Genomic DNA, 144,179 nt, shown 5'->3' with positions numbered 1-144,179 from the left:
AGGCTAGGCCTGTCCCTCGGACAGGGACGGTGACCGGGGGCCTGGGGTATTACTTATACTGTTTGTACTTGTGTTAATACTGTTTCCAAAGTAAAGTTTATATTCTTGCATATAAAGCTGGTGTCAGTGTTGCTTCCATGTCTGTGACTTTGCTGTATCCTGGGGAGCCCACCCCGGTACACGGCTTACGAAAGTGAAATACATGAAGTTTAAAGATGGTGGTAGCGGGGGGAAAGAGGGGGGGGGGGGGGGAGAGACACATGGCAAGGAACAGCTACAGCAAAAGGCCTAAACAATAAACACTGTGTCCGATCTCCAAACATGACGTCAGGTGCAGCCCGGGTAACTCTTACTTCAGCCGGATTGCTGTAAAGAAACTTTTCATACGAGACGAACGAAGCAAAGTGAAACTTGTAAGATTTATAGGAACCAACTCTTATTACCAACAACCAAAAATGAAAAGCAAATGGAAGTATTTAGGCCCAAACGAGCAAACCTGAGGTAGCAGATTCTGAGGCGAAGCCTCCTGTTCGCTAGCAAAGTCGGATCCGACCGGCCTGGAGAGACGGCCCCGGCCCAACCTACTTACGTAGTATGACGCGTGCATGCTACGGTAGCAGAGAGCAAAATAACAAGCTCTATTGTCACGACCCCTGGTCATGGTCGTGACTCCTTGGGAGCCGCATGCAGTTATCCGCGGTCTGGTGTTGTCGCAACCGCAGCTGGGGGCACTTAGTGGTTTGCCTCAGGTGCGGTTGCTGCGAATAACAGGCATGCGTGCGGTTGCCCTTGGCATCGTGTTTTGGTGTGCACGTCCTTCGTCTGTGTTTGTGTGCACTTCCTTGTCTGTTTGTTGTGCACGAGGTTGTATGCACTTGGACACCTCCCTTCACCTGCGTTTGTCCGCGGCAACGTCTGGTGTTGTGCATGTGGTGGCAGGGTCTCTGCCTGCTGGTTGTTCTGCAGGACACGGTGGCCACGCATGCCGTTGCCAGCGGTGACAGGTGAGTGAGTGAGTGTGTGTGCTATTCCCCTTTCAGTTGGTGTTTTCCCTTCTGTGGTGTAGGAAGGGTTAACTCCCTTCCCAGTGTGTGTGTTGTCACTGGGTGTGGTTGACTGGTGGGTGTGGCCTTTCGGCCTATATAGCCTGAGACTCCTGCAGGCTTCAGTAGGTTGCTCTCAGCCATGCTGGCTGGAGCAGCCTCCTGTCTCCTCCATCTGCCTGGTGAGGACCAACCTTCTGGTCATAAAACCTTGTTAGTAAAACCTTTGTTACCTTGTCTGATGTTATGTTTATGTGTATGTGGTTGCTGGTTTGTTGCACCTTATGGTTCCCTGGTTCCCCGTGTGATGTATGTTGTGTGCTGTTGTCTTTTCTGTGGTTGTTAGACAGACAGCACTTTTGCATGGGTTCCGGGCTGTGTGTTTATGGCAGGTAGGTGAGGTAGTAGTTCCACATACCTGCCACTGCCATAAGGTGTATTGGTTTCCCCTTATTTACCAGCTTGGCCTTTCTAGGCTCCTGTTCCTCCGTGTTCTGGAGGAACAGGTAGTCTATCCAGCTCCTAGCCTAGGGACCTGCGGAGGGATAGTAGGGACCCGAGGTTCCAGCGCATGGGTCCTCCTACCCTAAAGGTCGGCCCATGCAGGTTAGGAGTTAGGGTCAGATCAGGGAGACTTTAGGAGGTGACCTGCTCCCTGATCCTGTGGTCCTGGCCTTGCAGCGACCCAACATCTACGGGTACCGCACGGCTGGGGGTTTCCCCCACCGCCAGCCGTGACATCTATGCTGCAAAGAAAGAATCCTACCACCAGATAACCTAGTGTGCTAATGACACCCAGCGGCAGCTGTGCACCTGAAAACACACACCTGTGAGTGAGGGTGTGGCTCGTATATGAAGAGCCTCCGCCCCTCCCACAAATGCAGGCTGACTAATCAGCCTTACCAACATATATATATATATATATATATATATATATATATACGCCTCTGTTGAAAAGCCTTTTGGGTAAAAGTAGAAAAACATTAGGGTCTAATTGCTGTTCAGCGGTGAAGTGAGATATTTTACAGCCCACTTTGTCGTGAATTACGGGCGAAATACAAATATATTCGCCTTTCATCGTTGCACTTATCTGTTGAAAAGCCTTTTGTGTAAAAATAGAAAAAAATTTGGGCCTAATTTCCGTTCAGCGGTGCAGTTACATGCGGTAAAGCACTTTTCGCGGTATGAACCGAATTACGTATGGGCTATCATCACAATTACGGCGAAATTTTTTATGTGAAACAGGCTTTTTTTAGGGAAAATTGATGGGTGATAGTAGACTTTCTTCTGTATGAACCAAATTCCATTATTCTTTCTTTGGTGAACCAATTTTTCTGCGGGAAAATTGATGGGTGATTGTACACCTCCTTTAGCGGTATAGCCCGAGGTATGTTGTCAAGGGTCCTGCAGTAAACATAATGAAAACGCTGATGACAACACACCAGCAGACTCTCCCTTTACCATCTTATTCACAATTAAATCAAGCAGCTTCACTAAGTTAAAAACATGTGTTTCCTAAGTAAAAGTGGCCGCAAGGACAACATAGAACATACACTACAAATTTTTCTGCGGCAACTGATATAATGTCGCAGGGGACACAACAGAGGATAGGATGCAAATACCAGTCAAGTAGTGTTGATCGAGCACAGTAGAGCTCGGGGGCTCGGGGCAAACACATCATGATATTCGGATGCTCGACCGAGCTCTGAAGAGGGGAGGGTGCCTGGTTCATAAGAAAATGTCAGAAATTGTTGGCAACACCACCAAAATGGTTCTGTAACAGCATGGGGAGGATATATGGTTGCATCTTGGACTAGCTGGTCGCTGCTGGGAACTATGTTGTCCGAATAGTACGCTACTTTTACATAACGACAATAATACGCACAAAACCAAGGGGAAAAAAATTGATTTTAGAGGAAAAATTGATAGAAAACATTCTTTCCTGAATATTTACTTGTATATAAAGTGCAAGTGCTGACAAAAATTACAAGGAAGAGGCACTTCTATACAACCTGTATATCACATAAAGGAGGGCCTCATTCACATTGTGGTACAATTCTTCAGGTAGTGGGACTCCTACACTCATTAAGCCTATGCACTAAAAAATCACAGGGAATGCCAAAAATTACAAGGAAGAGGCACTCCGATACACCCTTAGTTACACATAAAGGAGGGCATCATACACACCCTTTAAAAATTATGATTGATGGCCTGCTGGTGACCCTCAAAAACATTAGGAGAAAGGGCCTGCTGATCCGACCATCTAAAACATTATGGACGGTGGCCTGCTGCCGCTTTGGTGACTCTAGTTAACCTGGGGCCGATGGCACGTCCTCGTGACGGCGACGATCCATTCGGTGTAATTGTCAGCTCAAAACCATTGTAAACTACGGGTAACGGGGAATCAGTGTTTGATTCCGGAGAGGGAGCCTGAGAAACGGCTACTACATCCAAGGAAGGCACATCCAAGGAAGGCAAGCGGGTGGCACGCAAATCACACACTCCCAACTCGTGGAGGTAGTGACGATAAATAACAATACAGGACTCTTAAGATGCCCTGTTATTGGGATGAGTAATAAAAAATCACAGGGAATGTCACTGCGGTATTTTGGATGAGGAAACGGTACACAGGATAAGCCCTGCTGCCGCTTTGCTGACTCTAGATAACTTCTGCCTGATCGCACGTCCCCGTGACGTCCACGATCCATTTTGATATCTTCCCTATCAACTTTCGATGTTCTTTTATGTGCCTAACATGTTGACTACCGGTAACGGGGAATCATTGTTCAATTTCAGAGAGGGAGCCTGATAAAAGGCTGCGGCTACTACTTTAAAGCAAGGCAGCCTGCAGGTGAGCTGACGCTGTAAAAGATTTGAGTAGCGGGTCTGCAGGTGAGCTGAGGTGGAACCGACAAACCCAACTTGATTTTGATGGCTGCATTAATTTGCAGGTGACCTTCATACAGCTCCACAGATTTCTTTACATCTGCATCTTTCTAAACAATCTGTGGCCTTAGTCTTTTATCCAGACTCAGTCATTATGCCACTATGTGGCCTCCTTATGCTGCCATCTCCACAGTATTTCACCTTGCCACTCATTTTTATCACCATGCTGCTGATGATGCTGCTTAAAAGGCCTTAAACTGATCACCAGGCCCACAATCTAATTAAGGTTTTGGAATCGATAAACCCAACTTGCTTTTGTGGGCTGCATCAGTGGTGTAGCTAGAAATGACTGGGCCCCACAGCAAATTTTTTAATGGGGCACCATTCCACAGTAATTTTTAGCAACCCCTTCCTTTCATGCCACCCCATTCCTGTGGCTAGTAAAGATCGCTCTCTCAGACCAGGGCCGGTAGCTGTTCAATCCATTTTATACACTGTCTATACTGTCACTGTATATAATTTCAATGTGTAATACTGTTGAGGGGGCCCTGACCAAATCCTTTAGTCCTCCTCCTCCTGGATGGGCCACTTCTGGGTCAGGGCCCCAAAGCTGCAGCTTCCCCTATAGCTACGCTCCTGGTCTGCATTAATCTGCAGGTGACCTTCATACAGCTCCACAGATTTCAAAATTTTTCTGCATCTTTCTAAACAATCTGTGGCCTTTTATTCAGACTCTGTGCCACTATGTGGCCTCCTCATGCTGCTATCTCCACAGTATGTCACCTTGCCACTCATTTTTATTACCATGTTTCTGCTGATGCTGCTTGAAAGGCCTTAAACTGATCACCAGGCCCACAATCTAATTAAGGTTTTACGCACAAAACCAAAGTAAAAATTCAATTTTATAGGAAAAATTGATTGAAAACATTCTATCATGTATATTTACTTGTATATAAAGTGCTGCCAAAAATCACAAGGAAGAGGCACTCAGATACAACCTGTATATCACATAAAGGAGGGCCTAATTCACATTGAGTTGCTGGCCTGCAGGTGAGCTGGCCCTGTAAAAGATTTGATTTGCGGGCCTGCAGGTGAGCCGACCCTGTAAAAGATTTGAGTTGCGGGCCTGCAGGTGTGCTGACCCTGTAAAAGATTTGAGTTGCTGGCTTGCAGGTGAGCTGACCCTGTAAAAGATTTGAGTTGCTGGCCTGCAGGTGAGCTGAAATAAAAATTATATAAAACAGCCGTTGGTACGTTGCCTTTCTTTTGGTGCATCGCGAGTTCCAATTGTGAAGTGGGTACTGTTCACATATGCAAATGCTTTTTGTAAATGGACCGCGCTGCTCCAGAGCAAAGCAAACAAATCCTCCCTTCCAGATCACACAAACTTCCTTGGATATGGGAAAGCGGTCAGATCACTTGGATTCACCTTTCCTTTGGGAACCTTTTGTGAGAAGTACAATCACATAAGTTCAAACTGCAAGGTTTTATTGTACTTACAAGATAAATAAGGTAACAGGCAGTAAGTATAAATCATTCACCCTTCATGCAGGTGAGCTGACCCTATAAAAGATTTGAGTTGTGGGCCTGCAGGTGAGCTGACCCTGTAAAAGATTTGAGTTGCTGGCCTGCAGGTGAGCTGACCCTGTAAAAAATTAGATGTGAGGGCCTGCTGGTGAGCAGACCCTTTAAAAAAATTAGAAGTGAGGGCCTGCTGGTGAGCGGACCCTGTAAAAAATTAGATGTGAGGGTCTGCTGGTGAGCGGACCCTGTAAAAAATTAGATATGAGGGCCTGCTGGTGAGCGGACCGAGTAAAAAATGAGATGTGAGAGCCTGCTGGTGAGCAGACCGTATAAAAAATTAGATGTGAGGGCCTGCTGGCGAGCGGACCCTCTAAGAAATTATATTCGAAGGCTATATATGCGAGGGCATTATATGTGACAAATAAGCAATGCATGTTGATATGACGGAAGAGGAGGAGGAGGATAAGGAAAGGAAGATTCAACCATATCCCTTTTTTGTGGTGGAAGGGGTGCATGGGAATACAGTCTATTAACTACATAAAAAACAACACAAGTAAAGTGCCTTTATGTTCATCAGCATTCCTCTGGTGGAAACGAGAAGTCATGGTCAATCCAGGCCTTTTTCATTTTTATATGAGTCAACCTGTCAGCATTATCTGTTATAATGCCACTAGTAGCACTAAATACACGCTCAGACAAAACGCTGGTAGCAGGGCAAGCCAGCACCTGCAAAGCATAGAGCGCCAGTTCGTGCCACATGTCCAGCTTGGATACCCAGTAGTTGTAAGGCACTGAGGGATCATTGTACTCCTTCACCATCTTCCAAAATTTCTCTCTCCTTGTGGCAGTAGGCCGCACATCAGGGTAAGGCCTCATGCACATGACCGTTGTGTGCATCCATGTCCGTTGTTCTGTTTTCTGTGATTTTCTGCGGACCCATTGACTTTCAATGGGTCCGTTGAAAACTCGGAAAATGCACCGCATCTGTGATCCGTGTTTCCTGTCCGTTAAAAAAAATAGGACCTGTCCTATTTTTTTGACGGACAACGGTTCGCGGACCCATTGAAGTCAATGGGTCCGCAAAAAACGTGGAGGCACATTGGAAGCCTTCCATATGTCACCCGCATTCGTTTTTTTTGCGGATCTGTTGCCTGACAACCTGTCTCCAAGTCCTTTTGGCAATAAAAAAAAAAAAAAGACAGGAAGTTTAAAATACCAGATTGGCGAGCCTTGTGTGGTGATTAGGCGCACACATATTTTTTCCTTGTCATAATTTGGCTAGTTTACTGTACCAACTAAAAATGCCAAAATGGAATGTGGACAAACTTATCAGTCTGGTCCATGAAAGGCCCGAGCTGTGGGTATCTGGACCGTGTAAGGAAGGAAGTTTCATGGGAGAAAGTGGCCCATCACTTAAAGCCGCGAGAATGGGATAAAGAGGATCACCGAGGTCGTGCAGAATTAGGTATGTGCAAGCAATGTCGTTTAATGGTTTGGTCCTTGTGTTGTCCCTTATGACATAGAAAAGTACTTCAGTGATTTTAGAATCATGTTCCTTTTGTGGCCAGGCTTAATTGTGTAGTGCAGGGGTGCTCAACCTGCGGCCCTCCAGCTGTTGTTAAACAACAGCTCCCAACATGCCCTGCTGTAGCTGTAGGCCTGCTGGGAGTTGTCAGTTTGCAACAGCTGGAGGGACGCACGTTGAGCATCCCTGCTCTAGTGGTATGTACATGTAGGGGCCTAATTATAGGGGAAGCAGGAGAAGCAGCTGCTTTTGGACCATGACCCTGAAGTGGCCCATCCTGGAGGAGGAGGAGTAAAATACTTTGACAGGGCCCCCTCAACATTTTGTGCACATTTATATATACAGTAACAGTATAGACAGTGTGTACAACTGTAGAAACTGCGGCCTGGTATAAGAGAGAGCTCTTTACTAGCCACAGGACTGGTGGCGGCTTGAAAGGAAGGTGTTGCAAACAAATTACTGTGGTCCGGGGGGCCTCCTTTTCAAATTTTTGATTGGGCCCAGTCATTTCTCTGTACGCCACTGTGTCCATGTTTTGTTCAATTTCCATGAACTTTTTGCCACACCACACCATGTTTTAATGTCTATTCAGACCTTACCTACTGGCCACAGTCGTAATGTATACCCTGCCTGTGTTTTTAAGGAAATTTTGACACATGTGCCCTGTTGGAATTAATCATTAAACATCTGTCTACTTCCAATATCATAAAGTAGACTTTTTTAAAGTCAATCTACAAATAATTTCCTCCTTCAAGTAATTGACAAACATTATATAACACCCACAACTGACCGACTGTACTATGTCCTGTCCAGTATCCCCTTTTGGCATTATTGGTATTTATTTTTTTTGGTACACTTTTGACTTTTGGTTTTTAACTTTTCGGGCAAGCAAATATTGTTAAACATTTTTTGATTGTTTTCGCAGTTAAAAACACCAAGACGCGGTGAAATAGCTGCAGGGACCAGTTCCAGAGGGAGCTTAAGAGCCGCAGTGGGGATGGGGCATCCAGGAAGCGGCCATACATCTATACTGAACAACTCAGTTTTCTACGCCCTGTGATGGAGTTGAGGCTGTAAGTCTTTTTTATTTAACAATCAATGTATTGAACTGTATATATGTCATTGTATGCAATGTGAATATATATAGCAGATCTTTCTTCCAAGTTTGCTCTGCTATATATGATGTTGCTGGAGTATTTCAGACTTAGTGGTGCTTTTAGACAGGATGGCCTGATCCACCAATGTGTCAAAGATTTATGTCTAAAATCTCACTTCACCTTTGTTGTTACTCCTTTTTTGAGGCTAGGCCCAAAATGATGCCCAGACATTGTTGGTAGTTAATTTCAAAAGTTGTTCAAAAGGTGTTTACTCATCTCATCAAATGGGGGCATATTGATAGGCTATGCAGCCATTGTCTTTCAGGTCCACGTCTCTCCGCTGGGAGTTGCACCTATATTGCAACCGTAGCCATGAAAGAGAAGGAGGCCACATTGCTCTTGCGCCACATCCCTCTATTAATTTCTTTGGGGACGCCTAAAATAGCATGTTCCGCTAATAGCGTCTGACCAATATAAATGAATGAGAGCATGGGCCGTGCATGTGCGCCACCCACCCATTCACTTCTATTGTAGAGGCGGGGATTAGTGCATGATGGTGGACGGATCCTGGAAAATATGTGGTCCTCCTGCAACCGCACTCCGTGCTCTGTTCACCATAAATAGTTGGACGTTCGAGCGTTGGGACACACACTAATCAGACAATGTGCCCATATCCGAGCAATAAGGTGACATTGTGTGATAAGTTGGAAATCCACCTTTCTAATTTCTATACTTCAATTGGAGATGCACCAGTTTTTTTTGTTTTTTTTTTACATTGTCTGAGTTTTTTATTCATTCCTGTACTGTTTAACACTTTCAAATGTGGTGTAGGTTTTTTGAGCACCATTACACATTTATTTTAAAAAATGAAAAAAACTGTTTTTAGTGTAATCTTCAAAAAAGGCAATTCCACTAGCCCAATTTAAATTAAACCAGGTTTGCTCTCCCAGCATTGTTTTAGTTTTTGTTACAATACAAGTCCCAACAGGCCCTTGTGTAGTCTGATTCAATTACGCCAGGCATATCCATACTGCGGCACTCAGGCTGTGGTTAAACTACAACTCCCAGCATGTCTGGAGAGCTTACAGCTGTTAGGACATGCTTGGAGATACATTTTAATAACATATGGAGGCACATTGGTTGAGCAGGCCAGATATGGAAGGACAGAATATCAGCACTTGGTTAGCTCCTGACCTCCAAGTTTCTGAACAGGCTACCCACCAACACCCGAACAAATTTATCCCATAACTTTTGCTATTGGCACACAGTACAAAGCAACAATTCAGCAATGGTTAGTTTATGCTATGTTTCTTTTTTTTAAAAAGGTTTTAGTGTTTTTCTTTTTGACCCCTTTTGGGATATTTGGTGCCTGGCCTTATATATAGTAGGCATATATATTTTATGAAATTTAAATATGATTTTGTTGGTTATGTTAATTTTATAATACATTAATATATATTTAAAATTTTCATCTAACTACAGTACTGTGGACAATTTAGAAGACACGGACAAGAAACCCCAGCCGTTTTTTTCTCCGGAATCAAGCCCACAAGCAACACCAGCAGTGGAGCCCACAGAACTGCCCATGGCAGCGAGCGGCAGGGAACAAGAAAGGCCCTAAACATCTCAGCAGCCCAGGAGAAGGAGGAATGTCCGTCAGTCTGCCTCTGAGCTAGTAACTTGGGAAATGATAGATGCCCGAGTTATCAAGTTCCTAGCTCAGAGGAGGACTGATGGACAAGAAGAAACAATGTTGAGGGGGCTTGCGCCACTTATGAGGCATGTGCCCCAAGAAAGCCATCATCATTGTGTGGCCTCCATTGCACTTGTTTTAAAAATGTATTCGATCCCATACCAGGGAGACATACATTTTGATATTAACCAGTTGCTCTAAAAAGTAATGATGGCTTCCACTCAGCAGACTACCAGCTTCTAACAGGCTACACATACACCCCGTGGTCCACCTTTACCCGGACCAACTTGCCATGGGTCCCAAGCCCGCAACCCTCCCCTTTCCCAGTCCATGAATGTGGGCATGTATTCTGCTGGTGCACCAGATCCGGCACAGGTACGCCCAGGATCTTCTTACGCCCCTGGTTTCTTCAGTAGAGACTTATTTGATATGTGAATGTTTAATTTTTATGGAAATTTTAGTCTGAATCATTTATTTGCATTTTGATTAATCCTCAAAATTAAGGTTTTTTATGAATGGATGATTTCTTTGGTTACAGTAAATTTTTTTAGAAAAAAGTCAAGTGGCTTATGTTCTTTTTATTAGACAACACATTAGAACACTTCTACCATTTTTGTCACAACAGATACACACACAATACTTTAAGGACGCACACTTTATTAGGCTACATAATTGGTTCATAATTAATATTTTTATGAGGTATTAGAAGGTTTTTGCAAGCATATTTAAAAATCAAACATTATGTTTTAAAAAGTAGTCCAACATAAGAATCTTTATTAATAATATGGATTTTTAAATGTGGGTTCAAAAAACCTCAGCCCGCAAGCCCACGTCAAGGGTCCTCAGTCTCTTGCGAGTCCCTACACTCAACTACCACAGTAAATGTTAATAATCTATCTACAAAATAAATAAAAAATTAAGAGCCCAGAAGATTTCAAAAACTGCCATGAATAGCGTCCCCATGGCAAGGACCCCTCTGGGCTGTAAAAGTAGTCTGCAAAGAGTTCCCGAACTGCAATGCCTGCAGTCCCAGGTCGTCTATGCAGGGTTCTTTCCAAACCCAAATCTGATAACGTAGAAAGATCTTCCATGTCAACAGAAGAGGAAGCCTCGTGAATCCTGGTGAAGTTGTGTAGAAAAACACAAGCTTGAATCACCAGGGTAGCATTCTCCGGATCCATTTGTATAGATGACAAAAACACCCTCCACTTGCTAGAGAGTATCCCGAAAGAGCACTCAATATACCGACGGGTACGAGTCAACCGGTAGTTGAAAATACGCCTCCTGACATCCAAACCACGCTTTGGGAAGGGCCGCATAACATGTGGAGTCAATGCAAACCCTTCATCCGTCACAATGACACTGACCTGCATATCCGGGCCGTCTTCTGGACTTGGGCAGGGCGAGCTGGTTGGCATAAAGCCGCTCACCCATTCTAGAAGCACTAAAGATGCGAGCATCAGCAGTGCTTCTATAGGCCCCGATATCAACCATTATAAACGGGTAGTTACTGTCAGCAACAGCCATCAGCACTACCGAAAAATATTGTTTATGATTGAAGAATCTGGACCCTGAGTGAGGAGGCTTCTTCACACGGATGTGCTTGCCATCCATTGCCCCGATTTGGAAACTGCGGAGAAATTTGGAAGCCCTCAGCAATCCGAATCCAATCGTCCGCCTTGGGCTGTGGCATCACCGTAAATAAAAAATTTAATTGGTGTGTATGAGCAAAATACTAACAGCTATTGGGGTGTGGGCAGTACTACCACAACTTAATTACAACAACTGTGTTTAGCCCCTTTGAAATGCTGTAAGTTATGGGATAATTCCAAATTATGTGAACATTATGCATGATAAGGACGTTAGCAGAAAATCTCAGGGGTTGGCAGCACCACAATCCCAGAAAATAGGGTACAGACCGGTATATAGGCTTCAAGCCGGATGGTGCATGCAGATAGGGATCCTGACTGAGGGTCCCAAATCTTCAAGACACTCCAATAATACACAGCACTCGCCAGTAGTTTGTGAAAAATTGTCATTTATTCACACAGACAGCCAGGTTACAGCCTGCTGTAACCTGGCTGACTGACTGACTAAATCACCATTTTTTACAAACTACTGGCGAGTGCTGTGTATTATTGGAGTGTCTCGAGGACGTTAGCTGAACACAAGTTTGAAACTTGCACAAAAGAATAGACAACCTTCAATATTGGGATGTTATGTGTCAGGGATTAACAGTTTTAAAAACAAATAAAAAAAAACATTCCCACTAAACATTATGGGAAAAGAAAGGTTACTTCAGCAAACAGAAGCACATGTCTAACAGCAGCCATTTTCTAACACATCTTCCTCCTGACAGAAGCAGTGCACATTACTGGTGAAACTTTAAATGTAAAATATTGCCAACCTCAACATGACAATGAGCCTTTCCTCAGGAGAAATGCTGCGCCTTATATTGGTGTCCATGAAGGTAAGGACAGTACGTAGAGACGACAGCAAGCGATCAAAGGTACCCACTGACATCCGACAGAAGGAAAAAAACTTGTCAGGATGCAGGCGCAGATCTTTGTAGAGGGTATGGAAGTGTCCTTTCCGGTAACATTGAGAAACAATCGGATGGACCCAAAATCGCCGCCTTCTACTAATCCTCATCCAACAAAGGAGTGCGCTGTCCCCATCGCCGAGAAACAAGCCAATGCAGTAAGACCTCTTCCTCAGAGTCATCCGCCATGGTGAAACAGCAAAGACAAGCAACCAAAAGAACCTCTGTACCCTGTAAAGACTACAGAAAATGGCCACAAAACCAAACTCAGGTGACCTGCATATATACCAGTATCCTGGGTGGAGTTATTAAAATTACATTTTTTTCACCATTCTTTGTTTTCTGAAGGTCTGCAAAAAAAACAGACACACGGACACACAGAAGCACAACGGAAGAAATAACGGACACGGATCACAGAACAACGGAACCCCGCTTTGCGGACCGTGAAAAAATACTGTCGTGTGCATGAGGCCTAAGTATGCTGGTGGTGTGTCAAAAAACTGTCCCAGGCTTTGGAGAGTGTTGCCCTGCCTCTGTTGGAACTGCTGTGTGTTCCCCTTGTCTCCCCTCCTCGGTTGGAAGGAAGTACAGACGCTGCCACCAGCGTTGTCAGAGGAATGAGAGTTGAGAAGTTCTCTTTGTAGCGGGGGTCGAGAAGGGTGTACATACAGTAATCCATGTTTAAAATGCGTATAATGTGCGGGTCGTGGGAAAGGCAGCCTAACATGAAGTCAGCCATGTATGCCAGAGTACCAACAGGTGAGACTTCGCTGTCGTCATCAGGAATCTCCTCATCCTTTTCCTCCTTTTCTGCCCACCCATGCTGAACAGATGGAATTAAACTTCCATGGGTACTACCCTCTGTAGCGGAGGCAACTGTCTCCTGCTCCTCCTCCTCTTCAACCTCCAATTCGTGCTGAGAAGACGAGGGTGGTCTGGCTATCATCAACCTGTGTAATGTCTTCCCCCATTTCCACTTCTTCCACATGCAAAGCGTCATCCTTAATTGTGAGCTGCGAGCGTTTGAGAAGACACAGAAGTAGGATGGTGACGCTGATAATAGCGTTATCGCCGCTCACCATCTGTGTTGATTCCTCAAAGTTGTGTAAAACCTCACAGAGGTCAGACATCCATGCCCGCTCCTCGCTTGTGAATAGAGTAAGCTGACTGGAAAGGTGACTACCATGTTGCAGCTGGTATTCCACAACTGCCCTCTGCTGCTCACAAAGCCTGGCCAACATGTGGAACGTGGAGTTCCAGCACGTGCTCACGTCGCACAACAGCCGGTGAGCTGGCAATTGCAAGCGCTGCTGCAGCGTTGACAGACCGGCTGAAGCTGTTGGTGACTTGCGGAAATGGGCACACACGTGGCGCACCTTTACCAGTAGCTCAGGCAAATTGGGGTATGTTTTTAGAAATCGCTGAACCACAAGGTTGAATACGTGGGAAAGGCATGGGATGTGTCTAAGGTTGCCCAGCTCCAAAGACGCCACCAAGTTACGGCCATTATCAGACACAACCATGCCTGGTTCCAGGTTGAGTGGCGAGAGACACAGCTCAGTCTGGTCTCTTATCCCCTGCCACAGCTCTGTGGCGGTGTGCTGTTTATCACCTAGGCAGATCAGCTTCAGCGCGGCCTGTTGCCGCTTCCCCACTGCAGTGCTACACTGCTTCCAGCTACTGACTGATGGCTGACTGGTGCTGCACATGGATATTTCGGAGGTGGAAGTGGAGGTGGAGGCGGAGGAGGAGAAGTGGGGGTTGGAGCCACTAACGTAGGTGGTGGGGGAAACCCTGATGGAATTGGGGCCCACAATCCTTGGCGTCGGTAGCACCTGTGCCATCCCAGGGTACGACTCGCTCCCAGCCTGCTCGACATTCACCCAGTAGCCTCCCTGGCCGAAAGCACTTATCCATGTGTCCGTGGTTAAGTGGACCTTCCCAGTAACTGCATTGGTCAGGGCACTTGTGATGTTAATGTACACATGTTGGTGTAAGGCTGGCACGGCACACCTTGAAAAATAGTGGCGGCTGGGGACTGCGTAACCAGGGACGGCCACCAACATCAGGCTGAGGAAGGCCTCGGTGTCCACAAGCCTTAATGGCAAGATTTCCAGGGCCAGTAAATAAGAGGTGCACATTTAGTGCTATGGCCTGTGGGTGGGTGGCTGGGTATTTGCGCTTGCATTCAAATGCCTGGGATAATGATATTTGGACGCTGCGCTGGGACAGAGAAGTGGATGTGGTCGCTGATGGTGCTTGCGAAGGTCCAGGTGCAGGGCGGGAAGCATCCAGGCCTGCGTCTTGGACAGGGGATTGGCCAGTACGTAACACAGGGGAAGAGGAGGCAATGGTGTGACCTGTAGACACAGATTGTGGACCCAGGTGTTCGGCCAACCTATTAGGGTGCTTTGATGACATGTGGCGGATCATGCTGGTGGTGGTGAGGTTGCTAGTGTTCACTCCCCGACTAATTTTAGTGTTGCATTTGGTGTCTGCACTTCCCACCAAAAAGTGGCATACTGCCGAACACCTACCCCTTGGCAAGGGAGATTTACGCAAGGGGGTGCTCTGTGGAACAGCTGCGGGCCTGTTCGGTGGTGCCCGCCTTCTACCTTTTGCCACCCCATTGCCTCTTCCAGACTTTTGCAGTGCTGTAGATCCCTCCCCTCTGTACTGCTCTCCTCGCTCGGCTTATTGCCACCTTCCCAGGTTGGGTCAGTGACCTCGTCGTCCAGCACCTCCTGTTCCACTTCCTCACTCTGATCATCCTCCTGATTTGTTGACCTAACCACAACCTCAGTTATTGACAACTGTGTCATCCTCTTCCTCAACCTATTGAGAGTGTAATTGCGGTTGAGTCATTGGCAACTGTGTCTCATCATCATCCACTTCATTCAACACTAATTGCCTTTCCCCAGCATCATGTTCTTGTGACTCTGGATGCTCAAGAGGTTGGGAATCGGGGCACAAGATCTCAGGTCCCTCTTCAAGCGTGCTTGGCGAGAGGGCCAAATCAATTAATGGAGATGCAAAGAGGTCCTCGGAATATCAGAGTGTGGGATCACTTGTTTGGCCAGACTGTGAATGGTGGGAGGAAGGAGGATCAGGGTGAGGATTGTGTGGACCAGACTCCTGGCTACTGAGACTGGACTTAGTGGAAGACAGGGTGGTTCTTAACCGACTGGAAGCACTATCTGATGCAATCCAACCGACCTCCTGCGCCGCCCTGCAAACTGGGACATGAAGCTAGGTATCTTGGATGATTGTTTTTCTTGTGCTCTGGCAGCAGGCACAGTTTCAACTCGCCCAGGGCCACGGCCTCTGCGTCCATCATCAGCATCACAGCCACTTCCCCGTCCCTTAATGCTTGCCTTCTTCATATTAAATGGGACCGTTTATAGGAAAAATGTGGATAAATTATGGAAAAAATATAATTGTTTTCGCTAATATGTTTCCCAATATCTGGCCCTGACACACACACACACGCTATTGCAGCGCAGATGTGACAATTTACTGCAGACACCGTTTATAGGCAAAGTGTGGATAAATTATGGAAAAAATATAATTGTTTTCACTAATATTTTTCCCAATATCTGGCCCTGACACACACACGCGATTGCAGTGCAGATGTGACAATTCACTGCAGACACAGTTTATAGGCAAAGTGTGGATAAATTATTGAAAAAATATATATATTTGTTGTCAGTAATATTTTTCCCAATATCTGGCCCTGACACACACACACACGCTATTGCAGTGCAGATGTGACAATTCACTGCAGACACCATTTGTAGGCAAAGTGTGGATAAATTATGGAAAAAATATATTTGTTGTCAGTAATATTTTTCCCAATATCTGGCCCTGACACACACACGCGCTGTTGCAAGGCAGATGTGACAATTCACTGCAGACACCGTTTATAGGCAAAGTGTGGATAAATTATGGAAAAAATATATATATTTGTTGTCAGTAATATTTTTCCCAATATCTGGCCCTGACACACAGAAGGCATTGCAGCACAGATATCACAAGTCACTGCAGACACCCTCTATCGACAAAGTATGGGGAAAAAAATTGCTGGCTAAATTATATTGCTGTCAGCCTGCCACCACACACAATAGTCCTTAAAAGGACTTTTGGGTCTTTAAAACGTTTTTCTATTAAATATATTGCGATTACACTCCCTACACTATCTGTCCCTTCCTAAGCGCAGCTCTCCCTGACTCACAATGAGCCGAACCTGCGTCATCGGGTGCTATAAGTTGCGTAAAGTTGCGTAAAACCTCACAGAGGTCAGACATCCATGCCCGCTCCTCGCTTGTGAATAGAGTAAGCTGACTGGAAAGGTGACGACCATGTTGCAGCTGGTATTCCACAACTGCCCTCTGCTGCTCACAAAGCCTGGCCAACAGGGATCCTGACTCTTATGCGCCGCTCCGTAGATATAGGAGCCGTCGCTTGCTGAGTATGCAGGATCCCCTCTTTTCGCACTGGACTTTGTTTGTAGATAGGTGCACGTGTTGCACTCCAGCTGTAGTCCCATTAGAGTGCGCGTCGGGTCCTGAATTAATCGGGTTATATTTCGGGTCTCTGTAGTGCTTCAGCGTAAATTCTCAGTATCCATTCGGGGGGTCTTGGCACCAAACGCCTTTCGGGGTCTGTTATCACCCCTTTCTCAGTGGTGCCAAGACCCCCGCCACGAATGGATACTGAGAATTTATTGATCTCATTGGATAAAGATCCTAACTGTGGGGCTGATTTTTTCCAAAGGACAGTCCCTCTACAATCCAACTGTATTGACGGGGATATAAATTGAGTAGGAGGACTTCCTGTGCCGAACCCTTAGGGGATCATTGTTGTTTTACATAACATATTTTTATTTTCACATTTTTATATTTGTAGATAGTTATATCCGGATTTTTATGGTATTAGGATGTGTATAGAGATAATGTGCATGATATGCAATTGTTCGTAAAGTGTATATATACATTGTATTAATAAATTGTGTGGTTACATATATTGAGAGAGCGCTCAGTATTTCTGCAACTATTTAATTACTTTACTAGAGGAAGGGTGAGACCTCTGTACTGAGAGCACCTCCACTGTGGTCTGCACCAATCCTGTGCGTCACCTACTTTACATTTATACAAATAATAATATCATAATCCCGAAAAATGAACTACAAAAATATAGCTAAAATAGATTCCTGTTATGTGTGATTTGCCAGATAGTGGCCAGATTTCTGCCGGACCCTATTACAGTCAATGGGGTCTGGCAGAAAGGCGGTAGTATCCAGCAATGCCTGCTGGAGTTCCCTGGCTAAGTGTGAAACTAGCCTGAAAGGTGAGTGCCAGCCAGAGGGTCATTTATTTGTACTTGCAACAGAAATATCTCATATCTGGTATATAATTATATACTGTATAATTATTACTTCATATACATTTTTCAAATTTAACAAGCTTCAGCTGTAATTTTTATTAAAATTTTACATTTGACCAAAACTTTATTTGCTAAAGTTTAAGAACATCCATTGGGTCAGTGTCCTTAGAGTGAACAGTTTTTTTTGTATTTCCTTGTATTTTATATCAGAGGTTATACCAGTTTATCAGTCAGTTACATCATAACGTGTCTTTGAGGCGATAACACATTGGCCACAATTCTTATGAAGCCATGGTAACAGTTTCCATGTGATTCCCATAATAGATATCTGATAACAGATATCTGATAACAGATTAGTCGTTAGCGTTTTTTTCTGCATAAGACTTATAACGGGTACTGTCATGTGTGGTCGTCTATAAAAGATTACTTCTTAGGCGCACTACTTCTTAACTCACTCTATGCTGAGACCAGGGCCACAAGATGGTGAGGATTATAATCATTGTGCTAATAATCTTATTTCTACAGGTGGCCATAGTTAACTTAGATATCTGTTTACTGGTAGCTCTTCCTCCCGACCCACCCGATCCCCCATTACACATATGCTAGGTTCAGCAGAGCATGTATGTGCTCTCAACTAAGAGAGGGGAACAATCCCCTGCCAGACATCTCTGTTTGCCACTCATCTCTCTTGAGAGCAAATAATCGGGCATGTTGAAAACCAGCATGCCTAACCGTTCTACCCACAACACCTATCATCGGGGGAAAGTCGAGACATCCCCATACACATTAGATGGCAGGTTCAAATGATGCTGTTCTAATGTGAGTGGTCATCTTTAAATGGGTTGTCCGATCTTTTAATATTGGTGACCTATGCTGAGGATAGGTCATCAATATTAAAATGCCCAGACAACCCCTTTAAGCTAGCCACAAACATAATTTGCTGTCAGTCAATTGCACATTTGCAGCTGTTTCAGTGGGTACAAGGAAACAAAGCATACAACGTCTGATTTCTCCTTCCCAGGAGGGATCTCATACACTTGAGATGGTCTGCAGATATTTCTCTCATGTGTACGGCCAACTTGTCGACATTAGATTGTCTGCTGAGCTATACCTGATAGAGCACATTTTGTAGATTCATAAAGTTGAGTTTTGGTGAATGTTTGAGGCTATTAGAAGACATCTCCTGGTTGTGATTTGATCCCTCCCCATCCATTGTTTTTCTCTATTTGACCGTGTATTACAGATGCTTCCACTATTGCTCTGTGCCCTGTTTCTGGGTTTGCTTCCAGCAGAAGCTGCTCCAGAGGCAGATCAAATCTTCGGTCTCCCCGGTCTAAATAATGAACCCTCATTTCGACAGTTTTCTGGATTTCTCAATGCATCAGAAGGAAAATACTTCCATTATTGGTGAGCTGTTAGTGACCATCACCCCTCCAACCCTGTTCTCTATATACAGTACATCACCATCTTTCTCTCTGCAGGTTTGTGGAGTGTCAGGATGATCCCAGGTTTTGTCCTTTGGTCTTGTGGCTGAATGGAGGCCCCGGATGCAGCAGCCTTGCTGGTTTGTTAACTGAGCACGGTCCTTTCCTGGTGGGTCTAGAAGATCAGTTGGCTATTGATGATTTTTCCTTCTGAGAATTTGGATATAACATGTTCCTATTTACCCTTATGATAGATTCATTCAGATGGCAGTACCCTGATGTACAACACACATTCCTGGAATAAGGTGATCATTCTCATGGTCTGTTATGTAACACATTAAACTAACCATCAATATTCTGCACTTTTCTCATATGTGGTAGTATTGTATTTTTATTTTATGTTGTATATTGCATGATCTCCTAATGATTGATAACATATGTAAGCTGTGCAGTAACTGGTGCATTGCCGATGCTCATAGCTTTTAGAGCGAATGGATTTTAGGTGAACTTTTTACATTTCTTCCATTTTTTTTACAAGTAATGTATTTTATACAGAAATACTCCCATTGTTTTCTCTCAATGCTTGATTTCCACAAGGACACAAATCATGTTAATGTGTTACACTCCTCCATGATCTTTGGTACAGAGAAAATGGGAGAAAAACTCCAATTTGTTCCTCATTTTTCTGTATCAATCACAAAGGAAAAGTTCAACTAATGAGTTGTATCCAATGGCAACCAGAAGTTAAGCTAATGCTGTATTCCTAAATAGATTTTGATGAACTACAAGCTTAAAGAGATTTTCCAGGAATAACTGACTTTTATTTGATGTCCACTGCCTACATTTGCTATTCGAATATTTATACTTGCCTGCTCCCTGCCATGTTGCTCCTGTCTATTTTCTGGTCCCCAGCTTTTTTTTTACCACCTTGGTCACCTGATACACTGCAGCCAAAGACTGGCTTCAGCAGTAAGGCAGGCAGGAGGTGTCAGACCTAGGAATAAACTAGATGCATAGTCACAGTTAATCCAGAGGTCCTGGCCAGAGGAACAAAACTGAGCTGGATGTCAGAATCAAGGAAGAATCAGAAGTATCACATACACTAAACAGAAGGGCTAAGTAAAAGATGGGATCAGGAAAACTGCCAAGATCAGGAGACAACATCAGTATAGCATAACGCAAAATATGAAATGGCAGGAGCAAGGAAAGGTTGTACCTTGATCTCCATGTAATGATTGTAGGCCCAACAGGGTAACCTCTGGAGGCCTATATGGAAAACCATACAGTTATATACGTCCTAAAGACCTATACATGTTGGGAGTCAACCTGGTTGACCACTGAGCCACCTTGCTACAAACATTTTGTTCTTTCATTTCCCCCTTTTATGTTTTAGATTGCAAATGTTCTGTATCTGGAATCTCCTGCTGGAGTTGGATTTTCCTATTCTGATGACAAAAAATATATGACAGGTGATGAAGAGGTAGGAGCCTTTGTCTAAGTGTCAGCTTAGTGTACCTGTAGCTCTCTGGTCACTTCCTGCAGACTGATATACTCAATGACATTTTTCTGCCATAAAGCACACACATTGCTGTGCTGCCCATACAGACAATACAGTGAGGAGGAAGTGTGCGCCTACATGACATCTCTTCTCTTCTTCTTTCCCAGACTGCTCAGGATAACTACATGGCATTGAGAGATTTTTTTCACCGGTACCCAGAGTTCTCTAAAAATGATCTTTATCTGACAGGGGAGAGTTATGGGGGGTTTTATGTCCCTGCTTTGGCAGTGAAAGTGAAAGAGGACAGCAGTATGAACTTGAAGGTAAGAAAACGACTTGTTCATTAGTGGTATATAGGTGTGCAATATCCTTGGGCAACTATAAAGATCACTTACTATTAAAAGCAGATTTATACCTAATATCAGCATGTCTAATGAACTTGTCCCAGTACTTTTTTCTACGTTAGTTTATTTGCAAAAAAAATTACATAAAAGTTGGAAAAAAAATTCAATTTTTTAATTAGAATTTCTCAGTCATACTACCTAAAATACATTAACAAAATATCTACTGTATGTTGACATCATTTTATAAACATATATTTTTTTTTAGGATACTAGGATCGCTAGAAGGTTTATAATTTCATCAGAATTTTTTTAAATCTTCAAAATACTTTCCAAAACATACTATTTTGGGGGTCTATTTCAAATCTTAAAGGGACACTGACAGGCCCAAAAAGCATATTTAGGTATATATATGACAGTACAGGTCATATAAAGTGTATTAGAGTCATCTAAGTATCCCCCCTGTCCACCATATAAATACAGTAAAAATAAGTTTTATAACCTGCTTTCATTGTGTTCAATCTGCCCAAGGGGCGGTGTTTCCTCTCCACTTGCGCCCAGCCAGCCTCGCCACAACTGCCGTTTGAAGCGCCGCCCAGCTAATCAATATTCACTTCGCTGGGCGGCTACTAGTGTCCCCGGCCATCTTCAGCGCATGCGCCCGGCACCCTCACTGGCCGGGATCGCATCGCGCCTGCGCACAGTCTGATTCCCAGAGGCCGATGCAGCCTCTGCTTAATGAGCATGCGCCAGGCACAGCAGCGCTTCAGAGTAGCCGTCTAGCGAACTGAATATTGATTAGCTGGGCGGCGCTTCAGACGGCAGTTATGGCGAGGCTGGCTGGGTGCAAGTTGATGAACACGATAAAAGCAGGTTATAAAACTTCTTTTTACTGTATTTATATGGTGGACAGGGGGGATACTTAGATGATTCCTAATACACTTTATATGACCTGTACTGTCATATATATACCTAAATATGCTTTTTGGGCCTGTCAGTGTCCCTTTAAGTGACGTTGAGGGTATTTTAACATGAATTCAAATATATGAGAATAAATAGGCATACACAGGCTAAGTGATAAAAATATTAACGAAATGTTAATAAATATATTAAAGATATAACAAACAACTGATATACATAGAACTTGACAAAGGGAAGAGGCTCCCTCTCTGCCCATCAACTTCATCAGCCTATTAGGCTATGCTAGAGATCAGTACTACATGTACAGATTATAATGCTTTGGAATTCTAAGTTTTGCAAATAATTATATATGAAATTAAATGATCGCAGCTTTAGTTCCTCTAGTGAGACTTAAATAAATAAATCAATAAAGTTTAAGAAAGTTTAGTAAAAAACAGAAACCCAATTTTTTCATGAAAAAGATTCACTATTAAAAAATATAAAAAATGTAAAAAGAATACATATAGGGTACTGCTGCAAACATAATGAGCAGTAGAATTAATGCATTATTTATACAGTAGGGCACATGGCATACATTTTTTTTTAAAGATGATGACAAATTTGCCTTTTTTTCTGTATACCTTAATATGTACCCCAAAACTGTATCTACAAAAAATACTAGTCCCCATTTGAGTTATGGTTCTCTGAATGGGGTGCACCAAAAATGACTTTTTCCCATTAAACGTGTTTTTATTGTGCAAAATTGCAAAGATTTGAAAGAAGCCTATACACATTGTGTATCAATGCATTCATTCAAACCCGTAGAAAAAACAGGGGATGTGCACAAATTATCACATGATGCAAGGGGAATAAGAAAAAATTATCCAGAATTGTTATAGCATGAGTAATCTATAGGACTGCCAGAGATAGCCAAAGCCTGTACTAAACAAATAAGAAAATGGCTTGTGTGAGCTGCTATGGTGATTAGAATCAGAAATACTCTGGTTTCTATGACCCTTTCTAAACAGACTGTAACCCTGTACATTAAACACCCAGTCATAGCTGTCATCCAGCCATGTCACAGTTATTACCACTATGTCATAGTCCTCCTCACACATCACTAATTCCAGTTCACCAGTTTTATTAGTCAGGCTTTTAGCATACATAAGGCTTTTAGCATACATAAGTATTTTAGTATATAATAGATAATTTTTTATTTTTTTTTCTGGATTAACCCCTTAAGGACACGGCCCTATTTCACCTTAAGGACCAGGCCATTTTTTGCAAATCTGACCAGTGTCACTTTAAGTGCTGATAACTTTAAAACACTTTGACTTATCCAGGCCATTCTGAGATTGTTTTTTTTCGTCACATATTGTACTTCATGACACTGGTAAAATAAAGTAAAAAAAAAATATTTTTTTTGCATAATAAAATACCTAATTTACCAAAAATTTGGAAAAATTTGCAAATTTCAAAGTTTCAGTTTCTCTACTTCTGTAATACATAGTAATACCCCCAAAAATTGTGATGACTTAACATTCCCCATATGTCTACTTCATGTTTGAATTATTTTGGGAATGATATTTAATTTTTTGGGGATGTTACAAGGCTTAGAAGTTTAGAAGCAAATCTTGAAATTTTTCAGAAATTTACAAAAACCCAATTTTTAGGGACCACTACAGCTCTGAAGTCACTTTGCGAGGCTTACATAATAGAAACCGCCCAAAAATGAGCCCATTCTATAAACTACACCCCTCAAGGTATTCAAAACTGATTTTACAAACTTCGTTAACCCTTTAGGTGTTGCACAAGAGTTATTGGCAAATGGGGATGAAATTTGAGAATTTCATTTTTTTGCCTAATTTTCCATTTTAACCCATTTTTTCCACTAGCAAAGCAAGGGTTAACAGCCAAACAAGACTGTATCTTTATTGCCCTGACTCTGCCGTTTACAGAAACACCCCATATGTGGCCGTAAACTACTGTACGGCCACACAGCGGGGCGTAGAGTGAAAGGTGCGCCGTATGGTTTTTGGAAGCCAGATTTTGCTGGACTGTTTTTTTTGACACCATGTCCCATTTGAAGCCCCCTGATGGACCCCTAGAGTAGAAACTCCATAAAAGTGACCCCATCTAAGAAACTACACCCCTCAAGGTATTCAAAACTGATTTTACAAAATTTGTTAACCCTTTAGGTGTTGCACAAGATTTAATGGGAAATAGAGATACAATTTCAAAATTTCCCTTTTTTGGCAGATTTTCCATTTTAATATTTTTTTTTTTCCAGTTACAAAGCAAGGGTTAACAGCCAAACAAAACTCATTATTTATGGCCCTGATTCTGTAGTTTACAGAAACACCCCATATGTGGTCGTAAACTGCTGTACGGGCACACAGCAGGGCGCAGAAGGAAAGGAATGCCATACGGTTTTTGGAAGGCAGATTTTGCTGGACTGTTTTTTTGTTGGTACTAGTTTAGGGTACATATGATTTTTGGTTGCTCTATATTACACTTTTTATGCGGCAAGGTAACAAGAAATAGCTTTTTTGGCACGTTTTTCTTTTTTATTTACAACATTCATCTGACAGGTTAGATCATGTAGTAATTTTATAGAGCAGGTTGTCACGGACGCGGCGATACCTAATATGTATACAATTTTTTTTATTTATGTAAGTTTTATACAATAACTTCATTTTTAAAACCAAAAAATTGTTTAGTGTCTCCATAGTCTAAGAGCCATAGTTTTTTCAGTTTTTGGGCGATTATCTTGAGTAGGGTCTAATTTTTTGCGGGATGAGATGACGGCTTGATTGGAACTATTTTGGGGTGCATATGACTTTTTGATCGCTTGCTATTACACTTTTTGTGACGTAAGATGGCAAAAAATGGCTTTTTTTACACCGTTTTTATTTTTATTTTTTTACGGTGGTCACCTGAGGGGTTAGGTCATGTGATATTTTTATAGAGCCGGTCGATACGGACGCGGCGATACCTAATATGTATACTTTATTTTTATTTATGTAAGTTTTACACAATGATTTTATTTTTGAAACAAAAAAATATCATGTTTTAGTGTTTCCATAGTTTTTTCAGTTTTTGGGCGATTATCTTGAGTAGGGTCTCATTTTTTGCGGGATGAGATGACGGTTTGATTGGTACTATTTTGGCGTACATGCGACTTTGATCACTTTTATTACCTTTTTTGGGAAGTAAGGTGGGCAAAATTTCAATTTTCTCATAGTTTTTATTTTTTTATTTTTATGGAGTTCACCGTGCGGAGAAAGTAACATGACCGTTTTATAGATCAGGTCGTTACGGACGCGGCGATACCTAATATGTGTAGTGTATTTTATTTTTTTAATTTTTATTCAGTGATAAATGTTTTTTTTTTTTTAATCTTAACTTTTTTCACTTTTTTTAAAAAATATTTGACCCAGACCCACTTGGTTCTTGAAGATCCAGTGGGTCTGATGTCTGTAAAATACAGTACAGAACCCTATAGGGTTCTGTACTGTATTTTACTTACACTGAACAGATCTATGCTTTTAGCATAGATCTGTTCAGCACCATGGACAGCAGGACGCCTGAGCAGGCGTCCTGTTGCCATGGGAACCTTCCCCGTCTGCCACAACTTCGCAGACGGGGAAGGGTGAGGACGGGGCTTCGGGGGGCTGCCTGGGGGCTCTCTCCCTCTCCATCAGGGGGCTGCAAAGGCACAGCAGCCCCCCGATGGGAGAGGGAGGGAGCTCCCTGACCGATGACAGTTAACCTTTTCCATACCGCGTACGGGCCACGGTATGGAAAGGGTTAAACGGCTGACATCTGCACAGATGTCAGCCGTTTATACCAGGGTGTCAGCAATGTGCTGGCACCCTGGTATAACCACTAGACGCCAACTGATTATTCAAGGGGAGGCGGGCGGGGGATCGCGATCCCGCCTGCCGCACCGCCCGCCTCCCGCAACGCCCCCACCGCCTGCGACACCCCCCCTGCACCACCCGCCGCCATCAAATCGTGCAGGGGTGCAAAATCTCTAATTTAGACACTCTAAAGTTTCTGATCCCCTCGGTCAGGGACCGCGGGGATCAGAAACTGCAAAAAGCACAGCAAACCGCAGGTCTGAATTGACCTGCGATCGCCGATACGGGGGGGGGGTCAAATGACCCCCCCCCTGCGTTGTTACGGGATGCCGGCTAAATGATTTCAGCCGGCGTCCCGTTCCGATTAACCCCTGCGGCGCCCGAATTCCGATTTTAAGTCAGGACGTACCGGTACGTCCTGGGTCCTTAAGGACTCGGGAAATAGGGCGTACCGGTACGTCCTATGTCCTTAAGGGGTTAAATATTAACTGGGGGAAGTCACACTTGCTGATATTAGGTGATGCACAATTACAGAGTGATTTAAGGGTGCATGTGTTAGAGAAACATGAGAATTTTAAATACTTAGGTATACAAATTTCTGGAAATATAGCAGAATACGAAAAATTAAATATACCCCCCTTATTAAAAGAACTTAGGACCAAAGTGCATATCTGGCGGAGATTACCAATGTCAATACAGGGTCGGGTAAATCTGATAAAAATTATCTTTCTCCCTAAAATACTTTATGTTCTCCAAAATGCCCCATTGAGGTTACCGCAGAGTATTTTTAAGCTACTTGATAGCTTAATGGGGGATTTTCTCTGGAAAGGTGCTATCCCCAGGATAAAGAAAGAAGTGCTGCAGCTCCCAGTAAGAGAGGGTGGACTAGCTGTTCCAAATTGGTTTTTTTATTATTTAATATCACAATATGGTCATACAAAAGGTACTTTAAACGGTTTGGTGGGTAGACAAGTTATAAATAGATTGGGGTGGAAAGAGGAATGGAACCACTTAGAGGTGTTGGAATCGGGTACACTGGGTAAAAAGAGCACAGGTAATAGAATACTGAATTTATTGGAGTATATATGGGTGGAGATTAAAAAAATATTAAAGGGTTTCTGTATTACACACCTATTTGGAAAAATACAAATCTCAAGGAATTGCAAACGATTAAGATTTATATAGACTGGGAAAAAAAAGGGATGAAATACCATAGCCAGATATTTGAACAGGGCAAACTGAAAGATTTTAATACAATGGTTAGTGAGTTTGGGATTCCCCAAAAAGATATGTATAAATATTTTCAGCTTAGGAATGCCCTGCGGACAGTCCTTCAGGAGGATAAATATAAAATAGAAAAATCAGATATAATACATAAATTTACTAATGATGGTGAAAGAGGAGGTATAACCGCAAAAAGATATAAGATATTGATGGAGAACAAAAAGAAACTGATTATAATACTTGCTAGAAAAAAATGGGAGGAGGAACTTCAATCTTTTACAGAAGATAAATGGAAAGATGCCCTCAGAAGTTATTCAGCGGTCTCCAATAGGGGTTCACATAAGATCTCACAGTTTTTTGTAGTGCATAGGTTGCATCGATCCCCACGGTTATTGAAGATAATGGGTGTGAGAGCCTCGGATAGATGTTCAAAATGCGGGAGAGAGAACGCTGATTTAATACATTGTTTTTGGAGATGCCCAAGGTTGTTTAGATATTGGAAGGAAATACTGGAGACTGTATATCTAATTTTGAAGGTTCAAATATCTGAAGATCCGGTGATTTGTATATTAGGGGCAATTGAACATCTGAATCTAAATAGAGATATACGAGTGGTTCTCTGCAAAGTGTTATTTCAAGCCTAGACTTCTTATACTTAAGAAATGGGTAGGGGCAGATCCTCCAACAGCGGGACAGTGGAGAAAAGCGGTTGATAACTTGATTAAGGAAGAATGAGTGATGGAGGGCCATAGTAAAAGAGTAAAAAGTATTGATGAACTTTGGAAAAAATTGTTACTTTAGGGCTGGATTGACGAAAGATTTTTTTTTATTTTTTTTAATCCTGGGGCATAAGAGGGAGGTTCTAGCATATAATATTATAAATATATTTGTATCTTTCAATTTTAGGGCCTTGCTATAGGAAATGGGGTAACAGATAATAAAATGGACAGCCACTCCTCAATATATTTTTCATATTACCATGGTCTAATCGATATAAGGTAAGTAACAACCTGTTCAGTACAGCACCCTTCCCAACACAAGCTCTGTTGCCACTCGTCCTTTATATATATGAGCTTTATCCTGCTGTTGTTCTTGCTCCAATTGATTAACATTGGAGAAGCTGTACGGTGACATTGTAGTGAGTCCTTGAGGAGCTGGAGCAGAAGAGTGATAGTGGCTCTGAATATAGGATAGTGTCACAGTGGTTTCTGGCTAGTGAAGTGAATAATGGGCATACCCTTTCTTCGCTTGGGGGACTCCCAGTCACTGGGGTTCTTGCCTGATGGTAATTTGGGGTGTACCTTAATATTAGTTGTTGTATGGGTGGCCTGGCATGAGGTGTAGTTGTGCAATGCAACGCAATAGCTAAAGTGTGGTTTAGTACGAGTCAGTAACCAGACCAGGTTCAACAAAACAAATGTCTTTCTTTACCTGAATGCAAAATAGGAGTTGTAGTACATTCAACAACAGTCTGTACACAGTGAAAATCCTTTTCCAAGATCTCTGTGCATGAGTAATGTTGGAAGCAGCAGCTCTCTGGTTACAGTATCTCCTGCTAAATTCTCTCTCTAGAATCTCTGGATGGCGACTGTATTCTATCAATAACGTCTGCAATTCGCACTGCGGCATGAAAGCCCAAAGATATGACTTGCCATATTGGTCCCGAGGTGTATAGGGTGTCTTAAACTGTTTCCCTCCACATCAAGCAGGTTCTGGAAAGCTTTATGCAGGTTACTTTGCTGACTGCCTGCTCATCTGACCATGCAGATTCTCCAATCTTGTCGTCTTCCACTCTTGCTGTAGCAGAAGTAGAGGCTCCCACAGAGATCTGCTAGTCTCCAGATTCTTGAAGCTGGAGGCCTGAGGAGTGCAGCACATAGGGTCTGCTCCCTGTCCCTTTCAAGTTCTCCCTACAACTAACTAGAACACCAATCTAGAGCTAAGAGTAGAGCCAGGCCACATCCTAAGCTCCTACGAGGACTGAGCCAGGATAATTAACCCTGGTTGTACCTACACCACAAACAGATATTCTGAGTACACATTACATAGCAAAAAATCACAAAACATTACTAAACAATTCCAGATACCCCCACATACTGAGGCACTGCAACACAACTACAGGGAGAGCATGCAAACTTCAACCACATGCCTACTTGTTAGATTCAAATCCATGAGATTCTCTTACTGGCTTCACTGAGAAGGAGAGGCAACAGTCTGCAGTGAAGATGCAGTGAAAATAACTATAATGCAGTAATAAAAAAATATTCCCCCAAGAGTGTCCATAGCCTGGAAAAGGGTTCTCTAGGCTCATGATGCATAGATTAGCCTGGGCCCACCCTCAGTGCACTTAACTCCTCATTTCCATTGGAGTAATGTGGTTTTCCAGGAGTCCAATGTTCATCTGGGCCCACCCAGGGGTCCAATATTCATCTATCCTCAGGATAGGTCATCAAAATCAGATCAGTGGGAGTCTGCCACCCCCCACCCCCACCAATCAGCTGTTTTTGGCTGTTGTAGGAACGTACACTATTCAGAGAACGTAGCTGGAAGTAGACAGCTCCGTGCACTGTGTAGTGGCCAAGCCGGGGTACTGCAGCTCAGTTCTGCTTCCACTCCATACACTGTATTGTTGCCAGCTCTGCGGCAACCTGAGACAGCTGATCGGAGGGGGATGCCAGGTGTCAGATGTGATATTGATGAACTAACCTGAGGATAGGTCATCAATATTTGTATCTTAGAAATCCCCATTAAGTCTCTAAATCTCTTAAACCTGCTGTGAAAAACAATTAAAATTAAATGGGAAAGTCTCAGTGTGCATGGGATCTTCCATACACATTAGGTTCTTCGGAGATGCTGTGAAAATGGCGGAAACCACTGACAACTATTCATAGGAAAACATAATATCTAATGTCTCTAAGTCCACCATTCTTCTTCTCTGTTTCAATTTTAGCGGGTGGTCACTAATGGAGGCTGCTTGCTGTAAAAGGAGACGTTGCAATTTTTTTAATCCCAGAAATAAGCAATGCTCGAATGCGGTAAGTATGATGGTTACTTTGTGCCACCAATCATTCTATGAACATTGACGTCACACAGTACATGGTAAATGGTAGGAATTCTACAGGGCTGTAAGTGATAGCTATGTACAAATATAATACATGGGGAATATAATACTGCTTATTAGTATCAGACAGGCTTACACATACATGTCTCATCAGTAAAGCATACCATGATGAGACATCACAATGTTAGCAATCGTAAGTATGATGAGTAAGTTAATCGTAAGTATGATGACGTTTATAATTCTCTTTCTAGGTCAATGAAGCCTTTTCTAAGGCAAACAGCGACAAGCTGAATATTTATAATATTTATCAGCCATGTTTGGAGGGAGAACCTGGTGAGATCAGGTACATTGACCAATTAGATAAATATATACAATATATAGGCATTATTGGGTCAGCTGGTGTGTAAGACCTTGACACAGAGTCCTGACCCCAACCCCATCCAACGCTTTGGTATGAACTTTAAACTAGATTGTGAGCCAGGACCTCTCATGCAAAATTAGCATCTAACCTCAAAAAGTGATCTTCTGGATGACTGGGAAAAAATTCACAGACAGTCCAAAATCTTGTAGAAAGCCTTCCGTGAAGAGTGGAAACTGTTTTAGCTGCAAAGTGGGGATCAACTTCAGATAATACCTATGGATTTAGAATGGAATGTCATAAAAGCTCCTGTAGTTGTAGTGTTGTGTCCCATATAGTGTACAGTGTACATAATGTACCTTGTATAGCTGTATATCCTGTGACTAGCTACAGTATATTGCCCCAGGCAGTGTCATACTTAAAGGACTACCTCAAGGTAAGCCATCAATATCTAATCAGTGGGGATCTGACTCCTGGCACCCACGCTGATAAGCTGTTTGAAGGGCTTCTGATACATGGACAAGCTCTGTGAACTCATTACAGTACACCAACCACAGCACTATGCACTGTACTTGGTATTGCAGCCAATCTTTCCCATTCCCTTGAATAAGAATGAGCTGCATAAAGTCCATGTGACTGATGAACGTGACGTCACAGGCCAAGGAAGAGGCCTTCATTAGTAAAAGGAGCCCCAACCCAAGCTGAGCAGGTCTCCAAAAACAGGATGTAAATAGGAAAACATACAATCTGGTTAGGGTAAATTTTAATGGTTGGCATTGGGGTCAAATAGGTACAGTATTTTTCGCCCTATAAGACGCACCGACCCATAAGACGCACATAGGTTTTTGGGGAGGAAAATAAGAAAAATATTTTTTTTTAACCAAAGGTGTGCTTTTGGTGGGTTTGGAACTAATGGTGGTCTGTGGATGGCACTATTACTGGGGATCTGTGGATGGCGCTGTTATGGGGGATCTGGGGATGGCACTGTTATGGGGGGATCTGTGGATGACACACTGTTATGAGGGGATCTGTGGATGACTCACTGTTATGGGGGGATCTGTGGATGACGCACTGTTATGGGGGAATCTGTGGATGACGCACTGTTATGGGGGGATCTGTGGATGACGCACTGTTATGGGGGGATCTGTGACGGACACTGTTATGGGGGGGATCTGTGAAGGATACTGTTACAGGGGGGATCTGTGGCTGACACTGTTATGGGGGATCTGTGGATGGCACTGTTATGGGGGATCTGTGGATGGCACTGTTATGTGGGATCTGTGGATGGCACTGTTATGAGGATCTGTAGATGGCACTGTTATGGTGGATCTGTGGATGGTACTGTTATGGGGGATCTGTGGATGGCACTGTTATGGGGGATCTGTGGATGGCACTGTTATGGGGGATCTGTGGATGGCACTGTTATGGGGGATCTGTGGATGGCACTGTTATGGGGGATCTGTGGATGGCACTGTTATGGGGGATCTGTGGATGGCACTGTTATGGGAGATCTGTGGATGGCACTGTTATGGGGGATATGTAGATGGCACTGTTATATAGGTGCCATCCACAGACATGCCCCAGCCCATAACAGTGCCATCCACAGACCCCCCAGCCCATAACAGTGCCATCCACAGGCCCCCACCCATTGACAGTGCCACCCACAGATGTGCCCCATAAAACTGTCACCCACAGATTCTCTCCCCCCCGGCTCCAGTGCTGCAGTATACAAATATAAAATGTCTCATTCAATTAAAAGTGATTAAACATGCCCCCTCACTAATATTACCGTACACCCTAACAGCTTCTGTACAACGCACGCAGGCCGGGCGGGCGGCACGTCACTCACTGACGTCACGTGCCTGCACCGCCTGCTTCATTCATTAAGTAGGCGGCGCAGGCACAGGACATCAAGGAGTTACGCTGCCGCCCGCCCGGCCTGCCTGCCTGCATTCTACAGAAGCTGTTAGGGTGCACGGTAATAATAAGAGTGGGGGGGCATGTTTAATCACTTTTAATTGAATGAGACATTTTATATTTGTATAGTGCAGCACTGGAGCGGCGGGGCCGGAGTACAGTGACTGCACCGGCCCCGCCGCAATTGCCGGCCCCCAGTTCCTCCTCCCAGTCCCTCCCAGCATTCACCCCATAAGACGCAGGGGCATTTTCCCCCCATTTTTTGGGGGGAAAAAGTGTGTCTTATGGGGCGAAAAATACGGTATGTTCAGTGATGGTCTGCAGTATGATAGGACAGACTTATTTTCTTTCTGCAGAGACTACGGAGACCATATTAAAGCCTATCTTCCTGGTATAATGTCTGTTGAGAGTCATTCCCAATTCAGTAAGGTAAGAATATGAAGGGAAGATACTAATACTGAATAGGCACATACTGTAGGACTTGGTATCTATGAAGGTGACATCAATAAGGATTTTTCACTATATTTAATGTCTCGGCTTCAATTAAAAATGTTCTTTCACATTCAACAGAGGTTGAGGGAAATGTCTCAGTTAAACAAGACAATATCACTGGGTGTTCCCTGTATGAATGACTCAGACATTACTACCTACCTGAACAACCCAGAGGTGCGGTCAGCATTACACATCCCAAATCAACTTCCCCGCTGGGAGGTGTGCAAGTAAGTATTTTTAATGGCGCTTAAATATGGAAAACTGTACCACCTGCTTAATCTGTCAGTGGCAGCCTACTGATTGATTTAAACCTGGACAACCTCTTTAAATGTCTCCAACCCCCATGTGGAAGTAGATGTCCTAATTATTTTAATTAGGGCACCTATTAGACAATCCCCCTACCTCCACCATTAAGCTTGAGCATGACATGGCACATATCCTCCTATTCATACAGTGAGACTGTCCGCTCTGGTTAATAACCCAGGATCAGGAGCTAACGTTCCTTTCTGTCCATAAAATGGCTTGGTCTGTGATATTAAATTTTGGGACACAAAAAGCCACCTGAAATCTGAGGTTGGCAATATGAGCAGGATACCCTATCCATGGCATTTGTTTTGAAGTTTTCACTATAGATTTCCATTGTAAAGAAAATGCATGCATCTATTGGAAAAATTCTGAGTGAGGTGACAATATAGGGTGGAATGTAGTGCACCAAAAAGCCTAGGAAGAAGGGAAAGACTCAAAGGACCATGAGCAAAGACCATGATACTTCTTTTCTTTCCTTCTTTCTTTTTTCTATTTCTTGAATATACTCACTGCTGATTGTGGTCATTGCAGAGTGGGTCTCCATCACAAGCTTATAAGGTCCATGGTTATTCTTTGATGGTTGGCAACTGTTCCTAAGCTAGAATTAATTCATTGGTCATTATGGTTTTGCCATTTAAAACAAATGTCCATGATATTTGGATACTTCGTCCAGAAGAAAAGAACAATTGGCTTCCTTGTGCTTGTATTATATTACCTACTATTAATTCACAGTGACGAAGTGTTTTATACCTTTCAAAGAGAGATGGAAGATGCACGTAGTCAATACCTCCAGGTCCTGGATGAGAAGGTAAGGAAATAGGTGTGAGCAGTTCTGGAAATGTCCTGCAACTAATTCCTTAGTGATCTTAACTTAATGGGGTTGTCCAATCTAGAATACCCATTTCCGTACACCCTTTCGGGCATTTCTGAGTTTTTAGAAGGGAGCCCCTCTTCATCTGTTGCCTAGAATAGAATGTGATTAGAGAGATCCTCTTGCTGTAGGAGGACCTGTGCTGATCAGGTCTTCCTCCAGCAGCATTAATGTGTGCATCTATCAGCTGACGACTATGTAACAACCAACCTGCAATACTCTTATTTTGTTTCTCTTAATGAGAGCACTAAACTAGAAAATAGAGTCCTGTATGCAGGCAGCTAGTTATAAAGTAGAAGGGATGAACAGATTCATATAGTTTTGTGGGAAAATATTTAGTATAACTTGTAATTTAGTAATGTGAACACTGCTCATTCTTGGCTAAGGAGTCTAGTAGGTGGTCCTACTCATACAGAGATATCTGTCAATCACTGAGTAGGCCAATTGGCAACTGAGCTCAATACACCAGAATGCGCAGCTGGCTTCAGTGCAATTCTTCTCTGACACTAGCTGAGGAGCTATGGTGGCAGGTTGAATGGCTGAAATTCTGCACTTAAGATGTTGCTGGCCTAATGGTTGTTTGGTTATGAGGGTGTCTTTAGCTAGTAACTCCTCACCTCACAGCAGTGACTGTAAAAATGATGTTGCAGTTTACTCTGTTGTCTCAAATCCCAAAGCGTCACTTGAGTTTTTTCTTCAGTTCTTAAAAGAGTTGGTGCTCTATGAGCTGCTTCCTAACTTTTCTTTACTATCAAGACAGGACTGAACTCACTCTGACTGAGCTCACTGTAGACTCCCCCCTCCTGGCAGTAAGGTGGACAAGGCCACTCTACCAGGAGGGGTGGAACAGGGTGGTTAAGCCCTTATATAGCCAGCCATTGCCACACAATACCTCCTCCTGCTGGATAAGGTGACATATTACAAGAGACATATATAACATTACACAGAATTGCATATAAAATATATGAAATGCAGTAACCAAAGTACAGAATAGTAATAACCCCAAGTACTCCCTCAAGCTGTTTTTCCCTGGGGATCGGTGCAGTGAAAAATGTACTATTGGAGAATGAGGTCAGCATGAAACATATAAAAGTCTCTTTTACTAAGTACAATATAGAGCTTCAAATACATTCAATAGCAGCTGATGTCAACTGCAATTGTCTGGCACCAGTAAGGAATATGGAGGCAGGTTGGGTGACTGCAATTTTAACACTGGCATAGTACTGGCCTAGTAGTATTCTGGGTGATGGGTGTCTTAGCCATAGTCCCTCACCTAACAGCAGTGTCTGGTTGTAGCTGTTTAGGGGCAGTTCATACTCGTATTTAGCTTTCCATTCACGTTTAGCATTCCATTATAATATGCTTAAAACCGAAAATAACAGAACTGCTGTAACAGAAAGCCAAACGGAACACTTTAAATGCATTCCATATAGGTCCATCCTAATAGAGATCAATAGAATATAAAAACTGAGTTGTTTTGGATGGCAAAAAATGTCCTGTCTGGGCTTTCACTATGAGTAGGGGCAGTTTACATTTCCTAAATGCATAAGCGTCATATATATGCACCTACATGTGAAAAGTATATTTGTTCCTGAATAAAATCCTAAAGATTTCAATATATGACCCTCCCTTCACTGTGCACCAGTCTGAGAAGAGCTGAAGAAGGATCACCATCCTCTCCGCAGCCAACACTTACATCCTCTCCAACTCACACCTCCCTGGCACTTACAGAAGTTCCACGTTCTGGTCTCCTCCTTCTTTTGCATACACCACTGTTGTCAGGCGAGACATGCAAACTATAAAGTCTATTCAATGTTGTCTCCTTCTCTGCAGAAGTACCGCATCCTGGTGTACAGTGGAGATGTAGACATGGCATGTAACTTTCTGGGTGCTGAGTGGTTTGTGCATTCGCTTGCTCAGAAGGTAAGTAGACTTGTGTGACTATGTAAGATAAAAACTGTACTTCTGCTGATCAGTAATGTTTTGATATGTACTGGATGTTTATCTGTATTTGCTGTAGTCAGAGAAATTCTACCAACCTTGGATGTACAAAGATGGAGATCAATTACAGATTGCTGGTTATGCCAAACAATATGCCAACCTGACCTTCTTAACTGTAAAGGTATAAACTTGTCTCATTGCAGTCAATATCACATAACAAGGCTGAGTGGATATTTTTTTTTCCTTATTCTAATCTATATTCTCTCACTCTGTTCTTTACTTGGATTTGAAATAATTTTCCAACTTGTCCTTGCCCTACCACCTTCTTCTCAACAATTAAACTAATTAAAAGCAATAACGGCCAAGTAGTCCATGATCCAATCCATAATACCTATTTATCTTAGGTCTCACTATTGTAGATCCCATTCATAGTTCACACTGGTATTTTATCTACTACATCTGCAATACATTATATACCCTGTAATTTCCACTGAAATCAATGGACTGTCAATATAAAGTATGGTGGTTTCTTACAGACCTTCACAACATCATAATAGAGTGACAGGAACTCTCTTCTACACACTTTAATGTATTGCCTACAGTCTCTTCTAGTTCTGGTAAACTTGACTTGATAAAGGGCTTCTCCAGGATTTAAAGAGCAGCAAATAACCATAACTCATCTGTTAAACCCCCCACTGCTCCAGCACCGTGTTTTGGTGGTCCTCAATCACTGGCCTCAGCGGTGATGGTGGCATGTTTGGCACAAGATCAGTGAAGTCAGTGATTGGCTGCAGCAGTCACATAGCTGTATGTGATGTCATCACTGTGGGAAAAGTAACAAAGACTGTCAGGAACCATTGGAACATTAGCGCTGGAGTAGTGAGGTACAGTATTTAACAGGTGAGCTCATCACATTTGAAGGCTACTTTTTCAAGGTCCTGGACAACTACTTTAATCTCTTGGTTAGATCGATCGATAGATAGATATTGTTTGATTTATCTTATGCCAATCCAAAATTATATATTTAAAATCTTTTTGCTTTTCATTGATTTGCAGGGCGCCGGTCACATGGTGCCAACGGACAAGCCTTTACAAGCATTTCAAATGTTCAGACGATTCATCAATAATGAGCCCTTCTAGACCTCAAGTTCCCAGTCAGGGCATACATTTACCACTCTGGACTGCTTCACTGCTACTGTTCAGATGTAGCAGATAGTATGCTTTAACTCACTATGATGGTTAAAGGGGTTTTCTGGGAGATTTAAAATTGAGGACCTATCCTTAGAATAAAAAATATAGATTGGCCACTCTAACAGTCGGGACCACTAAGAAGCTGTTTAAATAAAAGATCAAAGTTTATTAAAAGTACTAAAGATAAAAATATATAAATCAAATAACATTAATGATCTAAAAAATATTGCATACACAGATGACGTCCACTAATGAATGGATAACCCCCTCTGTGTATAACTATTGATTGCTAAAACTCCAAAAATGCATGAATAGTGAAAAAGAGATAATATTTTATCAATAAAAATGTATATATTATATAGCTTAATTCCACATTAAATAAGCTGATGTTTAAAAATAAAATTGCAATAAATAGCTGTCTAATGTTGTTCCATACAGCAGTCTTCAATGTGTCTAATCCTGTTTTTAAACACTCTTTGGTAACATACCGATTTATGTGGATATCTTTGATGTATTGTACTGCAGTATAGATGTGGTACCGTAGTCACTTGCACAATATAGCAGAGTGTTGAAGTCTGGAATGTCCTTTATTGGTTTAAGCCAGTAAGTGCCTCTTTCCAAATAATGTACAGTAAGTATCAGTCATGTCGTTTCAACAGTGACACAAATGTATGTGCCGACATATGGAAGTATTGCAGATTGTTACCTGTGTATTACGCAACACAGCGGAGCACCATGATATGGATTATATGTCTTCCACTAATCTGGACCGATAGCTTTCTGGACCGATAAATAGCCTTCTCCAAGTGCTCCAACAGTATTCAGCAAGTGTTCATCCTGTTTTTGTTAATATTTGTACATACATCGGCATATAGAGTTATTTTTAGTTACTCACTGTTTGTGGCAGATAAGCGAAGGAAGCGGTGCCTGCCGTGGCGTCCCACGTGGTCTTCGGCACTTACCGTCTTACCTCCACGCTTGTATCTCTATTAGTGATTTTAAAATATCGGGTGTTAAATCCAAATCTTTATGGTATAAGGGAAGTTTCGCTGGCTGTTAATGTCACTGTGATAACTCCAGCCGTAAGTTCGGCATCTTGTAGCTCCCAGGAAAAGTAAGGAAAATTATTGTGAAACGCTTCTTCCGTTTTAATTTCCAATAGAGATCCAATTATCCATATCCCAATGAGCAGAGATATTTGTCAGTGACTTAGTTGACACCAGACATGTTTCGGAGTATATCCATACTCCTTCATCAGTGGCTGCACTTGCTTGGAATGCCTGGTAAATTTATAGCCTTAGCTCTCTGCTTAATTAGAAAAGCTGGAGTGGATTTAGGAATATAAAATTGATATATCTCATTATATTGCAGTTCTTGTGCGATTTCCATGCGTTTTTTTGTGTGTGTTTATGCGTTTTTTGGTCTATAGTTTCATAGTTAGCTATATCATACATCTGATATATTATTTTATGTACCATTGTTTGCTGTCCTTACGAATCACATAAAAACAACTTAAAAAATGTAAAAATATAGAAAAATAAAGAGGAGAAAATAATAATAAAATATATCTAAGTCAGAAATACATTTGATGAGATATATTCGTTGTAGAATGGGGTCGAGATACATCCCTATTCTTTCATCCATAGTTACAATCGCTTAGGTTTCCATGTGTTTTTTTTCATATATTCATGTGTTTATATAACATGCCTGTTGATGAGGATGTGGGGGTGGGGGATGTAATGTGTACCTCTCCCCTCAGTGGGGAGGGGGTCATTCCTGCCAGCTGTGCTGAAGTCCCAGGGTGTGGCCAGCAAGCTTGCTGGAACCTGTTGTCTCCAGGTGTGGTGACTGAGGGGACAATCAGGGGGCAGACAGCTGCAGGGGAGGAGGATGCAAATGAGGTCAGGGCTGTCCCAGGACAGGTAGGGCTGCTAGGTGAAGCCTCAGTGCAGGGTTCCTCCACCACCGGGATGTCAGAGGGCCAGGTTAGTCCGTCTGGACTGGCGACTTGGTCGGAATCGAAGGGGAAGCAGGCACTACCAGCGGTGGCAGCGACCATAGCTTCTGTCACATGCAGTGGGAGTGTTGGGGCCCTTTAGAGGTCTGATGGCTTTACCCCTTCTCAACAAGTGGCTGCCGAGTCAGATAGAGGCCAGGAGACAGGTCCTGGGAACCTGACAGAGGATGGAGCAGTTTCGTCTATTCTGGCCACGTCCGGTCAGGGGCTTCAGGAGGCGTTAGTGGGGGGTCTGGGACCAAGTATGGCTGTGCCGGGTCACGGTCCAGCAGGGCTCACCGGAGGAGTTGCCTAGGGACGGGCAGTTAGTAGACCTTGTCTATTCTGTCCACGTCCCACCAGGGGTTTTAGGTGGCACTAGGGGCTAGCGCCAGCTTGAAAGCTCTCACGGAGAAGGTGGCACGGCCTCCTGTGGATTCAGACCTCCAGAGGACGGTCTGGGACCAAGGACGGTTGTGCCAGGAAACGGTCCAACAGGGCCCACCAGCGGCGTGGCCTAGGGACCGACAATTTGTGGTACCCTATCCGTTCAGGGTGGAATTTCTGTGGGTTGCGCATGAGATTCCGGTGACCAGATACCCAGGGGCCGCTAAGACAGAGGCCTGGACGGGAGATGTAGCTACCCCTGGGGTATCGGTTATCGAGTGTGTCATGTGCTTCCAGGAAAAGGCTCAGGCCTTGTCGCAGTTGGTGCATGACAGTATAGGGCAGGCCCAGCCGACCATTACGCCAGGAAAGTGCCAGACGGGCATAAGTGAGGGGCCCCAGGCAGGTGGGGAAGCTTTGGAACCGGAGCCCGGGAGAGTGAATGCCAGCACTTCCTGGCTCACCCTCCCAGACAAGCAGCAGGTAATGTCCTTCCTGGGCACTGCCGGGTACTATAGGGAGTTCACACCCTACTATAGTAGCCTGGCGAGGCCCCTGACGGACCACACAAGGAAAAAGCTGCCCTCCGCAGTCGATTGGACAAACGACTGCGAGACGGCCTTCCAGGTGCTGAAGGATGCCCTTTCCAGCTTCCCAGTACTACAAGCAGCCGACTTCATGCGGCCATTTATAGCACCGACTGATGCCAGCAATTGTGGCCCCAGTGTCAGGCTCAGTCTGGATGACTCCATGGGTCAGGAACGAATGGTAGGTGGGTACGCAGAAGCCTGGCGCTCCAGCCGTACCACTTTGCCATTTGCCACCAGAGAGGGTGCGGATGGGCGCACGGGTAAACACAGGAATGTGCTTCCCCTAGCGCCCTCTAAAAGAAGGAGGTGTGAGGAATATGGATTAATATTTACTGTCAGCCATGTCCTCACACCACCATTTGCTGAAAGATGACAGAGGAAATCAAGCTCCACAGGGGGGCCCTGCTTCAAAGCCGCAGCCAGATAGCAGAAAAATCCTAAAAGGCTTGTGCCAGCAAGCGGACGGATCTTTCTCTGAAAGGGGGTCACATTGTGTAATAGTGTTTGGAGGGACCTGCAACCAGCTGACATCACTGCCTCCGACCTGAATACAGCTAAGGACTCATCACTACCCAAAGGACTCATATATTTGGTAAACTGACTTATCGTTCTGCCTAACCCTGTTGTACCTATATCACCTGTATCTGTAACCTCAGACCTCTGTATATATTCTCTGTGTATATTGTGTTATATCTAGTGTGCCCTTAAGGCGATTAAATATATAATTTAATCTTGTATCTCGATCACAAATCCCCATGTCCGTGTTTCGGCCTAGTTATAAGCTAGTTGGTTTCTCACCCTATATAATCCCGTTAGCGGATTGGGCTTATATCAAACAAGAAGCTGGTGGCAGATACCCGGGCTGAGACAGCTCTGTTTTCACTGCGGCAGTGAATTGGCTCTCTCAGCTTGTTGCCTCTCTGCGCCCACGTGGACAGGAGGTGTATGTCTAAACTCTACCAAGCTGACCTTACCTGCTCCTCTGGAGGGCGTAACGTCAGCTTTGGTAACCCATGACCATACCACGTCTCGTGAGCTTGACGTAGGTGACGTCAAGCGGGCATGAGGTGTGGTATTCATCATAGCACCCACCCGTAGAATTAGAGAAAGCCAAAAATTTCAAGTTCAGCATTCAGACCATCTGGTAGAATACCGTCTGGATTCCGCTCTTGACATTCTTGCGATGTTGTTGCCCCCTCTCCAATGTCGTTCTATTTGTTCCAATGCAGCAAAGGTAAGTCCTTTTGGATCTTTGTTGTGGACTAATTTAAAGTGTCTTGACAGAGAGAATGTTTCTCATAGCCGTTTTTGATGTTTGTCAGATGTTCTGCTATTCTGACTTTGATAGATCTTTTAGTTCTGCCGATATATTGTTTTGAGCAGGGGCATCGGATGATATATATGACGTTAGAGGAGTTACATGTTAAATTTTTTTTTATTTCAAAAGTTAACGTATTTTGTGTAGAGTTGATTCTGGTTGTCTTTTTTGGAAAAGATGTATTTTTGCATATATAGAATCCACTCATGTTTAACCACTTCTGTATAGATTGATTGTTCTTTTTTGGATGTTTGATAGAGGGGGCTATCTTTAGCCCCAAATTGGGGGCCTTTGTATAGATGATTTGTGGTGCAGTGGGTATTGTGGATCCTATTAGTTTATCTTTTTGAATATGGTGCCAATGTTTATTTATAATACGTCCAATTCCCCTAGATTGTGCGCTATAGGGTAAAATTATATAGTCCAATAGTCCTAAGACTAAAAATTCCTGTTTAAGGTCTATATTAAAACATAACTTTTATTTCGCATTAACATACACATAAGACAAAACAAAAAGACTCCGTTGAGAGTTTTTAAAAAAAAACACATATGGAGGGATATTTGACAAGGTCCGACTCAAAGCAAACTCCCAGTAACCTCCAGCATGTGACCATGCATACAATGGGAGGAGGCAGAGAGCTCTGAGCCCCACCCAAGACTGGCTGATATAGCCCGGGCCTCACATGTGCACCAGAATGCTGCCTGTGGATGGAAATAAAGGCACATTCAGACTAGGAGTTTCTACACCTCCAAAAATTCAAAATACAAACTACAAATTAGCATGGTATTAAAAAGCAGGAAGTGCTCAACCCCATATACAGTAGTGCATCTATACTGGGGGGGCAGATCCTGCACTTGTGGCCCGTTGCTAATGGCAATCCCCAGCAAAAATGCATACAATGGAAGATGCCTGCAGCGGACCACAAGTACCACAATGGACATCCTACACAGGATAGCAATTGTGTGGATGTGATAAGCAGTCAAAATAACATAACAAAAACAAAGACAGCTGCACTCTGCGGTCTTACTAACCCTCATACTGGTGTAAAATTGAGAATTAGCCAACATATCCTGAGCCCGAGCACCACGCCAAGGTTTCTCAAGTAGCTCGGGAACCTAACGCTAAACTTACCTGGGCCGTATGGGCAATACCAGGAGCCAGTGGGCGAATTACAGGTGCGCAAGGTCCGACTTAAAGCAAACTCCCAGTAATCTCCAGCATGTGACCATGCATACAATGGGAGGAGGCAGAGAACTCTATAAAGTATATAGTTCGAACTGCTCTCTTAAATGAGCGATAGCCTAAGTGGTCTCAACTGCTTAGTACCAGATAACACCAGCAGACAACGATTTTATAATTCTATGCCAGATGGCAAGCTCTGTGAATCATCTAGTGACCATTAGGATCAATATACATCACTCATAGAAGGATATCAATTATCCCCCACTCTGATAGTATATGGTGACAGAGTGTCACATACTTCTACCTACTTTAGTAGAGAAGGGTCGGCACTGCTTTAAAGATATAAGCGGTGCACGAGTTAATGGGGAGGCGTCCCGAAGCTTGCAATGAAAAAGGAAAGACCGGCACTCAGCGATGATTGTTCCAATGCTGTAGTTTATTCAGTCACATATTACAGAGCATAGTGACGCGTTTCAGCACACAGCACGTGTGTGTGCTGAAACGCGTCACTATGCTCTGTAATATGTGACTGAATAAACTACAGCATTGGAACAATCATCGCGAGTGCCGGTCTTTCCTTTTTCATTGCATACTTCTACCTACTGTCAAATATCCCTCCATATATATTTTTTTTTAAACTCTCAACGGAGTCTTTTTGTTTTGTCTTTTGTGTATGTTAATGCGAAATAAAAGTTACGTTTTAATATAGACCTTAAACAGGAATTTTTAGTCTTAGGACTATTGGACTATATCTTTTGACCTCCTGGGTCCAATGGGTCATTCTGAAATAATTACTATAGGGTAAAATTATGCACAATTCTAAATTGGTCCATCATTTGAATTGCTGCTTCTTCAAATTTTTCATTACTAGTACAATTTCTTTTAATTCGGCGAAATTGTCCAAAAGGGATATTGAGCAGCCATCTGGGTAGATGGCAGCTTGAGAACAGGATAAAACTATTTTCCGCAACAGACTTCTGATAAGTGTTGCAGATGTATTGGTCTCCATTGCTGGTAATTTGTAAATCATGGGTATTACTGATATTAGATGAAAAGGACAAATTATATTGATTATTGTTAATTTCCTCCAAAAATACTTGTAATTCTAGTTCTCCCTTTTGCCAGATGAAGATAATATCATCTATATATCTATGCCAGAGTACCAGATCTGCCCCCAGTCTAGGCATGATGTCATGGTGTTCCCATTGGGCCATAAACAAATTGGCATAGCTAGGGGGGAAATCTGGTACCCATGGCAGTTCCGTGAATCTGGAGGTAATATGTTTTACCCCCTCTATCAAAAAATCTATTTGTTTCGTACAGAAATCTCCACTTGATTCTAATTGAAATTTCATGGCCACCATTCCCTGATTATGATCAATGACAGTGTAGAGTGATTGGACATATAGTGTTCCAATAATCCAATGTGGCTGAACTTTTAAATTTTCCAAAATTTGGATGATTTCTGTTGTATCCTTTATATAAGATTGTGTTTTTTTACTACCGTTTGGATTAATTTATAGTGGACATATAGTGTTCCAATAATCCAATGTGGCTGAACTTTTAAATTTTCCAAAATTTGGATGATTTCTGTTGTATCCTTTATATAAGATTGTGTTTTTTTTACTACCGTTTGGATTAATTTATCGATATATTGAGATAAGTTTGATGTTAATGAACCAATTCCTGAAATAATTGGGTGCCCGGGTGGATCTGTTGGATTTTTGTTTATCTTGGGCAGACAGTAGAATACTGGTAGTTTCTGCTACGTGCCCAAAATGAAGTGTTACTCTTGTTCTGATAACATTTCCTGTTCTAGCCCTCTATTATAGTATTGTACTAGTATCTCATTACATTTTTTGGTATGATCTTGACATAAATGGTATCATCGGACAGCTGTTTTAGGCATTCTGTGTTAATATTTTCTGCCTCCAGAAGGACAATAGCTCCACCCTTGTCAGCTGGACGTATTATTAGGTTATTCTGCAGTTGTAGTTGTTTGATCGCACGCATCTCTTGTGTTGTCAAATTAATGATTTTTGTCGGTCTATCTGATATTTTTCTTAAGTCTGTCTCTACATTTTTCTGAAACTTCTCAATTCCAATATACGTGTAAAATTTGTTTAATTTTGTGGTTGGTGCAAATTTTAATCCTTTATTCAGCAATTTAGTTTAGTGACAGATCTCAAATTTACTATAGCTCTTTGTTTATCCGTGTCTAATTGTGATTGTTGTATTCTGTTCTTTTTTCTCTGGCTCTTCCGTATCTTTTTTTTGGACCCTGGTTGTGATCGCTGTATTGCTGCCTTTGTGTTTCTCCTCGTGTGTAATTGAGTGGGGGATAGTGTTGATGTTTCCGTGAACATGGTCTCCTGGTCTGATGTGGTTCGAAGTCCTGTTCTTGGTGATTGAATCTGTTTCTAAAATTGTACGAGTGTGTAGGTGGTGATATTTGGTGTTGAAAGTCTTCAGCTGATTGTTGTGACCTGTGTCTGATTGGTGATTCGTGGTGTGGTGGGGTTCTGTCTAAAAAATGATTATTGGTCAATGATTCATATCTATTATTTACTGGTATAGTATATTTACTTTGAATGTTTCCATTATTACTTTCTTGCATAGATCTTACCTCAGCTTGTCTCTGTTGTGAATCAACTATTTCTTCCCTCTTTTTTTCAGTTTTTGGGATATATCTGTGTTTTTTGTTTTTTTTCATTAATTATTTATTGTTCTGTTTTATCTAAACTAATTGTCAAAATAATCTCCATTTTCTGAGTTTTATGCCTAAAATCTAAGATTGAGAAATATAGTCATTTGACTCTTAAAGGAAGTTAGACAAACACTGCAACTAGAGAACTGCTTGGCAGAATATGATAAATATAGACATGGAATTTTACAGATATACGAGTAATGCCTGTGTGTATCTATGTGTCATTTTTCATTCCATCATGTTTCTGATTGGTTGCTTTAACCACTTAAGGACCACAGGTTTATACCCCCCTAGTGACCAGGCCCTTTTTTACAAATCGGCACTCCACAACTTTAGCGGTTTATTGCTCGGTCATGCAACTTACCACCCAAATGAATTTTACCTCCTTTTCTTCTCACTAATAGAGCTTTCATTTGGTGGTATTTTATTGCTGCTGACATTTTTACTTTTTTTGTTATTAATCAAAATGTAACGATTTTTTTGCAAAAAAATGACATTTTTCACTTTCAGCTGTAAAATTTTGCAAAAAAACGACATCCATATATAAATTTTTCGCTACATTTATTGTTCTACATGTCTTTGATAAAAAAAAAATGTTTGGGCAAAAAAAAAATGGTTTGGGTAAAAGTTATAGCATTTACAAACTATGGTACAAAAATGTGAATTTCCGCTTTTTGAAGCCGCTCTGACTTTCTGAGCACCGGTCATGTTTCCTGAGGTTCTACAAGGCCCAGACAGTACAAACACCCCACAAATGACCCCATTTCGGAAAGTAGACACCCTAAGGTATTCGCTGATGGGCATAGTGAGTTCATAGAACTTTTTATTTTTTGTCACAAGTTAGCGGAAAATGATGATTTTTATTTTAATTTTTTTTTTTCTTACAAAGTCTCATATTCCACTAACTTGCGACAAAAAATAAAAAATTCTAGGAACTCGCCATGCCCCTCACGGAATACCTTGGGGTGTCTTCTTTCCAAAATGGGGTCACTTGTGGGGTAGTTATACTGCCCTGGCAATTAATGGGCCCAAATGTGTGAGAAGTACCTTGCAATCAAAATGTGTAAAAAATGGCCTGCGAAATCCGAAAGGTGCACTTTGGAATATGTGCCCCTTTGCCCACCTTGGCTGCAAAAAAGTGTCACACATCTGGTATCGCCGTACTCAGGAGAAGTTGGGGAATGTGTTTTGGGGTGTCATTTTACATATACCCATGCTGGGTGAGAGAAATATCTTGGCAAAAGACAACTTTTCCCATTTTTTTATACAAAGTTGGCATTTGACCAAGATATTTCTCTCACCCAGCATGGGTATATGTAAAATGACACCCCAAAACACATTCCCCAACTTCTCCTGAGTACGGCGATACCAGATGTGTGACACTTTTTTGCAGCCAAGGTGGGCAAAGGGGCACATATTCCAAAGTGCACCTTTCGGATTTCGCAGGCCATTTTTTACACATTTTGATTGCAAAGTTCTTCTCACACATTTGGGCCCCTAAATTGCCAGGGCAGTATAACTACGCCACAAGTGACCCCATTTTGGAAAGAAGACACCCCAAGGTATTCCGTGAGGGGCATAGCGAGTTCCTAGAATTTTTTATTTTTTGTCGCAAGTTAGTGGAATATGAGACTTTGTAAGGAAAAAAGAAAAAAAAAGAAAAATCATCATTTTCCGCTAACTTGTGACAAAAAATAAAAAATTCTAGGAACTCGCCGTGCCCCTCACGGAATACCTTGGGGTGTCTTCTTTCCAAAATGGGGTCACTTGTGGCGTAGTTATACTGCCCTGGCAATTTAGGGGCCCAAATGTGTGAGAAGAACTTTGCAATCAAAATGTGTAAAAAATGGCCTGCGAAATCCGAAAGGTGCTCTTTGGAATGTGTGCCCCTTTGCCCCCCTTGGCTGCAAAAAAGTGTCACACATCTGGTATCGCCGTACTCAGGAGAAGTTGGGGAATGTGTTTTGGGGTGTCATTTTACATATACCCATGCTGGGTGAGAGAAATATCTTGGCAAAAGACAACTTTTCCCATTTTTTTATACAATGTTGGCATTTGACCAAGATATTTCTCTCACCCAGCATGGTTATATGTAAAATGACACCCCAAAACCTATTCCCCAACTTCTCCTGAGTACGGCGATACCAGATGTGTGACACTTTTTTGCAGCCTAGATGCGCAAAGGTGCCCAAATTCCTTTTAGGAGGGCATTTTTAGACATTTGGATCCCAGACTTCTTCTCACACTTTCGGGCCCCTAAAAAGCCAGGGCAGTATAAATACCCCACATGTGGCCCCACTTTGGAAAGAAGACACCCCAAGGTATTCAATGAGGGGCCTGGCGAGTTCATAGAATTTTTTTTTTTTGCATAAGTTAGCGGAAATTGATTTTTTTTTTTTTGTTTTTTTCTCACAAAGTCTCACTTTCCGCTAACTTAGGACAAAAATTTCAATTTTTCATGGACTCAATATGCCCCTCAGCAAATACCTTGGGGTGTCTTCTTTCCGAAATGGGGTCACATGTGGGGTATTTATACTGCCCTGGCTTTTTAGGGGCCCTAAAGCGTGAGAAGAAGTCTGGAATATAAATGTCTAAATGGAGCCTTACAGGGGGGGGTGATCAATGACAGGGGGGTGATCACCCATATAGATTCCCTGATCACCTGTCTGTCATTGATCACCCCCCTGTAAGGCTCCATTCAGACGTCCGCATGTGTTTTGCAAAACACATGCGGACGTCTGAATGGAGCCTTACAGGGGGGTGATCAATGACAGAGAGGTGATCACCCATATACACTCCCTGTCATTGATCACCCCCCTGTAAGGCTCCATTCAGACGTCCGCATGTGTTTTGCAAAACACATGCGGACCGCATGTGTTTTGGATCGGATCCGCAAAACACATGCGGACGTCTGAATGGAGCCTTACAGGGGGGTGATCAATGACAGAGAGGTGATCACCCATATACACTCCCTGTCATTGATCACCCCCCTGTAAGGCTCCATTCAGACATCCGCATGTGTTTTGCGGATCCGATCCAAAACACATGCGGTCCGCATGTGTTTTGCAAAACACATGCGGACGTCTGAATGGAGCCTTACAGGGGGGTGATCAATGACAGGGAGTGTATATGGGTGATCACCTCTCTGTCATTGATCACGCCCCTGTAAGGCTCCATTCAGAGGTCCGCATGTGTTTTGCGGATCCGATCCATGTATGAGTGTAACCGTAAAAATCATGCGGACGTCTGAATGGAGCCTTACAGGGGGGTGATCAATGACAGGGGGGTGATCAATGACAGGGAAGTGATCAGGAAGTCTATATGCGTGATCACCACCCTGTCATTGATCACCCCCCTGTAAGGCTCCATTCAGACGTCCGTATGTGTTTTGCGGATCCGATCCATGGATGCTGGATCCGTAAAAATCATACGGACGTCTGAATGGAGCCTTATAGGGGGGTGATCAATGACAGGGGGGTGATCAATGACGGGAGGGGTGATCAGGGAGTGTATATGAAGTGATCAGGGGTTCATAAGGGGTTAATAACTGACAGGGGGGGGTGTAGTGTAGTGTAGTGTTGTTTGGTGGTACTTTACACATCTACCTGTGTCCTCTGGTGGTCGATCCAAACAAAAGGGACCACCAGAGGACCAGGTAGCAGGTATATTAGACGCTGTTATCAAAACAGCGTCTAATATACCTGTTAGGGGTTAAAAAAATCACATCTCCAGCCTGCCAGCGAGCGATCGCCGCTGGCAGGCTGGAGATCCACTCGCTTACCTTCCGTTCCTGTGAGCGCGCGCGCCTGTGTGCGCGCGTTCACAGGAAATCTCGGCTCACGCGAGATGACGCCAATCGGCGTTAGCGTAGCCTGGGAGAGCCGCCGCGATGACGCCTTTCGGCGTTACAGTTGCGGCAAGCGGTTAATAAATACTTGCGATTAAACATGTTAAAATTAATGTCTAAAGGGGGGTGGCTAGATCCACCAATTAACTTGTTGGGCGCTGACCAGCAGAGAATACTTTAACCAGCAAAGCGTGTCTGGCTGTTTGATTCTTAGGTCGAACGCATTCCCTGGAACCTGGGGAAAACGTATTAACCAATTTGATTCACACAAACAAGCGAGTATAGTTTGCGACTTGTCCTAAATTGCAGCGACATATCCTTTCCCCCTTTCCTGTGTTGGCTGCACATTATTGTTAATGATCAAGCTCCATCATTGGGTTATTAATTGAAGGGGTTTTCTGAAATTTTTATACTGATGACCTATCCTCAGGATAGGTCATCAGTATCTTATCTGTGAGTGTCCGACACCCGGAACCCCCACCGATCAGCTGTTTGAGAAGGCACCAGCACTCCTGTGAGCACAGCAGCCTTCTCTCAGCTCACTAAGCACAGTGCCGTACATTGTATAGTGGCTGTGCTAGGTTATTCCCAGACCTCAGAATTAATGGTAAAACAGCTGCCACTTCTTGGTATAGCTATAGAGTAGTAGCTATGCTAAATCATTTATAATAAAACCCACTAAACAAAAAACAGGTCTGGGAAAAAGAAACTGAAGATGGGAAATGGGTTTTCGGTAAGTATGATTGCTCTTTATGGGTAACTACCCTTTAAAAGAGCTGAGCTAAGAAAATTTGCTTGCCTGCCTGAGAAGCCCTGGTTGGGGTACTATTTCTCCTTATGGAGAGTGTAAAGTGCACATAAGAAGCCAGTCAATGCTCTTCTGGGTTTCTGGGGAAAATATATGAAAATTAACGCATCTTACATCTGCTTGCATTAGATAAGCCTTGCTGTATTTTCTTTTTGGAAGGAAAATTAATGTGAATATCTTTCCCAGAAAACCGTTGCCTGGTCTACAATACTGCACACACATACTACGAGACCTCCATAAGGAGAATTAATAACAACCCCCAACCCCCCGATTCTGACCAAGGCCTCTTACTTGCAGATGACCTGCTCGCTTAGCTTTTTTCCAAGTTTGGTTTAAGACCTGTTTAAAAGGCTAAGCATTGATTTTTGATAACTACAGTTGCAAAAAAAAGGTATGTAAACCCTTTGGAATGGTATGGATTTCTGCACAAATTGGTCATAAAATGTGATCTGATCTTCATCTAAGTCACAACAATAGACAATCACAGTCTGCTTAAACTAATAACACACAAAGAATTAAATGTTACCATGTTTTTATTGAACACACCATGTAAACATTCACAGTGCAGGTGGAAAAAGTATGTGAACCCTTGGATTTAATAACTGGTTGAACCTCCTTTGGCAGCAATAACTTCAACCAAACGTTTCCTGTAGTTGCAGATCAGACGTGCACAACGGTCAGGACTAATTCCTGACCATTCCTCTTTACTGAACTGTTTCAGTACAGCAATATTCTTGGGATGTCTGGTGTGAATTGCTTTCTTGAGGTCATGCCACAGCATCTCAATCGGGTTGTGGTCAGGACTCTGACTGGGCCACTCCAGAAGGCGTATTTTCTTCTGTTTAAGCCATTCTGTTGTTGATTTACTTCTATGCTTTGGGTCGTTGTCCTGTTGCAACACCCATCTTCTGTTGAGCTTCAGCTGGTGGACAGATGGCCTTAAGTTCTCCTGTAAAATGTCTTGATAAACTTGGGAATTCATTTTTCCTTCGATGATAGCAATCCGTCCAGGCCCTGATGCAGCAAAGCAGCCCCAAACCATGATGCCCCCACCACCATACTTCACAGTTGGGATGAGGTTTTTATGTTGGTGTGCTGTGCCTCTTTTTCTCCACACATAGTATTGTGTGTTTCTTCCAAACAACTCAACTTTGGTTTTATCTGTCTACAGAATATTTTGCCAGTACTGCTGTGGAACATCCAGGTGCTCTTGTGCAAACTGTAAATGTGCAGCAATGTTTTTTTTGAACAGCAGTGGCTTCCTCTGTGGTATCCTCCCATGAAATCCATTCTTGTTTAGTGTTTTACGTATCGTAGATTCGCTAACAGGGATGTTAGCATATGCCAGAGGCTTTTGTACGTCTTTAGCTGACACTCTAGGATTCTTCTTCACCTCATTGAGCAGTCTGCGCTGTGCTCTTGCAGTCATCTTTACAGGACGGCCACTCCTAGGGAGAGTAGCAGCAGTGCTGAACTTTCTCCATTTATAGACAATTTGTCTCACCGTGGACTGATTAACATCAAGGCTTTTGGAGATACTTTTATAACCCTTTCCAGCTTTATGCAAGTCAACAATTCTTAATCGGAGGTCTTTTGAGAGCTCTTTTGTGCAAGGCATCTTTCACATCAGGCAATGCTTCTTGTGAAAAGCAAACCCAGAACTGGTGTGTGTTTTTTATAGGGCATGACAGCTGTAACCAACACCTCCAATCTCATCTCATTGATTGGACTCCAGTTGGCTTACACCTCACTCTAATTAGCTCTTGGAGATGTCATTAGTCTAGGGGTTCACATAATTTTTTCACCTGCACTGTGAATGTTTACATGGTGTGTTCAATAAAAACATGGCAACATTTAATTTTTTGTGTGTTATTAGTTTATTAGTTTAAGCAGACTGCGATTGTCTATTGTTGTGACTTAGATGAATATCAGATCACATTTTATGACCAATTTGTGCAGAAATCCATATCATTCCAAAGGGTTCACTTACTTTTTCTTGCAACTGTATGTTACACCTGGTGGTGTAAGATACTCCACTTTCTTTTCCTTCTTAGAAGAAATCTGAATCGCACATCTTTCCTAAAAGAGTGTTGTGTGCTTGCTGGGTCTCTCTTTCCTCCCTTTAATAGTATTTTTGGTTTGAGAAGAATTGATTTCTAACTGAATTGGATATTTTGAAAAAAAAATGAAAATGTGTGAATTGGACCTGAAATGAATTTCAAGAAATGTACTCATCTTCATCAACAATATTGTAACACTTTGTCTCCCAATGGGGTTCTAACACTTGTAACAGCACAAAGGTGAACTATGAAATCCACAGGCAGTTGTCCAAACAAGACACTTTCCACTTCGATCTTAGTTGCGACATGAACTGGGGTGAGAGATGCTACTAAGTGAACAGCTAAAGGAGTATATCTGTTTTTCAAGCCTCAGGTGCACATCCATACCACAGCCTCCTGCCTTTCCAATTCACTGCTTTCCTAATACAGGTGCATATCAAGAAATTAGAATATCATCAAAAAGTTAAATTTTTTCAGTAATTCAATTAAAAAAGTGAAACTTATATATCCATTACACACAGAGTGGTCTACTTCAAGCATTCATTAATTTTAATGTTGTTAATTATGGCTTACAGCTAATGAAAACCCAAACGTCAGTATCAGTGCTTCACCCATGGAGCCCATGACTCCCAGATAGAAGAGCAGTGACCAGGCCTCTGCAGGCACAGATTTCATTACAACACTCTTGACACAGATGAATCCTCATGGGATTGGAAAGACCACGTCAAGCAATTGCCGACCAAACAAGAGATGGAGCAATTCATAGTGCGTATTGAGACATCATATAAACTAGAGCTCAGTGCAATTTCCAGCAATTTACAAATCATGGAAGAACGAGTAGAGGATATCTCAACTCACCAGGCGGAATTATCTTCCAGAATAGATGACTTAGAGAATAAAGGGGGCACTAGAGATCAGCACATTAGTCAGCTCTACCATCTTCATGAGGATTCTGAGAACAGGAGCAGAAGAAATAATATCAGGATTAGAGGTCTTCCGGAATTAATTTCTTCAGCAGATTTAGTACACACGTTACAGGACTTTTTAAAGAAAATTCTGGACAGATCTGTCTCTGATGACTTGGAAATTAATAGAGTGCACAGGGCTCTGGTGCCTCTTAAACCTGACCCCTCCAGGCCAAGAGATGTCATCTGCCATTTACATTATTACACAGTGAAAGAAGATATTATGCGGAAAGACCGGAATCTGCCAACGATTGAATATGAAGGCGCTCACATCTCTTTATTGAAAGATCTGTCCCAACCTACCTTGCAACAACGCAGGGCGCTACAACTCTGTTGGACTGCCTAAAGGAGAAAGAAATACCATATATGTGGGGATACCCCTTCCAGTTGATGGTCAGACGTGGAGGCAAACGCTACGAGCTGCAGGATCCTTCTGAATTGGCAGACTTTCTAGCTGCTTTGGGTCTGCCCGAAATCGTGCTCCTAGACTCACATGCAATTCCACCCCTACCATCGAGATTCTCGGTCTGGAAGGCGAGAAAACCTGGATCCAGATTGGCGACCACTTTCCAGAGGCCTCCAACCTGATCAATGCAAGCAAGAAGCCATACCCTGTATTCTGCAATGAGTATGGACGCAAATGTGTTGGTAGCGTAATTCTTGCCAGATAGTTTCTTAAAGGCTGATAGTTTCTTGGTTGACTCAGTGACCCATTTTGTGCCAGCTCTTTAGTTTTACAATTTTCTCCCTCGTGTTATACATTATGTTAGTCAGACCTACCAGGGAAGGGGGAGATTATTCGCTCTCTAAGATAGGTTCCTAATATCTCTTAGTAGTATCTCTCTCTGTAAGGGTAACATAAGCCCTCCCAAAAGTTTAGAGCTCATACTAGATGAATAAAAAGTGGAATGATTCTTAGGCTAAGGTAGCAAGAATTTTCTCGTGGCGGTCTCATCACCTGCTATTGGAAGATCGACCCGATATAGGTTAAATTCCTCTTTTTCAAGGTCATATTAGGGGTACACTAGTGTGTACTTCGCTTAGTGTTTACACACTAGTCTTTTTTTGTCTCTTCCCCGGTCTGTCTTATCCTATCCCTTCTCGGTTTCTGTCTTCTTCCTTCTCGTTTCTTTCCCTACCCTTTCGTTCCCCCAGGCTATAGGGGTAAACCATATATTTTAACATGGTCACTCTAGGATCGGTCAAGCTTGTCTCCTTAAATGTTAGGGGTTTCAATATCCCAGAGAAGAGATCAAAGATATTGTCAGAACTACAAAAAGAAAAAGCTCAGATAGTACTATTACAGAGAACGCATTTTAAGACGCATCACATCCCATGTTTTCGTTCAAAAACTTCAAAAGCTTTCTCTTGTTCTGTCATAGATATCAGATCCTGAGACAAAGGAAGATAGGTATTCGTCAAGTTAGCAATCCATGCGAGAACGTACACAATCAGTAATATATACCTGCCGAATTTGGGACAGGGTAAGACGTTTGCTACTATTATGTCCTGATTGGACTCCTTCATAGAGGGGATTCTCCTTCTTGGGGGGTGGATCTGACTTTGAATCCAAAACCTGATACTTCCTCAGGCAGATCTTTAGCCTCAATCTCAACGATAGCTAGGGTACGGGCAATCCTACATAGCAGAAGACTAGTAGATGTATGAATTCTGCATCCTGGGGACAGAGATTTTCTACTCACCGGCTCATAACACTTACAGCAGGATAGATTTGCTTGCCGTCTCTCATCATGCTCTAACCTTTCAGCCCAAGGCTACCATTGGTTCTGCTTTGTGGTCTGTTCATGTACGCATATCTCTCATTTTTGAACTACCAGATATGGTAGCCAAAGAGTGGACTTGGCGACTTAATGAAATTCTGCTGAAGGATACAGTCTGCAGCCAGGCGATAGAGGAAACGATTAGGGACTTCATGACCACCCACTCTTCCGACGCCACGACTCCTCATCTGCAGTGGGAAGCACTGAAATGTGTGATTAGAGGTAAGCTCATACAGCACGGGTCCAGATTGAAAAAAGAGGGAGAGGCACATATCAAAAGATTGTCAGATAGACAGCACGAACTGAAATCTCTACATAAACAATCTCTTACTCATGCTCTCCTGGCTGAGCTGACAGCAGCAAGGGACAACCTAAAAACAGTTATAGACAAAAAAAATTGCCCTTTCCAGAGAGCGATTTCATAGCTTTTTATATTATAAGGCCAATAAATGTTGCAGTGCGCTAGCTAAGCTGTTACATCCCAAATTAACACGATCCTATATTCCAGAGATAAAACATAATAAAGGACGAGTAGTACATCACCCCTCTCACGTTACAGATACTTTCCGAACCTATATCCGTATATGCTCCTACATAACCAAAACAGCTCTGCCAGGGATTCCATTGGAACAGAGTGCTGAACTGCACCAAGGCCCTTTACTGAAACAAAAGTATAGACAATTGTCTCCTCCCTAAAAGGGCAGAAAAGTCCTGGTCCAGATGGCTTTATGGCCATATTTTTCAAAATTACCACAAACTACTACTCCCTTTCATCACTAAAGTTTTCAACAGTATTTCTCCATCCTGCCCCTTTCCCAAGCAATCTCTAAAAGCTCATATAGTAGTTATACCTAAGCCAAACAAAGATAGGTCTATATGCAGTAATTATAGGCTGATATCTCTGATAAATTGTGATATTAAAATATACTCGAAAATTCTGGCAAACAGACTAAGTAGTATCCTACCTAGATGTATCAACAGACACCAAGTAGGATTTGTCCCGGGCAGGGAAGCTAGGGACAACACTATTCGTACCATCACTCTAATTTCACAAGCCCAAAAACAAATGACCCCGAACACTCAACATAAGCTTGCGCTTTATGCTGACGACTTTCTTCTATATGTGACCTCCCCTCACATTTCCCTGTCGTCCCTGCTTCAGGAGTTTGATAGGTTTAGCCACCTTAGCAATTTTAAAGTCAACCTTAATAAGACCGAATTATTGAATATCTCCCTCTCCCAGGAGGAAATATCTTCTATATAAAACAATTTCTCCTTCAAATGGAAAGACCAAAGCTTGACATACTTAGGTATTCAAATTCCTGCACAATTGCACTTTTTATTCCCTCTAAACTACTTGCCACTGTAGAGGAGGACTCTCGAAGATCTACAGGGATATAATTCCAAACATTTATCTTGGTTTGGCCGCATGAAAGCTATCAAAATGTATATCCTGCTGAGGTTTTTATATCTCTTTCAAACCGTACCTATTCAGACTCCCCAAAAATATTTTCTAGAAATACAAAAAGCGCTCAATAGGTTTATTTGGAATGCAAGTAAATCTAGGTTACATAAAAAGGTTTTAATTAAACATAAATCTCTAGGAGTGTTTGGTCTTCTGGATATCCGTATTTATCATGATGCAGCGGTACTCACCAGAATTATAGATTGGTTGCACAAACATTCAAAGAAATTATGGGTTCCCCTGGAACAGTCTCTGTCACCTCTTTCCCTACATTCTGTACCCTGGATTGCTCTAGTAGATAGACCTCCTAGTGAAGACTGGCCATACCTTGTACGACACACCCTTGCGGTTTGGGAAGACTGGGTCGCCAAATCACAAATCACTTTTAGGCTGGGTTTGGTCCCCCTCATCCTTCCTTATTAAAACTGTCCATAGTGGCCTACTGAAAATCAGAGATGTCCTGATTTCAGGACAGCTATCCTCGTTCGAAGATTTAAGACAGAATGAGGCCTTTGGTATGATATCTTGGTTGGGATACGCCCAGAAAAATTCTTTCTTTAGAGCTACATTCTCCAAGAAGGTATTGGACCCGTTGACGGATTTTGACAAAGTTTATATACAATCAGGGTAGAATAGAGGTATTGTGTCCACACTATATAAAGTCCTTCTGGACCTCCATAGCGGAGAAAGGGCCCCATTTTTCAATTAATGGGAATCTGATTTGCAGGTCCGATTCACTGAAGAGGAGATGAGAAAGATGTGTACGTTCTCCCATGGAATATCACTGGCGACGCAGGTCAAAGAGAAGAATTACAAAATTCTCTCCAGGTGGTACTACTGTCCTGCCACCCTGCATCTTATGTTTCCCTCAGTCTCAGATCAGTGTTAAAGGTGTAAGAATGATAGAGGATCCCTACTACATATATAGTGGAGCTGCCCAATGATCCAACCATTCTGGGACCATATCTTAAGGATATATGCCAAGTACTCTCGCAAGACGATTCCCAAAACTCCCCAATTAACTCTGTTATCACTTATTCCTGGCTCCCTCGCCCCAAGTCAAGAAAGGAGTTCTGAGGTATTTCCTGTCAGCTGCGAGGATGGTAATCCCCAGACACTGGAAGTCCAGTTCTACACCTACAGTGATTGATTGGGCAAGGGAGCTAAGATATATATTATGAATAAAAGAGTTGATAGCAGATCAGCAGTAAAGGTCCGTGGCGTTCACGAAGAGATGTAACCCTTTACTCACTTTTCTTGACTCTCCAGAATTTAAGAACATGCTATAACCGTCTTGACCTTTTGGGTTAGACCCCTATTAAGGTTCTATTTGAACATAATCACATGATCGGGTTTCCTCTAACTTTCCTTTCCTCCCTCCTTCCCCTCCCCAGTTTCCATTTCTCACGTAGTTTTTTATTTTATATCTATATTACATAAGGTGGTACAACTTACATATTTTTGTAATAATAGAAAGTAGGAAGAGAATACAGAAAAGGGATTGCAACTATTTTCACAACCATATTGAATATATTAAAATGTATGGTCAGAGATAGTGGTGGAGTGTAGGACCGTACAAACAAATGTAGCTATGCATGGCAATACAGTATTCTAGCCTTGTATTAACAATTTTAATTTTGCAATAGGGGTCCTGCGTGATCCTTTATTTGAATTATTTATGATATATTTGTTCATTGCTGGTTGCACTGATTCCTGAAAACTTTAATAAAATCAGAGTAAACATAAAATGGAAAATCTGCTAATTCTTGTGAAACACCTAAAGGGTTAAGTAAGTTTGTAAAATCAATTTGGATACCTTAAAAGGGAGTAGTTTCTAAAATGGGGCTATTTTTGGGTGGTTTCTATTATGTAAGCCTCACAAAGTGATTTCAGACCTGAACTGGTCCTTAAAAAGTGGGTTTTGGAAATTTTCTGCAAAATTTCAAGATTTGCTTCTAAACTTCTAAGCCTTTTAACGTCCCCAAAAAATAAAATGGCATTCACAAAATGTTCCAAACATGAAGTAGACGTATGTAGAATGTAAAGTAATAACTATTTTTGGAGGTATTACTATCTATTATAAAAGTAGAGAAATTGAAATTTGCTAATTTTTAGATAATGTAATTTTGTAATTTTTTTTTATAAATAAAAATGACATTTTTTTACTCAATTTTATCACTGTCATGAAGTACAATATGTGATGAAAAAACTATCTCAGAATAGCCAGGATAAGTAAAAGCGTTTTAAAGTTATTACCACATAAAGTGACACATGTCGGATTTGCAAACAATGGCCTGGGTAGGAAGGTGAAAACTGGCCCGGGGTAGAAAGGGTTAATTACAACGTGTCTGGAAAATACCACCATACAGTGACTAAATAACACTTCCATACAGAGACTGGATAACATCTCCATATAATGACTGAATAACACCACCATAAAGTGACTGGATAACACCTACATACAGTGACTGGATAACAGCACCATAGAGTGACTGGATAACACCTCCATACAGTGACTAAATAACAAAGCAATAAAATGACAGCATAACATCTCCATACAGAGACAGGATAACATCACCATAGAGTGACTAAAAATCATCACCATACAGTGACTAGATAACAGCTCCATACAGTAACTGGATAACACCTCCATACAGTGACTGATTAACATCACCATACAGTGACTGATTACCCCACCATACAGTGACTGGATAACAGCACCATACAGTGACTGGATAACAGCACCATACAGTAACTGAATAACACCACCATACAGAGACTAGATAACAGCTCCATACAGTGACTGGATAACACCTCCATAGAGTAACTGGATAGCACCTCCATACAGTGACTGGATAACAGCTCCATACAGGTGACTGGATAACGCCGCCATACACAGATTGGATAAAACCACTATACAGTGACGGAATAATAATACCACCAAACAATGACTGAATAACACCACCATACAATGACTAGATAACACCTCCATACAGTGACTGGATAACATCAACATACAGTGACTGGATAACACCACCATACAGTGACTGGATAACACCACCATACAGTGACTGGATAATAACTCCATACAGTGACAAGATAAAGCCGCCATACAGTAACTGGATAGAGCCACCATACAGCGACTGGATAACAAATCCATAAAGTTAATGGATAACACCACCATACAGTGAATGGATGACACCTCCATACACTCACTGGATAACACCTCCATACAGTGACAGAATAACATTACCATACATTGACTGAATAACATCACCATACAGTGACTGGATAACAACTCCATACAGTGACTGGATAACAACTCCATACAGTAACTAGAAAATACCTCCATACAGTGACTGGATAACAACTCCATACAGTGACTAGATAACACCACCATACAGTGAATGTATAATAACTCCATACAGTGACTGGATAACGCCACCATACAGAGACTGGATAACAACTCCATAAAGTTAATGGATAACACCACCATACAGTAAATGGATAACACCTCCATACACTTACTGGATAACACCTCCATACAGTGACCGAATAACATTACCATACAGTGACTGAATAACATCACCATACAGTGACTGGATAACAACTCCATACAGTGACTAGATAATACCTCCATACAGTGACTGGATAACAACTCCATACAGTGACTAGATAATACCTCCATACAGTGACTGGATAACACCTCCATACAGTGACTAGATAACACCTCCATACAGTGACTGGATAACACCTCCATACAGTGACTGAATAACACCTCCATACAGTGACTGAATAACACCTCTATACACTCACTGGATAACATCTCCATACACTCACTGGATAACATTACCATACAGTGACTGAATAACATCACCATACAGTGACTGGATAACAACTCCATACAATGACTGGATAATACCTCTATACAGTGACTAGATAATACCTCCATACAGTGACTGAATAACACCTCCATACAGTAACTGGATAACACCTCCATACAGTGACTGGATAACACCTCCATGCAGTGACTGGTTAACACCTCCATACAGTGACTGAATAACACCTCCATACAGTGACTGGATAACACCTCCATACAGTGACTGAATAACATCACCATACAGTGACTGGATAACAGTACTAGAGATGAGCGAATCGAAGCTGACGAAGTGGAATTCGATCCGAATTTCAGGAAAAATTTGATTCGCACCAAAGTTGAATTTAATCACGCTTTGTGGTAACAAATCTCATTTTTTCAGCAGCCAGCCCTGTGATGTCACAGCCCTATAAATACCATCAGCCATCATAGATTCTGCCATTTACCAGTGTACTTAATGCAGGGAGAGACGTCAGCAGGCGCTAGGGACAGTGTTAGAAAAAACTTCATTGTGCTAAAAAAAATAATAATGTACAAGTGCAGGTCAAGATTATTCAAGGTGTAGGGAAAGTATAGGAAGGAATCATTCCACAGCATTTATGTTGAACAGGGTTCAGTAGGGGAGGTTATAGTCTGGGTAATAGGAACAATCCTATTACACCTTACTGCACTGACTGCACCGTTGTAGAAACATAGACATAGAAACATAGAAAGTGTCAACAGATAAGAACCATTTGGCCCATCTAGTCTGCCCAATAATGCCCAATGTGGTGAAGTGCTAAAATTACAGCCCTTTTTGTCGTGTATTAGTGGCAAAAGTTAAATATATTTTCCGTGTAGCGGTGCAGTTATCTATTCTAAAGCTCTTTTTGTTGTGCATTAGTTAAAAAAGAAAAAATATATTTGCGGTCAGCAGTGTAGTTATTAGTGTTGATTGAGCACCAAAGTGCTTGGGTGTTCGAGTGCTTCAAGTGCTCTTGGTGGAAGTCAATGGGAGAACCCGAGCAATAAACCAGGCACTCCCTGCTCTGAATAGGGAAGGGTGTCTGGTTCATACGAAAAGGTCATAAATTGATGGAAACACAACCTAAATGGTTCGGTAACAGCATGGGATGGGTGTCTGGATGCATCTTGGACTCCCAGGTTGCTGTTGGGAATGATGTTCTCCGAGTAGTAGGCCAATTTTACAGACTCACACTAATGCGCACAAAACTGAAGATAAAATCGATTTTAGAGGAAAAATTTGTAGGAAACATTCTTTCCTATATATTTACTTGTATATAAAGTGCAAGTGCTGCCAAAAATTACTAGGAAGAGGCACTCCGATACAACCTGTATATCACATAATGGAGGGCCTCATTCACATTGTGGTACAATCGTTCAGGTAGTGGGGCTCCTACACTCATAAAGTCTATACACTAAGTGAAAGGGCATCCATAAAAATTTTGGGCGAGCGCCTGCTGCTGAGCTGACCATTGAAAAAATTATGGGAGAGGGCCTGCTGGTGAGCTGACCCTGTAAAACATTATAGTTGAGGGCCTGCTGGTGAGCTGACCCTGTAAAACATTATGGCTGAGGGCCTGCTGGTGAGCTGACCCTCTAAAACATTACATGCGAGGGCCTGCAGATGAGCTGACCCTCTAAAAGATTGTAGGTGAGGGCTTGCTGGTGAGCTGACCCTCTAAAACATTATATGCGAGGGGCTGCAGGTGAGCTGACCCTCTAAAAGATTGTAGGTGAGGGCATGCTGGTGAGCTGACCCTTTAAAACATTACATGAGAGGGTCTGCAGGTGAGCTGACCCTCTACAACATTAGGAGCGAGGGCAGACTAAAAAGCATGTTGATATGATGGAAGAGGAGGAGGACGAGAAAAGGAAGATTGAACCATATACCCTTTTTGTGGTGGAAAGGGTGCATGGGAATAAAGTGTATTCAGTACATTATACAAACACATTTAAAGTGCCCTTATGTTCAGCTGCTTTCCTCTGGTGGAGTAGAGAAGTCAGGAGCAATCCAGGCATTGTTCATTTTTATAAGAGTCAACCTGTCAGCATTTTCAGTTGACAGGTGGATGCGCTTATCAGTTATTATGCCCCCAGCAGCACTAAATACCCGCTCTGACAAAACACTGGTGGCAGGGCAGGCCAGCACCTCCAATGCATAGAGCGCCAGTTCGTGCCACGTGTCCAGCTTGGACATCTAGTAGTTGTAAGGCACAGAGGGATCATTGAGGACACTGACATGGTCTGCTACGTACTCCTTCACCATCTTCCAAAACTTTTCTCTCTTTATGACACTAGGTAGCGCATCAGGGTGAGGGTGCTGCGGGGTGTCATGAAACTGTCCCAGGCCTTGGACAGTGTTGCCTTGCCTCTGTTGGAACTGCTGTGTGTTCTCCTTGTCTCCCCTCCTCGGTTACCCAAGGAACTACGGACTCTGCTGCCAGCTTTGTCAGCTGGAAATTTTGGGAGCAATTTTTCCACAAGGACCTTCTGGTATTGCACCATTTTGCTCGTCCTCTCCACCACAGGAATGAAAGATGAGAAGTTCTCTTTGTAGCAGGGGTCGAGAAGGGTGAACAACCAGTAATTGGTGTTGTCCAAAATGCGTAAACCGCTTGGATCACGGGAAAGTCAGCCTAACATAAAGTCAGCCATGTGTGCCAGAGTCCCAACAGGCAAGACTTCGCTGTTGTCATCAGGAGGATGACTCTCAATCTCCTCATCCTCTTCCTCCTCTTCTGCCCATTCATGCTGAACAGATGGAATTAAACTTCCATGGGTACTACCCTCAGTAGCAGGAAACAACCGTCTCCTGCTCCTCCTCCTCCTCTTCATCATACAATTTGCGCTGAGAAGACGAACTGAGGGTGGTCTGGCTATCACCCTGTGTAATGTCTTCACCCATTTCCACCTCTTCCAAATGCAAAGCATTGGTCTTAATTGTGAGCAGCGAGTGTTTGAGTAGACACAGCAGTGGGATGGTGACGCTGATAATAGCGTTATTGCCGCTCACCACCTGTGTTGATTTCTCAAATTTTCTTAAAGCCTCACAGAGGTCAGACATCCATGACCACTCCTCGCTTGTGAAAAGCGGAGCTGACTGGAAAGGTGACGACCATGTTTCAACTGGTATTCCACTACTGCCCTCTGCTGCTCACAAAGCCTGGCCAACATGTGGAATGTGGAGTTCCAGTGCGTGCTCACGTCGCACAACAGTTGGTGAGCTGGCAATTGTAAGCGCTGCTGCAGTGTTGACAGGCCAGTGGAAGCTGTCGATGACTTGCTGAAATGGGCACACACGCGGTGCACCTTCACTGGTAGCTCAGACAAATTGGGTTAGGTTTTGAGAAACCGCTTAACCACTTAGTTGTAGACATGGGTTAGGCATGGGATGTGTGTGAGCTTCCCAAGCTCCAAAGCCACCACCAAGTTACGGCCATTATCAGACACAACCATGCCTGTTTCTAGGTTGAGTGGCGAGAGCCACAGCTCAGTCTGGTCTCTTATCCCCTGCCACAGCTCTGCGGCAGGTGTGCTGTTTGTCACCTAGGTAGATCAGCTTAAGCACGGCCTGTTGACACTTCCCCACTGCAGTGCTACACTACTTCCAGCTACCAACTAATAGCTGACTGGTGCCGCAAGAGGATAATTCTGAGGTGCAAGTGGAGAAGAAGGCAGAGGAGGAGAAGTGGGGGTTGAAGCCACTAACGTAGATGGTGGCGGAAACCCTGATGGAATTTGGGCCCACAATCCTTGGCGTCGGTAGTACCTGCGCCATCCCAGGGTACAACTCGCTCCCGGCCTCCACAACGTTTACACAGTGTGCCGTCAGGGAAATGTAGCGTCCCTGGCCACAAGCACTTGTCCATGTGTCAGTGGTTAAGTAGACCTTCCCAGTAACTGAGTTGGCCAGGACACGGTTGATGTTACGGGACACATGCTGATGTAAGGCGGGCACGGCACACAGTGAAAAATAGTGGCGGCTGGGGACTGCGTAACGGGGGATGGCCGCCGACATCAGGCTGCAGAAGGCCTTAGTGTCCACAAGCCTAAATTGCTAAATTTCCATGGCCAGTAATTTGCAAAGTTGTGCATTTAGTGCTATGGCCTGTGGGTGGGTGGCTGGGTAGTTGCGCTTCTGTTCAAATGCCTGGGGTAAGGACATTTGTACGCTGCGCTGGGACACGGAAGTGGATGTGGTCGCTGTGGTCCAGGTGCAGGGCGGGATGCATCCGGCCTGCGCCGTCCACAGGGGATTAGTCAGTGGTGTGACCCACAGACACAGATTGTAAACACAGGCGTTCGGCCCTCCTATTACGATGCTTTGATGCTATGTGGTAGATCATGCTGGTGGTGGTGAGGTTGCTAGTGTTCACGCCCCTGCTCATTTTTGTATGGCAAAGATTGCAAATTACAAATTTTTTGTCGTCTGCACTTTCCTCAAAAAAGCACCAGACTGCGGAACACCTACCCCTTGGCAAGGGAGATTTCCACAAGGGTGTGCTCCGGGGAACAGTTGCGGGACTGTTTTGTGTGGCCTGCCTTCTCCCTTTTGCGACCCCACTGCCTCTTCAAGCCTGTTGCGGTGCTGCGGATCCCTCCCCCTCTGTACTGCTGTCCTCGCTCGGCTTGCCACCTTCCCAGGTTGGGGGTCAGTGACTTCATCGTCCACTACCTCCTCTTCCACTTCCTCACTCTGCTCATCCTCCTGACTTGTTAACTAATAACATCCTTAGTTATTGACAACTGTGTCTGTCACGCCTTACCATTTTAAGGCAGCATTCACATGACCATAAGTGTTTTGTGGTCCCAAAAAACATGGATACCGACCATGTGCATGCCACATCATGGTGCAGACACATGGACTTCAATGGGTCTGTGGTCCGCATGTTGCGGAGAAGTATAGGACATGTCCTATGTTTTGCAGTGCCACTGCATGGATTCGGAAAAGCTTCTGTGTGCTTCTTCATCCATGTGGCTGTGTGAATGGCATCTAATCAGTATGATCAAACCCATCAGGCATTATACCTAGGTCAATTTTACTATTATTTGCTAAACGTTTAGAACCACCATTCGGTCACTGTGAACAGTTTTTTTTCTTTCCTTCAGCCTGACTTGTTACATTTCCATGTTTAATATCATATACAGGGTTATACTAGTTTATCTGTCAGTCCATGAGATCACAAAGTTTCACTGATGAGATAACATGGATTCAGCTCATATGATCTGATATATTAACACTGTATTGACAAATCTAGAGAGCTGTTTTGCGTGGACATATTACTTTGCTGTTTTCTTCATAAGGATTGTAGTCAATGTGATAATGGCTTCAATGTGATTCTGATAATAGATATCTGATAATAGATATGACAATGCTTAGCGGTTTCTCTGCACATGACTGCTAACGGGTACTGCTATGTGCGGTCATCTATGAAGGGTTATTTCTTAGACACGCTACTTATTTCTTAACTCACCCTGTGCTGAGACCAGGAGCACGGGATGGTGAGAATTATACATATTTTACTAACAATCTTTTTTCTAAAGGTTGCCAATAGCCATTCATCCCTACTTACCCCTCATACACATGCATGCTGAGCGTTCATGTGATCTCAACTGGGAGAGAGGCACAATCTACTGCCGGGTACCTCTGTCTGCAGCTCATCTCTCTTGAGAACAAAGAATCTAGCTTTTAGAAAGTCAACATGCTAACCCTACTCCCCCAACACCTATCATCGGGAAAAGTCGGGACACTTAGATGGCAGGTTCGGATGATATTCATCTAATGTGTATGGTCATCTTTAAGCCAGCCACTAACATGTAATTGCTGTCAGTCACTTGCACATTAGGATGACAGCTGTTTCAAAGGAGAGAGGGGAACAAAGGATGAAACATACCTGATTCCTTGTTCCCCCTGGCATAGGTAATTAAGGGAAAGTTGGCAGGACATCAAACACATGAGATCTAGTGTTGATCGAGCATGCTCGGCCGAAACACCAGTTCGGCTCGAGCATCTCGATGCTCGGCACATGGCGGTATTCGGTCGAATACTGCATGTGCTCTAGTGCAATGCTCGAGTCTTCTCCCCGCACATTTGCTGGCTGCTATGCAGCCAATAAAAGTGCAGGTAAGTACTGCCCTTCACTGTAATGCCATAGCCCTGTTGGTTACTGGCATTACAGCGATTGGCTGGCTGGAACGCGTCATTGGGTGCTATATAGCACCCGATGACACATGTTCGGCTCAGTGTTAGTCAGGGAGAGCTGTGCTGAGGAAGGGAAAGATAGTGTAGGGAGTAAAACATTTTGGGGGGAAGTTTAAAAACTTGTCAGAGACCTAAAAGTCCTTTTAAGAACTATTGTTGTGTGTGGCAGCAGCAATATATATTTTTAGCGCAACCTGCGCTAAATTGCTAAAACTTTACAGACCCAAAAGTCCTTTTAAGGACTATTGTTGTGTGTGACAGCAGCAATATATATTTTTAGCGCAACCTGCGCTAAATTGCTAAAACTTTACAGACCCAAAAGTCCTTTTAAGGACTATTGTGTGTGGCAGCAATATCTATTTTTAGACCATTTTGCGCTAAATAGCATGCAATAGTTAGGATGCTGCAGACAGCGACATTATCTGTGCTACATCGCCTTTGTAATGTGTGCACATCCAAAAGATATCAGTGACATCCAGTCTACTTTTTCTGCAGACAGTGTCGGCTGCGGACAGTGACATCACCTGGGGTACATCTCCTGTATAACTTTTCCACATCCCAAATACCTGTGACATTCCCTGTAATTTTTTATTAGCCACTGGTGACATCAACGACATTATATGCGGTATTTCTCATGTGTTATGTTTCCACATCCAAAATACCTGTGACATTCCCTGTAACTTTATATTAGCCACTGCTGACATCAGCGACATTATCTATGGTATTTCTCCTGTGCAACGTGTGCGCATCTCAAAAATATCTGTGACATCCAGTGTACTTTTTCCGTAGACGGTGTCCACTGTGGACAGTGACTTTACCTGGGGCATATCTCCTGTGTAACGTTTCCACATCCCAAATACCTGTAACATTCCCTGTAATTTTATATTAGCTGCTGCTGACATCAGCGACATTATCTGTGGTATTTCTCCTGTTGTCAGGTATATAAAGCAAATGCTTTATATAAATATATTTTAAAAAAAATAACTGATCAAAAGAAAAATGATGCAAATTTAATTGATCTGCGAGATGGACATAAACATCAAAAAGAGTTCAATCGAGAACCTGATTATTTTGTACAATCAGTAAAACAGGGTACAAGCGTCTATGGAAAAATATAAATGGTTTATTATACAATAGTTTAAAATACAATCAAAAATGAATCAATGTAAATTTCAATAATATACAATTATATTCAGTACCCAGAATTCGCCACTATATGGTGCCAACAAAACACTACTCAACCAACACAAGAATATTCTGCAATACGGCTTTAAAATTGTGAGAGATAACATCAATGGATTATGCGCAAAAACTCAATCAAGAAAAGGACAGATACGTGCCCTCGCTCTGCCCAAAATGATGACCAATCTCAGATATGGGGTAGTATTGCAACAAAACTTATAAATTATTGGCTTGATATCAAACTAGGGAATATAAAGATTCCCAACAGAGAGTTTCTCCAATATTATCCCCTTTATTCAGTTATATGCATCGTAACTAAAATCAAGCGAAAACATTGATGTAGCAACTAACGTTACACGTCCAGAAAAATGGGCAGGTATCTGGCTAAGTATCAAGCCAATTAATTTAGATCAATACTACATAAAACAGAATATACATTACCCAAGGGTCAAGTGATGTGCAGAGTCTTGGGGCAGTAAGCTCTCAAGAGTTTTTCCGATAATTCAAATCTTTCTCCAAAGATCTCCCTTTTTTTTTTTCTTTTTTGGTATCTGGTTTCTTAACCCAAAACTTATCAGATGAACACACCTTCCTCGTTTGGAACTTTCCAATCATTGTTGGATAGGGGTGTGCATTGATAAGAAACGGGACGTCATAATACTACCCAGAATGCACTTTTGCTACTGGTGCAGTATTAACTGCTCATATCTAAGTGGCACTGTTGTATAAGCAATAAGCATCATACCATTAAGGGTTAACTTATACATGCCTGATATTTTCAATACTACACACCTCTGACATGTGGAGGCCTTGTCTCAGAGCCGAGGGACAAACTTTGATACATGAATGTATACTTTGAGGAACATCTAGACAATTCTCACACTGTGGAATTCATGTCCAGATATCAAATACAATGAAGCCTCTAAATCTGCAGGTGCTGTGTATCTTCTAGATGTCTAAATATATAATAGATTGTTACAATAACACTAGCTCTTTGAACGGCGCAGTAATCTTCCTATGGACTTACTTCGGCCTACATGAAAATCCATACAACATAGTGAATACCCATTATAATTAAAATAAGTAAATATCACTGTTTACAGTTATGGAAAAGCACACCACTGTGTAACGTTTCCACATCCCAAATACCTGTGTGTGTGTGTGCTGGTCTGAGAGGAAGACACATGGACAAGACCACTATGCAAAGTGGAATCTAGGTGAAAACCTACAAGCTGGATGACGCGATCTCCCTATAAAAGATATGCTTAATCCATATACTGCAGGCAACTGTAGAAGAAGCACTGAGCGTTTGGTATACCTGCGGTATTCAAACAAATCGGCATCATATCCAGTCCAGCCTGACTCACTGACACAGCGAGCTATCCGGCATCTCCGCATCCATCTGGAGGACAAGTCACCGCAGAAGTTCCTGATCACGTGGGACGCCATGCTACGAGCTGGTGAGCACAGTAGGAGGAATTACAAACACCGCAGTTGCCAACTCTGGACAGGTAACGTAACCATATAAACGGTTTGGACAACTGTATATGTATATATATTATCCAAACTTCTTTATTAATAGATGCCATATTAATCACTGGATAGACGATCAGATAAATGTACTAAATATATTGCTGATGTTGATAAAGAACGGTACCTCCACATTACCCAAACAGAAACTAATTGAATTATTGTTTGAACAAGCATCTGGGATTTTTTCCTTAATATTGGAGGACCGAGCCATTTAATATCAGCTAATGATTATCTAACAACTGAGAAAAACAGCGCCTTCTTTTTTTGGATATGATTTAAATAACTATTACAGCATAGTTATTGGATGACTGAACCAATAACTTTTCATGAAGGGAATTTTGCACATGAATTATTTTTTAAAACATTCTACTTATTTTTTTTATTATTCTTCTACCTTTAATAATTTCATATTTTTTATACATTTTACTTTGTTTTATACTACACTTGTTGCGAATTGCTTTAATAAATTTAGAATTGCATTTAAATATATTGTAACCGTTTTATGCAGCTCTAGATATTCGAGTGCCCCTCATATCTATTACAAATCAATGTAATGTTATGTCATGCTATTTACTGCACCCAGTATAATCATGTGTAGATGGCACAGCCAGCGTTAACAATCCTGGCTTAACCCTTGTAGGAGGTTAGGTGTGGACTGGCTCCACCCCTAGCTCTAGTCAGTGATAGGGAGAATCTTGGGGGGGAATGGAAGCTGTGACCTGTGCTCCCTCTTCTTAGGCCCAAAAAGCTACAGAGACTCACCGATCTCTGCATGATCTATAGACGAGTAGGAGTAAGACTACTTTGACACTCACGTTTTGGCTTTCTGTTTCTGAGATCCGTCATGGGCTCTCACAAGGGGTCCAAAACGGATTAGTTTTGCCCTAATGCATTCTGAATGGAAAAGCATCTGCTCAGAATGCATCAGCTGCCTGCAGCATTTTGCTGTCTGCTTGACGAAACTGAGCCAAATGGATCTGTCCTGGCACACGATGTAAGTCAATGGGGATGGATCATTTTTCTCTGACACAATCTGGCACAATAGAAAAAGGATCCATCTCCCGTTTACTTTCAATGGAGTTCATGAAGGATCCGTCTTGGGTATGTTACAGATAATGCAAATGGATCTGTTCATGATGGATGCATGTGGTTGTATTATTGTAACTGATCCGTTTTTGCAGATCCATGACGGATCTGCCCAAAACGCGAGTGTGAAAGTAGCCTAAGACAAGGAAGAGAACCTAGTCAAGCACTGAAGTCAGGTAACAGGCTACTAAAAGCTGTTAAGACATTACTACAGTGGGAGATACTGGACTCAACCTGGCCAGTTGTATCTCTAAAACCCTGTATCCCTCAGTGGACATTACAGCCACCACTGCAAGAGTATGATTGCTTGACATCGATTCTGCGGGAAGAGAATTGAGACAGATAGAGAGGGAAGAAGGTCATCGTTATCTGGCAAGAATTGCACTGTGTCTAGTTGGAACTGTGTTTTGCTATCGTTGGATGTACTACAACTCCTATTTTGCACTTCAGTAAAAAAAAATACATTTATTCTGCTACATCTGGCCTAGTTACTGACTTCTACACCATATGCTGGCTATTGCACTCTACACCCCCTTACTTGCACCCATACAAACACTCAGCATCATAGGCACTCCGATTATCATCAGGCACGAGCCCCAACATCAGGGTGTGCCCCGGAAGAAAAAACGGTACACCCACCTTTCACAGATTTTCTGTAAGGGCTCATTCACATGACCGTATATATTTTGCGGTCCCCAAAAAACGGATCCGCAAAAATACGGATGACATCTGTGTGCATTCCGCATTTTGTGGAACGGAACAGCTGGCCCCTAATAGAACAGTAATATCCTTGTACATAAAGATGACCTAGGCTATAAGAAGATTGCCAACACCCTGAAACTGAGCTGCAGCACAGTGGCCAAGACCATACAGCGGTTTAACAAGACAGGTTTTACTCAGAACAGGCCTCGCCATGGTCTACCAAAGAAGTTGAGTGCATGTGCTCAGTGTCATATCCAGAGGTTGTATGAGTGCTGCAAACATTGCTGAAGAGTTATAGGGGTGTGGTAGCCCGTCAGTGCTCAGACTATATACCACACAGTGCATCAAATTGGTCTGTATGGCTGTCGTCCCAGAAGGAAGCCTCTTCTAAAGATGATGCACAAGAAAGCCTGCAAACAGTTTGCTGAAGACACGCAGACTAAGACATGGATTACTGGAACCATGTCCTGTGGTCTGATGAAATAAATAAGATAAACTTATTTGGTTCAGATGGTGTCAGGCGTGTGTGACAGCAACCAGGCAAAGCGTTCAAAGACAAGTGTGTCTTGCCTACAGTCAGACATGGTGGTGGGAGTGTCATGGTTTGGGGCTTCATGAGTGCTGCAGGCTGTAGGGAGCTACACGTCATTTTGGGAACGATGTATGCCAACATGTAGTGTGACATACTGAAGCAGAGTATGATCCCCTCCCTTCGGAAACTGGGCCACAGGGCAGTATTCCAACATGATAATGACCCCAGTCACACCTCTAAGACGACCACTGGCTTGCTAAGGAAACTGAGAGTAAAGGTGCTAGACTGGCCAAGTATGTCTCCAGACCTAAACCCTATTGAGCATCTGTGGGGCATCCTCAAATGGAAGGGGGAGGAGCACAAGGCCTCTAACATCCACCAGCTCCGTGAGGTCAGGATTCCAGTGGAACTTGTGAAGCTCTAGTAAACTGCCAAGAGAGTTGGCAGTGCTGGAAAATAATGGTGGCCACACAAAATATTGACACTTTGGGCAGTTTAGACATTTTCACTTAGAGGTGTACTCACTTTTGTTGCCAGCGGTTGAGACATTAATGGCTATGTGAGTTATTTTGAGGGTACACCAAATTGAAACTGTTATACAAGCTGTACACTGACTACTTTACATTGTATCAAAGTGTCAGATCTTCATTGTTGTCCCATGAAAAGATAGAATAAAATATTAACAAAAATGTGAGGGGTGTACTAACTTTTGTGAGATACTGTATATAAATCTTCCTTATGTCAGTTCTTTAGAGCATTATCACATTTAGAGTATTGTAATAATATCTTACTATTCAATTACTCAGTCTTGGTCTGTCTAGAGTAACTACATCCTGAATAATCCAAATGTTTTTCTCTTTTATACTTTCTTCCTTTTCATTTAGTTGCAGGGAGCCGGTCACATGGTGCCAACAGACAAGCATTTCAAATGTTCAGCCGATTCATCAAAAACGAGCCCTTTTAGACCTCAAGTTCTACTACTCCGGACTGCTTCACGGTTACTCTTCACATGTAGCTGACAGTTTGTGTTTATCTCTGCTGTGGTTAAAGGGGGTTTCCTTATGAAAGGCCAATCAATATCATATTGGATCCTGGTCGATACGATACTCATGATCCATCTTAATTATAAGTCATTAATATTAAAGTCCTTTCATTATAAAACCCCCTTAACTAATATTGATTGCTTTATAGTCCTGTTAAGTCATCTTTTGCTATTCAACAATAAATAGTTATCTTGTAATATCAAGAGGTTTCTGCTTTAATGCAATACAAGGATTACTGTTAGCTTATTCTGAAAACATCATATGTATGAACATGAGAAATAATAACCTTACTAGACCATTATAGGACTTGTACCATGCATTTTTCACTAGTTCACACTTCTGCAGCCTTCATCTCTAATTGTCAGTTTTCCCTAAGCTTAGCTCTACAGTAGGTGTACACTTTCTTCTATGTAGCTCCTACTCTTCTATATCCATTTCTCACATACAAAGAGGCAGCATCATGGAAGTGTTACCACCAGTGGTTGGGACCTGCTGGTCAAACCAGATATTGTGTGGATTCTCGGTGTCAACCAAGGGATGGCAGCCACTAACATTACAGTATATTATTTTGATGAAACTATAGTTATGGTATGTACACTGTATGACAGTACAAGTTGGCACCTACAGAACTTACCAGACAGTGAACCTTTCTGCATAATGGGGGCCCTTGACATTTGAAAAAAATAATTTTGTGTTCATCTCTGGTAGATCACAGTCAAGCTTGTGGAGGAGGATTGTCCTCTGACATTATGGTTAATGATGGTACGCCATTATTTGGTTAATAATTGAACATGGTTCCTTGGTGGTAGGTTAAGTAGCGCATACTAGAAAATGCCATACTGGCAATTTTTCTGAGAAAATGTAGTACGTCATGTTCTTATTTCCAACCTGAATAGATTTGGCCAAAGGCCAGTACCTTGTAGAACACTAAACATTCCCTGGAATAGGGAATTTGTTCAATATCTGGAACTAATGGCCTGTTATGTAGCCCATCTTTTCCGTTAACCATCACTATCCTTCTTTGATCTATGTGTTGCTATATTTTATGTGAACATACAGAGTGTACTTTCACTCTACAACTTACCTGGTGCAGAGATATGGGCTTGAGGTTTATATATTTAAAGACCGTATTCCATATGAACCTGACCTGTCCAGCTGGAAAACAAACAACTGTACATTTGAAATTCAGGATGTCTAAGCCCTTGTTTCTTCGAGAGATGAGATTCTCTCTCCCGACATCCGTTGTCACGGGAGAGGTGGGAGGCCCCCATGCACTATAGATTGGCAGCTGATCCCTCCACGATATGAGGTTTGGCTCAGTTTTATCAAATGTTTACAGGCAGCTTAAGACTCTGTATTTGCCTTTCTGTTTATTCTAAGATTTCCCAACTTTTCTTCTACCCTTCATATGTCCCAATCTACATTTCTTCATTCTCATCCTGTTACTTTTGCTGGCTACACCCAGCAACAAGTAGTGAACATACAAGCGCTGTGGTCAGGTCAGGCTGCCAAGCACGCCATAAATATTGCATCAAAGTGTTACTCATCCTATGTTGCGGCAGCCATTTCTGCTGTGTGGTTGAGCTGTAGACAGACATAGAAAATTGTTTAACTGGACAAGAGATTTTGGATGTAGTCCATTCAAACTGCGGCATCAACATCACTTACTATGAAGCTTTAAAGGGCATGAACCACCCCTGTTTAAGCAGTATCACTGACTGTGCCCATTACTGTGTCCACATTTGAATACTGGTCAGCTTTTCTATACCCTTTTTATCCTATATTCAAATGTGTGCTCATAAATTGCACCATTTTATGTGATGAATCTTGAAGACTTTATAAAAAATTTGCCAGTTTTTATCAGAAAATTAATCTTTACACAAGGCACTGTAGAGTAACCTGAAATGTGTGGAATTCTTACCCCCTTTCTTTATAGGAGTTCAGTTAAGTTATTAAAAATGTATCTGTTAACAAGCCAGTCAACTGTTTCCAATAGCAACTAGAATAATTGTGAATGCAGCTCCAGGCAAACATTTGTACTGTATATAAACAATGGAATATATTTACAGAGTTGCTTAACCCCTTCCCGACCCTTGCCGTATATGTATGGCACAGTGGGAAGTGTGCTAACGACCAGCACTCTACATGTATGGTGCACTGATCGAGGGAGAATAGGATCTGTTCTCATTCCCTTAAGGACAGGGGCCTGACAGTCAGGCCCCTGTTGTATCTGTCGCTGAAAACTCTGATGCCGCCAGATTAACTACTTAGAGATGCAGTCAATGCTGACCGCTACATCTAAGGAGGTGTACACAGGGACAGGGCTCCCTTTGTCAAGTCATCGCATGTATGTTCTCCTCCAGAGACTCTGTCCTTTGAATGTGGAAGGAAATCATATATTAGGAAATATGTTACGTCAGCAGCCGTGTCATCCTGTGTCGGCTGCAGTGTGCCTGGGTACCTTTGTCCTGAGTTTGTATTTGGGGGTATTCTTCATTGAACCGCCTCTTATTCTGCAGTATTGCAAGGGTTAACCTTTTTTAGCTTTGTGTGCTGCTGCTTCTAATGTCTCACTCACTGTCTGAGCAATAGGTTTGCTAGCTTGCTTGATCCTGCAAAGGTGCTATAATCTTCTTGTCTGCCTGTGTACAGACTTCTGCCTAATTACCAGATTCTGACCATCTGCCCCCTGACCTGATTCATGCCTGATAACTGTACTGAGCATTTGCTGCCTACCCTGACCATTTTGCTGCAAATACAGTGAAGGAGTTTAAGCATGCATGGGATAGGCATAAGGCCATTCTTCATATAAGATAGGGCCAAGGGCTATTCATAGATGGGCCAAATGGTTCTTATCTGCCAACACATTCTAGGTTTCTATGTTTTGGGGATTCACATGAACTCTGCCTGTCCAGACCTGGGCCTGTTACTGACTACGCGTTTTACTTGATTACTCCAAGAGGTAGTGACCTGGTGGCTCCAGATCCCTGTATAGGGTTTAAAGGGTGAAAAGCAGGGGACTGCCAAGTTAATTAACACAGTGGTTCCAAAGCCACTGATTAATACAAACTGTAGATTTTGAGACCCACTAGGAACAATGAGTCATGACAATCCATTTATTGAAACACTTTCTGGAACGTCGACCTCCTAAATTACCATAACCACAAATGATACATCTAAAATATTTATTTTTCATATTCTTCACAAGGTGCTAGCAGACCAATCTGCAGAAGCTTTGTTGTTTGCCCCACCAACGGTGAGGCCTTGTAGACTTAGTCAAAGCTACACAACTCTCAAAACAAAACTGTTCTTTATTCTGTATGTTACCTGTTAGTTAAAGATTGTTATAAAGATTATTCACACAAGTAAAACAGATTATTATTTTTGCTCAGAGATGGTTAAATTCCTCAAGTGATTGACATTTTAGAAATGTTAAATAGTCTTTAGGTTGGTAGCAATAAATTCTTCTCTGTATCGGTTCTACTTGATTATGATACATAAGGTTTCTAGTGCCCTCATACCAGTCATGATTGGTGTCTTTTAAAGTCTAACCACATCCATTGGGACGTCCTTTATACTGTAGTACTGGTTTGGGTGAGTATTGGAATGTCCTTGAATTAGAGACACATTAGATCTGTGATATGCTCACACAACTATCATTTAGTTGACCCTCAATAGCCATCAAGGAAGGCTGCAATGTTGTGGATTTCAGATAGCCTCATTTGTCCCTGTGGTTGTTTCTGCTGGGGCAGTCGGGACAGGACGGTATTTGTCAATAACTTCTCGGAGACTCATGGAGAAGTGTAAATCACCACCAATGAGAATAAAACCCTGGACAGTAAAACAAGAAACAAAGCAATGAATTTCGACTAGCACCAAATTTCATTTTTGCAGTAATTTATAAGCGATTGGAGTACTACAACTTACAGCATGGTGAGAAGTTGTCTCCCGAGTAAAATCCAAACCTTCTGGAAGGGGAATGCTAACGCCTCGCTTTGTCTTCTCTGTGGAACAAGTTTTTCACAAGAAGTTATCCTCAGTCAGATTATATCAGTTAGATCCCATTCAGACATCTGTAATGTGGGAACATTTTAGGTCTATAATGCTAAAAGTGCTGATCTTTAGACCCAGGGTCAGTACAGAATCTGCAGCTACGATACAGATGTTAAAATTGGCCCACATTATGTCAGTCTGAATGAAGCCTTAGGGTACAGACACATGGTCAGGTTTCAAGGCCAAAATCAAGAATGGATCATAAAAAGAGAAAACATGACAACTTCTCTTTTCAATTGATTTCTGGTTTTGGCTTCCAAAAATGCATCAGGAAACCTGACCGCGTGGCCGTACCGTAAGAGATAATTTACTGTGTCTTACCATTAAGGATTGGCATCACTGTCAACTGTAGAAGCGTCTTTAAGGGGCTTTGTAAGGGTATGAGCTATAACAGAAAAGGGAATGCGTATAATAACAAGAGCTACAAAAAGAACTACAGTATTCAGTACTTTACTCACTGCCAGAGACTCCAGTGCTGACTTGTTGGAGTATATTCTGAACCTACAGGTAATTGAAAATGCCATAATTAATTATATATATACACTGTATATTAACATAAATTTCTAGTAATAAAGCAATATTGTACTCCTGCATACAAATAAAGCTAATACACTGCACAGCATGTAATGAAACATGGCCTTTGACCAGAGAAATAAGAAATTAGAATTTAGACTTGATTACCTCTTGAGGTCCAGCTGAATCAGTAAAGTGGTCTTTTTCAGTGTCACCCTAGCACTTAGGCGCGATTCCTATGGAGACATAATACGTGCAATGAATTCTTAAAATCAGAAATGTGTAAGAGTGATATAAATGTTAGGCGCTTACAGAGTTTAAAGAGGGTTCTCCAGCTTTTTAATACTTTTTGCCTCCCCCTTCCCTGATTGATCTGAGGAGGGAAGCATACTACCTATTCCCTACAGTTAGTTCCGGCTCCTTCGTTCCACCACTGCAATCATTCAATTTCTGGCATAGACAGAGGTCACTTGTGCACCTGTAGCCAATGACCGACTGCAGCAGTGATGTGTCCCCCGAGTGGCAGGTCAATGCTGTGGCCAGTTTCCAAGCAGGGTCTGGGTTTCAGCAAATGAAGAAGCCCGGAACCAAGCAGGAGGGAACATACAAGTATGCTTTCCTCCACAGGTCAAAGGTCAAAGGTCAAAAAAATTGAAAACGTTGGAAAGTCCCTTTAACACTATTAGAACTATTTACACTGTTGGTTGAGAAGGTTAAACTTGTGGTTGATAGAGGCAAAAAAATTCCAGTATGGTAACACTTGCATGAAGTTCTCAAGGTATAGATACAGCCAGGTCCATAAATATTGGGACATCAACACAATTCTAACATTTTTGCCTCTATACACCACCACAATAGATTTGAAATGAAACGAACAAGATGTGCTTTAACTGCAGACTGTCAGCTTTAATTTGAAGGTATTTACATCCAAATCAGATGAACAGTGTAGGAATTACAACAGTTTGCATATGTGCCTCCCACTTGTTAAGGGACCAAAAGTAATGGGACAGAATAATAATCATAAATCAAATTTTCACTTTTTAAAACTTGGTTGCAAATCCTTCGCAGTCCATTACAGCCTGAAGTCTGGAATGCATGGACATCACCAGACGCTGGGTTTCATCCCTGGTGATGCTCCGCCAGGGCTCTAATGCAACTGTCTTCAGTTCCTGCTTGTTCTTGGGGGCATTTTCCCTTCAGTTTTGTCTTCAGCAAGCGAAAAGCACGCTCAATCCGAAGAGTTCTGAAGCATTTGGCTGAATATGAGCAGATAATATTTCCCGAAACACTTCAGAATTCATCCTGCTGCTTTTGTCAGCAGTCACATCATCAATAAATACAAGAGAACCAGTTCCATTAGCAGCCATACATGCCCACGCCATGACACTACCACCACCATGCTTCACTAATGAGGTGGTATGCTTAGGATCATGAGCAGTTTCTTTCCTTCTCCATACTCTTCTCTTCCCATCACTCTGGTACAAGTTGATCTTGGTCTCATCTGTCCATAGGATGTTGTTCCAGAACTGTGAAGGCTTTTTTAGATGTCGTTTGGCAAACTCTAATCTGGCCTTCCTGTTTTTGAGGCTCACCAATGGTTTAGATCTTGTGGTGAACCCTCTGTATTCACTCTGGTGAAATCTTCTCTTCATTGTTGACTTTGACACACATACACCTACCTCCTGGAGAGAGTGTTCTTGATCTGGCCAACTGTTGTGAAGGGTGTTTTCTTCACCAGGGAAAGAATTCTTCGGTCATCCATCAGCATTGTTTTCCGTGGTATTCCGGGTCTTTTAGTGTTGCTGAGCTCACCGGTGCGTTCCTTCTTTTTAAGAATGCTCCAAACAGTTGTTTTGGCCACGCCTAATGTTTTTGCCATCTCTCTGATGGGTTTGTTTTGTTTTTTCAGCCTAATGATGGCTTGCTTTACTGATAGTGACAGCTCTTTGGATCTCATATTGAGAGTTGACAGCAACAGATTCCAAATGCAAATAGACTTGAAATGAACTCTCGACCTTTTATCTGCTCATTGTAATTGGGATAATGAGGGATTAACACACACCTGGCCATGGAACAGCTGAGAAGCCAATCGTCCCATTACTTTTGGTTCCTTAACAAGTGGGAGGCACACATGCAAACTGTTCACCTGATTTGGATGTAAATACCCTCATATTAAAGCTGACAGTCTGCAGTTAAAGCACATCTTGGTCATTTCATTTCAAATCCATTGTGGTGGTGTATAGAGCCAAAAATGTTAGAATTGTGTTGATGTCCCAATACTTATGGACCTGACTGTATTTCCTTTCTTACATTGCCCCTTGGCTTGGGATGACTAGCATGATATGATCAGTTTTGAAAAACCTTTGGTCAGATAATGTGATTGATGAAAGTTTTTTTATACAAAGTTGGTCATCTCATGCCACTCATCCTGAGCCGAGAGGAAGGGTAAGAAAGAACACATCTGCAGAAACACTTGATTTGAGGAGATGCATGTGTTAGGGTAATGAATGCAGATGTATACCAGGCTGAAAGATGCATATAAATTCTAACAGAAGTGGATAATCAATGTTTTGCTGATTTTTGACATTTTGGTTGCGGAGTCCCTTGATCTCCTCTTTGTCTGCAAGACACTTGTCATATTAAGGCCTCGTTCACATCACCGTTTCTCCTTTCAGTTCTCTGGCTCCGTTGAGGAACAGGAGAACGTAAAGGACGGATTCTGCAGATAACTGAGCGTAACGGAGCCTAAAGACCCCATAGACTATAATGGGGTCCGTTCGGTGTCCGCTCAGAATATGATCCTGCATGCATTCGTCTCCGCTCAAAAATCATATTCTGAGCGGACATCGAACGGACCCCATTATAGTCTATGGGGTCTTTAGGCTCCGTTACGCTCAGTTAGGTCTCAGTTATCTGCAGAATCCGTCTTTTACGTTCTCCTGCTCCTCAACGGAGCCGGTGAACGGAAAGGAGAAACGGTGATGTGAACGAGGCCTAATGCTTGTTCGCTCAGCACATATATCATTAGACATCCCCATAAACATACAAAGGTTGAATGTGCCTGTTTATTTCAATAGGGAGAGAAGCTGCTGCCAGACTCTTCTGCCAGCGGCCTATATCCCGACAGAATAAAGGATCGGTCATGTTGAAGTTCATTATTCAATTTTAGTTTCATTTGTAAGACTCCTCATCCACAATGGTTAAGACCTGTCTACACCCCCGTGTGATATGTGCATGATGCTGTACCACTTTCACACTACAAAAGCTGTAACACAAATCAAGGTAATACATGACTGGTGGCCTGGGAGAAGGTTTTTTTTTTTTTTTAAAGAGGCATTTCTAGTGTAAAAAGGAAGAAAAGGGAAAGGGACAAAGAAATTGCTACGCTGACTTAGAATCACTGTTTCACACAACTTTATTTAATAGAGAATGATGTAGTTAGTACATTTTTACATCACTTCATTTAAAAAAATCCGCCTGCATCCACCAGAAAAAAAATCTGTAGTCATGGCCCCTCGGGGTCTCACTTCCACCTAACTTGCAGTCCACTGTCTGTTCTTAGGCTAGATCTGTCTCTAGTAACAAAAACACACAAGATGGTTCACAGGAAATGGGGGTGAGCCTGATAGAAGAACTGCTTCTACACTGCTTCTGAAGAGCAGAGAAGCTCATTTGTGTCTAAGTCAGATTTCTCCCTCATTATCAAATTTCTGAGCTCCCTAGTAGAAAACAAACATAGTGGGAAGTAAGGAAAGTAAAGTCACTACACACGGTGCTAGCAGATTCCAGAGAAGGGAGAGGGCCCCTGCTTGTGAGAGAAATGTATCTAGGTGTACCAGTGAAACAGGGAATAATATGGTCGAGGAAGACATTAAGGAAGCCCCAAAAAAAACCTGCTCCTTCATACTTATAATTCTACAGTTAAGCACAGGGATTATGCAATTTTTTTTGAATTAACTCAGGTATGCTTTAAAAACTGCAATTTCAAAAAGTTTTGTGGTTAACTACAGAATGTCAGAGAAACAGAGGGGTAAATTCAGATTTGTACTGAGAGGGGACAGACTTAATTTGTTTCTGATGTGTCATTTTTAGGATCGTGCAGCCGAAGAATTAAAAAGCAGTTCTTTATATCTTCCATCACATAAAAGGATGATAGCACAATAAGACCCTTACACATTTTGAGCTACTAAATCGTATCAAAAGGCACGAGTTTCAGCTTTTTACAAATTTTGATCCCCATGCCAATGCACATTTCAAGAAAGCCACTACAGGTGAGCTTACTATTTTTTAATGCTTTCACAGATTAAATACACAGAAGAGTTAGAAAAGCCTAAGTAACAGCTGTGGACGTACCATTGTCATGCTGCTGAGCTGCACAGGGGGCTGGTTTTCTGGAATCAGGTAGATGTTCAGAAGAGCATTCACCGAAACGCTGGTTCCTGTTGGCTTTATGGTAAACCGTGGAGGTGTAGAAACATGCAGCTCTAGTTTCATAGGGGCGTCTGCCACAGCTGGATCCTGTATGATGAAATATTAGCACTGAGAGGTGGACACCTTGGAGATCACACCAGCAGCCAAGCATTAAATTTTACAGTAAATTTGCAGCTTGCATTTTTTATAATATAGATTTATAATATTTTATGGCTAACACATAACAGATTTAAGAATTACATATAATTGGTGTTAAACATGGATGACCAGCCTAAATAATATATACCACCTTATGATAAAAATCAATAAAGGGTAGTTTTATTAGATCCTCCATGAAGCAGGTCTAGGAAATGCACCAAGATCTCTTCAAAACCACTTTTTGGAAAGGTGGCTGGTCGAAAATGTACTCTCGTACAAGCACTTCTAAAAAGCAGAGCAACACTGATGGTGTTTTGGCATTTTGGAGGACACATAGACCTGCTTTCATTAAAGTGTCCATTTCCAAGTCTTTAATTTGTATTTTTTATGGGGGCATTTTTTTTATTTACCATTCAACAGCTCTCTTATCCAATCCCTCCATACACCTACTTACTCAACTGGAGGTGCATGTGTTGTGAATTGGCAAAGAGGAGAAAGCCATTGCTAGACACCGCCCAAGAAAAAAATAAATAAAAGGAGGGGGCTTGTTGAGATCTGAGATCCTATTGGCCTATCTGCTATCAGGGATGAATTAAGAGGCTTTCATTGTCAGCCAATCCCACCGAAATTTTGGTGTGTTCAGCAGACATACTTGACTAATGTGAACTGTCCTTTGAAGGAAGTTATTTTTATAAATAGGGTCTACTGTATACTGTGGTACTGACATTATTGGCTACGAACATGCTTGCACTATACCAGGTCCATATAGCTGTATCTATAGTAAATCAGTGATCTGACCAGGTTTCCTTTGATGTCACCCATCTCCAAAGGTGATTTTATTCGATGGATTGTTGAAACTTCTTGTATTGTTATTGCATATAACAATAGTGTAAAATTCAGCCCTGCAAGTTGTACCGGCAAAAACCGTAATCTAGAAGAAACTACACACAAAATATTCTGGAACATCTATGATTTGCAGGACCCATATAAAACAGGTACGTATACTTACAGGTCTTTACACCTGATTTATATAGCAACAATAGCACTAGCCATACAGATTTTGCTAACATTACCACTTACCATAAGCATTAGACTTCCAAAGTATGATGTCCGCAGCAAGACTTCCAAGTCTTTAGGCATCTGAGTGCAAGAGATGCGTTAAACAACCGAAAATCATGCAACAGATTACAGTATATTATGGTAGCTCTATACTTTCTATAGGATGCATCCCCTATGTAATCTATAGACCACTATTAAATTATACTATAACAGGCTGCTCTTCTCCAATTTCAAGTCACCCGCTGTCTATAACAATATATTACAGATTGGGTCTTTATGGATTCTATTCTGTGCATAGTTGGGGCTACTATTTGAAAGGAATTAAGGGGCTGTCCCACAAAAAATATTCTACATTTTCAAACCAGCACCTGGATCTGAATACTTTTGTAAATGCATTTAATTAAAAATGTTGTATAGGCACTGAGTTATTTACTGAAATCTATCTGTATAGCGCCATTTGCCGTTTTCTCTTTTTCAAATTTCTCTGTCCTGTTCACGGAGATGGAAGCACATGCTCAGTTCCATACAGGGCTGATTCAGTTTGTTAGAAAGAGGCTATATGATTTTAATGTTTTTACATTAATTGTGGGATAATCTATTTAACCACTTCCAGACCAGGCCTAATTTTGCAAATATGACATATGTCACTTTATGTGGTAATAACTTTGGAATGCTTTTACTTATCCAAGCCATTCTGAGATTGTTTGTCTTGTGACACATTGTACTTCATGTTAATATTTAACATTCACCATATGTCTACTTTATGTTGGCATAATTTTGGTAATGTAATTTTATTTTATTTTTTTAGGACGTTTAAAATTTTAGAAGCAATTTATGAAATTTTAAAGAAAAATTTCCAAAATCTATTTTTTTTAAAAAAAGACCAGTTCAGTTCTGAAGTCATTTTGAGGAGCTCACATAATAGAAACCACCCATAAATACCCTATTTTAGAAACTACACCCCTCAAAGTATGGAAAACAGTTTTAAGAAATGTTGTTAACCCTTTAAGTATTTCACAGGAATTAAAGCAAAATAGAGGTGAAATTTCAAAATTTCACTTTTTGTTGCAGATTTTCCATTTTAATCAGTTTTTTCCTGTAACACATCAAGGGTTAAGAACAAAACAAACCTCAACATTTGTTACCCTGATTCTGCAGTTTACAGAAACACCCCACATGTGGTCTTATACCGCTGTATTGGCACACGGCAAGGCTCAGAAGGCAAGGAGTGCCATATGATTTTTGGAAGGCAGATTTTGCTGGAATGGTCTTAGGGCGCTATGTTGCATTTGAAGAGACCCTGAGGTACCCACACAGTGAAAACCCTCAAAAAAAGACCTTATTTTGTAAACTACACCACCCAAGGAATTTTTAAGGGGTGTAGCAAGCACTATAACGCAACAGGCATATTATAGAATTTATAAACCTTGGCTATGAAAAATTACATTTTTTTTTTTTTTAAAGAAAATTGTACTTTAGGCCAAAACTTTATTTTTCACAAAAGATAATAGGAGAATATCCCCCCACAATTTGCTACCTATTTTCTTCTGAATACAGTAACCCAATTGTGGTCATAAACTGTTATTTGGAGATACGCCAGGGCTCAGAAAAGAAGAAGCGGCATCTGGATTTTCTAACATGGAATTTTAGAGCGATAACTTTTTTATTTTTTTGTTGACCGAGCTGCTTGATGGCTTTTTTTTTGCGAGACAAGCTGTAGTTTTTATTGGCCCCTGCCTTCTCTCTGGGGTGCCCTGCTGTTACTAATCGTGCAGCTGCCATCTCTGAAAGGACGTTCTAAAACGTCCGTGCAAAGATAAACCCGACCGCCCAGGACGTTTATAGTCAATGGGCGGTCGGGAAGTGGTAAGGACAATAATCATTGACAAAAGAAATACATAGAGAAACAACACTTACCTCTTCATTTTCAATTTCCAAGCTGAGTACACCTGACTTATAATACGCATACATTGCTGAATCAAAAAAATACTCAGAAAGGGCAATGTAGACCATGCGTTCCTTCTGCTTTATGTGGAGTGCTGGCGATGTGTTTGGGATTGTGTCATTCTTGGCATCTAATGAGAAGAACATGCCCTGAAATGAGGAGACAGGTTTATTTAGGCAGACATGACACCGGTAACAGACCCTCAATTGAACATATCCATTTTATCCGACTGAATGTAAGCGGTCAACAGTTGGTTACTGGTCAAGATGGAATGGGGTAGTCCTGGACATAAATTTTCCACAATCTGACATTTGTGGCCACAATATGACAGTTGGCCTTATTCATTTTGAGCCAATCGGTAGTCAAGGTTCTTAGACATTTTTCTATACTTACGATAGATATATTTCACTATGTTAATAACATGCTGCTCAAGGGTGGGCAGAGTGGTGTCCCTTACAGCCATTGAACATTTAGATTGGGTTAAATTGCAACATAATGGATAATGCAGAAATGGTCATGAATATGTGAGGCCAACTCATCTCCATCCTTCCTACACATTTGCAAATTGGTTTTGTAGGGCTACAAAAGGCAGAATGGAAGATGTGATACCATGGCCCTTGAAAGATGGGTCTCCCTATCAGACATTTAATACATATCCTAGGATGACTATTGTTGTAGTAGTGCTTCAAGGAGAAGTGGAACGGACTGAGAGGCTATGGACAAATGCTTTAGGCACTGCCCTAATAGTTCCGGTGTACCCTTAATGTCAATTTTTCTCAATAGGTGGCACACACAAAGGCTTATAATTACAATTAGAGGGGTCCACTGATACCAGGAACCCCTTTTCATATGTGCAGGCAGGGTGCATAGGTTCCAGCACTGAGCTCCCCTCTCTTCGGCTTCTGGTTCCCGCTGGTCTGGAAGTGTGATGCTCAGGGGCGGATTGGCCATAGACCTTATAAGGAAATTTACCCGTGGGCCCGATTCCCAGGGGGCCATCTGAGCCCTTCTCACAGCCGGGCAGTGGACATTTTTGGGGATGTATTTTGTGCTGCTGGTGGCAGTATTTGGAGATGGACTGTGGTATTTGGCTCTGTTGTGGTGGTATAATGTGCCACAATATGGTATTGCTGGCCCTGCCTAATTGTGCTGGCCCTGGCTTCCATTAATTTGTACCCGACTACAAAACGGGGTAACTTTTAGTATTTTTTCCAGGGCCACTTTAAGTTTCCAGTCCGCCCCTGGTGATGCCCATCTACACAGACATCACTGCTGCTGGCCAATCAATGGCCTCAGCAGTGGGGTGTATGTAGACGGTGCATCACACTTCAGGCCAGGAGGGACCAGAAGTAGAGGACAAGAGAGTTTAGCCCTGGAATTGGACTGCCGGTGACAGGCGAGCCTTTTATTTTCAACCATTGCACAAATATGGAAAGGGGGTTCTCGGTCTCAGAATAATGACTGAAACATCATAAAAGCTTTAAAACTCACATATTCTAATACATACAGTGTAATAATTATTCAGAGTGCTCAATACAGGTACAGTACGTAGCCATGCATGGACACAATGAGGACATGGTTTCCTATACGGATATAAAGAAAATGAAACAGGATCCTGTCCCTGGAGTGGAGGCAATACATTTACACAGACAGTATTGTAAGGCTCTGTTCACATCTGTGTCATAGCTTCCATTGTAACCGTTGACTTACAATTTGGATCATAGAGTGTTTTTTCGAGGTGTCCATTTTAAAGGAAAAATTAGTGCTACATATGAAAGAATCTGTGCCTTTAATGTACTGCACATTAGAAAGTGTCTTTTCTTTAATGATATCAAACTGTCCATAGTAAAGATCCATAATGCAGAGCTATGTACCCCATGCCATGTGCCGCCTATTTTACATGAAGGTTGGCTTATACTTACCTTAAAATCCATATCTAAACTGTCTTCGGACACATTGGGATCACTCAGAAGAGAATAGTCGATGCCTATGTAATCATCCACTGGATTCTTTACTGCAAAGATAGAAGAGAATTTTTTCAGAAGTGACCAAATCTTGAGTTTTAGAGTTCATATCGGGAATTATGGATGTAAATAATACAGTAAAATAATGAATTCTATATCCAATATAAGAAACTCAGTAGACAGTTTCAATAACATTACTTGGTTAAATTGGTAGTTACGCAATTCCCTATTAAAGGGGTTGTTACACCAAAAACTTATCACTTATCCGCCGGATAGGTGATAAATATCTGATCAGTGGAAGTCTGACCACTAGGACCCCAACCAATCATGTAAACGGAGCTCGCTAGTCCTCGAGTGCATATAGTGATGGTCACACGTGCACACTACTGCTCCATTTATCTCTGTGAGGGTGCCGGAGATAGGCAGTACCATAAACTAATGGACCCCCCCCTAGTTCTACATCCTACACTAGTGTCAACCGGTATATTCCAAGTGCACATCATTAGTATGAACTGGCAGGATGCTTAGAATATATTGGAAATATTTTGGACGCCCTAAAGGGGTATTGCAATCTCACAAAGTGATAGCATATGCCATCACATTATGATCATGGGAATCTGAAATCTGGGGCAAATAGCGACCCTGAAAATGAAGGGGCAGCAGCACCAATTCAGTATCATGGCCCCTACACTGTATTTCTCTGCAGAGCAATGCCCCAGCCACCCAGGGAACTGCAGCTGACGCAGCTGTTTGTCAGTACCCCAGTTCTCAAAATCATCCTTGTAGACATAGTACCAGGGGTATAAATACAGGGAATCCCAGCTGTTGCATACAGTAGGGCAGACCTGCTGCTTAGCTTCGGGGGCAAGGATCTGTGTTTGACCTCGTTCCCAGGGCGGCTTTGCTAGCTGGGAGGCTCCCTGCTCTTAGGTCTGCCTTGAGCGCCGAGCTGATCGACTGGTCGGTCTGTCGGTCATGTGACGTTGGCCACTATAAATACAGGTTCCTGGCGTTTTTGGATACAGTGGTGTAACTACCGGGGAAGCAGCTGCTTCGGGGCCCGGCACCCCGGCAGCGTGTGTGACAGTTTATTTTCAAGTTAGTTAAATATTGATTCTTGTCTTAATGTTCAGGGCCCCTTCAAAGCTGCAGCTGACCAGGCCCCCTCTCCAATGTGATCTAATCTTACAGTCTCCTGATGTGTCTTGGATTCGAACCCACCACCTCCATGTATCATTGGCAAAGCATTTACCCACACAGCCATAAAGGCTGCATTGCAACTGATTGAAAAAATATGAGACTTCTACTGTTATAGCTGGCTAAGTGTACATCTATACACATGACAGCTGCCCCAACACATCCAGCACTGCTATATCTCTATATGACAGCTGTCCAAGCACACTCAGCTCTGCTATATCTTTATATATGAGTAGCTGTCATGTGTATAGATGTACAGTTAGCCAGCTATAACAGTAGAAGTCTCATATTTTTTCAGTCAGCGGCAAGGCAGCTCTTATGGCCTTGTGGTTAAGTGCTTTGCCTCTGATACAGAAGGTTGTAGGTTTGAATCCCAGCATAAACTTTTCTGAAATACAAGCACTGACTCCATATATGGACATACAGGGCGCTGACATGGAGTATAAGTGTTTATTATTTTTTTTTAATACCCGACTGTTACTGCCATGGGGGGAGCGGGAGGCACTTGATACTGGCACATGGGGGAGGGGGGTTGGCACCAGATGCTGGCACATGGGGGGGGAGAGGGGTTGGCACCTGATACTGGCACATGGGGGGGGGGGGGGAAGAGGTACTTGATACTGGCACTTTTTTTGTGGGGGGGGGGAGAAGGCACTATGCTATTGGGACATGGGGGGGAGAGGAGAGAGGCACTTGATACTGGCACCTGGGGGGGTTGGCACCTGATACTGGCACATGGGGGGGTTGGCACCTGATACTGGCACATGGGGGGGTTGGCACCTGATACTGGCACATGGGGGGGTTGGCACCTGATACTGGCACATGGGGGGAGAGGGGTTGGCACCTGATACTGGCACATGGGGGGAGAGGGGTTGGCACCTGATACTGGCACATGGGGGGAGAGGGGTTGGCACCTGATACTGGCACATGGGGGGGAGAGAGGCACTTGATACTGGCACTTTTTTTGTGGGGGGGGGGAGATGGCACTATGATACTGTGACATAGGGGGGAGGAGAGAGGCACTTGATACTGGCACATGGGGGGGTTGGCACCTGATACTGGCACATGGGGGGGAAGAGAGAGGCACTTGATACTGGCACATGGGGGGTTTGGCACTATGATACTGGCACATGGGGGGTGGGAAGGAGAGAGGCACTTGATACTGGCACATGATGGGGGGCATTATGGGGGACACTAGGCCGGCAGCCTATCAGAGGCCGGACACTGAGGGGCATCTACTGGGGCACTATATATGGGGCATTTTATACTGGTACATTATGGGGGGCACTAGCAGGAAGGGGGGAGAGGAGCACTATGGGGGAATTTACTGGGGGCACTATATAGAGGTATTTTATGCTGGCACATTATGGGGGCACTATGGGGACATTAGCTCAACTGGGGGCATTACAAGGGGGTATTTTTGCACTGTCACATTATAAGGGGAATTATTACTACTGGGGGGCATTATAGTGGGCTTTATTACTCCCCCATGGTATGACCCCCTAGTAGCAGCACCAGCCTCTCCCTGCTCTGCTATCCCTCTGCCCCTTCTCCAAATCCTTATTATGAAATCTTTCTCATTAGGATAAAGCACAACATCAGCTCCACCGAGCCCCCGGCCAAGTGTTGAAGTGGTGTCCGAGATCTCCAAGGGCCGAGTAACTGTAAGTTTTCATATGAAATATGTTTATGTTATACACATATAGCCTACACCGTGCCAAAGGAGTGGAGTTTACACAGGAGGAGGGAGGTGCGAAGCACGCTGGAGGGGCCCTCACAAATATTTGCTTTGGGGCCCAGTCACTTCTAGTTACGCCCCTGAGTATACTTACCTGATCCTGTTCCCTGACAATCCTTTGCCTGCTCCTCCTGTACTACGCATCCCTCCTGGTATTTTGACCTCGGCTTCCACCCGACTATTCTTTGCGGACTCCTTTGGTACTTCTCAACTCTCCTGGTATTTATGACCCTGGCTTCTCCTGACCATTCTTTGCTTATCCCTCTTTGTTGTCCTCTTGGTTTTGACCCGGTCCGTTCACTATCTGTTATTTGTCTTGTCTGTCCTTCCCGCACGTATGTTAAGTTAGGGACTGCCGTCCAGTTGTCCCCTGTCATCAGGACTCGTGAGGCAAGTAGGCAGGGCCAGGGGTGAGGGTGGAGCACAGTGGTCAGTATCCTCCCCCCTGTGTGTGTGTGTGTGTGTGTGTGTGTACGTGACCTTTACACTGAGGCTCTCCAGCTGTTGTAAAACTACAACTCCCAGCATGCCCAGATTGCCTACAGCTATTAGCCTATAGCAGGGCATGGTGGTAGTTGTAGTTTTACAACAGCTGGAGAGCCGCAGGTTGGCCATGCCTGCAGTAGGGGAATGCTTTATAAAATGGAATAAATAGTTTTTGCCCACATTTCAACCTTCAGACAGAGGTATACTTGACTTACTACTCACCAGGCACAGTGTTAAGCAGGGAGTTTAGCAGTACCATCCCAGCATGCGTTAGTGCTGGACAAATCTGTAACAGAACATCGAGTATTATCATGAAGACAATTCTGCATTTGAAAATACATCAGAAAAATTGTGACGCCGTCTTACATTTAGAACAGGAGCTGGATGTGCCAAAGTTATGGAGAGGCCGGCGCCTCTACATAACTTCAGAGGATCCAACGCCAACTATGGGGATTTATTAAGACCAGCATCTAAAATGCCGGTCTTAATAAATGTGCCCCTATATTTTTATGCTGATGAGGTGCTCAGAGTACAGAGGGCAAGGCCTAGCCTTTCGGAGCACTGTTTCTCTTCTGCCTTACCCCCTTTTTCAACTATCCCTGCACCACTGATTGACATAACTAGGCATCCTCAGGGTTCTGATGCCTGGTCTTTGTTTGCTAGGGTTGATCATGATGACAGATGCTCTTTAACACACCCTTGCGATATGTGCTGTATATCTTCATCTGTAGCAATAGTACTTGAAATACTTGGCTAAAGGCTCACATGATTCTGGGCACTTGGGTGGATTTTGTCCTCTAGGAAAAATTGTTTGTTACTAGAAGCTGCCTAGGTTTGTGTATGTTTGGCTGTAGATAAATTAGATTAGCAGCTTTCCTGGCCTAAAGGTGGCCATACACCTTAGACAGCTGTTGGTCAACGCCTATTCTATCCGACACCCCCCCTCATACACATGCAAGTTTGGCTCAGGGCTTACGTGTATGTGTTCTCATTGGGGAGAAGGGAATAAGGCTGAGTTCACATAATCGGTGTAAACTCTGGTAGCCTTTTCCAGCAGAGAAACCGACTGAGTTCACCATATGTGCACTGCTGGATCCACACTGACTATAATGGGATTTAACTGTGATCGGCATGCAGGACTTTTTGTCTGGACAAAATCCACCATTTATTCTGGAAAGTGGATGGATCCCCATGGGGCTCTGACGGTGGAAGACAGTATCTGGCTACACCAGATATGGTGAACTCTGGCAGTTTGCTCCACTGCAGGAACAGGCTACCAGAGTTCACAGCGCAATTGTAAATGAAGCCTTAGCCACAGCCAGACACCTCTGATGGATTGGGCAAGTTGAAATCCCCAAACCTTTTCCCTTTTATCTGCCATTGGTCAGGACACCCCCACACAAATTGGATGGTCAGCCATCGTTTATAATGTGTATGGTCAGCTCAAGAATGAATTATACCACAAACTATGGTGGCACAATCTCTAGGGTCTTGCAGTCCTCCTCCGATTTTCATTTAGATCAGTACTCAGGGGTGTAGCTATAGGGGAGCAGAGGTAGCAGTCGCTCCCGGGCCCAGGAGCCTGAGGGTTCCCAAAGACCCTTGTGCCTCTTAAGACACAGGTATTATAGAAAATGCACACTGGGAGGGTTCTAAAATAGATTTTGCACTGGGACCCAGAACCTTCAGGTTAGGCTACTTTCACACTGGTGTTTCTGGGTCCGCTTGTGAGATCCGTTCCAGGGCTCTCACAAGCGGCCCAAAACGGGTCAGTTCAGCCCCAACGCATTCTGAATGGATAAGGATCCGTTCAGAATGCATCAATTTGGCTGCGTTTGGTCTCAGTTACGTTTTTTAGACGGTCACTAAAACGCAGCTTGCAGCATTTGTGACTGACTATGCGGAGCCTAACGGATCCGTCTAGACTTACGTTTTTCAATGACACAATATGGTGCAATTGAAAACGGATCCGTCCCCCATTGACTTTTAATGTAAGTCAAGACGGATCAGTTTTGAATTAGATTTTTGAATGAATAATGCAAACGGATCCGTTATTAATGGATACAAGCGTTTGCATTATTCATGCGTATCCGTCTGTGCAGATACAAGACGGATTCGCACAAAACCCGAGTGTGAAAATAGCCTTACATTTAAATTTTTGGCTCATGCAGGAGGAGGGCTATGTGGTCCCCTGCCCCTTGCCACAGAGTACTGAGGTAAGGGGGGCCCAAGCTAAACTCTTGCACCAGGGCCCATAAGCATCTAGCTACACCCCTGTCAGTTCTCAAAGTTTGGTGGCGATTACAAGCAGCACTTGTACCTACCTGTTGGTTAATTAGAAATTTCATTCCTGTTGTTATGAAAGAACCAAGGAAGTCGTACACCCTCCTAAAATAGAAGAAACCATAGCAGGTGAGACCAAAAGAAATGCTGTTTAAAATTACTGGACTGGTCAAATAAAGTGTTAATAAATACAGCTCAAAACAACCCTCGTGACCATCAGTGGTTCAGAGTGTGAAAGTTCCATTTTTGGTAGGATGGTAAATGTGATGAGAAGAACAATGCTGATCAATGTATAGTGGCCATTTAAATTACTATATTGGATATTTATTTGGTCTCCCAACCTAAAAGTCTTACAGCTTACCTACTTTATATTCTCTATGGGCATTGCACGCCTGAGGCATTTAAAGAGGACTTTTTATGGGTTTAGGCATTAGGAAATAACTAGCAGGTTATGTAGGGCATAGTGCAGGGATGTAAGATCGCTTACTAGTTTGTCTGGGCGCGGCTCCATTCGCCCGCTGTGCCCCCGTTCACTTTTCCCACCTGGTATGCTAATGAATAGCAGCGGTACAGGGAGGTGTAGACTGTCCTGTTTCTCCATGGGCGTCTCCTTCCCCCTGGCTGTGATGTTCTCCGTTGTGATTGGACAGCGCTACAGCCGCGGAGAAACAGGGCAGTCTACTCCTCCCTGTACCAATACTATTTATTAGCATTACAGGTGGGAGAAGTGAACAGGGGCACAGCGGGCAAATGGGGCGGTGCCCAGACAAACTAGTCAGTGCAGTTAGATCCCTGTACTATGCCCTACATAACCTGATAGATATTTCATAATGTCTGGACCCATGAAAGGTCCTCTTAACATTGCCATTGTTAACAATATGAGGGAAATCTGTGATCAGAAGGTAACAACATGCAGTACTTTTTATTTTACTTTAGCCAATATGTTTGAGGATATAGGCACAGTAAGCTGTGGTGAAACTACAACTCCCAGGATGCTGCATTCATTTCTATGGAGTACTGAGAACAGCCAAGCAAGTGTGCATCTTAGGAGTTGTAGTTTTACCACAGCTGGAGGTTAGCCATCAGAGATATGGGGCATACAGGTTCCCTGAGTGACTTAAATAGGTTGTCTCAGCAAAACATTTCAATTTTAAATGGAAACCAGCCTGGAGATCATCTGATCGCTGCCGATCAGCTTCAGAACATCCCATTGTGTGGGGAATGGGAGTATTATATGCTGATCAGTCAAATGAATGGTCAGCCATGTAATGCATGGACCGGTCAGGTCCATTAGTACTCTATCAGCAGCTCTTCACTCTGGTTTACAGAAGAAAGTCCAAAGCAAGTGACCTTCAATCTGATGTCCATATGGTGCTTATGTAAGAAAAAACATACACAACATGTGTTGAATCTACAGTCTTCCTGAAAAGTCTTGATAGATAATTTCTGGGCACTTTATGTGGTAGTATTCCACTTACTTGAGTGTACCACTAAATCCAGCCTGCATTCTGCTGATGGATGCATTACACGTCATATTGGAAATCTTCAAACGTCCTTTTGAATCTCTGGCAAGATCCAGGTCAGTTTTAATGTGTACTCCCTCGGCTGAGGCATTGATCTTCCCCACGTCATAGCTGAAGAGTACAACACACCACCAGTCGGTTATTACTAGACCATATGGGAGGCTGGCTCCTAAGTAACATAAGGAATACAAACATGGGGAAGATACTCACAAAAGCCAGTAGAGAAGTTTTCTCTGGAAATTGAGGCTGATTGATGCATTGTTAATGTCTAACACCAGTTGTCTGTTTGGTTGGAACCTCAATTCAGACTGTGACAGCTGTAAGTGTGTGACATGTACACTGCGGAAGAGAGAACGCATCAAGTGAGACAGTGACTATTGACATAGGAAGCCTCAATACTTAGAGTCCCCCACCACTGTAGCTAGTCATTGCTACTATGCTAAAAAACAATACTGCCTACAGCAGGGCCTAGTGGGAATTGTAGTTTTACAACATCTGGAGAGCCACAGGTTGGCCATCTCTGCATTATTGGCAAACAAGACTTGACCATATAAAAGTACAAGATCTACCAGTCAATGTCTAAGTTTCAAGATTTGTCACAGGACAACATTGTAGATGGCCAATGAGCTGAGAAGAACAGGGTCCACTTGAGAATGTGACAGCTCTGGAAGGAGATTTCGATAGCTTGCATTCTGTACCATAGCACTTATTCAGCAGTACCACAGATTTTAAAGAGTAACTAAACTTTTGAACAACTTTATTTCAAAATGTTGCAACTATACTCTATTAATCGATTTAGCCTTTTTACAAAAAATAAATAAAAATAGGCAGCTGAACTTTGGCTCTCCTAAGCGCTTTAGAATCAGTACATTTGTGTACATGTCAGCGGAGTATGGATTCCACTGTACTGGTGGAAAGGGGCCGCAACGAGTGCTGTAGAAATTGCTGTTCATGCCTGTGCCTCCTGATGTTATCTAAATCCTGGCACAGCACTTACCAATGTGCTATACCAGGGCTTAGCTGAGCGGATTGGGCTCCTGTCTGAGCCTGCTCCGCTCACTTTAAAGCTCTGAATAGCACATCATTACAGGAGCGCTTTCTTGAAGATCGCTGTATCGGTGGCAGGCACAAAAGAAACACTTTTCTGCAAATCTACACTGTGACAGACTACAAGAAGAGATAAGCGGCGTCTGTATAGTGTCATTCACCACAGTATATTTGACAGGTTCTGAAATGAGAAGGCGATAATTATATACATGGGGCAGACTGGCTATAGACCCTACATGGAAATTTCCAGGTGAGCCGATACCCAGGGGGTTCCCGAGCCTTCCTCATGGCCACCAGCTGGGTACATAAAGATCTGATGTTCTCATCATTAATTAATGCTAGGAGCATCAGGTACTCCTAAATTTAACTGTATTGCCATCCTCAGAATGGTGATATAGTTGAATACTGTATTATGTGCAGTACTGTTAGATTTGATTCTGTTGAGGCAGAATGTGCTGTGGTATTCGGTTCTGCAGGGGCAGTACTTTGTGCTGAACTACGGTATTGCTGCCCCGCCTACTTGTGTTGTTCCCACCTACTTGTGTTGGCCCACTTTCTGTCAATTCGAACCCACGTACAACATGTGGCTACTTTTCATTTTCTCCAGGGCCACTTTAAGTTCCCAGTCTGCCCCTCATTGTACAAAATATATTTATAGACCAGAAAATGGAAAATGGCCATTGACGTACGTATTAGATATACAAGATCATATTCAATTCAAGATGGACACTAGGAGTACTCACTTGTTAATACTGTAGCTGAACCTCCCCTCAGTGCCATTCAGATCTGGAATAGTGATATTCTCCAGCTCCTGTTCCACAAACTTCAGTCCCTCATGTTTCACTAATCGAATGAAATGTTTATTCAGTCTCCACACAGTACAAGACGAAACCCATATCTATGCTATATGCGTGATTATTGTATGTGTTTAGAGGTCAGGCTAACCTAAGGCCTCGTTCACATTTCCGTTTTTTATTGACGTGTGCTGTCTGCATTTTCCTTGAACAGCATGGGTACCCATTGTTTTAAATGTGTCGGTACACATCTGTAGTTTTTTAATTGACCGTGATGTCGACCAAACAAACCCATTGAAGTCGTTGGGTCCGTGAAAAATCACTGACAACACAGTTTGGTTCGTTTTTCACTGACCACCGATAGGCTGAAATTTAGTTTCCAGAGCATCTCCTAGCAGTGTCTGTGGAATATGGATCACACACGGAGGGCAAAAAATTGGATAAACATATTAAAATCAATGGGTATGTGTGCTATTCGCAGAAAATGCGTCAGTGAAAAATTGAAGTGTAAACGAGGCCTAGAATGTTCACATAAATACACATATATGCAAATTATTTTTCCAAACAGTTTTCCTAGGACATTATAAAGCAATACCATAATACAGAACTCCATTCAGCAGGGAGGAATTTGTCTCGGGCAACTTCTCCTAGAGGCTTCCACTGCCAAGTCATGTAGGAAAGCCTTTGGTTAGGATGAAAAACATTTCGAGGCTGCGCACATCAAGTGTTTTTCCCAGGTAGAACAGACATGGCGAAAAAAGGATGCAAAAGCGTAGCAGGCTGTGCTTTTCCATCCTGCAGAGAATGGAACCCTATGGTGGTAGATACCACTGTATGGCATCCCTATAAAGTATATATCATGTGTTAACATTAAATGTGGGACAAAAATGTCATGTGAACACAACATAAAAAAGTTCTCAACTTCCACTCAATGAAACACTTCCCCTCCTGGGTCAAGTGAGCTAGGCTCAATTCCAGTTAGCTGCTGTGGAAGCAGTAGTTGACTTAAGTGAGAATAGACCCGGGGTGCTGCCGGACTTAGTCTCTGTGTTTTTTTATGTCTTGTAAATGAAATATTTGCACTTTTTACAGCTGTTTTTAGGGGTAATTTTTTTTAGCCATGTGTCAGGAATAAGGACTGCCTTATCTCTAGTTATTATAATGTTTGCTGTGATGTTATATGTTTTATGGTTATGTCGCAGTGTAACATATTCTGGTGTGATTCACTATATATATATATATATATATATATAGTGTGAGACAGTGACAGGTCTCACACAGGTTAGAGGCCAGGAAGGGGTGGATAGTTCGGTCCACACCCCTATTCCACCACAGGTGAGACCAGCTGGAAGTAATCAGGCTGGCACAAAGCACCTCCCAGGGTGTCAGCAAGGAGGGAGTGTGTTGCCTGTGGACAGAGGCCTGGAGGCTCTGTGTGGTCCAAGCCAGGAGGGCTGACAGACCACTATTCCCCATGTGTGCTGAGACACTGGACTGGAGGCAGTGGGCGTACTGTGCTCTGTACAGCCAGGAGGCTGTGGGACATTGGCTGAGAAAGCCACATGTGTTCACAGGGTGTGAACAAGGACTTAGGTGAGTCAGGAAACTCTGTGTTAGTTAGAGCCTAGCCGGGCAAGTGTTTATTATTTTATGTGGATGTCACATGTGTTAGGTGAAGCTGCGACTTCATGATAACCTGTATTGGTTGGAGTGTGCACAATAAATGCACGGTTTGGACCTGAAACCTGGTGTCCTAAAGTCGTATCTGTGAGAATGACCCCCAAATAAGAGGCGATCCCTTACAATATATATATATATATATATATATATATATACACACACGCACAGTTGCAAGAAAAAGTATGTGAACCCTTTGGAATGATATGGATTTCTGCACAAATTGGTCATAAAATGTGATCTGATCTTCATCTAAGTCACAACAATAGACAATTACAGTCTGCTTAAACTAATAACACACAAAGAATTAAATGTTACCATGTTTTTATTGAACACACCATGTAAACATTCACAGTGCAGGTGGAAAAAGTATGTGAACCCCTAGACTTATGACATCTCCAAGAGCTAATTGGAGTGAGGTGTCAGCCAACTGGAGTCCAATCAATGAGATGAGATTGGAGGTGTTGGTTACAGCTGCCCTGCCCTATAAAAAACACACACCAGTTCTGGGTTTGCTTTTCACAAGAAGCATTGCCTGATGTGAATGATGCCTCGCACAAAAGCTCTCAGAAGACCTACGATTAAGAATTGTTGACTTGCATAAAGCTGGAAAGGGTTATAAAAGTATCTCCAAAAGCCTTGCTGTTCATCAGTCCACGGTAAGACAAATTGTCTATAAATGGAGAAAGTTCAGGACTGCTGCTACTCTCCCTAGGAGTGGCCGTCCTGTAAAGATGACTGCAAGAGCACAGCAGCAGACTGCTCAATGAGGTGAAGAAGAATTCCTAGAGTGTCAGCTAAAGACTTACAAAGTCTCTGGAATATGCTAACATCCCTGTTAGCGAATCTACGATACGTAAAACACTAAACAAGAATGGATTTCATGGGAGGATACCACAGAGGAAGCCACTGCTGTCCAAAAAACATTGCTGCACGTTTACAGTTTGCACAAGAGCACCTGGATGTTCCACAGCAGTACTGGCAAAATATTCTGTGGACAAATGAAACCAAAGTTGAGTTGTTTGGAAGAAACACACAACACTATGTGTGGAGAAAAAGAGGCACTGCACACCAACATCAAAACCTCATCCCAACTGTGAAGTATGGTGGTGGGGGCATCATGGTTTGGGGCTGCTTGCTGCGTCAGGGCCTGGACGGATTGCTATCATCGAAGGAAAAATGAATTCCCAAGTTTATCAAGACATTTTGAAGGAGAACTTAAGGCCATTTGTCCACCAGCTGAAGCTCAACAGAACATGGGTGTTGCAACAGGACAACGACCCAAAGCATAGAAGTAAACCAACAACAGAATGGCTTAAACAGAAGAAAATACACCTTCTGGAGTGGCCCAGTCAGTGTCCTGATCTCAACCCGATTGAGATGCTGTGGCATGACCTCAAGAAAGCGATTCACACCAGACATCCCAAAAATATTGCTGAACTGACCACAGTTCTGTAAAGAGGAATGGTCAAGAATTACTCCTGACCGTTGTGCACGTCTGATCTGCAACTACAGGAAAAGTTTGGTTGAAGTTATTGCTGCCAAAAGAGGTTCAACCAGTTATTAAATCCAAGAGTTCACATACTTTTTCCACCTGCACCGTGAATCTTTACATGGTGTGTTCAATAAAAGCATGGTAACATTTAATTCTGTGTGTGTTATTAGTTTAAGCAGACTGTGATTGTCTATTGTTGTGACTTGGATGAAGATCAGATCACATTTTATGACCAATTTGTGCAGAAATCCATATCATTCCAAAGGGTTCACATACTTTTTCTTGCAACTGTGTGTGTATATATATATATATATATATATATATATATATATATATATTTCTAGTGTATTTATGTATTTGTATTACAAGGCCAGCAGCCATTTATGAATTGGTTTAAGGCTGCATAAAGAGAGTCGAGCTGTCTGCCTTGTACCTGGGAAACAGCCAAACTGCTCCCCGGGATGTAGTTAGCACAGAGCTGCTAATGAGGATTGGCTGGTTTGCTGGTCACATCTCAGGACAGGGCCCTGCAGACTCTCTGGCACCTTTTGTCAGCAGGGGGCCTCCTAACCAGAGAATGAACAATAATTTGTAATCCTTCATAACTTGTTCAGGAGGGGGTGGATGTCCCCAAAATCACCTCTGGTATGATGGGGGCATCACATGTACACCAGACATGGCATAATAATCCGCCTTCATCTTCTTAAAAGAAGGATCTCACCTTCCGAGCGTCCTGACCATGTCGCGTTTTATATGCTAGGACTCGGAACGATGAGATATGAATAATGAAGAAGGGCTAGGGCCTGTATCTTCACCAGGGCAACTGGGAAAATATATTTTGGATATTTGCATACCTATTCCCTAAATGGCCAGGCTGCATGTGTAATGAAGCCCAGCCCAGAGGGGCTGCGTCAGAAGTGTGAGAGAGAATCCCCTCAGGCTCAGGCCTGCCCTTGGAGGAAAGGCATAAAAATGCCATCCCTGGCATATTTTTGTCACAAAGTGGGAGATCCAGTCTAATTGGTTTGTGCACCATTACTCTGCCCAAATCTCATTGGAGGAAAGGACTTTTACCACACAACTGCTAAGTATCAGAACTTTCTATTTTTGCTCCTTTTTATTTTACAATTGTTTGCCATTTATGTAGGTCTCTTGTTAATCATTTTTTGCAACCAAGTGCTGTCCATTTTTCATACATTAAACCTAAAAGTTTAATGGTTTGTCTTGTAACCTTAACGCTCCATGAAGAGTGCGTGCAGTCTGAGGCTGTATGTTGTTTTTCCGTGAGACTTACTATCGTGTGTGTGTCTGCTTGCGAGTGGAACACTCAGGGGTGTCCTGTCGACCTTATAACGGGCAGGTGGTGGCGGCGGCAAAAGTTTAGTGTTATTGTGGGAATGTGCTTGCAGGCTTCAGGTGGTGATTTATGCTCAAACTACGGCCTGGTGCAGGGCGTAACAGCGTGTGAGGTGAATCGGTCTGAAGGGCTTGGGCAACCCTTGTCAAGTGACGCGGTGGGCTGGTCTGGTTCCCGGTACGTGAAACCATGCAACACGCTTTTAATGTTTTTTTTCATATACAGAAATTGATGGTAAATTAGATTAATAATTGCACACCTGGAGCATGCTGCAATAAAAAAAAAATGCAAAGAAACCATCTTAAATTAGCACTAACGCAATAAAAACACAATATAGATAAAAAAATCATTTTTTTTTATGCAATGTGAAACCTCCCTCACTAAAAAACAACAACCTTGTTCTCCCCTGGGAATACATTATTTTAAAAACATTTGTTGGAAGGTATCAAGTGATCTGCACCATTTTTATGCCACAGAAACGTGGCAAATTATGGTGCATGCCATTTGCACCAATATCTGCAACTTTTCTTGCCCCTCGCCAATTTCGAAAAGTGAAGATAAAAATGGACAGGAATAAGAGGGGCGGTCTGAAATTTATATACTTTAGGGGGGGGGGGATTTTTTTTTAGCAATTGATGGTGCAAATTGAAACCTGCTCATAGCAGCTGTAGATTTCATTGTCTGACTCCAAAACAGGACAAATGGGCCAAATTTCTCATGGCCCATGAAATACCGCCTTCAGAAATCTCCTCCGTAAGGCCTCATGCACACGACAGTTGTTTTTTGCATCCGCAAAAAAAAAAAAACTGATGCGGCATCTGTTTTTTTTTTGTGGGATCTGTTGTTTTCCCCACAGATCCGTTGTAATAAATGCCTATCCTTGTCCGCAAATGTGAAAAAAGTAGGACATGCACTATTTTTTTGCTAAAGGGAAACACGGACGACGGACGCGGAACACAAACAGATGAACTATCAGCATTTTTTTGCTGACCCATTAAAATTAATGGGTCCCCAACTATCTGCAAAAAAAACGGAACGGAGGCCGAGAAAAACAACTGGCGAAACTTTCAATGTAGCATAATAGCTACTGGGATCATTAAGCGTAATAGGAGTGAAAAAGTCATTCCGATCAGTGTCTGCTTCGGTATTATGGTTTAATACGCATCTATTCAGACATCTCATTTTCAATAGGTCCTCCATAAAACTTGCATTACCTGTGATAGTTATATGGACATCCTGGGCCAAAAATGTATACCCTCTAGTTATATTCTAAATGGTTATTCTGCGGCTGTTGATTTCTACTCACCGAACTGTAGACCTTTGGAAGTGATGCGTATTCTGCAACCAGGGTTCTGTGACTTTGAAGATAACACAAATGGTAGGACAAGTAAAAGAAGGTAAACCGACACTGCCATTGTTCTGCCACCTGAAACATAATAAAAAAAAGAAATTACATTTTAACTTGACACATTATGAGAAATGTGAGGACACTGGATGAAATGTGTAAATACCAAAAATATCCAAATGCCAGTAGAAATTGACAAATGATCAGGTCAGTCGCAAATGTAACAGAGGATCAGTCATCTTCTTGTTCCCAATAATAAAAGGCATAAGTGGCAGATACCACTCACAACATTAGCGCTTCCATTACATATCATACATCAATTACTTTGGGCGGAGCATGTGACATCCTCTCAAGTCTTCAGAGTCTACCACAAGAAATTGAACTTTACTAAGGATTAACCTCTGAGAGAAGGAAGCATTGAATTACTGTAGAAGGTTGAGGACCGTAAAGGCCATGTTTAGACTGAGACAGCAAAGGTAAATCACGCTTATGGCTTTGGACTTTGCTGCATGTAGTTAGGGTTAATTGCTTCTGGTGCCCACCATGCTTCTGAAATGGCCTGGCAATTCAATCTAGGACTGCACCCCAAAGATTGTGCATTGAAGATATATGGGAAAAGGACTTTCACCCTGTGGTCATTTGAGAAGATTGCTAGCATCCATAGAGAGAGAAAGACTCAGGGAGGACAGTTATTACAGCTTTGGGAAAAGCCTACTCTGTGATACAGCTCAGAACTCTGCTACTGCTTGTATTTGTACTGCAACCTCCATCATATATTCATTAAAGAGCAACTTTATTTCTTACAGTTAAGACTGCCTGGTCATTGGTCTCCAAGTTCAAACCCTGGACCTTTCTTTGTTCTCCTGCGTTGCAACCGTTACAAGTCAGCCTAGCATCAAGGGCACCCCAGCCACCACCAGGCAGGAGATTCTCATAAATCTACTGTGTGCCCTGAGGGGAAGAACGGTTGTGCCCCACCATTTACTGCCCACTCGCCGTGAGGGAGAGGTGGTGTAGGATCAACCATTGTGATGACTATAACCACAGTCAATGCCTCAACCACCACACCCTTCCTCTCCACCCCATGCCTTCCCCTGCGGGCCGGTGCACTGCACAGAGACCAGATAACTGTATACATTAAGGACGTACATACTATATAGAGACACAACATGAAGTTAATATGAGTCTCTTTCAGAGAGGAGGCCCAGCCCAGGTTAATACCATTCCCTGTGTTACTGGGTGGCAATAAACTGCAAGACTAGGACCTTGAGAGCAACTGCGTTGTTAGCAAGCAAGGGTGTGAGGAATTGGACATGGGTAACAAAAAGGTATGAACGGGCAAACAAACACCAGGCCCTTTGGCCTGGGTGGTCAAATCCAGCATCATAATGGAACTTATTCACTTCTATGTACAGTACACAAGTAGTATATAATTTTCTATCCACAAGGTTGTAGCATGGGAGTATTGTTGAAAACCCGGCCACAGCTGCCCTAGGAGGTGAAATCTTTGGAAAGAACATAATTCAAAGTGTGAAAGTTCCTTATGACCGTAAGTGCTTTGCGGTCCCCAAATTGCAGATCTGCAAACCACGGATCCTGGCCCGAGTGCATGCTGCCATGTTTTTTTTTTATCCTGAAGAAACGTCCTTTCCTTGTCCACAAAACGGACAAAAATAGGACATGTTCTATTCCTTTGCAGGTCCATGGAGTGGACTTATGGATGCGGACAGCACACCCATCTTTAGCAGCCCCATTGAGACGAATGGCTCCCATTCCGATCAACAATAAGTGCGGATTCGATGCTAACCAAAACTACAGTCATGTGCATGAGCCCTTAAGTTGTAAAATCTGCAGACTAAGCCACTCAAAAGTGAAAATCCATTTGCCAATCTGGGGCCTAGGCAAACAGGATTTAACTCCTATAGGAACTTTACTGGCTACCAACAGATGAAAAGAATTTTTTTAAAAACTCTTAAGTTTTCTGATAGGATGATGGATTCGTTTGGGTAGAAACACTAAGGCCCCTTTCACACGGGCGACTTTTCCGTGCGGGTGCGATCCGTGCGGCGAACGTATGGCACCCGCACTAAATCCTGACCCATTCATTTCTATGGGGCTGTGCACATGAGCGATGTTTTTAACGCATCACTTGTACGTTCAGTGCAAATCGCAGCATGCTCTATAATGTCCGATTTTGACGTGACGCAGGCCCCATAGAAGTGAATGGGGTGTGTGAAAATCGGATGGCATCCGCAAGCAAGTACGGATGCCATGCGATTTGCACGCACGGTTGCTAGGAGACCATCGGGATGGAGACCCGATCATTATTATTTTCCCTTATAACATGGTTATAAGGGAAAATAATAGCATTCTGAATACAGAATGCATAGTAAACCAGCGCTAGAGGGGTTAAAATAAAATAAAAAATAATTTAACTCACCTTAGTCCACTTGTTCGCGAAGCTGGCATCTCCTTGTGTCTCCGCTGCTGATGAACAGGACCTGGGATGAGCTGCTCCATTAAATAGAGCTTAAGGACCTTCGATGACGTCACTCCGGTCATCACATGATCTTTTACCATGGTGAATCACCATGGTAAAAGATCATGTGACGTACCATGTGATGACCGGAGTGACGTCATCGAAGGTCCTTAACCGGTATTTAATGGAGCAGCTCATCCCAGGTCCTGTTCATCAGCAGCGGAGACACAAGGAGATGCCAGCTTCGCGAGCAAGTGGACTAAGGTGAGTTAAATTATTTTTTATTTTATTTTAACCCCTCTAGCGCTGGTTTACTATGCATTCTGTATTCAGAATGCTATTATTTTCCCTTATAACCATGTTATAAGGGAAAATAATACAATTTTCAGAACATCAATCCCAAGCCCGAACTTCTATGAAGAAGTTCGGGTTTGGGTACCAAACATGCGCGATTTTTCTCACGCGAGTGCAACGCATGACAATGTTTTGCACTTGCGCAGAAAAAATCGCGCATTTTCCCGCAACGCACCCGGCTCTTAGCCGGGCCAAAAAAATGACGCCCGTGTGAAAGAGGCCTAAGGCCCCTTTCACACGGGCGAGTTTTCCGTGCGGGTGCGATGCGTGCGGTGAACGCATTGCACCCGCACTGAATCCTGACCCATTCATTTCTATGAGACTGTGCACACGAGCGGTGATTTTCACGCATCACTTGTGCGTTGCGTGAAAATCGCAGCATGCTCCTCTTTGTGCGTTTTTCACGTAACGCAGGCCCTATAGAAATGAATGGGGTTGCGTGAAAATCGCATGCATCCGCAAGCAAGTGCGGATGCGGTGCGATTTTCACGCATGGGTTCTAGGTGACAGTCTATTCACTGTATTATTTTCCCTTATAACATGGTTATAAGGGAAAATAATAGCATTCTGAATACAGAATGCTTTGTATAATAGTGCTGGAGGGGTTAAAAATAATAAAAAAGTTAACTCACCTTCTCCTCTTGTTAGCGCAGATGCCGGTCTGTTCTTTATCTGTGGGCTAAAGGACCTTTGATGACGTCAGATCACATGCTCCATCACCATGGTGATGGACCATGTGATTGGAGCATGTGATCTGACGTCACCTCAGGTCATTCAGTCCACAGCTAAAGAACAGAGTGGCATCTGCGCGAACAAGAGGAGAAGGTGAGTTAACTTTATTATTTTTAACCCTTCCAGCACTATTATACAAAGCATTCTGTAGTCAGAATGCTATTATTTTCCCTTATAACCATGTTATAAGGGAAAATAATACAATCTTCAGAACATCAATCCCAAGCCCGAACTTCTGTGAAGAAGTTCGGGTCTGGGTACCAAACATGCGCGATTTTTCTCACGCAAGTGCAAAACGCATGACAATGTTTTGCACTCGCGCAGAAAAATCGCGCATTTTCCCGCAACGCACCCGCCTCTTATCCGGGCAAAAAACATGACGCCCGTGTGAAAGAGGCCTAAGAATGTTTGCCCTAACATGCCACCCTAGTGTAGATCTATGTCATGAGGTGATCATCCAGTTCTGTGAATACAGCAGATGTGGTCCGTCAGATTACATTCGCTATACAACGCTCATTAACAGATGCTAGCACCTTGTCATCTGATCCATGAAAAACAAAACCCAAAAGGTTGCACAATAAGCATTTCAACATATTCGTATGTCTTTGATAACCATCTGCAGATGGTTATGTGAAAAGTTAACTAGCATGGAAACCCATTCCACATTTTAGTTATAGCTTGAGATTTGTAGGACCCCACATCATACGTTTCAACCATGTAATGTTAGCTGCCTCTGTCCCTGTCATTATACCTATAAAGCATGTGTGGCCAACCAAATCCATATGAGCTAGTTACAGGGCAAGATTTCACCCACCCTTTATAGTCACATTATACACGCCCTGAGGCCTCATGCACATGAACGTATTTTCTTTCCTTGTCAGTTCAATTTTTTTTTCTTTGCAGATCGTATGCGGGACCATTCATTTCAATGGAAAAAGGGGGTCAGTCAGCACATCCCAAATCGCAGGAGCACGTTGCTATGGCTGAGAACAAGACTGTTAAACTAGACATACAATGCATCAGCTCACTGCAAACCAAATAAAGTACAAAATTGCGTCACAGTTGCAAATGCTATACTAATAAGTTAGAGATGCTTGGCAAATCATTTTGTACAAAATTATTTGAGCCCGTCTGCCGCACGTCAAGGCGATCTCTAGTTAGACGGGTTCGTAACACTAAATTCTATCTGTTATGTGCGATGACGCTACCATATAATTCAGCAAGTGTAGGTTCCACATGCATGCTGGGCCCGCTTTAATTTCTGTCATTTTTTGGTGCCAAAATGGCCTCCATTATATCCTAGGAAAGCAGGTACCAACATGCATGCCAGGCCCACTCCACACCACTACCGGCACCAAATGGCCACCAAGGACTGCAATGAGAGCCCACAAACTATCTCTCTCCTGATGCCAGATGGCTTCAGTGAGTGAGGGGGAGCAGGCCAGACTATATACTCACTAGTTAAAATCAGCCGTATGTCCGTTTTTCTGTTCTGCAAAAAAATAGAACATGTCCTATTATTGTCTGCATTACGGACAAGAATAGTACTGCAAAATACAGAATGCACATGGACGTCATCTGTATTTTTTGAAAACCGCAAAATACATACGGTCGTGTGTATGAGACCTAAGTGATGCCAGCTTTTACTCACGGACCCCATTTACAACCATGTACTTTTTATAGATACTACAAAAAGAAACATAGTGGGTGTGGAGAGGTGCTGTATACATAGTAATTACACAAAAAAGAACTCTCCGACAACCGAGCTAACCACTTCAATATACTTTATTAGAGAAGTCTGAAATGCTACTGAGTCAGGATCCTCACCACTTGGCCAGAAATGAGAGTGTCTACAAAGAGCATCTCACTTAGGCCTCGCACGACCGCTGTGTGTTTTGCAGTCCGCAAATCGCGGATCCGCAAAACAGGGATGACGTCCATGTGCGTTCCGCAATTTGCGGAACGGCACGGACAGCCTTTAATATAACTGCCTATTCTATTCCGCAAAGCGCAGACAAGAATAGGACAGGTTATATTTTTTGGGGGGTCACGGAACGGAGCAACGGATGCGGACAGCATATTCATTGAATACAGAGTGCAAAAAACTGACACATGAACCAAAAATGGACCCTTTATTGATGAAAAATGGAGAGATTTTTTTCACGGACGTCAAACAGAAACGGAAATGTGAACGTGGCCCAACAAGTAGGGATTGTCCAATGTGGAGAACACCTTTAGGTCTCAAGCCCATGACCGTATTTAGTTTTGTGTCCGATCTGCATTTAAAACAGCAGGCATCCGGCAGCTATGGCGTTTGCTGCGCTCGCGAGCTGGAGTCATTTTTAAAGACCTTCCCTGTGCCGTACATGTACGACACTGGGCGTAAAGGGGTTAAATGTGCTGTGTGTTTTATTTGCTTTTCAGGCAGATCGAGCAAAACATGAATGATACAAAATAAAATCCTTGCCGTCTGGCCACTATACACAGGTCTACAAACTAGCGAGAGCTAAGCCTACTGCACAGCGCCCCAAACAAGACGGCAGTTGTGTTACTCACAGCAGTTTGTCCCCGGAGAAGAGAACCACCAGCATTTGAACACTCTGGGGCACATTTAGTGTGTCTGTTTGCCTTTTTTTTTTTGACAAAAAAAAAAGGCGAATTGGCAAAGTCGGTTTTCAATTTGCGTCTCGTTTATTATCCCTTGCTAGGGCTACACGATGACATGTGTCGCGCGACAATTAAACTGCAACATTTGTTGCTCGACATTTTGACGCACCAATGTCGCGCAACCACTAGAGGTCAGACTTAAGCCAAAAAAGAAAAACAGATTTAGGCCTCATGCACACGACCGTTGTGTGCATCCGTGGCCGTTGTGCCGTTTTCCGTTTTTTTTCACGGACCCATTGACTTTCAATGGGTCCGTGGAAAAATCGGAAAATGCACCGTTTGGCAGCCGCATCCGTGAGCCGTGTTTCCTGGCCGTGAAAAAAATATGACCTGTCCTATTTTTTTCACGGCCAACGGTTCACGGGCCCATTCAAGTCAATGGGTCCGTGAAAGAACACGGATGCACACAAGATTGGCATCCGTGTCCGTGATCCGTGGCCGTAGGTTGCTTTCATACAGACGGATCCGAAGATCCGTCTGCATAAAAGCTTTTTCTGATCTAAGTTTTCACTTCGTGAAAACTCATTTCCGACAGTATATTCTAACACAGAAGCGTTCCCATGGTGATGGGGACGCTTCTAGTTAGAATACACTGCAAACTTTGTACAAGACTGCCCCCTGCTGCCTGGCAGCACTCGATCTCTTACAGGGGGATATGATAGTACAATTAACCCCATCATATCCCCCTGTAAGAGATCAGGGCTGCCAGGCAGCAGGGGGCAGACCCCCCCCCCCCTCCCCAGTTTGAATATCATTGTGCGGCCCCCCCCCCCCCTGTTGTTAACTCGTTGGTGGCCAGTGTGCGCACCCCCCTCCCTCCCTCCCTCTATTGTTTTAATACATTGGGGCCAGTGTGCGCGCGCCCACCCAACCCCCCCTCCCTCCCTCTATTGTTTTAATACATTGGGGCCAGTGTGCGCACCCCCCCCCAACCCCCCCCCCCCCCTCCCTCCCTCTATTGTAATCATCATCGGTGGCAGCGGAGTAGAAGATTTTCATACTTACCTGGCTGCTGGCTGCTGCGATGTCTGCGTCCGGCCGGGAGCTCCTCCTACTGGTAAGTGACAGCAATGCGCCGCACAGACCTGTCACTTACCAGTAGGAGGAGCTCCCGGCCGGACACAGAGATCGCAGCAGCCAGCAGCCAGGTAAGTATGAAAATCTTCTACTCCGCTGCCACCGATGATGATTACAATAGAGGGAGGGAGGGGGGGGGGGGGGGTTGGGGTTGGGGGGGGTGCGCACACTGGCCCCAATGTATTAAAACAATAGAGGGAGGGAGGGGGGGTTGGGGGGGCCCGCGCACACTGGCCCCAATGTATTAAAACAATAGAGGGAGGGAGGGGGGGTTGGGGGGGCGCGCGCACACTGGCCCCAATGTATTAAAACAATAGAGGGAGGGAGGGAGGGGGGTGCGCACACTGGCCACCAACGAGTTAACAACAGGGGAGGGGGGGCCCACTGGCCACCAATGAGTTAAAAACAGGGGGGGGGGGGGTCTGCCCCCTGCTGCCTGGCAGCACCTGCCAGGCAGCAGGGGGCAGTCATGTACACAGTTTTTTTGTATATTCTAACCTGAAGCGTCTCCATCACCATGGGAACGCCTCTGTGTTAGAATATACTGTCGGAAATGAGTTTCACGATGTAGCTCATATCCGACAGTATATTCTAACATAGAGGCGTTCCCATGGTGATGGGGACGCTACAAGTTAAAATATACCATCGGATTGGAGAAAACTCCAATCCGATGGTATAACAGAACTCCAGACTTTACATTGAAAGTCAATGGGGACGGATCCGTTTGAAATGGCACCATATTGTGTCAACATCAAACGGATCCGTCCCCATTGACTTGCATTGTAATTCAGGACGGATCCGTTTGGCTCCGCACGGCCAGGCGGACACCAAAATGACTTTTTTTTCATGTCCGTGGATCCTCCAAAAATCAAGGAAGACCCACGGACGGAAAAACGGTCACGGATCACGGACCAACGGAACCCCGTTTTGCGGACCGTGAAAAAAAACGTCCGTGTGCATGAGGCCTTAGGCTAGGGGTGCACGACAAAATTTGTTGCGCGACAATTTTTATAATGATAGTCTACGTGACAGTCACAGAAAAATCCATTTCGAATGGATTTTTTGCAACTGTCGCGGCGCAGTATATCACCATAGACTATCATTATAAAAATTGTCGCGCAAGATAAATGTTGTCGTGTAGCCCTAGCCTAAATCTGTTTTTCTTTTTTTTTGCTTAAGTCTGACCTCTAGTGGTCGTTTTCTTGAAAGACAGATTCAAATTCACTAAAACTGGTCTACATAGTATGCGCATGAAAATGTGGCGCAAGTCAGCCGAATTTTTGCACATGTCTCCATGAAAGTAGGCAAATTGTAGAGCAACTTACCACTCAAAACAGAGACAGAAAAGTATGCCAGCCTTGGGGTGGTGTAGAAATTAGACTTTTTACAACAAAATCTGGTGCAAAATCAGGCGCACCTACATAAATAGGATGGAAGTTAGGCGCAAGAGTAAGAATACTTCTGAATTTGTCTTAAAACTCAAAATAGCCACAACAGGCGCAAATGCCTCCAAAACAGGCGCAAAACAGTTGGTAAATGAGACTTAAAAATTAAGACAGTCGTAAACTTTACTCACGAAAACAGGAGGCGACACTTTAGTAAATGGGCGCCTCTGAGCTTCTGAAAGCATATCTCCACTCTGCTGCTGAATAGCTGGGGTGGTTAAATGGAGTAGGGACACCCCCCCAGCTTTCCTACTCCATGGCTGCTCTTACTATGTATAATGGCTCATGCACACGACCATGATCATCCTGGAAAACATGATCTGTGTGTTGGCCGCATCTCCTGGGCCGACCTCAGCTGCCTTGGCCCGTGCTGGCTGTAATTTATGACTGTCAGTTTGTATCGGATCGCAAGGTTATTGCGGTGTACTGACACAATGGTGTGAGCACACTGCAATAGCCCTGCGATCACATAGAGACTGGTTGTATCATGCATTAGGCCGGGTTCACATAACTGTTTTGTCTTCTGATCCATCAGAAAAACTGAAAAAACAAAAACAAAAAAAATATCCTTTATTTTGAGCATCCGTTGCAAGTCCTGCATTCATTATCGGATTTCTGACGGAACTGACAAAAACTGATGCAAAATTAGCATAACGGATGCTCAAAATAAGGGCTCATGCAAACGTGTGCCAGCCCGGCCCGTGATGCAAGCTTAATGCACGGGCCGCGCCGTATGTGGACGCAGGGCCCATTCACTTCAGACCAGGTTGCCATAACAACTCTTTCTTCACTGTTATATATCACTATTAAGGGGGCGGGCCGTTGTCGAGGTCACCGTTAAGGGGGTAGGGTGCTGTGGAGGTCACTATTAAGGGGGCGGGCCGTTGTCGAGGTCACCGTTAAGGGGGCAGGGTGCTGTGGAGGTCACCGTTAAGGGGGCAGGGTGCTGTGGAGGTCACTGTAAAAGGGGACAGTTAAAAATGAAATAAAACAGTGTTTAACTGCCAGTGTATAACTGAGTATAGAGTGCTACTAATTATTTTGTCAATTGACCTCCTGGTCACCCAAACACACATATAGACCAACACTTCATACTCCGGGCACTTTTTCCAGTGATAACTATAGAACAGTTTACAACAGGGATCCGCAACCTCCGGCACTCCAGCTGTTCTAAAACGACAACTCCCAGAATCCTCCTTTCACTTCTATGGGAGTTTCAAGAACAGCAGAGTAAGTTCACGATGGGAGTGGTAGTTTCACAGCATCTGGAGAGCCAAAGGTTGCCGATCCCTGGTCTACAGCATTAAAGGGGTTGTGTCACTTCAGCAAATTTCATTTATCATGTAGATAAAGTTACCAGTGATGGCCAACAGGCAGTTCCGAGAACAGCCACCGGGGGCCTTCATCGGGCTGTTCTCGGAACTGCCTGCACCCAGAGACCGCATTTAATTTCAGACCGACTCGCGCACAGGCACAGGTAAGGACTTACCTGTGCATTGCCGGACTTGTCAGTTAAGATGGCAGCTCGCATGTGTTCGCGGGCGAACACGGCGAACTGGCCATCACTGAAAGTTACTACAAGGCACTTATTAATGTATTGTGATTGCCCATATTGCTTCCTTTGCTGGCTGGATTCATTTTTCAATCACATTATACACTGCTCGTTTCCAGGGGCAATCCAGCAGCAGTGGTCGTGCTTGCACACTATAGGAAAAAGCAGCGGCCTCTCTGTGGTAGTGTGCATAGGCTGCACTGCTGCAGGGTGGTCGTAACCCCTAGATACAAGCTGTGTATAATGCGATGGAAAAATGAATCAATTAATTATATCAGCCCAGAATCGGCCAAAGTAGGTTAATGACAGAGGAATTTATAATCTGGATGAAGTACTAAATATTATGAAAGCTTATGATTACATATCAGTACAGCAACCCTCTACCCATTCAGCAAGCAGCCAAAGCCAGCACAGAAGTGAGGGCTCATGCACACGACCGTATTTATTTTGCAGTCTGCAAAAAACGGATCCACAAAAATATGGATGATGTCTGTGTGCATTCCGTATTTTGCGGAACGGAACAGCTGGCCTCTAATAGTACTATCCTTCTCAGTAATGCGGACAATAGCACATGTTCTATTTTTTTGTGGAACGGAAATACGGACATACGGAAACGGAATCCACATGCAGTGACTTCCAGGGGGTTTTTGTGGACCCATTGAAATGGAAAGAAAATACGTTCATGTGCATGAGCCCCAAGTGTAATGTTTGCTTGAGGACTAAGGCCTAGTTCACATTTCAGTGATTTGATCAGTGAGTTCCATCATAAAGGCCTCTTTCATACTACCGTTTTTTGTTTCCGTTTTGCGGGCAGTTTTTTGCGTTCCGTATACGGAACCATTCATTTCAATGGTTCCGCAAAAAAAACTGAATGTACTCCGTATGCATTCTGTTTCCGTTCCGTTGAAAGATAGAACATGTCCTATTATTGCCCGCAAATCACGTTCCGTGGCTCCATTCAAGTCAAAGGGTCCGCAAAAAGAAACGGAACACATACGGAAATGCATCAGTTTTTTCTGAACTAGAAATTGAAAATGTTATGCCCAGCCCAATTTTTTCTATGTAATTACTGTATACTGTATATGCCATACGGAAAAACGGAACAACGGAAATGGAAACAAAAAAACGGAACAACGGATCCGTGAAAAACAGACCGCAAAACACTGAAATAGCCATACTGTAGTGTGAAAGAGACCTTATTGTGAGCCAAAACCAGATGTGCGTCAAAAACACAGAACGGGAGCAAATCTTTCCCTAGTACCTGATCTCTGTGTAGCCTCCACTTCTGGTATTGGCTCACAATCAGGGTGCATTCACACGAACGTGGTTTGGTTCCGCATCAGAGTTGCATTTTTTTGCGGCTTGGATGAGGACCCATTCACTTCAATAGGGCCGCATCCGTTGCCCTGTTCCGTGGCTCTGCAAAAAAGATAGAACATGTCCTATTCTTGTCCGTTTTGTGGACAAGAATAGGCATTTCTATAATGGGCTGCCCATTCTGTTTTGCAAATTGCGGAAGGCACACGGGCGGCATCTGTGTTTTGCGGATCCGCAATTTGCAGACCGCAAAACTTGGCACGTTCGTGTGTATGAGCCCTCACTGATGGAAATCACTGCCCAAATGCCTTAGGCTACATGCACACAAACACATTTTGTTTCCGTGTCTATTCAGTTTTTTTGCAGGTTGGATGAAGACCCATTCATTGAGATCCGCAAAAAAACAAAACGTTTGCAATACGGATGCCAAAAGGACTCCATCCGTATTTTTTTGCGGATCTCTGTTTTGGGGACCGCAAAACACATATACGGTCGTGTGAATGTAGCCTAAGGGTGCGTGCACACGACCGTAGGCATTTTGCAGTCCGCAAAAAATACATATAACATCCGTGTGACGTAAGTGTTGCACCCGTTTTTTTGCTGAACCATTGTAACAATGCCTATTCTTGTCTGCAAAACGGCCAGGTATCTTTTTTGCAGGGCTGCGTAACGGACATATGGATGCAGAGAGCACATGGTGTGTTGTCTGCATTTTTTGTGACCCCGTTGAAATGAATGGGTCCGCATCCAATCCACCAAAAATGTGGATCAGATGCCGAGAGATTTTAATAAATAGGCAAAAGACTGGCAGCTGAATCAAAAAACGTCAGTCTAATTTTACGCCTAAATACAGGCGAGCTTGATAAATGTGCTCCATGGAGTAGCAACCTCCGCCGGGGGGAAATGGGTGGAGTGGCCCCTTCTAGCAATGGTTCCCAGGGGTCTGTTAACCCTATTTACAGCTTTCAAAAAGGAAATATATACCAAATATAAAGGAATATACCAAATATAAAGACACTTTTTTTCCCCTTATGCAGTGGGCACTGGGTAAACTGCACATCCCAGAGAACTAGTGCAGCTCGAGAGAAGTCTCGGAGATGGGAATGAGAGGTTCGGAGTATGGAGGATGATAGTTGCTAATTATTGCTATTATTCTCTTTGTAGAACTATGCTAATTGCGACACCATGGCAGTTTTTCATGTCCACTTCCCGATGCTGGCCCTGCCAAAGTATCTGTTGGGTTCACTTCAGGACATTGACTTGACCAATTTGAAATTTACATTTTGTTCTTCCTCACCCATTTAGATGTAGACTTGCTTTTGTGTTTTGGTTCGTTGACTGGCTGGAAGGAGCAATTACGCTTCAGTCCATGGATAGATAAAACATTATCCATAGGAATTTCTGGAGTGCTACCTAGGGATGAGGCTACCTAGCCGGGACTGACAACTGCTGTATGTACTTGATACAGTAAGGCCTCATGCACACAACCATTGTTTGTTTTGCGGTCTGCAAATTGCGGATCCGCAAAGCACAGATTGAGTCCGTGTGTGTGTTCCGCACGGCACGGATGGCCATTGATAACTGTTTATTCTTGTCCGCAAAACGGACAAGAATAGGACAGGTTATATATATATATTTTTTTGCAGACGACGGAACGGAGCAACGGATGCGGACAGCACACGGAGTGCTAGTAAGAAGCAGGGCGGCACTACCTTCTTTAAATTCGCGGTGCACGTGTCCGTGGAATGGCGTCCAGACAAACGTTTCAAAGGAAAAGACCGGCACTTCGCTGGTGTAGATCACAATGTAGATTTATTCAATCACATATTCAAATGGCATAGAAACGCGTTTCAGCACAGGTGTGCTTTCATCAGACTGCAATAAAACATCTTACACTCCAGCTATTTATACATAAATGAAACACAAAGTAACTGACATCAAAGGAGCTCCGCCTCCCTCATTAAATAAAAATTCGCATATCAAATAATCGCAATAGAAAATTCGCAATAGAAAATTCGCAATAGAAAATTCGCAAAAAACATATCCACTCTATACTGGCGAAGATTTTCGGTCACATAATCCATTCTTGCAGTGATTAATCACGACGTCCGATCCCTTATGGAATTTACCACGTATTTAAATTCCATCTGGGATGAACTTAAATTCACTGTACACCATAGTTCTGATAAAATTTCCTTTTTGGATACCTGGGTGACTAGGGACAAAGAAGGTAAAATACAGACGGATTTATTAGTGAAACCAACGGATAGGAACAGTTTGCTGTCCTTTTCAAGTAGTCACCCAGCAACCATCAAGGAATCTATCCCATATTCCCAATACCAGAGGGTTAGACGGATCGTTAGCGATAGGGATATGTGTCACACAAGATTAGACGATATGACCAATAAATTTAGAGAGCGAGGCTACCCCCCTGATCTATTGAAAATACAGCGTAATAAAGCTGAGACTACACCACCAGATAGAACTAAGAAAGAAACAAGGATCCCCTTAGTGATTAAATACCATCCCTGGTCCCAGCGCCTTAGGACTATTGTTAATCAACATTGGCACATATTATCCAAGTCCTATCCACGGATAGGAGAGTTCCAGAGGCCACCATGATATGCTATAAACGGGCAGAAAATATTAGGGATAAAATAGTCCGGGCGGATGTGGGAAGTAATAAAATAGAAAGAGGACAGAGTACTTTATCTACACCTAGACGGGGCACTTTTCCTTGTTTAAACTGTGTCAATTGTTCCAGCGTTATAAAGGGTTCATGTTTCTCCCACCCTCACTCAGGTGAAAATATTCCAATAAGGGGCACGTTCACTTGTGATAGTAGATTTGTGGTTTACATTCTTAAATGTCCATGTGGATTACTATATGTGGGGGAAACCTCAATGAGAATGAAGGACAGACTAAGAAAACACAAATCTACTATCCGTAAACAGAATTTATTACTCCCAATACCCCTTCATTTTCATGATAAAAAACACAACATCTCGCAGTTGAGGTATCAGATTATTGAAGGTGTATCATTACCCCGTCGAGGGGGTGACAGAAATAAATTGTTATTGAAAAGAGAGGCTTACTGGATCCATCGTCTTCAGACAATGGAGCCCAGGGGCCTCAATCGTGAGTACAATGTGTCCTGCTTCCTATAAGGCATTCGGCCTTATGCAATCTGATAAATATATTTCTTTTTTTCTTCAGCGTGATTAATCACTGCAAGAATGGACTATGTGACTGAATTTTCCAATGCGAATTTTTCATTGCGATTATTTGATATGCAAATTTTTATTTAATGAGGGAGGCGGAGCTCCTTTGATGATGTCAGTTCCTTTGTGTTTCATTTATGTATAAATAGCTGGAGTGTAAGATGTTTTATTGCAGTCTGATGAAAGCACACCTGTGCTGAAACGCGTCACTATGCCATTTGAATATGTGATTGAATAAATCTACATTGTGATCTACACCAGCGAAGTGCCGGTCTTTTCCTTTGAAGCACACGGAGTGCTGTCCACATCTTTTGCGGCCACATTAAAGTGAATGGGTCCGCATCAAAGTCGCAAAAACTGCGGCTCGGATGCGGACCAAAACAACGGTCGTATGCATGAGGCCTAATTGTGTTGTTCATGGGATAAAACTATCACAAGGTGGTTTCTTCCCAGTTGGAGCTATCCCTTTGAGGGTCGAGTTGTTCTGGAAAGATGGCAGGAAATGAATTTATAAAAGTAGGGCACCCCCTTGCAGTGGTGAGGATACTTAAAGAGGTTGGACACCTTTTGGGGAGTTTTTGGCAAGACCTGCAAAAGAGAAGCATTCTTACTTACTCCCTGCCGCTGCGTCCCAGCTCTTTCGCTCCCTGGCTCACTTGGTTCCTCCACTATAAACATCCACTTTGACACCGCTGCAGCCAATAACTGGCTGCAGCTGTGACCCGACCCGCTTTCATCATGTTAATTGGTCACATTACGTAAGGGGGTCAGGTCACCACTGCAGCCAGTCATTGGCTGCAGCTGCGTCAAAGCGGATGTTTACAGCAGGGACCTGATCGAGGCAGGTTGAGGCTGGGGAGCGAAGGAGCCAGCAGCAGGGAGGAGGAAAGTATGCTTTTCTCTTGCATATCTAGCCAGAAGGGACGATTGCAACCCCCCCCCCCCCCCCCAAAAAAAAAAGTAGCCAACCCTATTTTAGATAGGCATACACATAAGATAACTGTTGGCAACAGGCTTGTTCATATGACAACTATCCTCATCCTCCCATACATATGCATATGTTGTGAATGAGGAGAGGGGAGAAAGCTGCTGCCAGACACCCAGCAGAGGCTTATGTACCAAGAACAGAAGGATCGGGCAATTGAAATCCAACTTGCCTGATCCTTATCTGTCCCAACATCGGGGAAGAGTCAGAAGGCCCTATACAAATTAGATGGTTGGCCAAACCAACTATTTTACAGAGTTCTGAGACTTTTTCAAATAATGCACATTTTCTTAATGCAAAATGTTGCTTCGATATCCATGACCGCTAAGGTAATGTTAGGCCATGGTAAGAAATGACTTTTCCGTATCAAGTGCTTATAAAATTGCTCTTGGAGCAAGAAGATAACTAAAACGGAAATGTTACAAACACTCAGCCTTGAAAAAGAGCTTACTGCAGAAAATGTAAGGGTTATTAATATTTTTGCACGATGCACGTTTTCATTGTTCAGTCGGAAATGCCCTGCAAAAGATCCTTTGTTGTTGACAAGTAATGATATGATCTCATAAGGAACAAGATGTTTCTTTTTTCTGGAGTCACAACACTAGAAGACTCAGTCAGAATCTGGCTTAAGGCCCGCGTCTTGGGCTAAAGGACACTTTCTCTGATGAGCCGCCAGCGTGGTAGGACAGTGCAACAAAGGCCTGTAATGAGTAGATTTTGGGGAGTTTTTTTTTCTTCCTTTTTTACTAACTTTTAATACGGTATATAAAATAAATGCAATATAAAAAAAGAACATTGTATGTCTTGAACTCAATTGTCTCATGGAATATGGTTAAAGGGGTTGTCCAGCTTTTACTAAGTGATGGCCCATCCTCAGGATCTGACACCCTGCATCCCCACCAATTAGCTGGTCTGGTGTAGCTCCGTCCCCAGAAATTGGCGCTGAATCTAAACAGCATTGTCAGCCCTTTTGTGGACTTCAATGGGAGCAACGCTATAATGACAACCAACTTCCGTTGACAGAGCTACACGGCGGTGGTGCAGGGTGATCAGCTAGTGATGGCCGAACATGAGCATAGGCCATCTCTTACTAAAGCCTGGACAACCCCTTTAAAAATAATATCAGTACAACATGATGCTAGAGCACAGAGATTATACAGGTGTTAAAGAGTAGCTGTCAGCAGGCTCAACCCTATCAGACCATTAAAACAAAATAAAATGTTACTTGTTTTGTGAAAATCGGTTGCAGCATTCCTGAGCAAAAAACATCAACCACTGGAAAATTGAGCGTCTAGGTCCCACCCCTCAATGCACCGAAGCCCTCATTTCTATAAAGATTTCTTTCAGGAAGCTGGCAATCGATTTTTGCTAAACTGGTATAATTTTAATTGGCAGGATCAACACCCTACCAGGTAGTATGGCTGCTTTAATTGGTTGATTCTGCAGACAGGTGCTCTATAAGTACAACTTGCACATTAAATTTGTGTTTTTGACAATAAAAAGTCCCAGAAGGTTGTTACCGTTGAAAAATTACTACATTTTCAATACGTAGAGCTTTCAGTTTCTCCTGTGTATGCAGTGGCGCCCACCAGCGACATCACCAAGTGAGGGTGGTTAGTCGCTGCTCCAAGACGTGAAACCACTAGGGATGAAATGTCACTGCAGCTGGCACGGGTGCCTTGGCATTACACTGTTATAGGAGATAGGCATGCACATAGCCAGGTCCATAAATATTGGGACATCAACACAAGTCTAACATTTTTGGCTCTATACACCACCACAATGGATTTGAAATGAAACGTACAAGATGTGCTTTAACTGCAGACTGTCAGCTTTAATTTGAAGGTATTTACATCCAAATCAGGTGAACGATGTAGGAATTACAACAGTTTGCATATGTGCCTCCCACTTGTTAAGGGACCAAAAGTAATGGGACAAGTGGCTTCTCAGCTGTTCCAGGTGTGTGTTATTCTCTCATTATCCCAATTGCAATGAGCAGATAAAAGGTCCAGAGTTCACTTCAAGTGTTCTATCTGCATTTGGAATCTGTTAATGTCAACTCTCAAGATGAGATCCAAAGAGCTGTCACTATCAGTGAAGCAAGCCACCATTAGGCTGAAAAAACACAATAAACCCATCAGAGAGATAACAAAAACATTAGGCGTGGCCAAAACAACTGTTTGGAACATTCTTAAAAAGAAGGAACGCACCGATGAGCTCAGCAACACCAAAAAACCTGGTAGACCACGGAAAACAACTGTGATGGATGACCAAAGAATTCCTTCCCTGGTGAAGAAAATACCCTTCACAACAGTTGGCCAGATCAAGAACACTCTCCAGGAGGTAGGTGTATGTGTGTCAAAGTCAACAATCAAGAGATGACTTCACCAGAGTGAATACAGAGGGTTCACCACAAGATGTAAACCATTGGTGAGCCTCAAAAACAGGAAGGCCAGATTAGAGTTTGCCTAACAACATCTAAAAAAGCCTTCATAGTTCTGGAACAACATCCTATGGACAGATGAGACCAAGATCAACTTGTACCAGCGTGATGGGAAGAGAAGAGTATGGAGAAGGAAAGGAACTGCTCATGATCCTAAGCATACCACCTCATTAATGAACCATGGTGGTGGTAGTGTCATGGCGTGGGCATGCATGGCTGCCAATGGAACTGGTTCTCTTGTATTAATTTATGACGTGACTGCTGACAAAAGAAGCAGGATAAAAGAAGCAGGACAACATTATCTGCTCATATTCAGCCAAATGCTTCAGAACTCATTGGATGGCGCTTCACAGTGCAGATGGACAATGACCCAAAGCATACTGCGAAAGCAACCAAAGAGTTTTTTTAAGGGAAAGAAGTGGAATGTTATGTAATGGCCAAGTCAATCACCTGACCTGAATCCAATTGAGCATGCGTGATAAAAATCGGCATGTTTGATACCCAGACCCGAACTTCTTCACAGAAGTTCGATATCGGTGTGTAGATTTTATTATTTTCCCTTATGGCATGGTTATAACTAAGGGAAAATAACATTCTTAATACAGAATGGTTCTTAAAATGTCCATTGAGTGGTTAAAAATAATAAACAAATTTAACTCACCCCATCCACTTGATCGCATAGCGGATCTCCTCTTTCTACTTTTTTCAGGACCTGGCTAAAAGGACCTTTGATGATGTCACTGCGCTCATCACATGGTCCAGAAGACATGGCAGGCTGAGCATTCAAGTGGACTAAGGTGAGTTTATTAATTGTTTTAAATTATTTTAACCCCTCCAGCCCTATTGTACTATGCATTCTGTATTAAGAATGCTATTATTTCCCCTTATAACCATGTTATAAGGGAAAATAATAAAGATTGGGTCCCCATTCCGATAGTCTCCTAGCAACTATGCGTGAAAATCGCACCGCACTTGCTTGCGATTTTCACTCAGCCCCATTCACTTCTATGGAGCCTGCGTTGCGTGAAAAACGCATAATATAGAGCTTGCTGTGATTTTCACTCAACGCACCAGTGATGCGTAAAATTCACCGCTCATGTGCACAGCCCCAATGCGTTCACCTCACGCATTGCACCCGCGGGGACTTCTCGCCCGTGTGAAAGGGGCCTGGTGCGTTGCGTAAAAAAAAACAGCACAGCAAGCTCTATATTGTGTATTATGTATATTGTTTTTCATGCAACGCAGGCCCCATAGAAGTGAATGGGGCTGCGTGAAAATTGCAAGCATCCGCAAGCAAGTGCGGATGCGGTGCGATTTTCACGCACGGTTGCTAGGAGACGATCGGGATTGGGACCCGATCTTTATTATTTTCTCTTATAACATGGTTATAAGGGAAAATAATAGCATTCTTAATACAGAATGCTTAGTAAAATAGTGATGGAAGGGTTAAAAAATAAACAATTAATAAACTTACCTTAATCCACTTGAATGCTCAGCCTGGCATGTCTTTCTTTTTTGATGAAAAGGACCTGTGTTGACTTCACTGCGCTCATCACCATGTGACGGACCATGTGATGAGCGCAGTGACGTCAAAGGTCCTTTAGCCATGTCTTGAAGAAAGTAGAAAGAGGAGATCTGCTACGCGATCAAGTGGATGGGGTGAGTTAAATGTGTTTATTATTTTTAACCCCTCAATGGACATTTTACTAAGCATTCTGTATTAAGAATGCTATTATATTCCATTATAACCATGTTATTTGAGGAGGTCGCAGGGCTCCTGTGAGCACCTTGGCCTTCTCGCAGCTTACCAAGCACAGCGCTGGTATTGCAGCCCCACCAATCAGATATTGATGACTTAAAGGGCTTCTGTCACCCCACTAAACTGTTTTTTTTTTTTTGTGTACTTTTAATCCCTATACTGCGATTTATCCATACATAATGTGATTGTCACGGCTGAAGATGGAGAAAACCCTCAGCCGTGCGGTATCAGCAGATGGGTGGTCAGAGCATGGCCAGGACAGGAATAAGGGAGAAGGTCACCTCCTACACATCCCCAATTCTGACCCTGTCTCCTATCCGTATGAGCCAACCCTGAAGGTAGGAGGGCTCATACTCCGGAACCTGATATTCCTGCTCGCCCTCAGGGTGGCCCTGGACTAGGAGCAGGGTAAGACGACCCGTTCCTCCTAGACACGGAGGAACAGGAGTCTCACTGGCCAAGTTACAGAGAAAGGGGAACATAAACAGACATATGGCAATGACAGGTAAGTGAGACTAGTACCCTAAAGACATAAACTAACACCAGACATAACGTTTATGACCACCAGGGTGGCCCTCCCTGGCAGATGGTAAATAACCAGGAGGACGTCTCCAGCAAGCATGGCTGAAGAACCCCCACTGACTACTGCTATTCACTGAGGCTTTATAGGGCCAAGTAGCCACACCCACAGTCAGACACACCCAGTGCACACACACTAGGAAGGAAGTTAACCCTTCCAACTCCAGGGAAGGGAAGACATCAATTTAAAGGGGAAGTGCACACAACACATGTAACACCCCGTGCACACCGATAAAGGCACACCTATAAAGAGAGGTTGCCAGGTGCAACCGCATGCCTATTGCAGCAAGCTGCCAAGCACCTCTCAGGCTGCTCTGCTGCCACATACACAATGTTGCCAGCGGCAACCACAGGTGAGGCAACATACTATGGCCCTCACCTGTGATTGACAACAACACCAAGACCGCAGGCAACTGCAGGCGGTTACAGGAGTCACGACCATGACCAAGGGTCATGACAGTGATTAATCATTTTGGTTCAGTAGATTTAGCTAAAAACATACTTTTATAATATGTAAATTACCTGTCTACCAGCAAGTAGGGCGGCTACTTGCTGGTAGCAGCCGGATCCTCCTATCATAATGACGCCCCCTCCGCATGTTGATTGACAGGGCCAGCGAACGGGGTCGTTCTCTGCTGGCCCTGTTTGCATTCAAAATCTCGCGCATGCGCCGTACCTGTCCTCAATAGGCGCAGGCGCACTGAGATGCGGACGCTCTCTCGGCCACTCCATCCTCAATGCGTCTGCGCCGGGTGTAGATGGGACGTCATTGGCGCAGGGGCATTGAGGATGGAGCGGCCGCCTCTCAGTACACCTGCGCCGATTGAAGACAGGTACGGCGCAGGCGCCAGATTTTGAATGCAAACAGGGCCAGCAGAGAACGACCCCGTTCGCTGGCCCTGTCAATCAACATGCGGAGGGGGCGTCATTATGATAGGAGGATGCGGCTGCTACCAGCAAGTAGCGGCCCTACTTGCTGGTAGACAGGTAATTTACATATTATAAAAAGAACGTTTTTAGCTGAATCTACTGAACCAATATGATTAATCACATTATGTATGGATAAATCGCAGTATAGGGATTATAAGTACACAAAAAATAAATAAACAGTTTAGTGGGGTGACAGAAGCCCTTGAAGGGCTCATTAACATGACCGTATGTATTTTGCAGCCCTCAAAATGTGGATACTCAAAAAGTAAGTATGAAACTCATGTGATGTCCGTGTTGCATCCGCTTTTTTTTAGGGAATCAATTATAACAATGCCTATTTCAAGAATAGGACAGGTTCTTTCTGTTTTGAGGAGCTGCGGAACGGACATGTGGTGTGCTGTCCGCATTTTGGAGGACCCATTCATATGTTCTGGGTTCTGTTTGTTCCCAGTTACTGTAAATTTTATTTTCTTGAAATGGAGGGTCACTAGTGTTAATTGAGCACCATAGTGCTCGGGTGCTTGGACCGAACACATTGGGATGCTCGGGTGCTCTACCGAGCACCCAAGCATAATGGAAGTCAACGGGAGAACCCGAGTATTAAACCAGGCACCCCCTGCTCTGAAGAGGGGAGTGTCTCTGGTTCATAGTAAAAGGTCAGAAATTGATGTAAACGCCACCAAAATAGTTCGGGAACAGCAAGGGGAGGATGTCTGGATGCATCTTGGACTCACAGGTAGCTGCTGGGAACGAAATTGTCCGAGTAGTACGGCACTTTTAAAGACAGACAATAATACACACAAAACCAAAGATAAAATCGATTTTAGATGGAGGAAAAATTGTTAGGAAACATTCTTTCCTGAATATTTACTTGTATATAAAGTGCAAGTGCTGCCAAAAATTACAAGGAAGAGGCACTCCGATACAACCTGTATATCACATAAAGGAGGGCCTCATTCACATTGTGGTACAATTCTTCAGGTAGGAACTCCTACACTTATAAAGCCTATGCACTAAGTGAAAGGGCTGCCAAAAATTACAAGGAACCGACACTCCAATACACCCTTTGTTACACTTAAAAGGGGGCATCATCCACAGCATTGAAAAATTATGATTGATGGCCTGCTGGTGACCCTCAAAAACATTTGGAGCAAGGGCCTGCTTATCTGACCATCTAAAACATTATGGGCGAGGGCCTGCTGCCGCTTTGGTGACTCTAGATAACCTGGGCCTGATCTCATGTCCCCGTGACGGCGACGATCCATTCGGATGTCTGCCCTATCAACTTTATGTTATTTTCAGCACGAACCACGGTGACCATGGGTAACGAGGAAATCAGAGTTTGATTCCGGAGAGGGAAACAGCTACGGCTACCACTTCCAAGCGAGGCAGCATGCGCACAAATTACCTATTAGGTATAATTAGGTGAGGGCCTGCAGGTGGGCTGACCCTCTAAAAAATTATGGGAGAGTGCCTGCTGCTTAGCTGACCATTGAAAAAAATCTACAGTGTTCAAAGCAGGCTGGGTCTCCCAAATACTTCAGCTAGGAATAATGGAATAGGACTCCAGTTCTATTTTGTTGGTTTTCAGAACTGGGGCCATGATTAAGAGGGACGGCCGGGGCCATCCATATTGCGCCGCTAGAGGTGAAATTCTTGGATCGGTGCAAGACGAACCAAAGCAAAAGCATTTGCCAAAAATGTTTTCATTAATAAAAAAACAAAAGTCAGAGGTTCAAAGACGACCAGATACAGTCATAGTTCCGACCATAAAAGATGACGACCGGCGGTGTTTTCCCTATGACCCGCCAAGCAGCTTCGGGAAAACCAAGGTCTTTGGGTTCCGGGGGGAGTAAGGTTGCATAGCTGACAAAGTACACTGTATGTCACAGATACATTTTTGAAGCGCACACGTTACACTGCAGATGTGGGCTGGTAAGGTCACTGTCAGAAGCGGACACCATCTATTGAAAAAGTGCACTGGATGTCATATTTTTGGGATGCGCACACTTTACACAGGAGATGTGGCACAGATAATTTAACGGCCTATTAGACACTATTTATATATTGCTGCTGTCACACACAATAGTCCTTCGAAGTACTTTTGGGTATCTGAAAAGTTTTTCTAATAAAACTCTTCCAATAACACTCCCTATACTGTCTTTTCCTTCATATGCTCAGTTCTCCCTGACTAACACTGAGCCGAACATGTTTCATCGGGTGCTTTATAGCGCCGGATGACGTGTTCCGGCCAGCCAATCACTGTAATGCCAGTAGCCAACATGGTACGGCATTACAGTGCATGCCAGTACCTCACTGCACATAGCAGCCAAGAAACGTGCGGGGAGGAGACTAGAGCACATGCAGTACTCGGCCGAGTACCGCCATGTGCCGAGCATCGAGATGCTCGAGCCGAACAGGTGTTTGGCCGAGCATACTCGATTATCACTAAGGGTCACTTTAATATACACAAAGCCACAGAAACCAACATGAAGGTCATCCCATAAATTTGGAATGAAGGGGGAATACAGCAGCAGATGGTTCATGAATGACCTAAATCTCACCTTATGTTCTACAGTAGCTTCCACATCCACCCTAAACCTCTGCCAATCTGTCACAGGCTTTAGCTAAAACCAACCCAGAGCCATGAGCATGAATAAACCAGGCCAGATCTGAAAATGAAGTTTACACCTTCTAAATCCATTCTCAGTGCCATAAAGCAGGTTGATGTAAAATGCAGATAATCTGTAGTAATGGTGTCAGAAATGTTACTCAGGGAGAACAGACAGGATCAAGAATTTATGTGGAGTCTACAACGCGCCCTAACCTGTACAAACTAATGTTCTGCATTTTAATAATTTCTAAGCAATGCAGGATGTAGGTCAGTAAGAAGACCATGAGATCTTCAGATGAGAATAGTAGATTGCCACCACAGGATTTAGACTCCACAAGGTCTCCATCTCCACAACATTATTCCATAAAACAGCAGTGGTAAATTGTACAAATACTTGCATGTTGAGAATGAAACTACTACTTGTTTAAAAATCTTGAATATTTTTGTGAAATTTTCAATGACTTAGATCTACAGGTACTTTCTGGAATTAGAAGCCTAAGGGCTCGTTCACACAAAAGTGCCATGTTTTGCGGTCCGCAAATTGTGGATCCGCAAAATACGGATGCCTTAGAAGGACTGCCTTCCGCAACTTGTAGAACAGAACTGGCGGCCCATTACACAAATGCCTATTCTTGTCTGCAAAATGGACAATAGAACATGATCTATAATTTTTGCGGGGCCACGGAACGGAGCAACGGATGTGGACAGCACACAGAGTGCTGTCCGCATCTTTTACAGCCCCATTTAAAGTCAATGGGTCCGCACCCGAGCCGCAAAAATTGCGGCTCGGATGCGGAACCAAACCACAGTCGTGTGAATGAGTCCTTAGGCATTCAGTGTGTGCGTTTTTCCGTCTGGATTGTATCTGGATTGCAGGCATTCTTCACGCATGTGAAGAAATACTGAAGAATTAAAATCGACATCTCCTAGCCATCATCAGTGAAAAACACACTGCATCCAGTTGTCTTTTGTTTTTCACACGAGCCCCATTCACTTTTATTAAGCCAGAGCTGTGTGAAAAACACACAGTATAGAACATGCTCATTGATACATGACAAACGATGCTCATGTGACTCATTGAAATGATTGGGTCAGGATGCTATACATTCACTACACTCATCGCATCTAGACGGAAAACTCGCTTGTGTGAAACAGCCCTAAGGCAAGCTCTTTGAACACACAAATTTGGTCTGGCATTTCTCAACATTAAAAAATGAAAATAATTAAAAATAAATAAAGATGAGTTTTTTTATGGCATTTCTTAGTTGTGTGAACACCATTTCTCTGGTGTTTTATTCCCTCTAGAGAAGAGGATGTCAAAACACAGGAAAAAACACCACAGCTCCAACATTGCTGCATTTTTAAACTCCAAAAACACTACCTATTTAACAAAAAAGAGACCCCAAAACACTACCCAATTAACAGGATAGGTCACCAGTATCAAAATCCTGGAAAACCCCTTTAACATCCTATATGTGAAGATTCTATGTAATTACAAAAAACAGGTGGATGATTTTCTGGATATAATTTTTTGAAGCACGATAGATCCTCACTTGACTTTCCCAATCAGACAATTTGCCGCGGTCGGAGAGAGAGACGCCCTGTGGTGATTCAGTTCTGTGGGCATCTTTATCCAGTTCTAACAAGATAACAATAGAGCTGTCATACTATCATCCTAAGGGCCCATTCCCATGACCGTATAGTCGCCATGCCCATGTTGCAGACCGCAAACAGTGGGTCCGCAAAACAGGGGCACTGCCTGTGTGAACTCCATGTTCCAGTGTAGACCCATTGACTTGAATGGGTCTGTGATCTGCAAGGTACGGCAAAAGATAGGACACGCCCTATCTTTTGTGGAGCAGAGGCACGGATCGGGAGACCACGGAAACAGTCGGGAGCCCTTCCAGGGGCTTTCGGGTCCATGTCTCTGCACTGCAAGAGATAGGACCTGACCTATCTTTTGCCGTATTTTGTCCCAGTCCCATAGCAGTGAATGGAGATGCTGTAGTGTGCTTTCTTTTTACCGCTATGCTATTTTCATAGCCCATCTTAGCGACATATGTCATCAATGTCCGAGATGAGAATACCACTTAAAGGGCCTATTTGCACAGGCTGATACACTAAACAATGATCGGGAACAAACGTTCATAGAATTGTTCTTTTCTGATCATTTCCCACCCCATTTATGCGCAGCAATCAGGGCTGTACAGGGATGATCGATCGTTACTACACGTGTTCTTCCCCCACACTATTTCTTTATATGTTGGTAGCACAATAAACAATGACAATTTTCTCCTTCGTTGGGTGATCAACACCACATTTACACAGGACAATTTTTGGGAATGAACAATTGTACAAGCAATCTTTCCAATAAACAGCTCGATCATCTGCCGTTTGCTTTTTTCTAGTTTAATAGGCAATATTCTACAGACACCATACAGTAAGAGACATGTCTTAGGAATGCTGACCTGAGATTCCTCGGAAAGGACAAATCATAACTCAAAATTACAGGGTCTGTTCAATCTTGCATCTGACTCTGAAAACTAAAAATATTCTCCTGCTGGTGATCTGATCTGTGTGAGCAATTAGAGGAATTTCCTACAGTTGAGTTCATGTGTTCCTTAACTGCCTCTATTCTATACATAATGAGAGCCCACAGGGTTTATCAATAAACTAAGCAAAAAAGTCCATCAAGCTAAGAGTCTGGGGCTGCATGGAATAGGGGCTCACAATGCTTGAATAATAAGCCTGAAAAGATATCCATGCAGAAGTCCACGCAGTTCAGGCTTCTCGTCTGAAATGTTAATCCAGAAGAAGACAAATCCACCATGAGGCAGAAGCCAATTTTCCTCATCTTTGGTTGGGTTCATGCTTCATTTTAGTCCTCCGCTGGGCTTTTTATCTGGGAGGGGAGGGACGTTGGTATACCATGATAGATCCATTCACTTCAGTGAAGCAAATTGAGTCTTTAGGACTCCACTGGAATGGCTTTCTGTTCACTTTTTGCTGGACAGAACTATTCTATTCTGTCCAACCAAAAAGAATGAAGTGAACAAGGAGCAGTTCAAATGGAGTCCAAAGATGAATCCTTTAGACTCCATTTGATTCAAGTTAAGGGATCCATCATGGTATATGTTTGAGTATTGTTTTCAGGTACTCAAACATATACTGTACCTCCAACGGAGGTCCCAGTGGAGGACTAAAATGAACTCAACCTTATGGGCAAAATTCCTTCCCGACTCTGAATATAGCAATAAAAATAAATCAGCGGGTCAACAAACTATTGATGATTTCCATTTGAGTGGATGGACAAATAGATCACCTACGTGTGCACGAGCATCTTCTGCATCAATGAACAAGATGTAAGTGAACAACCAATCTTAGGTCCAGAACCCCACAGCCCAAAGAGTACATTAGAAAATGAGAATGTCTAGTGCTCAGCTAATTTATGTGCTCCTTGAGAATGCCTCCAATCATGCGGGTGACCTCAAAGTGTTAAATGTGGTCAAAAGCGAAATTTGCTTGGTCTGTAAGAGGGTACTTTGAGCAAACACAGCTAAATTTACTGCATATATAGCACTAGTAACAAGAAGGGGTCATATCTGATTTTCGGCCCCCAAGAGATAGACCCTTGATAAAAAAAACTGCTTCGATGTGCATTCTGGTTTTTTTTTTCCGTATCAATAGAAAGGACTAGTTTCTCATCCTCACAAATGAACTAGAATAGGACCTGCTTTGCAAGTTGGGCACACATATAGATGAATAAAACAAATTTGCATGGTCCCATTAGAGATTTTCTTAGACTGTTCAGTCCTCAGGATAGATCATCAGTATCTGATCGGTGAGGGTCAGACACCTGGAACCCCATACCTATTACCTGTTTGAGGAGACCCCTGCGCTCCGTGGAGTGCCGCGGCGTCTTCACAGCTTAGCAGGCACAGCGGCGTAAACTGGATAGCAGCTGTGCTACTTGAATGGGACGGAGATGCACCGAGGCCACGTGCCCGATGAATGTGATGATACGGGAGTAAGCTGCGAGAAGGCAGCAGCGCTCAGGAGAACCATGGCATCAGAACAGACGTGAGGATGCAGACAGCACACCGTGTGCTGTCTGCATCTTTTGCAGCCCCATTGGAGTGAATGGGTGCGCTTCTAATCCGCCAAAAATGGGTATTGGATGTGGACGAACCATACGGTCGTGTGCATAAGCCCTAAAGCAAGTGGAAAACCCCTTTAAACTGTATGGCCCAACAAGCTATCCATTTAAGGCTATTTTCACATATGCAATTTCCTTTCCTCTGTTGGATCTCAAAACCGGACGAAAATGCTTCAGCCTTATCCCCATTCATTGTCAATGGGGACAAAACTGAACAAAACGGACTGGAGTGCGTCAGAATGCATTCTTTGACCGGACATAACACCGCAGAAAACTGTAGTTTTGTGTCTGGTTTACAAAACTGAACAAGCCGGATCTGGCACTATAAACAATGTAAGTCAATGGTGGCGGATCTAGTATTTTTGGACAGGAAAAAAAAAACGGATCTGAAGCCCATTAACTTACAATAGTGTCAGTGCTGAATCTGGTTTCTTCTCTATCGATTTAATACAACCGCATCCAAACGGAATAGATGCAGCTGGTTGTATTAAATCAAACTGAAGCATTTTCCTCCGGTTTTGAGCTCCTCTGCCGGATCTCAGAACCGGAAAGGAAATCGTAGCCTTATAAACGGAGAGCGCACTGAAGAAAAATACGTTTGTGTTCACAAGCACTTGGTCTTAACCGTAAATCGAAAGGAATCTAGGTACACATGGCATCCATTTGGGCTAAGTGCCTATACCAGGACCCTACATGCAGCTGACAACCCAACAGATGACAAAGAGAACCCCTTTAGTCCAATATACGGAAGGCAGGCATTTACAGATTTAAGAGCTTGGCAAGTAAGGCGCGTTCACTTCTGTAATGGCCAAATAGAGAAGTGTTGGTAAGTTAGAGGAAGAGCATCACCCTATATATTGCAGAAGCCCCCGAGCACACTCACCTGGCCCCTGCGCTGACTTGGATGGTCTCGATTGCGCAGTTCCTGCACTGGTACTGGAGAAGAAGGCTGCCTGCAGAGGCTTATATAGTGCACCCTCATAGACATTCATACACACACACCGCCCCTCCTCCTCCTCCTCACAGACCACACAGCTGGACATGGAACAGACCCTGAGGCAGCATCTCATCTTGTAATACAGACTGGAGCAGGAAAAAACCACAACACGAGGACGTTAAACATAAGCACAAAACCACAGGAGTCTCACAAGCTGCTCACAAAAGAAAGACATAGCAACGCGCGGCGGTAAACACAGGAGCGCACAGTGGGGCGCTACAATAACACACAGGATGGTTATATTCTCACTAGCGCGGGATTTGTTATCCACATTGCTTGGGTCACCGAGTCCTTGGGATAAGACGTATTGTAGACGCCAGTGTATCGCTGCGTTTTAGGGTCCTTATGACGTCCACATACCCTTTGGAGATCTAAGTTCGGTTCTGTAAAACCGTAAGGCCTCCTGCACACGAAGGTGTGCGCCCCGTGGTCGTGCTGCGGGCCGCAATGCACGAACACCATCCGTGGGGCAGCCGCAGCGGATCGCGGACCCATTCACTTTAATGGGTCCGCGATCCGGTCGTTCCGCAAAAAGATAGGACATGTTCTATCTTTTTTGCGGAACGGAAGTACGGGACGAAACCCCACGGAAGCACTCCGTAGTTCTCCCGTCCCGCATCTCTGGATTTGTTGACCCATCGAAATGAATGGGTCCGTATCCGTGATGCGGAATGCCCACGGAACGGCACCCGTGTATTGCGAGTCCGCAATATGGCAACGGGGCGCACACGTTCGTGTGCAGGAGGCCTAAGGGTGTGTGTGTTCAAGGGGTGGTCTCACGTTAACAAAGGGCAGTTAGGGTGGGTTCACATCACGTTTTATGCCTCCATTTCAAGTACATGTTAGGAAAAAAAGGATACAAAAACGCAGCACACCACGTCACAGTCCGGTAAAAAAAAGTATAATTTTTATTAATTTTTTTGAAATGGAACTCCATGTGGAACGGATGCCATTGTATGGTGTCAGTCTGAGGCATCCGTTTAATACATACGTTTTTTGTATATGTTAAAAGGACAGGAAAAACGTGATGTGAACCCAGCCTAATGTAGACAAGACACTTACTAATGTATTGTGATTGTCCATATTGCATGCTTTGCTGGCTGGATTCAATATTCCATCACATTATACACTGCTTGTATCCAGGGGACCACTGCTGCAGCCAGGGCCATCTTTACCAAGGGGCAAAAGGGGCAGCTGCCCCGGGCCCAGTTGCTTCTGGGGGGCCAAAGGCAGCTGCCTCTTGAGCCCTGCTAGCCACTGCCCCGGGTGTCAGGCTGTCAGCTCTACCAGGAGTCCCGGCATCATGATCGTACTGTGTTAAAGTTGTGATTTAGGACCTTAATGACATCATCACCATGTGACCAGTAACCTAGCAATTACTAGTCACATGGCTATGAGGTCATCACAGGTCCTACCAGGAGTGTTGCAGAAGTTAACTGTGGAGCTTTTTTGTGGGAAGATTACATCAGAAAAAGGTGACATGGGCTGTTATGTTAATATACTGTAAACTACTGTATAGTGGGGTGCTGTATACTGTGGGGGCTGTATACTGTGTGGGACTGTATACTGTGTGAGACTGTATACTGTGTGGGGCCCTGTATACTGTGTGGTGGGCTGTATACTGTGTGGGACTGTATACTGTTTGGGGGCTGTATACTGTGTGGTGGGCTGTATACTGGGGGGCTGTATACTGTGGGGGGCTGTATACTGTGTGGGGGCTGTATACTGTGTGGGGGCTGTATACTGTGTGGTGGGCTGTATACTGTGTGGGACTGTATACTGTGTGGTGGGCTGTATACTGTGTGGTGGCCTGTATACTGTGTGGGGCCTGTATACTGTGTGGGGGCCTGTATACTGTGGGGGGGCCTGTATACTGTGGGGGGGCTGTATACTGTGGGGGCCTGTATACTGTGGGGGGGGGGGCTGTATACTGTGGGGGCCTGTATACTGTGGGGGGCTGTATAGTGTGGGGGGCCTGTATAGTGTGGGGGGGCTGTATAGTGGGGGGGGGCTATACTGCTGTACTGTATACTGTGGGGGTCTGTATAATGTATACTGAGGGTGCGGTATAGTGTGGAGTGCTATACTGCTGTACTGTATAGTGTGGGGGGCTGTATCATGTATTGTTTGGGGTGCTGTATACTGTGAGGTGTTGTATACTGTGGGGTGCTGTATACTGTGGGCTGCTATACTGCTCTACTATATACTGTGGGGTACTGTATAGTGTGGGGTGCTAAACTGCATACTGTGTGGTGCTGTATACTATAGGGTGCTATACTGCATACTGTGGGTTTCTGTATACTATAGGGTGCTATACTGCATACTGTGGGGTGCTGGGGTGCACTTTAACACTAGGGTGAGCCGAGCCCTGGTCTCCTTCCTGCAGAGCGGTGCCCACTTCCAGCCTAAGCCCAGCTGCCCAGAGCACTGACCCTGAGCCGCTGGAGTCTTCAGAACTGGAAGTATTTACAGTCATTCACTGTACTCTACCAGATGTGTGGATTTTTTGTGTGTGTTGTGGTGGAGGGCGTGATTGCCTGCTGGGAAGGCGGCATCCAGGGGGCCCAAGTAAATTTTTGCCCAGGGTCCAATCAATATTAAAGACGGCCCTGGCTGCAGCACAGATATAAGGTGGCAGAAGCTGCTGCGTAATTGTGCCTGTACACGCTCACAGACACCAGGGACACCGGCGCATTTTCCTAAAGTGTGCATACACGTCCACCGCTGGATAGAAGGCGCATAATGTGATCACAAAATGAATCAAGCCAGCAATGGAAGCAATATGGACAATCACAATACATTAGTAAGTGCCTTGTATTAACTTCATCTACATGTGATTTACTGAAGTGAGACAACCCCTTTACATGTGTAATTTGCACACAAATACAGAGGCAATACACACATCTGTAGGAGGCTTAAAGAGGTTGTGTCACCTCAGACTTTGATGTCATACAGCATCACTAGGATATGCCATCAAAGTCAGATAGGTACCTATCTCAGAATGGACCCCTGAAAGTGAAGGAGAGTGCATAGCACATGCGCAGCGTGCTCCCTATTCATTTCTACGGGAGTTCTGAAAATAGCCAACGAGCGTGCCTGGCTATGTTCAGAAGTCCAATAGAAAGGAGTGGAGAGTGCACAATGCAAGTGCGGCCACCGCTCCATTCACTTTTATGGGACTGCCGGAGATAGCCAAGCCAGTGCTCAGCTATCGGCAGTCGCATAGAAATAAATGGAGGACGGCTACACATGCGCAGCTGCACTACACTTACTTTGTGGGTTCCGTTCTGGAGATAGGTGCAGGTTGCAGAGGTTGGACCTGCACCTATCTGACACAGGAGTCACATTCTAGCGATATGCTACTAATGTGTAAGATGAGACAACCCCTTTAAGGCCGCTCCCCAGCATTTAGCGTCCCTGCGCCAATATAATAAATTTAGCTTGTGACACCATTAAATGTTATTTTTATATAATTTATGAAAAACTAGTTATTTTTGTACTATACATTCTATTTCTGATAGTCTCTTCCTTATAATGGTGCCACCTAGTGGTAACCTGTATAGTAATGTGCACGTCTACTTGCTGAGGTGCCCAGTTCTGTTGGGTAGGCTGTTTATGGTTGTTGTTGCCCTGCTCTCCCCAGCAGCATGATACTTGTGCTACTCACCATCCTTCTGCCTTGTGCTCCAGCCTCAGTGTCCTTAGGGTCTGTGAAGTCGAGAAAGTTTGTGATGTGAAGAGAGTAGACTCTTGGGTACCAGAGGAGAACTTTGATGTTTCTCTTCTTGTGAAGAAATGTCTGCTTAGAGCCAGCTTGAAGAAGAGGAGGCATATGGGGGGTGGATACTGTTAGGTCAGCTGTCTATGGCCGTTGCTGCCCTTCTCTCCTCTGCAGGCATGCTACCCATGCTACTCACCATGCTGCTGCCTCCATGCTTCTGCTTTGTGTTCCAGCCTCTGTATCCTTAGGGAGTGCACTCACCCCTGGCCTCTTAAAGGGCCAGTGTATGCTTCTAAATCCTTCCTCAGGAAATGGCTGTGGTTCCTTGGATATTTAGGGCACCCTCTCCATGTAGCGGGTGCCTGAGCTTTAGGTTCCCTGGTGACCTGGTGTGCTATTGCGATTTACCTGCATTTATCCTTCATTTGTTCCAGTCTGTGCTCCAGCTTGTACCTGCCCTACCCTGTCTATCTGCCTTGCCTGTTTTCCTGCTATATATTCTCCCTGCCTGTTTATCCTGTTTTTCCCATCATCTACACTTCAAGTGTGCTGTCTGGATCTCAGAAACCTGCACTCAGGTCTTAGTGATTGTTCAGACTATACCTGCAGTTTTTTTGTGTTTTGGGGGAATGCTCTGTATCCTGAACTCCTGTTGCTTGCACTAGAGTCCCTGAGTTCTGTGGGTCAGCTGCCAACTACACGAGAACTGTACCAGGAGGTAGTGGTTCCTTTGCTTCCCTGCCGCGAAGGCCAGATCCCTGTACAGGAGTTATAGGGTGAATACCAGGAGAGCATTGGAATAACGCCCGTAGGGATAGCCCAAAGCCAAACCGGTTAGTTGGCAAAGTGGGTACACACCAACTGATCCGTAACACCATCCTTCAACTGCTATGAGCCATATCTACTGTTAGAAGCTTTGACATATACAGGGAGAGGGTTACATAAAAAAGGATAGGTAGAGAGCTGCAGCAGAAAGGACACACCTCCTGAGCTCTGATAGGGACAGAGCTGCATTAGAAATGACATGCCTTCTGATCTGTGATAAGGAGACCTAGAGCAGAAAGGACACCCCTCCTGAGCTATGATAGGGAGAGAAAGGACATGCCCCTGAGCTACCAGCCCAAAGCAAATAACAAAAAGTGGGGGGAACTCTAGATCCATGTGAGGTTCTAGCTTTCTTTGAAATACATTGTCATGTTCTATATCAGGGATGGACAATCTGAGGCTCTCCAGCTGTTGCAAAACTACAATTCCCAGCATGCCCAGACTGCCTACAGCTATCAGCCTACGGCAGGGCATGGTGGGAGTTGTAGTTTTACAACAGCTGGAGAGCCGCAGGTTGTCCATGCCTGTTCTATATGATATCTGACTTGATTTTTTTTCATTAATGGGATAACCCACATTTGACAGAGTTTTACCAATTAAGAATCTCTTAACATGTCACATGTAAAATATGACATATAAAATGTAACATGTTAAGAGGTTGGATGGTTTATGAAAAAAATCCAAAATTAACTGTAGAACGGACACACACGGTGCCCTCCATTTTATCTTTTTAATTGTAGATCTGCTAATTCCTGGACTCCTCTTCTGCCATCCAAGATGGCTGCACCGCTTCTCAGACTTGTGCATTGGTAGCCCAAAACACTTCCGACTTGTCCAGCCCTCCTCTTGGTCTGGATAGGCCAGCACTGTTCACATTGCTGGCCAGTTCAAGGTCTTTGGACCTTGCACACTATTAAATAGTCAGTCTGAGAAGAAGTGCGGCCATCTTGTACGGCAGAAGAGAAGCCTGGGAATTGGTTTGCAGTTAAAAAGACTACAAGGGGGGGCACCAGATAAGTGTTCTGTTCGTTCCCCGGTTAATGTGATTTTTTTCCCCCTGAACTGGAGAGTCATTTTAAATACTAGATTGTGGTATTTAAACTTACGGTACTAGAGGGGGAGATGGAATTACAATTTACAGCAGATCTCTGGGGGGTCGAGGCAGTAAGGCGCCCTCGGCTCAGTTTATCATTAATGAACTCCTCTAACAAAAAATCATTGTACACAGTGGACAGGCCCCTTAAAGAGGTCATACAATCCTGAGGATAGGCTATCACTATTTGATTAGTTGGGGGTCTGACACCCAATCAGCTCTTCTTCAGTAGCTCCAGGGATGGACCTACACAGCTCCATCCCACGTGTAGTGGACAGAGCTGACTACTGCACTACTGCTCCCATTGAAGTGAATGGGAGAGACGCTGCAGTAACCAGCTCCATCCAACATGCACAGTGAACTGTAGCTCAGTATTCTGCCTGTATGGATGGAGTGGGTCGTATTTCTATGTTCATAGGACAAGTGTGATGCAAAACTGAAGATGGTCTATAATATGGGTCAATGGCCGCTGTGGGGTGCCTTTGTGTTCCTCCATATTAGTCCTCATGCACACAAGCGTGGTTTTTGTCCGCATCCAATCTGCATTTTTTTTGCGGATCGGATGTGGACCTATTCACTTTAATGGGGCCAGAAAATATGCGAACAGCACACCGTGTGCAGTCCGCATCCGTATGTCCGTTTCACGGCCCCGCAAAAGAGATAGAACATGTCTTATTCTTGTCTTCTTTGTGGACAAGGATAAGACATTTGTGAAAGAGTGAAAAAATGGCTGCAGGCTCTGGGCCGGTATCTGCAATTTGCGGACCACAAAAACAGCTACGGCCCTTACAGAGTAATCCCCCCTTGCAATGGAAAGGTCTTTAAGGACCAGTCAGAAACCTGCTTTGGTTTTCAACCTTAGTAACCTTGATACACCTCACATGACATTCTCAGAATTGGTCTTATCTTTTGTTTCTAGAAAAGCTGATGAGTGCAGAAAAAAAGACACTACCCATATTTTCTTTAAAGGAAAATGCTGGAACCACCAGCATGTGATGGATCACATTTTGAAATTTGCCTATGTAATATGCAAGGCATGCAATATTCAAGCTGTACAAACACAACCACCCCTTCATTCACCACTATGGAACTTCCAAATATAAAAGAGTGAGCGTGTGGCTATTTTTAAAAGTTCCATAGCGGTGAATGGAGGGTGGCCGCATGCGGTGTGTTCTCCCTTTACTTCAGGGCCCTGTTTAGGAGATCCTAGCGATATGCCACAAATGTCCCAAATGTTACTCAAAGGGGCGGACTGGGAAACTAAAAGTGGCCTCATGTTGTAAGCAGGTCCAAATTAACAGATGGCAGGGCCAACACAAGTAGGCGAAGTACCATATTGGAAAATACAGTCCCAGCAGAACCATAAACCACAGTGCAGCCCAATATATTGCCCCAAAAGCTGCCCTCTGTGGTGGTCATCAATAGCTGCCTTTTTCTGTCCTCCTCCTCCAGCTGTCTCTGGTTAAAATATAGAGCAGGGGGCTTAGGAGGTGAGATGGAGGCCACAGAAGTTGAATTCAGGAGGGCACGTTCGGTCGTAGGCCAGGTACGGGTATCTGATTCTCACAGCATTAAATTACTACTAAGGGCTCATTATGTACCCGGCCAGTGGCAGGGAGGAGGTCCTGGACGGCCCTGTAAGATCTATGCCCCCCCCCCATCTCCCCCACTATGATATTGATAACCTGTCCTGAGGATAGGTCATCAAGGTCTGTAGCCCGGAAGACGCCTTCATCCTCTGCTTGGCTCCTGTACTTGCGTATTGTGACTCTGATCATTACTCCTGAGTGACTCTGACCTTGACTTTATTTCTGGATATTGCTCTTACCATGTCTTGGGTATCTCTTCTACTCCTGGCTCTGACTCTTGGCTTTATTCTTTAATGTGCCCCCATCTCATTCTCTGGCCTTGTGACGACCCTTGACTCTGTTTCTGACAACCCTATTGCTTCTTGAGTTACCAAATCTACCAAATTTGTGACTATTCTAGGGGTACAATCAGGGATCTTTACCAGGTAAATCCATACCACCTGTAGGGGTTCAAACCAACTGTGGCTTAGAGGATCTTCACCTCCGGTGATAAACATAACACCTGTATTCATCTTGGTCGGGCAATCAACTTATAGTTGCAGGGGCACTAAAAAGAAAGGACCCTTGTCTTGCTTAAAACAGAATTACGATGTCTTATAGTAAGGGGGTGATCTGAACCTCTGCCACCGGTAACACAACTGGGCATTCGAGTACAGCGGGAAGTCTCACAGACAATCATTGCTGCTGATACATCTGGTCATGTGTGGGCAGCTTTGGTAATCTATGGCAGTTCTTTCAGATAGGGTATGGATTTTCAGAGGTATTTATGGTTTATCTTTGTTTGGCCTCATGCACGCGATCGATGTTGTGTTCCGTTCCGCAAATTGGGGTTCCGTTGTTCCGTGATCCGTTTCCGTTTTTGTTTCCGTGTGTCTTCCTTTATTTTTGGAGGACCACCAGACATAAAGGAAAGTAAAAAAAAAGTCTAAGACAGGTTTGCAAGGCAAATGATAGGAAAAAAACGGACGTGACTGCGCTGACGCGGATGACAATCTTGTGTGTCTCTGCAGTTTTTAGCGGTCCTATTGACTTGAATTGGTCCGCGAACAGTTTTCTGAAAAAATAATAGGACAGGTTATATTTTTTTGACGGACTGGAACCAAGGATCACGGATGGCAAACGGTGCATTAGCCGAGTTTTCAACAGACCCATTGAAAATCAATGGGTCTGCAGAAAATCACGAAAAACGGCACAACGGACACGGTAATAAAACAACGGTCGTGTGCATGAGGCCTTTAGCTGTGTCAGATACTGTTAAGTTCATGTTTATGATAAATCATGATATTATGAGGATATCAGATTTATTGATGGCATACATTCACATCTAGGGATACAAGGTCAGTTCTGCTGTACATAGCATGTGGCATCATTCAATTATGAGACTTCATCCTCTTATGACCCCGGTCAGTGCACTGCATTGAACCGATGTCTCAATATTGCTGCAAGGGCAACAGACTTCACGTTGGGCTCTGACTACCAAAGGTTTCTATAGGTCATCTAGCCTAATGTACATTTTGATATCCAAATTCTAGTTATTCTAGGGTAAAGAGCTATGGAAATGTAAGGTTAAAGCATATTTTGTTCTTGAATATTGATTTATATCCATTATTTTATCTTGTCTATAATTTACCTTACTCGCCATGGGCCTTAGACCTCGTTCACATTTCTATTTTTCCCCGATGTGTGTTATTCACATTTTCTACTGAAAACACACGCACCAATTGATTTGAATGTGTTTGGCTTTCCACTGACCATGGATTAGTGGAAAAATCACGGAGACATGCACTACCTTGGTCTGTGATACGAACCAAACAAGTCTATTGACGTCTATGATTCTATAAAAAACACTGACACAACACGTGTTCAGTCAGTGTTTCACGGATCATGGGTAAGACATGATCTGGAAATTATTTTTCAGCTGAGCAGTTTCCATGGAATATGGATGACACACAGAGGGCAAAAAACAGACACACGATCCTTCACAGATATCTTCACAGATGAAACATGGATGGATTTTCCACGGACATCAAATGGACACAGAAAGTGAACGAGTCCTTAAAGCAGCTGTTTCATCATTGAAAATCCCTTTCAGAATGTGGCTGCTGTTGAGATCAGATGATAGTTCCAAGTCCGCCCCGGGTGCTGGCTCTTAGGGGGGTGCCAAAACAGAAGCAATAAGCGCTTCCGTCAATACAGATGGAAGCGCTCATTGCTTTTCCCTTTATAAGATGCAGTGCATCTTATAAAGGGAATACTAGTGAGCACTTCCATAATGGAAGCGCTCACTAGTCTGCAGGAGGAGGGGGAGAGAAGCGCTGTGAGTGCTGTACAGTACTTAACCCTCCTCCTGATCGCTCTTCTCAGGGCCCGCGCTGCTGTGTCCTGGCTGCCTGCAGCGTCAGGACGTACAGAGCGCAATCTGACCTGACGTTGCAGGAGGTTAGGAGACTGCAGCGCTGGCCCTGAGAAGAGAAGACAGCCAGAACAGGTAGAGTGGTGGCAGGAGAGGTAAGTATTATTTTACAGTCTGATCTGAGCTCTGATATCTGGAGGTCTAATAGGGGTCTGGAGAGGTCTAATGGGGAGTCTGGAGTTCTGATGGGGGGTCTAGAGGTCTGACTTGGGGGTCTGGAGGTCTGACGGGGGGTCTGGAGTGGTCTAATGGGGGGTCTGGAGGTCTGACTAGGGGGTCTGGAGGTCTAATGGGGGTCTGGAATTCTAACCGGGGGGTCTGACTTGGGGGTCTGGAGGTCTAATGGGCGTCTGGAGGTCTAATGGGGGTCTAGAGGTCTGACTGGGGGGTCTAGAGATCTAATGGAGGTCTAATTGGGGGTTTGAATGGGAGGTCTAGAGGTCTAATGCGGGTCTGATTAGGGGTCTGGAGGTCTGACTTGGGTGTCTAGAGGTCTAATGGGGGTCTGATTGGGGGTCTGGAGGTCTGACTGGGGAGTCTGGGGGATCTGATTGGGGATCTGGAGGTCTAATGGGGGTGTGATTGGGGGTCTGGGGGAGTGATTGGGGGTCTGGAGGTCTAATGGGGGTCTGAAGGTCTAATGGGGGTCTGATTGGGGGTCTGGAGCTTTGACTGGGGGATCTAGAGGTCTAATGGTGGTCTGATTGGGGGTCAGGAGGTCTGACTGGGGGTCTAAAGGTCTAATGGGGGTCTGGAGGTCTGACTGGGGGTCTGGAGGTCTGACTGGGGGATCTGTTGGGGGGTCTGGAGGTCTAATGGGGGTGTGATTGTGGGTCTGGAGGTCTAATGGGGGTCTAAAGGTATAATGGGTGTCTGGAGGTCTGACTGGGGGTATAGAGGTCTAATGGGGGTTTGGGGTTCTGACTGGGGGGTCTAGAGGTCTAATTGGGGGTCTGATTGGGGGTCTGGAGGTCTAATGGGGGTGTGATTGGGGGTCTGGAGGTCTAATGGGGGTCTGGAGGTCTTACTGGGGGGGTCTAGAGGTCTAATGGGGGTCAGATATGGGGTCTAGGGGTCTAATGGGGTCTGGAGGTCTAGTGGGAGTCTGGAGGTCTGATATGGGGGTCTGGTGTGAGGTCTGATATGTGGGTCTGGAGGTCTAATGGGGGACTTATATGGGGGTCTTATCTGAGGTATGATATGTGGGTCTGGAGGTCTAAAACTGGGGTCTGACATAGAGGTCTAAAGGGGGTTTGGTCTGAGATTGGGGGATCTCATTTAGGGTTTTATAGGGGGTCTGATCTGAAAGGAAGGTGTTTTTTTTTTTTTTTACTAGAGCACAAAATAAAGGACTGACGCACTATCTGTGTGGTACCAGTATTTTCAGGGGGACTGTTTCTGCAGGAAAGTATTGTGGAGCACAGTGGACACAGTATTGGGGTGGCAGGATGGGGTGTTGAGAAGGTGGGAGGATGATGGAAAAATAGGAAAGATGTCTGTTTGTTAAACTCTGCAGAGACGAGGTGCGGCAGAAACCATAGTGGTCTGATCTAACAGGAGAAGAAGAGGAAAGAGAATATCTACATCAGAGAAGAGAAACCACTGGAAGTAAGAGGTATGTGGCGCTGTATTAGGCCTCATGCACACGACAGTATTTTTTCACGGTCCGCAAAAACGGGTTCCGTAGGTCCGTGACCCGTGACCGTTTTTTTGTCCGTGGGTCTTCCTTGATTTTTGGAGGATCCACAGACATGAAAAAAAAGTCGCTTTGGTGTCCGCCTGGCCGTGCGGAGCCAAACGGATCCGTCCTGAATTACAATGCAAGTCAATGGGGACGGATCCGTTTGACGTTGACACAATATGGTGCAATTGCAAACGGATCCGTCCCCCATTGACTTTTAATGTAAAATCAGGAGTCCCTTTATACCATCGGATCGGAGTTTTCTCCAATCCGATGGTATATTTTAACTTGAAGCGTCCCCATCACCATGGGAAAGCCTCTATGTTAGAATATACTGTCGGATATGAGTTACATCGTGAAACTCAGATCCGACAGTATATTCTAACACAGAGGCGTTCCCATGGTGATGGGGACGCTTCAGGTTAGAATATACTAAAAAACTGTGTACATGACTGCCCCCTGCTGCCTGGCAGGTGCTGCCAGGCAGCAGGGGGCAGACCCCTCCCCCCCCCCCTGTTTTTAACTCATTGGTGGCCAGTGCGGCCGCCCCCCCCCTTCCCCCTGTAGTTAACTCATTGGTGACCAGTGGGCCCTCTCCCCTCCCTCCCCCTCCTAATTAAAATCTCCCCCCTATCATTGGTGGCAGTGGAGAGTACCGATCGGAGTCCCAGTTTAATCGCTGGGGCTCCGATCGGTAACCATGGCAACCAGGACGCTACTGCAGTCCCGGTTGCCATGGTTACTTAGCAATTTGTAGAAGCATCATACTTACCTGCGAGCTGCGATGTGCTGTGTCCGGCCGGGAGCTCCTCCTACTGGTAAGTGACAGATCATTAGGCAATGCACCGCACAGACCTGTCACTTACCAGTAGGAGGAGCTCCCGGCCAGACACAGACATCGCAGCTCGCAGGTAAGTATGATGCTTCTACAAATTGCTAAGTAACCATGGCAATGGGACTGCAGTAGCGTCCCGGTTGCTATGGTTACCGATCGGAGCCCCAGCGATTAAACTGGGACTCCGATCGGTACTCTCCACTGCCACCAATGATAGGGGGGGAGATTTTAATTAGGAGGGGGAGGGAGGGGAGAGGGCCCACTGGCCACCAACGAGTTAACTACAGGGGAGGGAGGGGGGGCCCACTGGATACAAATGAGTTAACTACAGGGGAGGGAGGGGGGGGCTGGCCACCAACGAGTTAACTACAGGGGAGGGAGGGGGGGCCCACTGGCTACCAACGAGTTAACTACAGGGGAGGGGGGGGGCCACTGGCTACCAATGAGTTAACTACAGGGGAGGGAGTCTGCCCCCTGCTGCCTGGCAGCACCTGCCAGGCAGCAGGGGGCAGTCATGTACACAGTTTTTTAGTATATTCTAACTAGAAGCGTCCCCATCACTATGGGAACGCCTCTGTGTTAGAATATACTGTCGGATCTGAGTTTTCACGAAGTGAAAACTCAGCTCTGAAAAAGCTTTTATGCAGACGGATCTTCGGATCCATCTGTATGAAAGTAACCTACGGCCACGGATCAAGGACACGGATGCCAATCTTGTGTGCATCCGTGTTCTTTCACGGACCCATTGACTTGAATGGGTCCGTTAACCGTTGTCCGTCAAAAAAATAGGACAGGTCATATTTTTTTGACAGACAGGATACACGGATCACAGTCTCGGCTGCAAAATGGTGCATTTTCCGATTTTTCCACGGACCCATTGAAAGTCAATGGGTCCGCGAAAAAAAAATGGAAAACGGCACAACGGCCACGGATGCACACAACGGTCGTGTGCATGAGGCCTAACCCTGTATGTTCTGTAGCGCTGTATGTAATGTTTACCAAGTATGCCTTTAAAGGGGTTGTCTGCTTTTTTTTTTTTTTTTGTACGAGTGCTGCCTTCTCTGCTCTGTTTACCTGCTCATCACTGCAAATGCTACGGCGAGCAGGTGAACAGAGCAGAGTAGCATTACTACTATGGAGGAGGCACAGAGGGCATTACTAATGTGAAGGGGACACAATGGGCATTTATACTATGGAGGGGGCACAGAGCCAAAGGGCATTTTTACAATGAAGGGGACACAGTGGGCATGGGCATTATTACTGTGAAGGGGGCACAATGGGGATTTCTACTATGGAGGGGGCACAATGGCATTATTACTATGAA

General features: G+C 43.5%; 2 protein-coding genes across 2 annotated transcripts; one reads left to right on the top strand and one right to left on the bottom strand.

Annotated features, from left to right (window-relative positions):
* The first annotated feature begins 18,078 nt into the window (after nt 1–18,078).
* LOC122940925 (lysosomal protective protein-like) lies at nt 18,079–37,706 on the top strand. Its single transcript, XM_044297856.1, has 15 exons — nt 18,079–18,175; nt 18,936–19,099; nt 19,174–19,285; nt 19,371–19,421; nt 20,510–20,596; nt 20,782–20,937; nt 27,849–27,940; nt 29,893–29,977; nt 30,255–30,346; nt 32,635–32,707; nt 32,849–32,997; nt 33,809–33,884; nt 35,781–35,870; nt 35,968–36,069; nt 36,945–37,706. The coding sequence occupies exons 1-15, from the start codon at nt 18,173–18,175 to the stop codon at nt 37,026–37,028; spliced, it is 1,416 nt and encodes a 471-aa protein (XP_044153791.1). The 5' UTR covers nt 18,079–18,172; the 3' UTR covers nt 37,029–37,706.
* Nucleotides 37,707–75,639: 37,933 nt separating this feature from the next.
* Nucleotides 75,640–130,720, bottom strand: LOC122940891 (phospholipid transfer protein). Its single transcript, XM_044297783.1, has 16 exons — nt 130,585–130,720; nt 101,353–101,472; nt 95,467–95,566; nt 93,887–94,015; nt 93,632–93,787; nt 92,195–92,258; nt 90,093–90,156; nt 86,408–86,499; nt 84,458–84,634; nt 82,562–82,621; nt 81,266–81,430; nt 77,081–77,148; nt 76,858–76,900; nt 76,721–76,784; nt 76,274–76,350; nt 75,640–76,177 (listed from the first exon to the last, which is right to left on the bottom strand). Exons 1-16 carry the CDS (start codon nt 130,691–130,693, stop codon nt 76,055–76,057), a joined length of 1,611 nt encoding a protein of 536 aa, XP_044153718.1. The 5' UTR covers nt 130,694–130,720; the 3' UTR covers nt 75,640–76,054.
* Between the last annotated feature and the right edge of the window lie 13,459 nt (nt 130,721–144,179).

The sequence above is a fragment of the Bufo gargarizans genome, chromosome 6 (genome assembly GCF_014858855.1).
Source record: "Bufo gargarizans isolate SCDJY-AF-19 chromosome 6, ASM1485885v1, whole genome shotgun sequence".
NCBI classification, from domain to species: domain Eukaryota; kingdom Metazoa; phylum Chordata; class Amphibia; order Anura; family Bufonidae; genus Bufo; species Bufo gargarizans.
Note: the sequence above shows the minus strand (reverse complement) of the source record. Positions and strands in the feature narration are given on the sequence as shown.

What these genes read in the sequence shown, in the direction of transcription:
- LOC122940925 (XM_044297856.1), top strand. An exon ending in GGAAAATACTTCCATTATTG is followed by an intron (nt 19,100 to 19,173) that starts GTGAGCTGTTAG and finishes TTCTCTCTGCAG; the next exon opens with GTTTGTGGAGTGTCAGGATG. An exon ending in GTCATTCCCAATTCAGTAAG is followed by an intron (nt 32,708 to 32,848) that starts GTAAGAATATGA and finishes CACATTCAACAG; the next exon opens with AGGTTGAGGGAAATGTCTCA.
- LOC122940891 (XM_044297783.1), bottom strand. Translation starts at nt 130,693, where the DNA reads ATGAATGTCTATGAGGGTGCACTATATAAGCCTCTGCAGGCAGCCTTC. An exon ending in TTGGAAGTCTAATGCTTATG is followed by an intron (nt 81,431 to 82,561) that starts GTAAGTGGTAAT and finishes TTCATCATACAG; the next exon opens with GATCCAGCTGTGGCAGACGC. An exon ending in ATTCAGCTGGACCTCAAGAG is followed by an intron (nt 76,901 to 77,080) that starts GTAATCAAGTCT and finishes AATTACCTGTAG; the next exon opens with GTTCAGAATATACTCCAACA.